General features: G+C 38.9%; 7 protein-coding genes and 1 long non-coding RNA gene across 17 annotated transcripts; 1 reads left to right on the top strand and 7 right to left on the bottom strand.

The window, feature by feature from the left end:
• Positions 1–7154: 7154 nt before the first annotated feature.
• On the bottom strand, positions 7155–14936 carry mc1r (melanocortin 1 receptor). Its single transcript, XM_044209616.1, has one exon. It carries the CDS (start codon positions 10427–10429, stop codon positions 9452–9454), a length of 978 nt encoding a protein of 325 aa, XP_044065551.1. The 5' UTR covers positions 10430–14936; the 3' UTR covers positions 7155–9451.
• Positions 14937–15039: 103 nt separating this feature from the next.
• Positions 15040–32531, bottom strand: tcf25 (transcription factor 25 (basic helix-loop-helix)). Its single transcript, XM_044209615.1, has 18 exons — positions 32156–32531; positions 30803–30949; positions 30606–30677; positions 29778–29899; positions 28561–28626; positions 28371–28453; positions 26555–26685; positions 25751–25850; positions 24629–24722; positions 24409–24501; positions 22544–22649; positions 22267–22426; positions 21981–22068; positions 21561–21719; positions 21377–21467; positions 20477–20556; positions 20157–20232; positions 15040–16215 (listed from the first exon to the last, which is right to left on the bottom strand). Exons 1-18 carry the CDS (start codon positions 32354–32356, stop codon positions 16048–16050), a joined length of 2037 nt encoding a protein of 678 aa, XP_044065550.1. The 5' UTR covers positions 32357–32531; the 3' UTR covers positions 15040–16047.
• A 1714-nt stretch (positions 32532–34245) lies between these two features.
• Positions 34246–37362, bottom strand: LOC122882297 (cytochrome b-245 light chain). Its single transcript, XM_044209547.1, has 6 exons — positions 37193–37362; positions 36723–36792; positions 35943–36017; positions 35731–35814; positions 35509–35590; positions 34246–35069 (listed from the first exon to the last, which is right to left on the bottom strand). Exons 1-6 carry the CDS (start codon positions 37248–37250, stop codon positions 34878–34880), a joined length of 561 nt encoding a protein of 186 aa, XP_044065482.1. The 5' UTR covers positions 37251–37362; the 3' UTR covers positions 34246–34877.
• LOC122882314 lies at positions 34982–53315 on the top strand. Of its 6 annotated transcripts, none has more exons than XR_006379338.1 (3): positions 34982–35100; positions 52241–52382; positions 52475–53315. It is a non-coding gene; the product is annotated as an uncharacterized LOC122882314 (long non-coding RNA). The 6 variants fall into 6 exon arrangements; XR_006379333.1 differs by lacking the exon at positions 34982–35100 and adding an exon at positions 42451–42588; XR_006379337.1 differs by lacking the exon at positions 34982–35100 and adding an exon at positions 44611–44717.
• On the bottom strand, positions 37916–42401 carry mvda (mevalonate (diphospho) decarboxylase a). Of its 4 annotated transcripts, none has more exons than XM_044209488.1 (10): positions 42222–42401; positions 41945–42015; positions 41267–41381; positions 41033–41179; positions 40582–40799; positions 40251–40325; positions 39867–40085; positions 39302–39417; positions 38976–39084; positions 37916–38449 (listed from the first exon to the last, which is right to left on the bottom strand). In XM_044209488.1, the coding sequence occupies exons 1-10, from the start codon at positions 42295–42297 to the stop codon at positions 38369–38371; spliced, it is 1227 nt and encodes a 408-aa protein (XP_044065423.1). In that variant the 5' UTR covers positions 42298–42401; the 3' UTR covers positions 37916–38368. The 4 variants fall into 4 exon arrangements, with proteins under 4 accessions (XP_044065423.1, XP_044065431.1, XP_044065439.1 ...); XM_044209496.1 differs by having other exon boundaries at positions 40582–40781; positions 42222–42356; XM_044209512.1 differs by lacking the exon at positions 37916–38449 and having other exon boundaries at positions 38993–39084; positions 39343–39417; positions 42222–42356.
• On the bottom strand, positions 43557–47932 carry pdcd5 (programmed cell death 5). Its single transcript, XM_044209574.1, has 6 exons — positions 47729–47932; positions 45663–45703; positions 45317–45378; positions 44731–44822; positions 44566–44637; positions 43557–44484 (listed from the first exon to the last, which is right to left on the bottom strand). The coding sequence occupies exons 1-6, from the start codon at positions 47792–47794 to the stop codon at positions 44437–44439; spliced, it is 381 nt and encodes a 126-aa protein (XP_044065509.1). The 5' UTR covers positions 47795–47932; the 3' UTR covers positions 43557–44436.
• On the bottom strand, positions 48329–51109 carry uraha (urate (5-hydroxyiso-) hydrolase a). Its single transcript, XM_044209559.1, has 5 exons — positions 51051–51109; positions 50094–50152; positions 49094–49233; positions 48831–48966; positions 48329–48618 (listed from the first exon to the last, which is right to left on the bottom strand). Exons 2-5 carry the CDS (start codon positions 50145–50147, stop codon positions 48529–48531), a joined length of 420 nt encoding a protein of 139 aa, XP_044065494.1. The 5' UTR covers positions 50148–50152; positions 51051–51109; the 3' UTR covers positions 48329–48528.
• Positions 52948–85830, bottom strand: si:dkey-234i14.2 (heterogeneous nuclear ribonucleoproteins C1/C2). Of its 2 annotated transcripts, XM_044209524.1 has the most exons (7): positions 85657–85830; positions 79547–79619; positions 61348–61398; positions 57475–57644; positions 56198–56311; positions 54835–54992; positions 52948–54464 (listed from the first exon to the last, which is right to left on the bottom strand). In XM_044209524.1, exons 1-7 carry the CDS (start codon positions 85676–85678, stop codon positions 54426–54428), a joined length of 627 nt encoding a protein of 208 aa, XP_044065459.1. In that variant the 5' UTR covers positions 85679–85830; the 3' UTR covers positions 52948–54425. The 2 variants fall into 2 exon arrangements, with proteins under 2 accessions (XP_044065459.1, XP_044065469.1); XM_044209534.1 differs by lacking the exons at positions 79547–79619; positions 85657–85830 and adding an exon at positions 76655–76677.
• Positions 85831–109857: the final 24027 nt, after the last annotated feature.

Genomic DNA, 109857 nt, shown 5'->3' with positions numbered 1-109857 from the left:
TTTTTTCCTAAAAAAAAATATTATGATTGTGCATGAATCATTGTAAAGGTTTTGACGGGTCCAAAATGAATGTTTTGTTTAGCTCTGTGTGGGATGTCTGACGTTTGGTTCCTGCTTATAACAAGGCTTGTAAGCCAATAGTATAACAACGTTGGTATCACGTGGTATAGTTGCCAGTTGGTAAAAAATGGACACTGGCGTTAGCACATTTTAGCTATCTTAGCTTAATCATCACAATAACCCATACAATTACAGTTCTGCATATATAAACAAAATAAACAACATCTACAGACAGCCATAGTCCTGAAAACCTTAACTAATGTGTTATCACCGCTTAGATTGTCAAAATTAGAAAAATAACAGCTTCAATCTCTGAGGAGCTACGTTAGCATTAGTGATGGTTGCGTCCAGTTACCTAACGTTATAGTTCCCTCAAACAATGTAACGTTATAACGAAGATGCGTATCAGAGGGGATTTAGAAGTGGGCCAGGGTCCGACATAACTGATGGCCCGGGGCCAGTACAAGTTTATGCAGGGCAACTTGATTGGTCACTGGTCCGTCCGGGCCAGTGGCGGACTGGTAGCCTTATGAAAAGACGGTCACTCTTCTTTAAGAACGGAGTGGATGTGGGATCCCAATATATTACCAATGTGTCATGTCGAAGGTAAATTAAAGTTCAGAACTACTGTAAATCTGCTCATTATAGTGTTTAGACCGAGAACGTGACTGTTATTGACGGTGTCATCTCATATAGCAGTCTAACGTTAGCCCTATTATGAGACACTTTGCTGAGGGACTTGTGGCTAGCTAGCCATGTAGCCAGCTGCGTTGAGCTCAGCTGCTACGGTACTCATGTTAATATAAAAATCTGAAAATGCTTACATGATGATACAGTCATCCTTTCTCCCTGTAGCCATTGTTGCTGTGTGGCGTTCTGCTGTTTTTTCATAATCCGCTATGAGATTTGTTTTTAGCAAGAAAACCCTTTGACTAATGTTAGCTCAACACTACGCTAACACTAACGCTAGCTAATGTCAACTTTTACTGTAGCTGACTGTCTAATGTTCAGTGCTGTGGGTTTTAATAGCATCCCTACAATGTACTGTTCTCTTTGATTGGATTAAAATGTAAATATTAGCCTAATATCTTATAGTGTAAAGATGATTGAAATGTCATTTTACCGTAAGTGTTGTAATATAGGGCCCCTATAATTATTAAATGATGGGAAAAAGGGGTTACCTAAAGCTAGCTAGCCATATCCAAGATTACCATAGATAACGTTACATGAAACGCCACTGCACAAAGTAACCTAAATATATAGCTAATTCATAGCTATATGTTGCTAAATCAATTTATTACTTTATCACGAAAGATTCATCACTTGATATGACTGAGTCTGAGTCTCACTCCACTCGACCAGGAAACATGCAGGTTGTGCAACTAACTGGCAACCACTGGAATGGGGGGGTGCGTCATCTAATGGCTGGATGTTATCAATAGCACCTTTAAGACTCAGCAAATACAATCAAGATGAGAATTAACAAGTACAAAAATCATAAAAAGGTAAAAAAAAAATAAAAAAAATAAAATGTAAAATAGATCTATTTCATCCTTGTGGAGGTGGGTATGGGTCGCTGTCAGCTGCAGAGGGAGAGGTGGGGGAGTTGCTCAGGTGAGCAGCATCAAGGAGAGATAACTGGCACAGCTGAACCCGGTTAACTAATTATTCTCTCCTTAAATAAAGTAGCTTGCTGGACACAAGGAGGAAGAGAGAAGGAGAGGCGGTTGGAGGAACGGCGGATGCCGAGAAAGAGTGTGTGGACAGAAAGAAAGAAAGAAAGAAAGAAAAATACACTGAAACCCTGGTCTCAGCGTGGTGTCTCAGGGTCAAGAGGAACTCACGGTAGCACGATTATGCTACAGTCCTCTTTCTGGGGTCCAATTAAATGATAAAACTGACAAATATTCATATAGAAATATGGCTTTCCTAGATCTAATCAATTTCAGTGAATCTAAATAAAGCAATGACACCTTCAAAAATGTAGTGAAATGTGTGGTGATTTTTAAGAATTTACATTTGTGTAAAAAATATTTGGTGAGTATTATCAAGTTATTGTATAAAAATTCCAATTTTCTGTCCTCCATTATAAAACCAAATCTAATATTACTATAAGTCAGGGCTGGCATAATCAAATTATTACTCAATATCCAATTGTGAAAATCCTCCCAAAATAAATTAGATACATTACAAGAGAACATCAGAAGCTCAATTGTTTCTATTTCTGTTTTACAAAATACACATTCATTACAATTAAAATTGAACCTAGGTCGTAAAAATTCACTGCAGGGATAAATGTCATTAATTGTTTTTAAATGTCCTTCTTTAGCTTTAGGCGGTATAGGGAAATCGCTCTAATCACAGTCAGTCAGCATACTTAAAAATTTCAGTGTACACTATTGATACCTATTGATAGGTGTGATCAGATTGTCTTTTAAGTGTTAATTTGTCACAGTTTTTAGTTTTAATCACATTTTCAGGCACCTTGTATCGAGGAATATATAATTGGTGGTGGAGAGCATCGTCTTACACGTTAGTCCAAAATCTTCCATATGTGTGAAACTGGGTTATGATCTGGTTACTATAAATAGCATTTTATTCACATAACGTTCATACTTAATATGCAACATAACTAAAACCATGAAGGCTGTTAGTTTGATCTGTGACAGACAAATAATAATAATACAAAAATCTGCTAAAGTGGCAAAATATGTTTTATTCTGTCATTTATTGATAGCCTAACTTTATTTGGCTATTCATGCTAGCCATGCTAGTTACATATTGCTAACTTGCTAACTTTCATAAAAGGGAGGGAAAAAAATTACCAACATTTCAGTTGCAGACCGAGAGGGACAAGGTTGATTCTTGGGTAGCTAACTGGATTCTGGCTCTGGAGGCTCAAACTTGTATGGCTGTGTGAATCCAATTAAGCTGCTAGAGGGAGCCTCCATTTTTATTTGACAGTTGAGAGTGCGTGGGTGTGGTTTCAGCGCCCTCAGTGGACACGCCCCCAGTGTTTGAGAGCAGAGAATACTGCTTATTTTTTCAAGATTTTGATAACTTGTTTTTTTACTTGACGATTTTTTAATCATTCAAATTTGTCTGGGTGGTAAATATTCTGTGGTGTGACAAACTCAGGACACATATTTATTATTATTGCTTTACACAGACTTTAAGGAACATGTGCTTTTCTGAACCTTTTGTATAACAAATAGGATGAATATAGTTGGCCTAATTGCTAATGAAAATTATCTTCTCATTAATCAAAATGAAACTGTTTCTACAAATGCCCTTAGCATTGCAATTATTTTGGGTGGCTTTTAGTCTCTCTGAAATAAGAAAGGTAAGGAAGCATTATTTCCCTCCAATTCAAACTGGATCTTGTAAGCCATGACGTTGGGTTTAGGCAGGAACAAAACAGGTTTGACATTGCTTAGCTTCTATATCAAAAGAAGACCACATATTACTAGGAAAACTATAGGATTACTATATTGTTACAGTAATTATTAAATGATTACTACTGTATATTTTAAGCCACTTTAAGCACTACAAACCATATATCCTGCTCCTCTCATTCTTAGAGGCTCTTTAACATGATAGTAGAGTGTCAGGATTAAACTTCCATAAGGTGGTCAAACAAAGAAAGGAAGTCCTATAAAAGGAGAGTTACTCTATAGGCATATTTGCCTTTTCAAGCTTTCAAGCAGGTAGGTGTTAGGAAACAACAGTGCCATCTTATTGCTCAGTTGCATCAATTGGGTGACAATGTTACCGACCTAAATTGTTTGTAAGATATAACATCAATACATATCAGCTCAATACAGCAAATACAGTATGTTTGTTTTATGGAAATTCCATAAAATCACACCAGTTTCTCTGCCATGATATATCTTCAATGTAAACACACTGCAATGGCCACTTGAAATAAAGTGAAAATTGACAACTCAGTGTAGGCAATGTATTCATATTAGGTCTGGTATATTTTAGAGTTTATGGAACAGCGAGTGCAGAGCCACGGCTTATGTGATCTACATCAACCAGAGATTGACCTGTGGTATGAATGGCTTCATTACCTCTCCTCTAACACGGGGTTTGCTAATGAAAATACTTAAATATTTCAGCAACATTTCAGTCGAACATGAGTAAATAACTAAAATAATGTAAAGTAAAATAAGTGGTGCTGCAAGGAATTTCATGCATATTAGTTTTAATGTGTAAATAGCCTCATCAGCAGCTGACATTCTTTTGAGAACAGGATTCCTATAACAGTATTCAATGGTGGTGACCACCAATGTGGTCAGTACTTATTTAAAAAATACTGACAAACATTATCTTTTACAACAGTTTGGTATAGTTCCTGGAAGTTGTGATCATGTGGGGTTCACATTGGAGCTTATATTTAGAGCATTACAGAGTATAGAAATGTGGGGAATTACCACTACCGTGCATAAACAGTACAAAGACAGCTCTTAAAACCAGATAAAGATCAATGGATCAATGTATAGCCAAGAACTCTTATACACACATACATATATATATATATATATATATATATATATATATATATATATATACATATTATTAGTGTACATCCCTGAGGGTCAGAAGCCTTGGTTTCTGGTCATATGAATAACCTTGAATCCTTATAGCTTGAGTGTGTTTTTTGTTTGAACGGCAGCTGTGGAGATTTTTCTTTGCTGTGAACAGAGCTGCTTTGTGTGGCTAAATGAAAAACGAAGTCATAACCCTAACTGTAAACGTGCTGCTCCCTGCAAATAACACAGTCACACTTTGGTCATCCTTTGGGCTAATCCACGATAATTACAGTCAAGTGGCATGTCTATGTCTGCTTCCTTTTACTTTTTATGTTATTAACTTCATTAACAATAATGGAAAGTCTTTAAGAGTGTTTGTAAAGGATTTCAATATGACATACATTTATGTGTGTATAACACAATGATTGTCCTAAACTCAAGGTTGTTGAGCATTTTTATAATAGCAGAACAAGTTTGGCAAAACTGCCGTATAGTGTCAGAGCGTGTTTGCACAGAGAGTGATGCCGTCATAGCCTTAAGACAAACTCAAACCTCAGTGACAAGGTATAATCATAATGTAATAATGTACTCCTCATAATAAAGAGTACTGGACACTGGACTTGAACATAAACAAAAGCTAATGCATTCATTTACGGTGATCCTGATAAAACTATTGACAGTGTGCTTCTTAAATGATATTGATATATTTCATATTTTGATACATTTCTTATATGTTGTGATTGAAGTTGCAAATGGAACATTATCTCTTGCTAGTGCCATAAATAACATATTCTTCAAAGTATAGTTTATATGACCAATAGAATAATACCACAGCATGAGATGTTCAGTAGGGTTATGGGTTGCATACTCAGAGAGATAGAACATATGTATCAAAAGGATCAGACATCCACACTATGCCATCTCACACACCGAAAGCGATGAGTTCGCCATAACGTTACATCAATTCGCTGTCCAAATTTCCCCGCTTTTGGGCGTATTGGGCTTGGTCCCGAGTAGAAACGTCAGTAGCAATATGTGATCAATTCTGCTCATGAGAATAAACTTGGCTGCTTCCTGTCACAAATATGATGTTTGTAGAGCAAAGTGAAAGAGGCTGAACTGAACATACATGAAAGGTAGAGTGATTTAGGAGAGGTGTGTGTCTGCGCCTCCGCCAAGTAAAGCCACACAAATTGTGTCTCGGAGTTTGACTGCCTGCCGTTCTGACGTTGTCCTGTGTGCAGAGACAGCAGTTAACCTATACAGCTACTGCGTAGTTTCCTTTAAAGTGGCTTTGTTCGGGCGGCGAGAGACATAGCTTGAAAGCTGATGTCTCAGGCTAAAAACTATTTTAAATCGAGAGCACGAATTAATAAATCGAGAGCATGAGTTAGTTTTTTGTCAGTGACTCCTCCGGGGCTCCGTAGTCAGACAAAGGCCTACAAAAAATTCAAACGACTCAAAGCTATGGGGCAAACTCCCTGCAGCAACTACCATCTAGAAATTATTATTTGGTCAGGGTGACCAATTATTTTTACAGACCACCAGATCACCAATTATCACACTGAAGGTTTCCTGATACATTTTTGGTTTCATTTTTAATCCCGTTCATAATCCTCTGAAAGGGCAAAAGCTATGCCAAAAAATTCCAAATACAAGTAATACAATTATTGTAATAAAACAAACAGTAAAATAATTAAAAGAAAAAATCGAATGATTAAAAATTCACAAGAAGTCAGCAAGAATTAAAAAATATTGCAGGCACATTTTTATGACAATTTTATTAAATGTTTTGCTCTCTTGCCCGTTCTCTCTTAAAAAACTGTGAGATGAAATGTTATTAATTTTCCCCCCAATGATGACCATGTGGGTGAACTATAATGAACCCAGTAATTTATTAATTATTTAAAACAATTAAGATTTTTTAATTTCTTCCTTGAGAACAGGATGAGGATTTATATTTGTTACAGTTGGAAATCCCCTTCAGTGGTGTTATTTACAGCACAGCAACTGAAGTTGATCATGAGTTTAAAAATGGAGCATTTCAAAAACGTCTCTGTTATATATCAATGGCCCTTCTGTCTGCTGAGAGTAAATGTTGTATTGCACTTTTTTTTCTATGAAGCAGAAAAAAGTGTTAATGGTGAATGTAAACATGTTAAAGTTCAAGGACGTGTAGTTAAATTGATGTCTTCTGTCTTGGTTTATCATCTGCAGATATTGCGTCAGATAATCCTGAGATACTGCAGAGATTATAGAGTGTGATGACTCGAGACTTTAACATCTGAAACTATGAACAGCAGCCATAATGTGTTAATGTGTCTATCTCCTTATTTGGCACCTCTGACACATCCGATGGTGCTAACTGCACAGCCATTTCTTAGAGAAATTGCAGACTCTTGTCTTGTTAGCGTGCACATGAATGAAGCCTGTGGTTTGGATATGTGGTCTCCAAATTAAAACAACCTGCTAACTGAGCATACTATAACAAGAGGAACAATCATGGAAAATATTTTGGAGGGGTGATCAATAATAATGCTGCTGTTATTTACCACAAGCTCTTGTTGTTTTGGTCTCTTTATTTGAGACAAATAGATATCATGTAAACAATTTCAAGGATTACATATAACACGTTCCTTCTATAAAATAACTGTACAGCATAGTCCTGTTTTGCTCAGTTTCAAGTTAACATGGGATGCATGCTGCAGTTTTTTTTAGCTATACTCATGGCATTTACAATATGCGTTGAATTACTTTAGAGGATATACCGAAGCACTGAGTACCACATTCATTACCTTTAAGAGGTTATTTTCAAAGATTTATATAGCAGATACCAGACAGCCATACTGTACATTCACAATCCTCTGTAACAACTCCCACACCAAAAGCAAAAAATACAGATAATAAAGTTATGGTATTAAAACAAAAATACCAATAAAAATGCTACTACAACTACAAAAACGTGATGTGAGTTATAAGTCAAAATCAATACAAAATTGACACAATATCAAGAACGTAATTCTGTGAAAACAGTGTGTAAATCATATATTACTCAACAGTAAATACTATGGCAAGCAATATTCAATTACTACAGTGTACAACAGTCTACATTATTGTCAATATTAGCATGCACATTTCACACTACATCTAACCAGTAAAATTGAATTATTTTTGTCTTGGCAGACAGGCTGATCATGGGATCTGTGAGTCTTTTTCCCTTAATTTGGAAACAACGGTCACAAAGCATTCATACCCAGAACTGTGTATGAGAAGACAGGATCCTACACTCCACGGCAGATATGACTGCACTTCAGTTAGAGTCTAAAATGTAGGTCCTATTTTCAACAAATCCTTAGGATCAATAAAGAGGATATCACAGAATAAGTCAAATAAAATAGTAAGCTTAATTTCCAGAGCTCTTTTATTTAGGTTTTTCCTTTCATTTGTCCCAGTCTTATTTGCTGGAGTTTAGCATCTTCGCCTGTTACATTGACAAAAAAAGTATTAATTGGTCTAATAGTGTTAAAAAAACAAAAACTTCACCACATGCCATTAGGCACAAATGTCTCATTTCTTTGACCTACATAACAAATCAGACTCCAAATCTGTTTTTGCACATTTCAGAGAACCACACAATCTTCCAGAAATATAACTTTGATATGCCTTCTTTCATAAACCCTCTTATGCCCTGGGCATCATCAGGCCTGCCACCAAGCCAGGCCTTTCATGTGATTTTGCCTAACATCTTTTTTTTCCTTCAGTCACCCGGACATTTATTTTTGGGGGAGTAATTCACACACAACGCCACCAAAGTGTTTTTTTAAGATGCTTCAAATCGTTTGAAGACCAGCCACAACACTTTTCTCTCATATTTCACATCCTGCTCTTCTTGCACCATGCTTGAACAAATTATCCCGGCTAAATCATTGCTAAATGAACAACTGTTATCTGTTTCAGATGAAGTAAGCGTTATTTTCATTAGAATTAATGCTTCTCTTTATTGAAGAAGATGAGATGCGCAAATGTGGCAATTATTTTAAAACAGTAGGAAATGGACGGCGTTAATATGATCAAACACCAGACCTCACACAGTAATTACCTATAACACGTCACATTATCTTTAAATATTGCATGACAAAGCTTGTTGTGTCAAGTGTTGAGTTTAGTTGACTTCCCTAAGAAATAGATCCAGCTTCTGGCATAATGCAGAGACATTTGTTCATTAATGAGAAGGATCACCAAGCCGAAATAAAAAACATGCAGGCACGTTATACACTAACATTCAGTTTTAATTTAATGAAGGAAGAAATTCAGCTCAGAGATATAATTTAACACATTTCAGCTGCAGGTTTTCAGTTTCATTCCTTGATTTCTTAAAAGGTGTCAATAGCTTTTATAAGCAGAGTTAAGACATCACATATTTCGACCAACAAAAAGAGGCAAATAAAATGCTTGTCCGTTACTATAATTTAGTCCAGTTACCTACTGACTCTCTTAACTAAGAGAGTTTCCAATCTAAGGATCTCGCGTAGTTAAGAGAGTCATTACTGGATTAAATGTCCAGATGTTTCACAGTGCAGGGGCCTGGAGTGGCGCAACGCAACAATAAATAAACACGTAAATAAAACTGAAGCCATGCGTGGAAATATTCATAAAATTCACGATGAGATGTACAAAAGTCTTTATTAGAGATGCAGTCTTTGTCATGTACAGTGTCGCGCGTGGGCATCATCTGCCAGTTCAATCATCAGTCACGGCTTACTTCAGCTTCTTACACAATGTAGATCCAGGAAGAAGAGGTAACCGATTGTGTTGATAACTTGGTGCTCTCGTTGTCTTCCTAAATGCACACGGTGTCACACGCCGAAGCACCAACAACACAGAACCAGCTCCTGCAGGGTTTTACGCAGCTCCTGGCTCCGGTAGGCGTAGATGAGCGGGTCGATGAGCGAGTTACAGATGATGAGGATGAGGAAAAGGTTAAAGTTTCTGAAGAAACAGTTGCAGAAGGGGCTGGTAGGGCAGGTGAGGATGAGGATGAGGTGGAGGAAGAAGGGGCCCCAGCATAAAGTGAACACCCCGAGCAGGATGGTGAGGGTGATCGCTCCCTTCATGCTCGTGGACTGGCGCCTGCTTTTGTGGAAAGCCACGATTCGCCGGGAATGCACGTGCGCCAGGACGAACATGTGCAGGTACAGCACGGCATTAAACACCAGGGTGGTGCAGAAGAAGGTCACGAGGCACACGATGACAGCGTTGTCGGTGTGGTACACGATGAAGAGGATGCTGGAGGTGATGCTGGCCAGCCACACCACCACGATAATTGCGACGGCGCGCTGCGTGGTCATGATGCTGTGATAACGCAGCGCGTAAAAAATGGTGATGTAGCGATCCGCAGCGATGGTGCACAGAAAGGAGAGCGAGGACACCACGGAGCTGCAGATCATCACGTCGATGACGTTGTCCAGGTGGCGCAGCATGCCAGGGTGCACGTCCATCAGGCCGTGGTCATTGAGAAGCATGAATATGGTCTCCACCACGTTGCTGACACTGACCAGCATATCGGACACGGCCAGGCAGCAGATAAAGTAGTACATGGGCGAGTGCAGGTTGCGGTTCTTGATGATGGCCATAACCACCAGGATGTTCTCCACCAGGCTGATGAGCCCCAGCGCCAAGAAGAGCTCCTGAGGGATGCGGATCTGCACACAGCCCAACGAGTTTCGCTCTCCGGTGGTGGAGTTCGTTTCGTTCTCCTCCATAAAATCATTTAGCGGGCTCAAGTCCACATGAAGGATGGAGGGGTTATGCAGGGACCTGTTGGTCATTTCCATGTCTGACTTCTATATGATGACTGACTGCTTTACAGGCTGTCCTGATGGATTTTACTGCAGCAATACTTTACTACTACTGTCAAACTTGGTAAGAATGTTTCATCAGTTTTCTCTGTGGTTTGGGCGATGCCTCGGCATCAGCTGTTGCCGTCACACGTTTCCCGACAGCCAAAAAAAATCAAGCGTTTCGTCCGAGCACTTGTTCAGTTGTTGAACCCATCAACGCGTTGACTGTCAAATATCCACAAAGCGCCCCCCTAACAACAGTCAAATTAACACACCGCAGTAGTCTGGAGAGTTTGTCGTTTGTCCGTGTGAAAAGTGCGTCTCCTCGCTGTGGTGTGTTGCCCGTACACTCGACGCAAGTCTTCTTCTTTCCTATGGATGCGACTTGTCCAGCACGGAGATCCTTAAAATTTCCTTCTCCATCAAAACATTGCGCTCACAACTCATGATTGTTCACTCTCATAGGGCGCCAGACCCCTCCCCATCTGCAAACCTCCTAGTATATAAGTGTACTTGGAGTGCGCTGCGTGTCTGTACTGATACTAAGTGTCTTTGGTACCTCGGGAACTGGAGACTGTGACTTGCTTGAACATTTCTCAAAGTGTTGCTGGATTCTGAAGGACTTCAGGCGACTCCTCTCACGCAAACGTCAGCTGCTGCTGCAGCGGTTCTCTCTCAGTAAAGTCTGACATTGTAATGGCTGCGCGTTTTGGGGAAAAAAGGAGAGAAGAGCAGGACGGTGATGCTTTTGTTTCAGCGTTGTTAAGCCTATTTAATCTTTAACCTCTTTGACATGTTTGTTCGAATAAATTATATACCGCATCCTATTATCTGTACGAGTGGTTTAATTTTAATAATAATGATTATAGTAATAAACATTTTTTTCTGTGCATGAGGTTTAAAAAGTACTTTCTTTTGAAAGCTTGTTTCTGCAGTTAGCCTCCTGTTGAATCCAGTGTAGACGTTACATCACTATTAAAGGATAGGTTCACATTTTGAAACAGACAACTCAAGTAGCTATCTTCCAAAGTTATAGACCTTTTAGTACAGAAGTCCCTCTTTGTGTTTCAAGGGACAGTGTTGCTTCCTGAGCCACATTAGAGGGACAGTAAGGGAATGATGTACTGAAAACAGTAACTTTGAAAGATATCCTCTTGATTTGTCCAGCTCAGACTGCTGAAGCCTCATTTTACCTTTGGCTGTGAATGTGTCCTCCATCACTTACATTGAAATTCCTTTTTTAGCCGGTGTGAACACGAGAAACAATTACAGCAAACAAAAAAAATATTTCACTGTGCATATGGGCATGTCAGTATTGTTTTAAAACAGACATGAAAAAATATGAACCCAACCTTTAAGATAATTCCAGATTTGAGTTTGACTAATTTGGTTTCTTGACCTTGCAGACCTTCTATTCTTTACAGTTGTTTGGCATAAACAGCTGATCTGAGAAGACAAATGGGTCAGATTCTGCTATTGACCCTGGAGAAAATATATGTGGAACAATCCATAAGGCTGTTTTCCAATTGGGAAGAACTGCAGTTGTTGTGTAAGGACTGGAATAAAGAGCAGACTAGTTTGCAAAAATCATATTTTTCAATAAAAATATATTGGTGTAAATATAAAGAATATTTGGATATACAGTGTGAAAAGATATCCCAAACTGTCAACTGACCATCCAGACAGACAAATCTGAGCAGCCCAATAAACGTGTTTTGGTCGTTTGCAGCTTACAAGATGTCCAAGTGTCTAGTTTAAAACTTGTTTAAAAATCATCTAAATTAAGTATTCCCATTGTTTTAACATCATATAAATGGCTGCAACCTGCTACACAATGAAATGTAGTCACTTTGATTCCTTTAAAACAATGGTTATTTGTAACCTTGACCAAATTTAGCCCTTTTTTAACATAGGCAACTAAACGTCTTTTAACCTGCAAATTATGAAATCAGTGCTTACTGGGATGTAATGATTAGATCTGATGACGACAGTATGGGACACTTGAGGAAAAAGAAGGAAATCCAGCATTTAGTGCAGGATTTATTGAAGAGACTGTTTAATGTGTTGCATCATTAATTTCATAATGCAGTCTATAAATAAGATATAATTGGTAAATACTTCATAACAATCAAAGAATTAGGATATTGTCGCTAATTCAGGGAGTGTTTTATATTTACTGAGACTGTTTTGCTTTGAAAATAGATCTTGAACAAATTACCTTTTAGATTCGAAGTGTGTTATGAAAACCGTAGGCAATAGATTTTAATAAGAAGTCACTAGGCAGGTAAAAAAAAAAAATCTTTATCGGAAAGTGTAACATTGCAGTTCTGGTTCTCAAAGGAGGTTCATGAGTCCATACCTGTAGTCGGGTAAATCCCACTCAAGCTAAGCTCAATGTGGTGACCTGAAACGACTGGACAGCTATGCACATAATGTTTTTCCGAAACACACATTTAGGCCTGAAATAATTGATTATCGATCGACACACAATTAATCTACAACTATTTTGATAATCAATTATGTTAAAGTATTCTTTTCTAGCAAAAATACCAAATATTCTCTGGTTTTAGCTTCTCAAATGTGAGGATTTGCAGCTTTACTCTATTTCATATCATTATAAAGTGAAAATATTTGGGTTTTGGACAAAACAAGATGTGAAGATGTCACCTTGGGCTCTGGGAACTTACAAAGGGCTTTTTTCACAAAGTTTCTGACCAAATGATTAATCAAGAAAATAATCTGCAGATTAATCAATAATGAAAATAATAATTAGCTGCAGCCCTACACACATTTGCACTAGTTTGACTTCAAATCCTTTTATCACAGTGCATTTTTACAGAAGCTAGCTAGGTTGAAAGAAATCTTTGCTCACTTTTTTGGAGAGGTGGGTGATGATAATTATGTTACTGATTTGCTCCTGGTCCAGGTTAAATTCTGAGATCTAGTGTCTGACGTTTTCATTAACAATACCGTAATGACTAATGTACGTGCAGCAGTGGTGGGACCATCAGACAGACAGACTCTGAGCCTCACACACAGCTCCTTCTGTGGCACTGATATGAAAGCCTTTCTATACTGCCGATGGATCACATGAAATGTTCTCACAACATCAACCATAGCTCCAGGTGAACTAGGAACAATGACATCATTTGACCATCAAGCACAGTCACACTGTTATCATGGGGCTCACCGAGTAACCCAAGTTAGTGTATGGACAGCTACAGTATGTGCAGAGGGCGATTTGTTCAGTGTATCCCAAGTTTATGTCCTCTGGGGGTCGAGAAACCTAGTTTAGCTGACTCTAGTTAAAAAATGTTTTATTGTTAATGTAAATCTGCTGTGCTAATTGTGACTAAAAAGTAAAAAGAGATTCATATAAGTAAGAGCTCCAACTGGGCTGCTTATGTGACATGTTGTTGTCTGAGAGGTTTGACAGGAAGACAAAATAAGCACGTCATGAGACAGATTCTTCCTCCTGCCAGATGAAAACCACGTAAGGGCTTTGCTGACTGTCAGGCCGAGACATCTCAGCATCTTCAGATGTAATTATAATGAAAAACCAGCAACACAAGAGTGAAACACAGGGGAAAAGGGTGAAACATAAGTGATGTAGGTTAGAATGATAAATATGTTGTCATGAGTATTTGACAGAGAGAGTGCAAAGGAAATATTAAAGTTTAGGAAAAATGTATAAAATATTTGCCATACTCTTGCACTGAATATAACTTGATGGACAGCAGCAGACTACTGGAAAAATTCAGGCCAGTTCTCTGTACCGTTTCATTGGGTGAAGCGAGCCACAAATAATCAAATATTAGCAAGTCAACTCAAACTGAGATAAGAATCGGTTCTAAACAGAGGAGGAGTGAGGGAGCATAACATAGCAGGAAAACAGCAGGCATCCTGCAGTAATGATAAAATTTACACAATAAGAAAAATGCACAGACTAGATTCTCAGACTGCAGTTTTCCAATGAAATGATTATGTGAAAAATAACCATTCAACCAACGTATTTCTGCTTGGATAAGCCCGAAAAAGAGATTCCAAACATTGTGATGGTTTCGATTTAGTAAATGCTGAAATTAGCAGGAGACAAGATTAAACTTAAATCATGTTTATGGAAAATAAAATGTGAATTAATCACAAAAGGCTACAGAATGAGATATGTCAACTGGAGACCCACCCACTTATTGCCTTGAATGCATCCACGAGTTATCAGTCCCAACTAAGATTATTTTTCCTCATCAGAAATGACTGAATTTGCAGCAACTTTTATAAAATACTGTGATGCAATTTGTGGCACTGTTTTTAGTACAAATTAATATGTTTATTCCTTGCTTTTTTTGGAGTCCCTTGCCATATTTGGGATATTATATTTTTCATCTGGTAGGAAAGGAAGGTATGAGGAGTTTATAAAATTATTATAAATATTAAATATTTATAAAAGAGCATAGTGACTTTCACTTTTATTTTTTATATATATATATATATATATATATATATATATATATATATATATATATATATATATATATATATATATATATATATATATATATATATATATATATATATATATATATATATATATATATATATATATATATATATATATATATATATATATATATATATCTCAGAGTAAACTCTGTACAAGATGATTATGGTTATAGCATCCCATCGAAAATGCTTCTCTGAAAAATGGATTGTAATTTCTCTTAACTGGTTGGGCAGGTGTATTTCAGTATCTCAAGTCTGTTTCTTTGAAATAAAGATCTAAATGGAGGGGCTTAACTTGCTGAAGATGATTATGGTTATAGCATCCCATTGAAAATGCTTCTCTGAAATGCTGAATATGTGCTACTCCCAACACAAAATCCCAGAACAGAAGCAATTAATATTCCATTTGCAAAAACAGATTTAACAGATTAAAAATGCTTTCAGAATTTATCAATTAAATATTGCCATGTTCAAGTAAAGCAACAAGTGTGTTCAACAAGATTAATTAGCTTTCAGTTTTCTCCTCTGCAATTTTTAAGCCACTGAACATTAACATGGACTTCCATGTGTTCTTCAATGTGTACTGTTTCAACTTTGTTCTTATTTCATAAAGCAGTCCACTGATTGTGAACATGGAAAAATTCTCCAGAAGCCAGAAACCAGAGGAAGAAGAGTAGCAGCCATTATGTGTTAGTGCTGCTCAACGGACAACAGGAGATGTTGGAACTTCAAAATGATTAATTATTATAAATAACATCGTCAACTTCAGTGACATGACAGGATCAACTAACCAATCTGTTTTCTGACTCTGGAAAAAAGTTCCCCATGTTCACAATTGTGTGGATTGCCCCAGAGTACTCCAGCAGAGGAGTGGACAGGCTTGTAACACCAAGTCATCGCTTCCTTTCACTATAGTACTCTGAAATTGTGACAAAAAACAACTTTAAAAAAAACAAACTATTCAGTTGTCACACTCCATCTCTTCTTAATTATCGTAAACACCATTAAATATTTTCATTTTTCTTAATGTCATTAAGTTTTTAAAGTTTCTTTGTCTATTTGATTCCTCTTCATCCTCACACTTAAAATTCCACCTCGGTCTCCCTCCTCTCTCAGTCCCATTCCTCCTCATCTCTGTACGGGTTGTCCTCTCTTGGTGGCTCTTGAAACCTGATGTTTGCCAGCATGTCCCTCATTGCCACCATTAGACGATTCACTTCCTGGTTCAGCTCCTGACCAGCTCGAGCCACTTCCATGTCATCCTCCTGCCTCGGTCCACCCTGAACAAGAAAAAAAAGAGACGTCAGTTAATACACAAATATCTAGAGTCTATGCCCTTTCTATGTTAGCGTTTGGCCATTGCTAGTGTTGCAATTGTTCTCTGACATGGCTATCCAATGCACAACAGTCGCTGATATATCTGATCTTTTTCTTATATTTTAGAATTTGTGTATTTTATGAAAATCCTGCAATAGCCTTGCTGGTGAGGCTAGTGGTGGACACTTGATGGTGTCAAGACCCTAAAGCTGTCAGACCATAAGGATTTGTCCCTATGTGTTTTACTTAAGTTAAAAAGTTATTAACACTAAAGGATCCCATTTCATTAGGTACACAAGCAAACACATATAATCAACACAAAGTACTTTTATGATGTTTTTAGAAACAATGCACTGAACATTCAACGTTTGTGTGTTGAATAAAACATTTCAATACCAAGGTAATCTAGGTTTGTGTTATATAACATAACTGTTGTTTTCAGATATGTAACTCTATTTCAACAGTAAAAAAAGAGGAACTTGGCAGCATATCTTCCATAGTCTTAACTGTATTTTTTTATCCATATTGTATCTCTTCCTCTCCTTAAGTGGACATGATCAAGATAGATGGAGCCGTCCTGATGGAAACATGCCTTGGGCCCATCTGTTAACATTAAGCATGTATAGCTGACCCACAAGATATTCTATGTGTGGGTGTATCCTTAATGTGGCGGCAGTTGGTTTGTTCTGCACACTAGCAGAGGACTAAAAGACCAACGATGAGATAGACTAAACTCTGTAACTTCAAATATTAAAGTTTGTGTATACAATGATGGAGAAATATGCATATGCAATCTTTGCATAGCATTTATGATCCACTGAGGTACACACTGTTCCATGTTAAGTACCTCAGTCATCATAAAAGTGTCAACGCCTCCTTGTTTAACCTTGTTTGGACATAAGCCAAACTCGTTCTATGCTTAGTCTGGCACCAGTAACATCCTTTAAAAGTAGCCTTTGAGTCTTTTGTTTGTAAAAAATAAAGTGAACCAAGTGGGAATGGGTTCAGACCATTTGTTGCTTTCAGTCCATTGATCTAATACCCCTTAAATATAGGAAATGCCAATATGTTGCAAAGTACATTGCTGTCTGGCACAGTGCCTTTTTTGTTGCTACCAGTGGGGGCTCAGAAATTTTCATATTCTGCACAGTGGTTTTTATGACACAGGTTAAAAAATACCCTGTGGAGTTTTCTTGTACACAAACAAGTTCTGTTTGCATTCAGTGATACTCCACTAAACTCATTGTCTGCACTGTCGTTTCTTTGAAACAATGCTATATCACACTCAGCACACACAGATAAGCATGATTGGTGCTGGTGAAACCTGTTAGAGGGCTACATAGGGCGCGTACTCACTGCACTAAAATTACTTCCAGATCATTTCTATTATACATATCTAATAAAATCCCATTTCAGATAATGGTATATATATATATATATATATATATATATATATATATATATATATATATATATATATATATATATATATATATATATATATATATATATATATATATATATATATATATATATCTAATCAAATCTTGGCAGCAATACTAGTTATGTATAGTACTACTGCAGTGCTGTCTATACTCAGCTGAGAAGCTCTGAGAGCTGATATCTTGAAATGTTTACATAAAACGAAGGCCACAAGTGAGTTAACAGTGTGTGGGACTTCTTGTTCTGTACACTGTAAAACGTACCATAAAGAGTTAACTGCAGGGGGGCCTTTCAGGTTCCATTAGACTTGGACTGAAAATGATAATTCTACATCTCACGGTCCTGCTCTATGTAAGTGCCCCACGAGAGTCATTGAGGGGACACAGTTGAAGCCACAGATGAGCTACAGATTCTGATGTCTGTGTCTTTTGCACTAAATTTCCTTTTTAAAAACATTCCCAACTGCAATACAGGCTGCGGGACTAGCTACACAATGTAGCGGTTTTGGATCTCAAAACTGAGCCATCACAATGAAGTCCAGCTATTGTAGAAATGAATTGTTGGTAATGCTTTATTTGAAGTTGGCTTCATAAGACTGACATGACAACGTCATAACCATTTCATGATACCTGTCATGAACAAGAAGGAGTCTTTATGAAGGTTTATTACTGTTGTCATAAAAAGAAACTATTTAGCTTTATGTGTTAACATTACATTATACTGTCATATGTGCTTGGTTTTGACAATGACTGTCATGAGACCATTATAATTGTGTCATGAATAATTCCCTTGACCTCAAGTAAAGTGGAACCATTTGGACTTTGTCATAAAGATGTCAGTAATGTTATGAGGGCAGTTTGACGACAGTACAGTACCAAGATGATTTATGGAGTTTCCTGATGAACAGATAGCTTTACTTGTTGCTAAAGTATCGTTAGCTAAACTATCCACATTGGTGGTGGTTTAGGTGAGTTTAGGCCCACTGTGAAGCAGTTTGGGTATCAAGATAGAACGCTAACGTTATATAAATGCAATCCATTATTAATTATGATTATGATTATATTATTATCATCATCATCATAAGCGCCAACTGCTGCTAATTGTAACTGTTAGCTGTTTTTAGCTAATTAGCATGGTTAGACCCGTGCAAGCCAGCCGTGCTATTAATTAGCTGACTTGCCCCCGGGATCCAAGGAGGCAAACCCGGCTAGAAAACCACTTCAGTAGTGTATTCCCTGTCAAACTGGCCACCGTCGGTCAAGCACATATGACGGTATAATGTAATGTTAACACATAAAGCTAAATAGTTTCTTTAAGTTTGATAACTGATAGTTTAAAATGCCATGGCATGTTTAGGTTAGGTTTTCTTGATTAATGTCAAGCTGTCATGACAGACATTTCAAAACAACAATTTAATGTGCTCAACTAACACTAGACTATATTCCAAATATTTTGTTCTTATAAATACAGGTAACATTCAAGGTTGACAAAATGTCCTACAATAATTATGGGAAAGAAAACTTGATGACTTGGCTCTGGATCAAACTTCACTATTACAAAAGAGACAGCAAAGCCAAGGCCACAAACAACTTTGCACTTCATGAATGTTGTTGGTTTTGTTCATCAGTGACATACTGGGAAATGGTGGACAGAATTAACTGTCATATGCCTTCATTGATATTTTTCAGTGGTCATCCCCTTAGGGTAAGCATGAGGTTATGGAGGAAATATTCCATCAGTCAAGGATGTGTATTAAAATGTTTTCCCAGATCTTTTACTAGTTCAGATGTTTCCACCAGCCCTGGAGGGTCCTGGTACTAAATGGTTTTATCTGTGTATTATTCTAGTAATCGTTAAATAAAAACCCCAACCTTAAACACAATTTACATTGTGCTCCTTCTGGGATTTTGGACAGTAAATTCAATAAAAACTCTCAGAATATCTCGAGGAAATCAAGAGCATCAAGAAGATAATTTATGATTTTATCAGGTCATAGTGAAATATTCACCGACTCTGTGACCTCACACAATTTGTTAGAGACAAATAAGTTTTATTTGAATATAGGGCTTAGAGCTGTTAATGTCACATGATTTCCCCACATCCACCCCATGGGATTTTTATTCGTGTCCTAATTAGTTTTTCTATTATTCAACGTCTATGCGGCAGCACCAGGATTCGTCTTCAAATAACATCACTACCTTTTGCTCTTCAGGATTAAGGAGGGACTTGTACAACATAATATAAATAACATACATGAATTCAGTTTTAGGGTGTATTTGCTCTTTGAATATTTGAAACAGCTGAAATTGTTTATAAATTCAGAGAAGACAACTGTAAAGTGCATCTTTCCATAAAACTAACTCACAACTCTTTTTTGCCCCATGCACTAAGAAACTAATCAATAAATTTTGTTCAGACCAATTTCCTACCAGACCTATCTTGCCTGATCCATGCGACTCACCTGAAGGTTGAAGTTTGGCAGCAAAGACCGGAAAAACAGCGACAATGTACTCTCATTGGATGCACCAACATACTGCCTATACACACACACACACACACACACACACACACACACACACACACACACACACACACACACACACACACACACACACACACACACACACACACACACACACACACACACACACACAGAGAAATCTCATTATAATGTAAAAGCAAAGAGAGGATATAAAGCCAGTTGGTTTGTAAACCACAATATTTGCATCTTTGACTGTACGATGGAATTTCATGTGCACAAGTGTATGGGTCCTCCATTACCTCTCTGGTCGGGTATACGATATCACCGAGTCCAGTGGAGGCAGCGGGTCAAAGCCCATCACAGGCTGACTGGTGACCTCCTGAGGGGATCAAACAAATAAGCAAGATTAGAGTCACTTCTTCTGAGATTCTTGAGTTCAGCGATACATGAATATTCCAGAAGTGATCCACATTCTGTTGATGCTATTGTGCTACTTTAAAGCCAGATGTGGAACCAAGTTATCGATCCAAGTTTCTCTAGCTTTGCTCTCCCAACAATCATACGTTAAGACCGGCATTTGAGGCTTAGTGAGGATCGTCTGTATAGCACAGATTATTTGTCTGCAAGTCTATATTGGTTATCTTTAAGTATATTAGACTTCTTCTTTGTGTTCCTTTTGGTGTTTTGCCTTGTGTGACCATAATTATGATTCAGGGACAAAGCAATCTATCCAAAATCATCCAATCAATTTTCAATGTAAGTTGAATATTTAAAATCTTCTAATATCTTTCCCTGAGAATTAACCTACTGCCATAACTTTTAGCCTGCAATTGAACTATTTGCAACTTGCAACTTGTGACTAACTGGTCACAAGTCAGACAAATCCCACAATTTAAATCTTATTACAAGAAATGTCTGACCGTTCTCCTCTATAGTAAAAAAACGAGGCTGGCCACAAAGTGGTTTTTCTAATTTGCAAGTTTTGGAGGCTGATCCAAGGGTGAAGAACAGCAGGAATCTGTTCCAGTTAAGAAATATAGCTACAAGGTTTTGTGTATGGAGCACCATTTTCAATTATTTCATAGTAATAAATAAAGATTTTTATCCTATTGATGCCCATCACACCTCTAGTGTCTATTGGTGAATGGATTGAGGTCATTGCGGATAGAGTAAATTGTGTTAAAGGTGTGGTTGCTCACTAGAGGCAAACTTGATGTGGCTTCTTTGATCTCGGAGAGGAGGACGTGACGATGGATGTTCCTTGGGGCACTCTGGTACCTTTGCTTTCTCCTGAAACAGAGAGATGAAGGTATGCTAACGTATGGAGCATAATGGCACAGAAATATGGACTTGTGACAGCAGAGCAGCTCATTGAGATCTTACTTGTCTTGGCAGTCCTCCACTAGAGGGTCTTTGGCATCAACTCGGCGCAGCACCTCTTTCACAGACTCTTCCAACCACAGGATTACTGCTGCCTCCCTCCACAGGCTGCAAGTCCTCCCCACATACAGTGCAGTCAATTCAGCCAGGGCTGGGGGCTGCCTATAGACAGAAGGTAGGATGAGTTTTTAAAGTTGGGATAGAAGAGGTGAAGAAAAACATAACAGAAAAGCAAAATGGATACAAAATGATAAAAATAAAAGTCATGAAAAGATGTATAGTAATCATATTTGTTACAGTTAATAACTATACAATATTGAATCATAGATGATACCACGCTATATTAAATAAAATAGAGATAATTTTCATGGCAGTAACTGCAGGATCTGCAACACTTTAGAAAACAAAGGGAGCATACATTACCCTATCTGACTCTTTGGGCCAAAGAAGGCATGTGAGGTGACTGTGGCATCTGGCTGCACAGTACACTGATCAAGTAGAGGTATCAAGACTGCAGAAAATATATTTACAGCAACATAAGTAGGTAAAAATATACACATTTACAACTTCTTTGATGTGAATGGCAAGTAATCTCTACTAATTTATAGAAATCCTTTTAGTCATGCCATAAACAATGTGGAGAAGTGACTGAGGGGCATCATGTCTAAATATCAATATACTGGTCGTGGTTCATTTCTGAGAGGCTAACCTCCAGGGAACATGATGAGAGCGTTCTGCAGTGTCTGGTCAGCTTTGTGTCTTTGTTTGTCACTTTCTTCAGGATCCATATCTTCCTGCTGACTGAGATGGAAATGGCAAAGTGCAGTGGAGAATGCAAAGTTTGGCAGCTGGGACAGATTTCTGTGCTCCTGAAAGGCAATAACAAACCATGTCTGTATCAGACTGAAAAGTTAACACTGGCACACTAACACACACACACACACACACATATAGGCACACATCAGCACATGATAGCATTACTTTACCTCCCAGTCCTGATATAATTGAAGAAGAGACTGGTACTCTCTGGAACGCAGCACCAGGAAATCAATGAGTAGGAGCATGCAAAGTGGGTCGGAGTCTGGGTCCAAACTAATAAAAAAAAAATAAAAATAAAAAAAAAAGAGTGGCAGGCAAGACAAATTATTACTACAGGCACTTGACCAAAAAACAGACAAACCTAATATCTGAATCAAAGTAAAATTAATCTCATCCCACACTCCAGGGTGGAACATAAAAAAAACTAACTCTCAACCTGTGGGAAACACTATTCTGTCCATAAAAAGGCACTGTTGGTTATAGCTGACATTTAGCTTAAATTCAAATGTGTTCAAATGAAATAAATAAGACATCAGAAACCAGATAGCATCAAAACACCAATGCTCAGCTATTTGCTTTCAGAATAAATCTTGAAGCTTGGGCAGCTGACCAACTGAAGTAACCATGGAGTGGCTTTACTCCGTCTGCTGTGCACAAATTGCTACTGACAATTATAGAGAAATAAGTACATTTTTCTGGTTTCCTTCAAAACCCACCACAATGCAATTAATTCTATCTGAACGGCATTAAGATACCAAATATAATTTGTGTTTGAAAAACAACAAGGGAATAAAAATGTAATTATTGTTTCTTTTCTCTAAAACAGTGGATTGACAGTGTTAAATCATATCATATACATAAGACACTTCTTCAAATAGTGCTTTTCAAGATTCTGTTATCAATCATGTTGCCATTTTAAGCTAACAGTGATTTAATCACTGCTGGTTGGAGGGGGACAGCCGTCAGCTTTCATTCCCACACTGCTGCTTTACAAAAGGACCAGAGCATAGCTGTCATGAAGTCAGGAAGCCAGAGTTTGATGAAAATAATTGATAAGCATTGACCATTTTATGAGTGGGCTGTAAAGCTCAAGCTATGGCAGACTGGTAGCAGCAGTGCGTGAGAACAGCCCTCAGTGTGTATAAAGCCTTATGTCAAATGGTTTCTGTTACCAGCATGATACGGGAGGTTTTATCTTGTGTAAAGAGATTTAAACACTTACCATTAACTCTTTTTGGATTTTTATAACCTAAACAAAATTTATATTTACATTGGTTATATAGTTGAATATATGGGAGAAAGCATTCAAATGTCCTTAAAAAAAAAAAAAAAAAAAAAAAAAAACACGTCGTCATCAATAAAATATCACATATTAGGAATTTGGAAGACATTGCCTGAAACACATGTTCAGTTGTTTTCTACCCTGTAAATAATTTTATGGGGTACATCTTTGATCGGTATCAGTAATCACACTCGTCACACTGCACAGGATAAAAAGGTGATATAACCATGTCACACAACCGGCAAGATTTTACTTTGTTTTCCCCCCTGTGCCTGAACAGGATTACCACTGGCAGAATACAAACCTAATAGTTGAGTTAACAGTCTTTGAAGAATATCTTCTAAGTCTGATGACTGCTGTTGGTGGTTACATTATTCAGGGAAATAAAAGTTCTTTTTGTTTAGCTAGAAAGCCATGTGATCATATGTAATACTATTCAATGTGATGTCAAACAGAAACTAAAGATACAACAAAGAGAAAAGAGTGTCTAAACTGCCACCTTCATATAACTGCCACCTATTTTTACCTTACTGTAAAAATAGAGTGCTGGTCAGAGATAATGGGAACAAAGTAGATAAGATAGTCATAAATAAACTAGGGATGTAATGGCTCTATCTGAGGTAAAAGATGTGATACTGGTTGAGCTTTAAATGGACAAGCGTGTGGGTTTTTTTTTTTTTTTTAAATGTTAGGGTTTCCCTTTAACTCTATATCTTGTCTTTCCCAGTGCTTGAGCATTTCCCTTTGTACCTCAGGATCAGTTTGCAGTACTCCAAAGCTGTCCGTGGGCATCCTCTCTTCTCCAAGTACATCATGTGCTTATAAAGAGCCAGGTAAAATGCCCTGCAAACAGAGATTTTTGAATCATTGAATTGCTGAGTTCCTCAAAGTTTAAGATACAAACAATAATCTAGGGTCTAGGGTCAAGGTGTCTAACAGAAGCAAAAAAGAGGAAAAAGAAACAACCAACCTGTTCTCTGGTCTCAGATAATCAAGTCTGCTGGTTCCTGCGGTCAGACTGAATAAAGGGTGAAAAGCGCACTCAAAGCTGTACAAGGCCCTCTCTGAAAAACAAAAAAACAAATAAATAATAATTTATTTATATCCACAACAACAAACATATAACATTTTCACTGAAGCATCAGTAAACTGGTTATGGCACAATGTACAGAAAGCAGTAATAAACACAGCTATACAACGCTGCAGGTGCTGGACTGTGTCAGTTATGTTCTTCTTCACCTCACCAGCAGGGCTTTGCATCCCAATGACAAGAACTGAAAACCACCGTCTTATTTCTCTGTCTTGTTTTAGTTCACTTTGTGGCATGTTATAAATTTGCCAGGGAATAAGACAAATGCCCTTTGTTAGATTATTCCTCTGGTCTTCTACATAAACAATTTTAGCTATCCAGTCGAGGAGAGGGCCTGATAATAAACCTAATATTGTGCTTTGCATGGAGCATGGACTTTGACTTGTTAACAATGGCTGTTATGATTTAAATTTTTAAAGAGCACAGACACAGAGCACTATAATAACCACATTTATTTAGCTTGATAATCAGACAAAAATTAGGAATCATCAGTGATTTGACTACAGCCCTGTTTCCATCTTATATCAATATCTTGAGTCAGTCTAACAAGTAAACACTAAGCTCTAGCAGTACACTGAACTAACACAAAACTAACATACTACAATGCCCACAGCACCAAATTTAATGCCAGAATACCAAATTATGCTATCTCTGTTGTAACATAAAATGCTTACAATTGCACAGAGGGAGCTTGTGTATTAAGCGGGAAAAACTCTGCATTCAGCTCAGACTGGTAACTTCTAGGTTTAATATTTGATAATAGATTAAAGATATAGGAAGAACTCATTGTTATGCACTTAATACAACAATAGTGTCAGTTTTCCTTTAAGCTACATTAATCAGTTTCTCTTAAACTGATTCTGGTCAAATTTAGTGGATCCCTGGGTATGATTTGGGATTAATGATTTGGCATCTGGGTCATTGATGAGCCCTAAACACATTTACAGTCTTGTCATTGGTTTAGAACTGATGTAATTTATGGAAGGGGCCTATGATCCTCACCGATGAGGTCCCTGGCCATTTCCTGATCCTCCTGTATGCGGCATACATCGGAGAGCTGCAGCAAGGAATCGATGTGGTAGGGGTTCAGCTGTAGCAGGGCCTGGAGAGAAAAAGAGAAGAGGACAATGGTCAAATTCACAGAGATTGACAAAAACAAAGTCAGAATAGAGAAAATGCTTTCAACAGAAAAAGATGGCTTACAATACAAGTCATGGGTCAAAATGTAATAAAAATGCATCCACATTGATCATGTGATTACGCTATCTCTGCAACTGTAAATTGCACATCACATGCATAGATAGGCAAACTGCCATTGGCCTGGATTTTACTGTAAAATAACACATATACATGCATCAGTGTGCATTCAGAAACAAGAGTCACCCAGATTATTTAATGAAGTTGGTAATACAATCCACCAAGCACAGTCACAAGTTTATGTTATAGCCGTTGGGTCATATTCAACTTCTTTTCTGAAAAATCGCATTCTGTCAGGTTGGTATGTCAAAATCTAGTTTCATTACAGTATATTCAGAATTCTTCACTCCTTGGGACTAAACTCTGACTTCTCTCCTAAAGTTTCAGGTACACAGTCTTGTATGGCTTTGAACGAGGATATTTTAATTGCAGCTATCGATTGTTTATACTGATGATTTAACAGGCATGATTGCATGCCCATTCAAGAGTTGAAAAGGCTAGAATAGATAACACTGTCTATGCGCATCCCTGCCAACATTAATACTGAGGATGCCTGATATGAAATATTACTACAACCGAAGTGCACAGCAGAGATGAACTTTTTTTTACCACAATGTTGTTGGGATCCATGGACTCGACAGCATCCAGGAACTTGAACTGTACTTGTTGGTAGTCCCGACTGTGCTCAAAGGTGAAGTACTGAATGCCATCCTTTGACTGCAGTAAGGTCATTGAGATTCCTGTGGAGACGTCAAGCAGCGTTAAGGACAACAACACATGAAGATAGACATAATAGGGGGACACAAGGTGAAAATATATTTAATTCACACTCATAGAATTGAATAAGTATGAGAACATAAAAGATTAGATGAGCAATTGAAATTCATATAATGGAAAAATCTCATATGCATAAAAGGTTATAATTACAAAATTAAATGTTCCAGTTGTAACTTGCATGGCATGTTTGAAGTCACTGTAAAAGTCTGATAAATAACCTATATTTTCATAAACAAACACCAACTGAAGCAGATGACTTATATACCGTGTGTCTGTGATGTGTCAAACATTTTGTTTACCTGCAGTTCAACATTATTTTTAAAAAGAATAACTTTGTTGCTTAATATAAATTAAAAACAAACGTGATTTATTGAACATATTTCTGCCCATGATTATTTGTTTGCATTTTGTGTCTACACTCTTTGACTGTGTTAAAATAACTGTAAATCATGGCTTCTCATGGCGAATCGTGGCTTTATCACAAGATGCAAGACATCAGTGAATCATCAAATGTCTGAATGATGTACTTTGTGTACTGATAAATACAGTCATAAGTACTGACCGTGGTCACGCCAATCACATGCTAATCAGGTACTTAACAGTGATGAGGGAGGTGCAGCCAGAAAACAATAGGACTGATTACTGATTACTGGGCCATCATGGAAACGATTAGGTCAGTTTCAGGTGAAACTAGCTAATCAACAGATACTCAGGTAGACTCCTTCCTGAGGGCAGGGCTTATGTAACACAGAGTAGCTTCAATTTCTGAGTTCCCAGTCCATTTTTTCACAATTGAGAATGACTTCAGGATGGGAGCCGAAACGTCTTGATTCTGAAAACAATGTCCAGATGACTACGACTGAAACCTTTTCTACGATATATAGAAATAGCCAATCTTCTTTCTGATTGTCTCGTTTGCTTATGTAGGTCATATAGAGGCATCAGTATTAAACAGAGTGTTTCATGACCAGTTAAAAACTCCTTGTAGTAACTTTGTAGTAACAGAAAGATTACACAATATATCAATGGTGACTTTCAGTGTGAAAACAATGAGGCAGTCATTATGATGACGTCAGCATAACAAAAGCAACATTCAGCCTATAATACGCTGCCTAAATCTAGGAATACATATTGCAATTAAGGTAGTTTAAGGCCATCACCATTGATAAATAGTTCCATGTACTGCCTTTGGACCACAAGGTGCAGATCCATCTAAAAGCGCTAAGGGCTGTTTATGTGCTTGTTAGTTTGAATGAAAAACAGAACATATAAAGAACTCAAAATTACTATAATTTGCTGTATGAGAGGCTAAACTCTAATATAATAAACTTAATAGCACTAAATATGCCCATACAATTTCATTAGTTTTTGATTTTATGTGTGTGTGTGTTTTGGCGACTCTTAAGACTACTGGGCCGCCATAAACCCCGTAGTGTTTTCATTTTTAAACAACATATTAAGAGTCAATGTCAAGTGGGGGTCAAACTAATTAATATTGTATATATTTTTTAATTGTGTTATTCTATTATTTTGTGCAACAGCTCATAATATCAACAAAGGTCAGTCATTAAAATTGGTCAGTTTCAGACTGAAATGATACATTTAAAAAGGTAGAAGCTATAATTCAGATGACTAAGGAAAAGCCTACCTGGGCGGCTGAAGCGAGGCCAGCTGTCCTTAGGACTGGTCATCCAGGTGCTACGGTGAAACTGTCTGTTTCTCTGTCGAGGTCTGTCAAAACAAAAAACAAATGACCATGAGAATATACTGTAAACATACAGAGGGCGTGGGCCATTTAAATCCAAACAATCTCACAAAAATTATCCTTTTCTTTTTACCTTTGATCCCCTTGAACAGCTCGAGCCCCAAAATATCTCTTCAGCTCCGTCTCTGGGTTGAGATTCCTAATGAATTGACACAGAAAATGACAATGATGGCCAACTGAGGAAATATATTCCCAGGGAAACATTTAGATATTTTAGACGTGTCAGTCCATGTCTGCTCTAGACTCTAAAACACAAATGCAACAAATCAAGGCATTATTCTGATATTACTTTCCTGTGATTTTCAAGAGCCAATGCTGACAAGTTGACTGGTAATCATACTGAAGAAATAGCATACATATGGAGGGCAAGATTAAGTAAGTAATCATACCAGTGGGACATTCAATCCAAGCCTCATAGTGTTAGCTGTCAGTGTACAGTAGCAAAACGAAACTATGTAATCTGTATGATGTTTTGCCTGTTTTGATGTTAGCAAAGTCAACTTTTACATGTTTAACTGTATCTTCTGTCAGTGAACAAAACAGTGGCAAATAAGGTTTCCATAGTGGTCATATGAAAAGTACATATCAGTGATAAACATCTTAGTGGTTTGTTTATTGAGTGTATATTATGGACACTCCATCAATGAAATAATGGCTGCACAGAGTTTACATATTTAATTGGGGCCATCCATCGTACGAACAGGTGAGAAAACTGCTTGCTCTGTTTCGCTGACAACAGCAGTCCACATAACACCACGAGCTTTGTTATTTGTCTTTGACAGCTAACTGAAATGGCCTGCTCTGACGTCACTGGTTGTGTGGCCAGATGTGCAACATGTTTCAACAACTTTTAACCAGTGTTGTTTCACTGTAGTGCATCACCTGAGAAAGACAGCCTCCAAATAGTTTGCTTTTCTTGTGTGAGCCAAGCGCCACCACATGGTGGCAATTAGAAATCACAGAAATGTATATTATAGTAAGTGAGGCCACTCTGCTATAGTCAGCCATTGACCAAGTCGAGTCATGTCAGCTGTGCACTGGTCAAGAGCTATTTTAGCATTACTACTCCAGTAAACATATTGATGTATAATTGTGTTCATTTTGAACCACGTAACAGCTTAAATTTATTTAACACAATAACTACTGAATTGATACAGTTCACTAGAAACAATGTAAATGTACAGATTATTACAAACTGATTAATACAAACAAAAACAAGGATGATCTGAGGAGGATGACATGATCTGAATCCATTTATTTTGTCTACATGAGAGATGTTGGTCTCCTCACCTGTGCTCCACATGTAGCATAGATTTTCTGTCAGAGCCTCCGCAATCCTCATTTTGCAAACTCAGACCACTGGACTGCTCCAGGTTCTCCAGCAATAAATCAATGTTATCATCTGGTACAGCCTCATGAAAGTCATAAAAAAAACCCCACAGTGAATTCAGTGCGACAGCATTCAATTGTTGTTGATACTGTGTGTGTAGTTTCTGACTCTGAAGAGTGATTGTAAGACACACTCCACGTGAATGTGTCTTTCGTCAGATTAATGTAACCCTTTACGTGCTTGTCCCTGCAATGTTACTGCTTTCATTCACAACACAGCTGAAATGTTACTTAGTCTTGAGGTGGGAAATTGGAGGTAAATGTTTCCCTGAATATTGAACCCTGGTCCCATTCACACATGACCCTGTGCAGAAAATGTTCCTGAACATTTCAGGGATAGACTGCACATGTGAAAAGGGATGTGTGTGTATGCAGAAACCGGTTAGAACCAGTTATTAAGGGTGATATTGTGTCCAAATAATGTGAAGGTCAAGTTGGTGTGTGAGATGTTTTTCACTCATATTAAAAAGGATGGGAAAATCTTGTATACTGCTCACTTTGCTGTGCGAGTCCTCTCTCCATGTACATGAATAAACCTTGTATTCACAGGGGCTTTAACTAAAGAACCTAAAGTAGACAGAATTGTTCTACTACAAATGTTAACAAAAATACTAATAATTAATAAAGTGATCATTATTCTTAGAATATAACGTGGGTTGTCATTCATTATCATTAGCTTTACAACTGTCTTGCCAGAGCAGATACAGAATCGTTCCTCGATAAATTTACCTGTCCATCTTCTGATGTCACTTTTGTCTTCTTCTTTTTCTTCTTCTTTTTAACTCTGTCTCCAGACAAAGACTGGTAAAGAAAAGAGAAATGGCAGTTTAACATATGCAAAGATATACATTTAGCTCAGCAGAATATTTAAGTCAAATCAGAGGATCAAAGATCGACATCCTTCTCTGACACTGCTTTATCTTTACCTTTGTAGACGCTTCCGATTGGTTTTGATCTGGTTTCTCAATGTCTTTGTTATCATTCTTTTCCAGGCCACTTGTTTTATTTCCATCTGGTTTCTCTGCCTCTTCATCCACTGAGATTTTTTCTGCCTCGCTGTCTGCATCACCTATCTAGTAAAAAAAAAAAGAAAGGTGAAAAAAGGTGAAATTGGAAAGAAAGTACTAAAAGTAAGTAAAATCCCCAAAGCTAGATTGAACATCAACATCAAAACAACAACAACATATTTCCCTGAAATCATGTCATGGTTACAACAATCCTATGTCAACCACTACTCCTGGACAAAATGTGGGTGTTCAAGATGAGAAAAAGGATATACAAACTCAATGTTGTGAACCAACAGCAAGCCGAACCAGCAAGCTGAGGTCCAGCTTGTGGTGTGAATAAATCGTAAGTGTTGAGTTCAGATTTAACATCATAACTATTAATATTAAAAAAAGTAAACAAGTTATGCATTCATTGTCATGCATTATGATATTGACAAGGTATTTGAGTTCCCTTCAAGCCATAACGTTGATGCAAAGTAGTTTTTAGCTTGACGTTGGTTTGCAGTGATCCTTTTCTTCATAAACACAAAGCCAATCTTATTTTATGACTGTTCAAATCAATTGTCTATGTTTCATTTATTAACCATTTCATAACAATGAGTCTTTCTACTCCCTTTCAATTCAAGTATTACTACATTTTTGATATCATTTTTATCAAAGGCAAGACCTGTATGAATCCACAATCATCTTGACTTTATTAGTTGTGAACATTAACATCTGTTCAAATTTTAAATCAAGAATTAGAAGATACATTACCTCAACAAACAAAACAAAACATGGAGCTGGAGAGGTGAGTTGCATCCTGTGCAATTTTTAGCTATATGTCTCCATTTTATGTCACTTAAAGAGTACTGTCTAGACCTGCTCTACAGGACAAGCGCAATGAGATAACTTCTGTTATGAATTGGCGCTATATAAATAAAATTGAATTGAACTTTAAGAATACAATTTAAAGGCTAGTAAACATGCCTGTTGTGCAGCACACTGGACCTTTTTTTGTTACTGTTCTCTTAAGTTTGGAGATGTAGACTACTTCCCAATGATTTTCTAATGTGATAGACACCTTGTTAGCTAACCTTAACCTACAATATGATGTATTTGAGTTTAGTTAAATCAGCTGCGAAATGAGCTAACGCCACACGGCTAGCCTATGTTAGCAAGGTTTGTCAACAGAGAGCTCGCTGTAACAGTAAAATATTTAGCAGGAAGAAACACATACTAACGTTATGTTAAAAGTAACATACAAGTTGGGGAATTACACAGTCACCTTACCAATTCATAAATGTTGCTGAAGCTTTTCTGAGCCTTGTTTTTCTTTGCCTTTCGGCTACTGCCTTTCCTGCTAGACGGAGGAGAAACATTAGCCGTGTCCAGCTGCTCCTCCGGGCTGTCACCCAAAGTTAGATCCCCGAGGTCCAAGGCCTCCTGACCCCGCTGTTTCCCTTTGAGCCTTCGCAGAGCCCGGGTAGACATTGTCCACTGCTCATGGGACACATACACTACAATATTCGCGATAAAATAGTTTTTTAGTTAGCTGACAGACACGGCAAACCAATGAGATGAGGGTCAATTCCATTGGTTTCTTTTTCTTCTTCTTCTAAATGTTTCAACGCTTCTGAGTGTGTTACTGCCATCCACAGGTTAGATTGGCTCTGGAGCTTATTTTTATTTTTACAGGGTCCAATCACATCGATCAACATCTCTGTAAATATGCCAATGTTAGCTGAGTGTCTAATTTTTTTATTATTTTTTCCAGGGCCAAATAATAAATTAACCATTAAAATAATAATAAATCAGACAAAGTCAGAACAGGAAAACGCAAATGATACATTAAGCAGCTAAACAGTATTAGAGGATGAAGATTTAAAGAGTGTGACAAACAATATGCATGCTAGGAAATACACAATGTAAACAATTGGCGCAAGCAGTTAAAACACGTCAACATACAGTGGTGTAAAAAGTGTTTGCCCCCTTCCTGATTTTTTTTTTTTTTTTTTTTTTTTTTTTTGCATGTTTGTCGCACTTAAATGTTTCAGATCATCAAACTAATTTAAATATTAGTCAAAGATAACACAAGATCTTTTGGTTTACTTCACTTTGTCAGGCAGGTCCTATTTAAGTGATTTCTTGATTGAGAACAGGTGTGGCAGTAATCAGGCCTGGGTGTGGCTGGAGAAATTGAACTCAGGTGTGATAAACCACAGTTAAGTTATGTTTTAACAGGTGGGGCAATCACTTTTTCACACAGGGCCATGTAGGTTTGGATTTTGTTTCCCCTTAATAACAACAACCTGCATTTTGTGTTTACTTGTGTTATCTTTGACTAATATTTAAATTTGTTTGATGATCTGAAACATTTAAGTGTGACAAACATGCAAAACAATAAGAAATCTGGAAGGGGGCAAACACTTTTTCACACCACTGTATAGCTCCTTTCTTCTGATAAGTTCTGATAATGTTATAATTTCCTTTTACATTTGACATATATGTAAGTTATTTGGACATATATTTGTTTGTATGTTTCTACATATTTACATATTTTGAAGTCATTCTATAGGCTATTTCTTTGATGCACTTTGATATTGTATCTCATGGAAATTTGTATTGTACTAGATTGGTTTTAAATTCTTAAAACTTTGCCTAAAACTCCAATAGACACATACTGCTCCAAATTAACTCTGTTTGTAGTTCTCGCATGCAGCAGGAGGTGGCAGCATTAACCTGCTGTAAAACTGCCTCCACCAGAATGGCAAGGTTTCAATAACTTTCATTGGTATGAACCATAGACTGTATAAAATATGAGCTCAGCAGTACAAGCTGGAAAATACACTCAGTTTAGATTAAGCACATCTTATTGTGTTGATTATAGGTTAAAAAAACAGATTGTATACACAACAGGAATTTAGTTTAGAAGTATTCATCAAAGGCAATAATTTATAATAATGATACTGTAAATCCAGTAAGTACTGTACATTGTTGTATCTAACATGTTATAGTCCCACAAACTAAAATGAGGAAGTACCATTGTACCTCTGTGATTTCCACAAAGACTCCAGCTGTGGCGAACAAAAAGAAAACCTTGAGATATGCAGAAAGAAATGACACCAGCATGCAGAACCTGCCTGACAACCATTAGTTAAACCAGATGTATTAATCTTACATGTTTTCCATCTCAAGCCATCAAAGGATGGCAATGTGACAAACAATGTGAATAAAGAGAAAGGAGAATTCTGATGTACTGAAATCCAGTGTGTTTGCAAAAGGAGGAAGGAAGTTGCAAATGTCATTACTTAAAATAATTTTCCAAAGGAAATGTGTAAAATAAGACATATACAAGTACAAACACAGGACAGGTCACAATGCAGGGGGCACAAGGGATTTATTTACAAGATGTCAAAGTACAGAAACAAAAATTAACAAATGGCTAATATTAGTTACATACAGCCAAATAATAAGAAATACACAGGGGTTAAAAATGTTATACATTATATTGTAAGATCTATGCATGGTAATACAATTCAGGGGATGCAACCCAGCTTCAGGTATATGGTGGTTGGTGCAGAAAACAGGTAGCCTATTGCTTTGCCCTTTTATAACAGCAGTAACAATACCAACATCACCTACAGTCTTTTGACTTGACAGTATCTGTATGTGATTGCCGCTTAGCAACTATAGCATTGACATTTATCTCCTGTGGCATGTTTTTTTTTAAATTCAAAAGTAAAATATGACATTCACTTTACCCATCCTCTTTTGAAATCTCAGTACAACATTTTTCTCTGTTTTCAAGATATTTCTCAGCAGGTTGAGGTATGAAGGTATGGACCTAACTTGTGGTCCAGTCACTAGCTTCACTAAATTTCAGAAAACTATTCATTTGTCCAGAATCACAGAATCTGGTGACGTCCCACTGTGACTGGTTTTGATGGGTTTAATTGTACCAAGATCTCAGGCAGACAGGTGAAGGGATACAGAGGATGGGGCACTGGATTGGTTACTCGTTGGCAGTGACAGAGATGGGGTTGTCATAGGCTGCTCCCTCCAGGTCGTCTACCCGTTTCCTGCGCATCTCTGGAGGAGGTCTTGGTGGTGGATTCTGAGGAGGATTCTTGATGCTCTCTCCAACTGGCTTTCGGATCTCCTTCGTTGGAAGAATGGGCTCCCAGTGTTCACCTCGGATAGCTGCCTAGAAAGCAAGAAGATGACAAGGAATACAAGTCAGTAGTGGTTGGCTAGTGTAAGATCAAGTTAAGCATGCTTGAAATCTATTGTTCAAATCCCAACAACAATAATGGGATGATAACAGTAACAGAGGCCCTTATCCTGTTCACTCACAGTTGTATGCATATTTAGAATAAGATAAAAAGGTGCAGCCTGGAAAGCTTTATAGCTTTGGTTACCACATCTAGTACTGGTGAATAATTCAGGCACACCCCTGACTGGTCAGATTTCATAACTACAGCTACAGGGCCATGTCTCAACAGAGGTACCAGTAATGAAAGAATCTCTTCCTTGTTGCCATTTCCTCGTTTCCGTCAACTGGCCACTTCCTGCCTCATCCAACAACTTAAAGTGTATTTAACCTGCTATACTGGAGATGAATGTGGTAAAAGCTACCAACTTACCACCAGGTAGATGAGGCTGGCAATGCCGAGGCAGACACATCCAAGGACAGTAGCGAGCATGAAGCCTCCAGGTACAGAGATTCTAAGAAAGGCAGAAAGACAGAGAGGGATTTTGAAGTGGAAAGACTATAATGACACCTTGTTAATCTTTTGTTGGAGAGACTGACTGGAATGAGAGGAATGCTGTCTAGCAACGGAAAGTGGCAGATATAGTGAACTCACGCAGCATGTAAAAATGCTCTGACATAATAGTTCCTCGTCAATGGCCCAAAGCCTTTTACACACACAGTGAAGCAGTACTGGCCCCTGAGGGAAAACAAGAGACAGGAGTGAGCAATAAGCTTCACTGGCAATCATCACAGAACTGGTCCATTAAGGCACAGCCAACATGTTGCAAAAAAAACCCAAAATTATATGAAAATTACATCACTTACGTTCTCTCCACACTAGTGCCCTTGGACCTCTTGCTTCTGGGATACTCAAGTAGACACACAAACACCCCAGCAGCACTAGTTATCCGTCAAGGCTGTTTCATTCTTACATAGTTCACTAAGTCACATAATAACTATGAAAGCAAATTTAAATAAACATCTGTGACCCTGAGCAGGTTCAGTAGGTAAAGAAAATGATGCATGGACTGATTGTTTCTGATATTAAAGGAGAATATATGCAGATTATGGTAAGAATGCCAGATGAAAAAACAAAAATGTTTTCACTAATGTAAAACTATCACGATTCATGTATCCAAATGGAAGCAGTCTCGATTGAGACTTATTATATATATGAATTCAAGCCTTAATACAGGCCAGGTTTGAATGTTATCTTGTCAAATCATTGTGCTCAGCCTACTGTGTAATGTACCAAATGTGTTACGCTTACAGAAAGTATTCTGTAGATGCCATCAAGCTCTTGTACAAACAGCAACTATTTTTTGAAACACAGTAAACATGCATGTACTTTGCCACCATAGCACAAAAAAGTAAATACCACTTCTATTTACTCAACTCCCCTATATTTTTTAGTCACCTAAATCACATCTGTGCTTTTAGGCTTGCGATTTATGTAAAGACTTCAGTTTTGGTAAAGACATTTCATATGTATGATAGTAGATCTTTGAAGAGGGACACTGGAAACTGGATGTTGAACATTTTTACAAAGAGACAACTTGAGTGTTGCTTCTTCAGTTTTAGGTTTATGCAAAGTATAAAGGATACACTGCATAAGCAGCAAACTGCCAGCCTCTGAACTGTCCAGCCACCCCCACAATGCCTCCAGTGAGGAGAACTGAAACAAGGAAACAGGAAGATAAAATTTAAACTTATAACAAACAATTTACCTTTTATAACTCCACTCAGAAGCAAGCCCATGGTGAATTGTACATCAACTTGACTGAAATGCAGTTTAATTTCTTATTAAAGCAGGCTATTTACAGTTGATTGAAATTATTTAATGTTATGTATGTTGTAATAAAATCAGTATTATTTAGTAAGTATTTCACTTTTATTACTGCTTTAATTCACTCGATCAACAAACTGGTGAAGGCAGCTAAAAAACAGAATTTCCTGTGAAAATATTGTATTTGAATTAAACTGCAATTTGCAATGCAAATTAATCTGACAATCAATTCTATGAAACTCAGTAAATACCCATTTTTTTTATCTTTAGAAAAACTTGTTATACTCACTGAATCCCGAAGCCAGAGCCTGCTCATTGGCCCACATCGCCCACTCTATTTTCCCCATTGCGTTCACCTAAACTGCCCCTCTGCAAACGGCTGTAACTCTCCAGAGAGCGACTCACGACTTTGATTTTACTACAAGGAAGCAAATGTATTTAGGCTACGAGACGTGAGGTGTGTAGCTGTGCAGGCTTGGGAGGCAGAGCATATTCAGTCGTCATTTCCCAATAGTGCAGATGGGAGAGGAGGGGCTAACTTCTCCCATCACACTCACCAGACAGGTAAAGTAATGATCGGACAGGCAGCTGTAGTTCATGAATTTCATATACAAATCTAGCTAATTGTTGTCCGCCTTCAGGAGGGCAGTACAGCTGATTTAAACGATCAGCTTGTTATCAAGCAGCTTCATAAAGAGTTGATCATTCAAATCAGTTGTGTTAAAGCAGGGAGGGATCTAAAACACGCAAAACGGGTACTCCAGCAGAGGTTTGGGAAACGCTGCTATAAATGAATGATCCTTTTGTTTTCATATTTGACTCATACCTGATTTAAAGCACATTTTGTTAGTGCGTGCTATGCTATTATGTCATTCTGAACATTTCAGCTTTTAAAGTTAGGCACATCGGATTTGAATTTTCTTTAACTTCCTTTGCACATGTTCCTGACAAAAAAAACGTACTGAAGCAAACTTGAATCTGGAAATGCCAAGACACAAAAGAAACAATTATATTGAGTAAAAATATATTTTATTTAATGTTGACATAACTTCAGTCTGAAATGATGTTTTAACAAGATGAAAATGAGAACAATGTGACCACAATTATAACACCCTCCTTACACACACGGACACATTCATAAATTCAAAGCCTCATAGACACAAGCATTTGCTCAGGTCAGAGAGCACAAGGTCTGCTGCAGTGGTGAACTGTATTTATGGTTCTGTGCATTGCTCAAGGTGCATTGCTCAAAGCCTGTAGATACTGAGAAATGTAGAGAGCTATACAAGAGCATACATGGGCGATAAAGAGATGAGGAGAGACACGCCAGTGCAGTTTGATAATTAAAGAAAGACATATTAGCATTACCTAGTTACACACAGTATGACTAATGCAAATTGTTATCTCTGCTGAATTGGCTTCGTTATTGCTCTGTGGAACTTAGTCCGTTTAGGGCTGCAGGGCATCACTCAGTTTTCTTAGGCCACCCATCAGATTCAAGTAGATGCTGAGTGGGATCCTCCACAACACAAGGACCTGGTCCAGCCTTGAATACAAAACAAGAAAAAAATCAAGATCAAGTTCTTTATTTGTCATCATGTCAATGACTTATACCAAAGAACAGACTCATCCACTGTAAGTGTGTCTGTGTGTTAACATCTAAAAACGCATCTAATTTAAAATCTTGTTCTAATAAAATCTAAATAAACAGTGCAGTTTAATAAAACATTCAAAGGTCAAATGCTGGATTAACTCTTTAGTGTAACATCAGTAAAGCAGAGGAACTACTCTATATCACAATATGTGCCACAATTTTCAACTGAAGTAGTGCAACACAATGTTACATAAAAGGAAATGTGGACATAAATCTAAACTCGTCTCACAATCTGACAACTGATATCATCTTTCTACTCTACTGTATATTGTGCAGCCTTAATATAGAGACCCCAAGATATATAAATCAAAAACAACATTAATTTTCAGTTGCTGTTTAAAGTAAACTCATAATAGAACTGAGCTACAGTGTGATTACATTTATGTGTGTGTGTGTGTGTGTGTGTGTGTGTGTATACCTTGGTACTAATAACGTAGCTTATTCCCTTTGGCATGGGCTCTAGACCAATAGCCTGTTTCAGCTCCTCAGGAAGATCGGTACAGTTAACTGGAAGACCCTTAATAAACCTGCAGAGGAGGAAGAAACATTCAATGACTAATTTCAAAGAGGCTGAAAGCAAACACACCTTAACAGCCAGTGTAAAACAGCTTATTTGGAGCCCCAAAACACCCATCTATCATTGTATATTTGTATATAAATAATACTTTTAGATGAATGAATTAGTTTGTATGTAAGGTAGGACTATGCACTAAACCTAAGTGCGTCTGGTAACTGTGAACTCACTGTCCTCCGTTAGTCTCTGGGGGGAAGAAATGCTGAACCACCTGAACAAACTCAGGAACATGCTGCTGTAGAGTGAAAATCACAGCGTTGGGTCCTGCATCAAATGTGTAGGCCAACTAGACGGAAACAAACAGACTGTGAATGTCATATAAAGAGGGATAGTTTTTTTCTGTTCCCCAGTTTGAAAACCACCCCACAAGTTTCACATCTTCATTACACCATCTCAGAAATTCAGCTGCATGAACTGAGGCAAATGTCACACTAAACAGGACACACACACTTAATAGCAGTGATACAAAAGTAAGGAGTCTACAGTTATACATACTGGATGGAGTACATTATTATAAGACATACACACGGATCTCAAGAGCTTTTAAAGTACATTTATAGTTTACATGTTTTAGCTCCATTAACTACAAATCATATACTGTATAACTGAGCATTTTCCAAGACATTTCACAATTGTTTTACTTTCTTTTAGTGTCAGAGTCGTATTACACCAAGATGACTACTACATAGATACATTTCTGCTCTTTCTCAGAAACAGAAGTTTGCAGTTGCTCACCCTTGTCTCCCCGTAGTAGCTGTTATACCGATGCACCAAAGTGATAACCTGTTGAGACACACTGCTGAGGTAGAAGATAGGAGGGTATGTGTCAAGGCAGGTGGCATGGAACTGGTTACTGTCCTTCATCGTTAGTTCAGCAAATGCAGCAAAGTTCTTTCTTCGCACCGCTTCAATCATCTCTACCATCCGGCCTGGGGCGACAGACTCAGCCCGGTGCTACACACACACACACACACACACACACACACACAAGATTAACATAGATCCACTTGTGAGTAACAATAAGCTTTAATGTCTAAATGAACATAATCTTCACTTTTAACAGTATTGACAGTAATTTTAGTACACTGAATAATATAAGTTTGAGGCTGAACACAGTACCTTTAAGAGACAGCTTGTTTGTACACTGGTTTGCATCCCAGAGGTGCTGCCCACTGGCTTCCTCTCAGCACTGGCCTGTGACAAAGTCCATTAATTAAGCCTGATATATGTAACTTTTTACTATTTTCAATTCAAAGGGTGCATTTTGTGCACTAGTCCAGGCGCTTGTTCTACATGTTACACAAGAGATTTAGAGTCATCTAAAAAAGTAAGAAATCAAGCATGTGACTTGAACAATAGAGCACAAATGTGCCAAGACATAACTGACTCGCATCGTTCTTTCAGTCTCATTTTGTCACTTTCAGTCTCAAACACACACAAATTGACCTACCACTAGTACAAGGATTCTGAGCTCAGGCCAATGAGTCTCTGGCTCCACCTGCTGGGCTAGACTGTCCTTGCCATCATCTTTCTGTCCCATTATCCACTGGACAAACCCTCCATACATACTCCGGCATGCGCTGCCTGAGCCTTGCCGAGCAATCCCAGACAACTCCCCCTCTACGCCAAACACCCGGGCCAGAGTGTAAACTGCAAGAGCAGAGGAGACTGGGTAAAAAGATGTATCAAATAAGAGATAGACACTGCAGCATATTAAAGAATGGGCACACACAGGCAACATAATATAGTTTGAACTTTTCTTATTCTATGCTGAAAACCAGCTGTTGAGCTTTCAATCAAATGAGTACTCTAGTGTCATTAGTGTTATTTCAGTCATGCATTGAAACAGAGCTACACACACACACACACACACACACACACACACACACACACAAACTCACCTAGACAAGCGAATCCAGCAGCTGAGGAGGCGAGCCCGGCAGCAGTGGGGAAGTTATTAACAGAGCAGATGTGGACCTTGTGAGACAAACCAGTCGAATCCAAACCGGAGTCCCCGTCATTACGTCTCTTCCTTGCTAATCGTCGAACTAAACACAAAACACAGAAAAATTACATAATGGCCTGCACTCTCTCTAACTCCCTCTAAGAGAAAAAATAAAACAGACAGGACTCACTCTCTCTAAGACAGGACTGTAGTCTTGGATGAGTTATGTCCTCCTCTTTGCCATTGAGCCATATTTGATCTTCCTGAAATGATCTGCTGGATGCAACTGTTGTGGTTGTTTTCAGCTTAACAGAAGGAGGAAGATAAAACAGATCTATATCGAATTGTACCTATCTTATCACTTATACAATGCCAGATCTGAAAACTTTAACCTCAAGATACCTGCACATCATATATGATACCATTTATGTTACCCATCATCCAGGCACAATTCAATGGCAAGATCAATATTTCGTATAATTGCTATCATGTACTTGCAATGTTTCCATTAAATTTTACAACAACCATGTCACACAAATGTTGACACTATATTCTAATGCCAGCTTTGCTACAAAGTTTGTCAGTACATAGTTTTGTCAGACTCACAAGTTCACACAAGTGAATATAAATATTTCAAGACTGACCAGTAAACACAAACATGCTATGCCAAGCATAACTGACTTAGCCTCTTTCTACACTTTTATTTATGGAGTCTTTATATGAGGGCAGGAAAACACAGCTTTAGCTCACTGGAGCAGCCCTGCACAGGAGCAACAACACTTTGAAAAACACAATGAGAAACCTGACTGTTTTCCTACAGATACAAGATTCATAGTCTGACTGATGAGAATATTGTTTACTTAAATACCTGGTCTTGATGCAATGTGACGCTCAGAGATGAGTTAATGGGTAGAATTAATTCTTCATTTCTCTTCCCCCCTGAAAATTAAGTTTTATACACAGTGCATAACTCAGGTATTATCAGATTGATCGACACTAGATCCACCCCTTTAAATGCCCAGTATTCGATGAGACATGATACACAAGTCACCATATAAGAAACACACGTGTTGGCAATTAGACAGGATTTAACGTTGGTTTACTTTGCGTCCTCGAGGCTAAACATAAGTCGAGGTGATACTTACAGTATTTGATGACAGCTATATTCACAGGAGCGGTGCACGTAACTATGTGTGGCTTGTCCATACTTTCCTCAAGCATAGCTGTATATGTAAACCGATGTTTGTATTGAAAAAAACTGTACCTGAATAATCTGAAACACACTGTACAAGGATCCTCTCGTGTTTAGCAGTTACAGTTTAGCTAACACTGTTCAACCTTACGTTTCCTCGAAGTCTCTCTGGATTGGCTGGTGTTGAACATGTGGCTAACTCCGCCACCAATCAGAGTCGAGCCGTTTTGATTAAGCAGTCGGAATAGCCAATGAGAGATCATCTGACCACGGTCATGCGAAAATGGGGCAAGGAGAGAGACCATCCCACACCCGAGCAGGTAGGGTTCATTCAAGTCTACACGAAATGTATATGGATTTGAAATCCACTGACAGCCTAGGTAAAGTAAATGATGATCGTGAAATTTAAATAAAAATGACTGACTGTAAATAATGTAACTGTATATCGAAAGCTGCAGTAAGATGTTCAATTCAGTGTGATAGTGTTGGAAAGTAGTACAAGTTGAGTTAATTATACTTGAGTATTTCCATTCTATACTACCTATTACTTCAACTCCACTACATTTCAGAGACAAATTGTACTTTTTGCTCCACTACAATCATTTCACAGCCATACTAGTTATTCACAACACATTTGATGACCTTATGAACATGCATTGCTCTACATTAAACTACCAAGCAGTATGTAGTTAAAATTAGCCTGACCAACTACAGCATTAAAATGCTGCATAATGCATTAGTATAAATAATTTAATAATTTAATTTAGTCATTCTGCCTGCACAATGAGTCTACTTTTGATATTTTAAGTACATGTTGTGGATAGTACCCAGGTACTTTTACTCTATAAAAATGTAGGACTTTTGCCATGGAGCATTTTTGTACTGTGGTATTGTTAGTTTTACTTAAATAAAGGATCTGAAAACTCCTTCCACCAATGGTGATAAGGTAACCGTTTAGCCAACTACAGTAGTAACTCCTTTTCTTGTAGAATTAGAAGTCTCTCCTCTTCCACTTGGCAGCACAGGAAAATAAAAGTGCAAAGCAATGATAAAGTTCAGAATATAAAAGTTGATAAAAGAATTCCTAAGTTGTAAAAATGAATGCCGTCTGTAAAGCTCTGCTAACTGCAGCTAACTAATTCAAGGCAACGCAACAGTTATAAAAGTATTTCCTTTGGTTATTCAACTGTGGCTCGTTACTATATGTTGATTGTGGAAACAAAGCTTGCTTATTAGCGTTATTGCACTTGACACAGAGCATTTCCTACAGATAGAAAATAAAATCACATTTCTCCTTCATGCTTTTTATTTTAAAAGTAGTTGGATACATTTGGGAATCTGTTAACTCAAAATTTGAAATTGTTGATTCAGCAAAGAGTCAATCATCCATAAAGAAACAGTAAGTCAACTATTTTTCTATGGCGGTGAGGATACTATGTGATGCTGCTGCAAAGGTTTACTGTTCTTGCGTTGAGCATAGCCACAACCGTGATAATTGTGTGCCTTGACCCAATGGAACATAAGTCATGTAAAAACCCAAAATGGAAACCTTTTCAAAAAGGTTTTCAAAACACTCATTCATATTATTGATCATTTTAGAAATGGTTCACTAGAAAAACAAACATTTAAGGCTTTTTGAAATGTTTATGTAAACCTTTAAGATACATGTTTCAGCAAAAAGAAAAATACCCAAGTACACCATCCAAAGCTAATGGAATGCTGTCCCTGAATGTATTGTATTCACAGAAGAGTCTAAATAAAATGCAGAAGTACATTTCGCATTTTATCTAGCTTCTTGTGATTGAAGAACAGAAATCAACCCTGGTGAAAATAAAGGGGAAAAAAAGTAACTCTGAGAGGACTGGAGGAGTCAAACAGGGCCATGAGCTGTCAGGGGTACAACACAAGCAGTGCAAATTTGCAGCAACTTGATTAAAAAGAGAGCGCAAAAGAACGCTTTAATTGACACTGTGTGTGTTCCACCCCCACCACTTATGCCACAGTATCAACTTTACTTTGTTGTTCTTCCCTCTTGGTATGTAGTTTCCAGAGACACACGGAAGCTAGTGTAGCATCCCAGGATTCAGCTAGTCAAAGATGCTATGACAGTCCCAGTAAATTATATCTTCTCCAGATTTCTTGGCTCATTCCAGGGCTCCCGTTTAAAGTTAGTAATCATCTTCATCATCTGAGTCCATCACCTTCTGTCTGTTGAACTGACAAGTACAGAGTATAAATGATGTAAGACAAGTGGCTGATAATGAATCAAACATAGGTGACATTTCAGTGGAACTTACTTTGACAGTTGTCTTCTTATCCGTTTGCTGACTGACCTTTTCTAGAATCTCGATCAAGCCTGACTCCGAAATCTGACAAAAGAGAAAATCCATTAATTGCACTGCAGGCCCGTGGATGAATATCAACAACGTTAGTGCTTCAAGCATCTAAGGTAATTTTCTTACCTTTCCTCCTAACTTTCCAAAACGAGCCATTTGAATGAGATAGTTTTCAACTGCATTGGCCTTCTCCGGCTTCACCAAAGCAAGATTGCTCACTGAAAAAAGAAAATTATTATTTTCACGTGTGTGGTATCTATAGGTATACATCACAACCTATTCATCACACAGCGTAGTTTCAATGGAGCACTAAACAGTTTTTTCAAAACCTTACGTTTCTTAGATAAATCCTGTATGACACTTTCATTAGTGAAGTGAGTGAATAGACACCACTCATAAGGTGTGTTACAAAATGTTGTCGTGATTATTTTCTACAGCATTCAAAATGCTGGCATGCCAGTGGTGACTTGGCTATATACAGTGTTAATTCTACTGCTTATAAGAGTTTACAATGTCATAATGTTTACAAATCATCATTTGGAATATTTAAAATCTGATTTTCACACAAATTTTTTGCATTACTGTTTTTCATCAATTTTTAATATGCCAAATAAATATATATTTTAAATAGTATGTTTTGGTTCTACAAGACCATGATCAATTAAGGGATCCCTTTCAATAGGCTAAACAACAAATCTGAGAGCACACTTACATCTGGCACGGGCAGACTGGTCGAGAACTTGAGCTAATATAGAGTTCCTCATGTCTGTTTCTCTGTGAATAAAAAATAACATAACATAATAATATTACCACATCAGCACCACTGTTTGGATCTATGACTGAGACCAGTAAAAAGAAAACAGAAAAAAACATTTATTAAACTGCCAAGCCATCAGAACACCAGCTTGGTCCCACTGCTACACTGAGGTTTAATATTGTTAGTTCGTAACATTTTTACTAGTTAGATAATTTGTCGCACATATGTTCTTTAATTTAAAGTCTATTATAAGTAAATGTAATCACTATACGGTTATACTTTTAAATGAATTACATCCTACCTTTGTTTGGCCTCCTCTCCTTGCTGGTTATTTGAAGAATCCTGAAAGAATATGTAAGACAGCACCTCACATACAAGTTGTATTTCTGCATTCAATTATATGGAGGACGTATAACTTAATAAGGAAAAGGATTTCATACCAGTCAATATTCCCTTAGCTTTGGTAATGGCCTCACAAACTAGCTTAATAACTGTCAAAAAGAGTTTCCCCATGCTTCTTTTGATAAAAGTTCAGTTTGAATATTTGATTACGTTTTAAGTTCGTTTCAAACTAGAACGTAATGATTGTAATCGTAAAGAAAGACCTGTTGAAATTTGATGAAAGACCAGAATCTACAGTGCGCCGACATCGAGGCAACAGGAAAAGATGTTCATGTGAGACACTAACCATGAGGACCAGGTCGTACAGGTTCAAGACAATGAGTACAGTTGGAGCCAAGAGACATGTCTAAACTCATGTTATATCACCAACATCTACCTACTTCACTAGTTCATTAGCTATATCTTAATGTCTATATAGGTGTGTAAGCTATATCTCAATCTTGATGGATATCATAATGAACAGTATTGTTTTTCTGTTTTACCTTTTCATCCTTTATGTTTGCACCTTGAACAATGTCCTACAATTGTTACCTTTTATGATGTGATTTATTTGGGTGTTTTTGATACCCTCTATGGTGTCTGCTTCCTGAAAAAGTTTAGGCTCTTCATTTTATTAAATTTTGTAGTTTTTAGTTCCTATTTTCTAATATTTCTTAAGTCAGACATTGAATGTCTGTCTCCATCTGGATAAAGATTGGTGGATTGTACAAACAGCAGGGACAACAACGGAAATAAGTCAAGGAAATTCCCTGAAAAATCTCTTTACAAATATTGCAGCAAAAACTGATTTTAAGTCTGTGGAAATTTCTGGTTTGGTTCAAGAAACCTGAAGAAAGGAAGGGATCAAAAGCCCTGAGCACTAAAGCAAAACCAATACTGGATTGTTGAGGCTGCCAATATTTGAGAGTTTACAAAATCCTATAATACATGATTTAATATTAGTTTTAATATAAGTGTAGAATATAAAAAAACACTTTTTTATAAAGGATCCCTTAAATTTAGTCATTAAGAACTGTACTGAGATGTACTACTGGGTTTGACTCTTTAAATTTGAAAAATAAACTTGGCAGTACCCCCTGGAGGGTAAACTATGTAATGGTGACACTGTTTCCAAATGACCTCAAATATATCGTTGGCCTTTCCGTACTACAATGTCTTGTTACTTATCTGCCAATATCTATGCCGATGCCAATTTAAGCTAATACCGGCCAATTAAGGATAATACAGGCTCTGCTCAGCAGTGTATTGTGTAAGATTTTGGTCCAGTAACACACCAACTAACAGTGTGTTGAAATATTTAAAACCTGACAGCACTGATTGAAATCTGCTTCAAGAAAGCCAGATTTTCACATTTTGTTCATAAATATAAATCATAGTTTTGTCATAGTAAAAATATATATTACTTACTGTCATATAACAGAGTAGTTACCTTTTGCTGTTTGATAATTTCATTTCGTTTCAGTTCATTATGCAGTAAAGAAACACTTGTGATCATGAAACGTTCAAACAGAAAACTAACGTTAACTGATAATCTAATAAAATACTCAACCCCAACTAAGGTCACCAGTCTACTGTCTACTTGTGACTGTGGCCAAAAACACTCTTAAAATAGATACATACATTTAAATAACTCGCTGCTCAATTTTGCTCAGCCAGCATAACGTTGTCATTGTCAGAGGGGTGTGCGATGTCTAATCGATACGGAGGAACAAAGCTAGCAGTGCCAGTGAGATGATGATGGCTATTACAGTGATTTATCTCGCTAACTACCGAGTTAATTACAGTTCATTTACATTGAGCATGACTCTCATAAGTGAGCTATGTCTATACCCGGAGTGACAGTTAAACCAGTTGAGTTGTGGTGACTGGTTTAGCTACACTAGCTAACGTTAGCAGCATACTGAACTCAGCATCTCCTTACAAGGAGGGCGCAAACACGTTTCCCAGCTCATGTTTTGTCCTTACCCCGTGTTTTGCCTGTAGTTCCGCCATTCTTTGCCGTCTAATTGCTTCTAATTCGTCGTCTGCCATGGTTTAAGAAAGTAATATAGACCTAGAAGACTGAAAAAGGGATGAGGTAACGTATTATTATAATGCAATCTAAACTCCCATCAGAGGCAAGCAACGAGGCCCTACCTAGCTCAGGGGAGTGTAATCAACATCGAAAAAACAGATCCAACACTCAGGGTAAAGCAATCGAGCACAGACGAAGGATCACATAAGAAAATGAAGTTGTGAGTGTACTCTTACTGGACAGAAGATTTATGAATTTGTGAAAATATATAAAATAAATGGTTATTATATTTCAGCTATATGATTTATCCCTGAAAAATTATTATTATTGACCGTTGCTGTTGACGATGGGGATGACCTCAAGTGTCACTAGAATTGACAGGGTTTTGTAGGGTCTTCTTTTTGAGTACATATAATTTATTAAATGGTATTTATAGAAAATGTGAATGTTAGTCAGTTTCATTTAGTATAACATAGTACAGAAAAGGTGCTGATGTTTTGAAAAAAGATTAGCACATGGATTCACATGCATGTTTACAAAAGAGAAACCCATTTGACAATAAACACCTTATTTTATTTAATGTTTAATTGCAAAAAAAAAGTTATATTGATTATAACATCATTATTCAAATGGAGGAATGGAGCATTGTGTCTTTTCGATGGGCGTGACAGTTCAGCTGGTGCTGAGATGAATGTTCTTGGTGGAGTTGCCTCCGCCTGATAGATGGAGGTAGCTTCATCACGCTTGATCTCTAGCTCCCTCTGTACGTACTAAAAGAGAAACGACTCAGGAGCAGAGGAACATGGTACTTTTGGCTAGGATCATTTATAGTGAAGGCAATCTGCAACAAAACAACATGAAAGAGATCAACGATCACAGTTAAGACTGAGTGTCAAGAGTATTTGCATATAACGGGTTAAATGAGGATACAAATTCACTGATCTAGTTACAAAAATATGGCAAAACCACGAGCAAGTAAAGCAGCAGTGCACCTGAGGATGGCAGCTGAGGATGTTAACATGTCAACACATAACATTTTAAGCCTTTGCTTACCTCAACATATGGGTAAAAGCAGGTCTCTCCCATATTCTCCCAGTATTTAGCAGTCTCAAAATGCATTTTATACACACCAGATGTAAACATTTGTTTTGTGATAAGTCCTGGGCAGCGTCCATCATCATTAGTGGTCCTGTTGAGACAAAATGTGATTGAAGACCTTACATTATCCAGTAGTAATATTTGAGATTTTCCTGTGATTGTATTTTGTGACTATGTGTGCGGCATTTTGCATATGGTTGTTGTCCTCAGGTTTTTACCCAGTGGTTATCAGGCTCCAGGCATTAGTGGAAGGGTCTTGTCGATAGAGGCTGAGGGCGATGTTTGAACCAGGGACACCCATTGCAGTGTTCAGCACATGGGTGGTGAGAGGACTAGGTGAGCCTGCCATTGCTGTGATCTACAAAACAAGAAAGTAAGACTTTAAATTGATCAGCTTAAATCTGAAGCAATCACATTAGACCACCACAACATAAAAAAATCCACACATACTTGTGACTACTGGCAAAAACTTATATTGATACATCCCCACATTGAGCTCACATGATTTCTGATTATCTATGGCAGTTTAAGATAAACACTTTAACATTCCATCTTGAATTTATAAGACAGCTGTATCAAAGTTTTCAAACAGTCACAATGCGATTTCAGCTTCCTCCACCATCATTAATGAAAAGTTAATTAGTTAGAGAAAATTCAAATATGGAGAAAAAGAATATATTGAAACAATGCATGTATTTGGGAATGCAAAGTGAAAATTGTGCTTCAGAACATCATAGAAAATAATGCCAATTTCTTTTTTATGCAGATTTGTAGTTTTGTCATCTATCAAAATCTGAAATATTGAAAAAAAAAACAAGTTGAATATGGAAGTTGTAATTTATTACGTATAAATCCTTAGTATAATTGAATCATTGGGCATGTAATTAACTCTACTAGCCTCTGCTAGTCAATACTAATAATAACATCTGACTGTAAAATGTTTGTAAATAGAAAACCTGGATATAGGATTTTCCATGTATGTTTTATGTTTGAACAACTATTAAATCAAATGGTTTGTTATTTCAGAAACTAGACTATTGACTGCTCCTGTTGTAGCTTCTCTCACTTCTCACAAAATATCTCCTCAGGCACAGAGTTCATGTGGTTGCTATAAAATATGGTACAACATATTGAATATATACTATATCACTTCACATAACCTGTTTAAATAAAAAATCTTCTGTTTTATTATATATGTATTATAGGTTTTGTACTTACCTTATTGTCAGGCAAAATGTGACCCTTGAGTTGCTGCAGCCTGTAAGCACTCATGTGCACTGAGGAATAAAATCCAAACTGGGTCAGCAGTTTTAATCAAAAAATGCAATTTTATGGTTTATTTAACAGCATCAGATTTTTGTCACATTATCGTCATGCAGTTGTGCACACTGTCCTATTCAGTATGACATTCAGCACACATGTGCTTATCTTTTTGTCAACAGAAGACTGGTTGTGCAAGAGCTCCTTTTGTCACACTTTGAACTTAGTGGAAATGGATGATCAAAGTAGACGGCTCAGAGGCCAAAGCAGATGAGCTCAACTAATGGAATTAAAAGGAACAGAGTCTTGTTCTATTTGACACTGACACTGGTATGTTTGATTGCTGGTTTAATGAACCCTAAATACACAACCTACAACTTCCTAGTTGAACTCCATAAATTAATCCACTTACACACATGTGCTGTGATACTTCCTCCACAAATCTCTCATTATAATGAAATTCAAACCTGAGAGTCCAATGCAGTATTTTCAAATATGAGGGATCTTTTGTAGCTAAATCTTGACAACAACATCTGTAAGCAAATGTAACACGGTGACTCTTACAACAGACGGTCTAATGCAGGGCTATTCAATTACACATTCAATTGGACCAGATTTTAAAACCAGGAAATGTAGATGGGCCAGACATTTATTTAAAACGTTTTTTGTTTGTCTTTGGTAATGACAAATTTTAAACAAATGCAAATTAATGTAATAGATAAAGATAGCAGGTGTTTGGAGATGGCGGTAAAATAAACAAATACTTGCCAGTCCAGGCAGATTTAAACTGACGGGTTTATTGTAAAATTTATGTTTCAGGGTTGACAGAGACATATTTTCAGTAGAGCACTTCCCTACTTGTGACTGTCGATAGCCAGATGTTTTAAAAAGCTACTAAGCGTGGTCGGAACTCACCTGAGAAAACGTTGATTTGTGAAAGATATGATTGGCGGTGTCGCTACATCCGTAAACATCCCGCCCGATCGGTACTGCGCATGTGCAACTCTCAACAGAAACGAAGAGGAACAGAGATCGCTCACTCGTTAGCTACTTCCATACACTATATATGTAGTTTACTTATTTTGTCATATGGCAGATTTATGTATGCTGGGCCACTCGGAGGTTGCTTCTGGGATTGAATAGGCCTGGTCTAATGGCTTTCTTCTTTGAAAGCACTGCTTGTATTTCCGATCCCAAGCAGCTAATGTGCACTGCTTATCATATTATGAGGAATAATTATAAAAACTTTGAGCATGACAGAAAATTATCTGGCAGAATGTCCTAATCAAGCAACTTAAACCTCCCGTGTTTAGATTGTTGTTCTCTTTGTTTATTAATCAGTCATTAATTGTTATTGATGAGAGAAAAAAGAGTCAATTCAGGCCATGATGCATAGGGATTACCTCATGCTAAAATGAGACTGTAGTAGTATTTTGTAGTTTTTCTTGTTAGATACAACTGTCAAAAAAGTCTGAGACAAGAACTATAAGACAGTTCTGTGGTAAATGTTCTAAACAGAAGGTCCATTTACTAAGCTATTCCCGGAGCTTTCTACCATATCACATGGCCTTTATCAGCATATGGAATTTGCTCAGGACAGTTTGTCATCAATAAATAAATTGGCCTCAAGAATGAATATTAATTATTCCAAACTACATTTCCTGATGCAATTTGACACAGGTCCTGTTTTTATCAAATATTTTTCCAGTTAGTTAATTATTTGAAAACTTAATATCATTTCCTATTTTCTCTTTTGATTCAATATTAAGCCAAAAAGAAGTCATAAACATTTTAAAGGGACAGTTCACCCCAAAATCAAACATGCATATTTTTCCCATTACCTGTAGTGCTATTTATCCATCTAGATTGTTTTGGTGTGAGTTGAAGAGTTTGGACAAACAGCACTACAGGTAAGAGGAAAAATATGTATTTTTGATTTGGGGGTGAACTGTCCCTTTAAACTCTGCACATAATCCCTTTTCATTTTAAGCAAAACCCAAATATTGTTGCATAATATTATAGACCATTTTCTCCCTGCGTAGCCTTAGTATCTCAGTTATTAAGTCTGTCAATCCTTCTCTTCCTCTTCCATTTGTCTTTCTCAGGCTAAGATGGCTTTTCAGAGAAACAGCTGGTGGTGGAGAGGCTGCACGGCAATTGGAATTTTTTCAGACTTGTGTAAAATGTGGCTGATTTTGTTTCACTGTGAGTCAGCAGGATACCATGTGCTGCTGAAGACAGCAACAGGTTGGGATGACTGTTCTAAAATCTTTTCTTTTTCTGTAAATAACTGTATCTCTTGATCTGTTTTTGACCTGGCTACCATGTTGTTGTTACAGGAGTTTAGATTTTGGAGTCCCATCAGCAGAGGACAACTTGCTGTGGGTGTAAACTTTTGCAGTCTGAGTCTTGGCAGTATCCTCCATAACCAGGCACACAGCAGTCCTCAAAGCAACACACACAGTATGGATGATACTTCCCACAGTTTTGCCTGAGGGTTAGACTAACCTTTGGTCAAACCATCCATGTACTGAAGAGACAAGTGATCACATGATCTGACTCCCAGAAAGCAAGGTGATATTTATCAATATCAGCTTTCCTCTGTTCTGTACGGACTATGGTATGGACTCAAATATTGTATGATTTATACACTTCAGATTAGTTGCATACTGTAAGTGGTCCAGTTTTGAAACAGTACCTGGACTTTCAACAGTTTCATGATTTCATGATTGAACAATTAAAGATAACCATGGATTCCACCCCCCCAAAAAAGTTTGTTCCTCTTTCAGAATAAAAACACACTCCCACATACTGCATTTATACTCAATATCAAAATACTTTTACTACCGTGACGATGAGTATTTCCACTTGGCTTATCTTAAGAATGCAAACAAAAACATGTAACACCATAGGAATTTTCATCAACATCATTGTTTTCTTTAAAAAACATATGAGAAGTCCTAAAGCAAGATTAAAATCAGACAGTTCAACAATTACAGTAAAGTTTATAGTAATACACAATATTACACACTGACCTGGGCTTTTGCACATCTCAAAGTGCCAAATACATGGTGGAAGAGAGCTGTAATATTCCTCTAATACCCTTAAAGAAGAGAAAACACTTGTAGTTCTGAAAGATGTGACATAACAAGGTCATTTGTATAACATTTGTTTCAGAGTCACACTCAGAGAAGTAGCATACTGATACAAGCAGAAAACAACCTGTTTCTCTCCTGAATAATCAGTGTGACTATTCAGTCTCTTAAGGATTACTGTGATTTACTCTGAATAGCTAAATTCTGATATCTTAGACGTATGTAATAATGAGAAAAAGCAAGTTGAGCGTCAACAAATAGCCCTCTTGAAAGATCAAATTTGAGAGTTTAGATTTCTTTTGCTTTTACAAGTCAAAATACTTTGAGATCCACATAGGGATTTTCATTTTACAGTACATGCACACAATATTCCAGTTATACCCTTTAGCTCAAAAAGATAATATTTAAGTAAGCCGTTTACATGGTTTATAACCGTGATGCTTCATTAATATTCCTGGTTCTATATTGTTTGTTCCTGATCTAATTGAAAGTCCTTCATAAACAGAAACTCATTAATTCTAAAAGAGAAGAGTTAACGCTTTAATTTTCCTTTAATGTTGCATCCCTTTGCTGTTTCTTTCTTGGAAGAAATTGGCAAAGCAGCAGAAACATTGTAGTACCTCTATCAAAACCCCTGTGACTACACATACATTATTACTGTATGTACAGTCCGATACTGCATATCCCACCTTTTTAAGAAGCTTTTAATTTGAATAAGATAAACTGGTAAGCCAGTTACATAATGTTTTAATCATAGAACTCTATTGTTTCATTTGGATTAATACCGCAATATTTGGATTAATACTGGAATATTAGTGTTCGTGCAAACCCACTGCTTAGGCAGGATTATAAAAAGTTTAATTCACCACCTTGCTTCCAGGTGTCCTTTATAATTACTCTCTGGATAAGATCCCTCTCTCCCTCTCACTCTCTCAGTCCGACATAACAAATTCTTCTCAATCACATGTGCATGTAGGCTACTTGGGGTGTATATGTCACCTGCGTCAGTGTTTTTGTTTTACTTCAGTGTGTGGTCACAGAAACCGAGCTGCTGTGATACAATTAAATGTATTGTGTCTGATATGTGCACCCCGTTGGAGGGGAGCTGAGCCTCTGATATGAGTATTTGCTTGGTGGTTGTTGTTCTCTTCTTCCATGTTTGGCACTTAATCCTCCATCTTCTCATTTTCCTCCCTCATATTTCCTCCTCAGGGTCAGAGCTGTGGTTGCTCATCTGTGACACAGACAGACAGACAGATGTGAGAGAACAAACAAAGAGACATTTCATTATACTGCGTGCTCAGAATGACTAAGTAAAATTGAATCGTGCAAGTATAAATTGATTTCACTGTTTCATGTCCACTCACCTCACAAGACAGAAACATCTGGTTATCTTGTCTGTGTCATTTTAAAGCCAAAGCCAAATTTTTCTTAAAATAAAGTAATTGTAAATAATTTAAAATTAAAATCTGGTCTCCGTGGGAAAACTGAGGTTTCCTATGTATTACTGTTTTAACTTGAGACAAATTAATATATTTTTATCCACAAAACGAGGCCCTGGCAGACAAAAAACCACTGCCTTAGAGAAATTACCGTGCATTTACCGTGTGGTGGTCATCATCGGGCTCCCTCAGGTCAGGGCTCTCCCTGTGGATTCGATGGCGGGAGCTGGGCGGAGAGAGGGAGGAGAGGGAGTGCTCGGGGCTGCTGGCAGACAGAGCGTACGGTGAGCCAGCTGGACTGTCCTCTCTCAGGGGAGACCCTACAACACAGGGGTGGACACATGCACACACATGGAGTTTAGTGAAGACAGTTTGGTGTGGAGCTTAGGCCTTGTTTTGTTTGGACAGGAGTGTGAAGAAAATACATGTTTACTGTGGGTTGGAGACAAAAACATCTGTGCACATCCCACTGACTTTGTACTAGATGACAGGCAGAAAACAAGAGTGGGAATGACAGGATGAAGGACAGATGAGGAGATAGCGAGGGGGAAGCGAGAGACAGCAGAGCTAGATAGTGAGGGACAGGGAAATCAAGTAGAGCCGGAGATAAATTAATATGAAGATGAGAGCCATCAATTGCCCAAGGTCATTCAAACTAGATAGAACACACACATGCGCACACACTTTCCTGAAGGTGTGCACCTACAACGACTAAACTGCAGTAGCCACAGGACACATCCTCTTTTTAGTACACTGTGTATTTGTATATTCAGCCTGATGTTATGATAATGACTTCTAGGTTCAAGGTTAAAGCATTGGTTTTTTTTTTACGAGAACATTTTGGGGTACCAGCGACTGACGATACAGTGCTTAGAAGAAGGTGGACTGAACCAAATGAGTGATGTAAACTGTGTTTCAGTTTACTATCAGTTTAATTAAGATTGCAGTAAAAACCAATTTCCTTAGGAAGGATAATAAAGCTTTGTCCTGCTCATTCCCTGGGCTGTTGCTCTTGTTGGCAGGCGCAGTAACTGTATTGTGTTCAAATGTCCACATGAGGGCAGCAGCAGCTCTTCCCGCCATGTACACTGATCTGCTGCTGTTTTCAGCCCCTGATATTTGTCCTTTTTCTGAAGCTTCATCTGTCAGTTACTTCAACCACACTATTTGTTCAGCATGTTCCATAATTTGCTCACAACCATAAATCAAGACACCCACACTCCACTTGATATTGGCCTCAATTCAACTTTTTAAAAAAATCCTGACTGGAGGGAAATAATTGATTTGTCAGGTAAAATAGGAGTGGCTCTGCTGGTGCAGTGCATTCCCATCCCCCAGTTTCCCTGCGGCACAGATCCTGAATCATTTTGATTGGGGTTGTGACTGGTGGAGCTAATCAAGCAGAAATCTGAAAGTGGCATATCGGCCGAGTCCGCCTTAAAATGTTTTTGATGTGCGAATAGATTATCTATCATTCGATCTCACACCTACCTGCTTCTACTGTCTTTGTGAATGAGTGTCTCACCTTTGTGGTCATTCCTCTGTGTGTCCATCTTGTCAAGACTGTCAAGAAGCCCATCGATCTGTGTCTTTATCAGAGTCAGCTCCTTTTTAATCACCTGCAACTCCTCCATGCCCACTGCAGGGACAGAGAGAGAGAGAGAGAGAGAGAGAGAGAGCAAAAAAGTAAGGGACATTATGAAATTACACAACCTGAACATTTCTTTAGGGAGAGCTTTAAAGGAATAGTTAGACAAACTGGGAAATGTGCTTATTTTCTTTCATTCAGAGAGTTAGAAGAGAAGATTAATACCACTCTCATGTTATTTCAGTAAATATGAAGCTAACCCCAGCAGGTGGTTAGCTTAGCTTAGCATAAAGACTGGAAGCAAGTGGAAAGAGCTATCTTGGCTCCGTCCAAATGTAACAAAATCCACCTACCAGCATCTTCTAAAGCACACTAATTAACACATTACATCACGTTTGTTTAATCAGTATAAAAACTGAAGTGTAAAAACGTCAAGGACTGTAAACTTGACACAGTGACTTCCTGGGGTCTTGTCGTCACTGTGAGGTTGCCAGGCAACCAGCGGTTGAGACTCAAGGATGTTACTGTGCCCAGCCAAGAAATAATAACATAACCCCCCGTAAAAACACAACTTGTCGTTTTTACATTTCAGTTTTTGTACAGATTAATCAAACAAGATATAATGTGTTAATTAGTGCACTTTAGAGGTGCTGGTCAGCAGATTTATTTTTACCTTTCGACAAAGCCTGTTTGGCTACCTGTTTCCCCCTGCTTCCAGTCTGTATGGCTTTAACTTTACATTTGTGGTATGGTACAGACTTGAGAGTGATTTTGATCTCGTCATCTAACTCTCAGCAAGAAAGAGAATACGCATATTTCTCAAAATGTCTAATTACTACTTTCCAAAATGCGACTGTGAAAGAAGAAAAGTACATACAAAGTAAACCATTTGGAGTATTTTATATTAAAACACTGCATGTTGGCATTATGTTTGATGTTATGAACTACTTGGGCAGTATGTGCAGAATTTATTTGTGTTTTTGATTAGCCACTCAGGTTCAGATTTAGGTGTCATGTAGCCGTGGTTTGAATACAGTTCAGTTCCCCCACTGCATTGTTTGTCTCATCAAAGCAGCATCAGAGAAGAAGAGGTTAAAACTGTTGACCGTTCGAACTTCAGCACCTAGAAATTATGTGCTGTGACTTCAGTAAAATACACACAGCAATGGTTTAAATCTGCCGCATCTAATGCAATTCATATTCATATTACTCACACTTAGCTGTGGTTGAACTAGTGGAGTGGGCTCTGGAGCTTTTGGAGTGGGTTCTGTCTCGACTGCGTCTGTGCCCGGTGGAGTAGGAAGAGGAACGGGATCGCTTGGCCAGACGAGGTCCCAGGGGCAGGGGAGACAGGGATGCTGGCACACGCTGGTAGTCATACACCCTAGAAATTTAGTAGATACAATTTTAAAACAACTTATCTTGTGTTCATGCAGCAAGTTTGCTGAATTTGTGGGAATGTGCTCTGTGATTTTACGCAGAATCTGAAATCATGATTAAAGACAGCCTGCTCACATGCATGAGGATGAGAGAAACAACATAATTAGCCATTGGTGAAAATAACTAAACTGAACATATAGATGGACAGCAGAGAAGATGATTGTTCTGCAGATAGTTTGAGCTGTCCACAGCCTCTGTTCTCTGTGAGAAAGGTGCAAAGCTTTTAAAGCCACTATTTAAACCTACAGATGGTCTCACACTCACACAAGATTACATTAACCTTAACCAGATACTGATACAAGGCACAGTACAATGATTCGAATCGAATATCTAGTCAGATTACTAGTCTTATTTTTATTCTTTGGTAGAACAGTTTCTGATTAAAATCAAAATTTTGCCAATTTTAAACTGAATTTTATTCAGGTACGACTGCCTGTGTTTAGACACTTAACATTTGAGAACTTTGGCGTATTGTACTAAAACATGTTTATATTTCTTAAAATAAGGCATTAAGAAAGGCATTATTCTGGTATCAGTACTGAAACTCAGGTATTGTATTGGAACTAATATTGAAAAATATCAAACCCAGCTCAAACAAGAGGGTGATACAAGCTGGAAAAAAGAGACATTAAAGGAAAGAAGTGGCAAAAAAGAAAAGCATCTGTTCAAGCATCTCTTACATAAATATGGATATTTATATTCTATGTTCCTTTGTCTTTCATTTTCTATCTCTGCTTCTCTCTCGTGCTGGCGTTGACTCCTCCCTGTGGACAGCTCCATGTCTCTATCTGTCACTGAATGTAATTGGTTCTGTCAGGGCCAATCAATAGCTCCCCGCCAGGCTAGTAGTGCTGGTGACAGGAGGTGCATCACAGTCAAACTCTGTAGTGCTTACAGAAACGACACTGTCTTTTGTGCATGTGTGTTTGTGTATGTTTCAATAGAAATAGAGGTGATGTGATGGAAGCAGAGAGTGATTTGATCTCTCATTTGACCTTGACACTCATTGACCCAATGACCAGGTGAAACACAGCTACAACGGAAGCGTGGGAACTACGCAATCAAACCTGTACGAATGATTGTACTAATGTTTCTATTTAATTGTAGCAGCTGTAAATGCAGCACCAGATTGTGAGTGATTTGAATAAAAAAAACAACCAAAAAGTATAGCCAGGGTTTCTGCTGTGTTCACCAAACTAAATTTAAGACTTTTTAAGACCTTTTTAATACCACATAGAATGAAATGTAATGCCTTTTTCACGGTCATACCCGTCAAAGAATGACAATGAAAATTAGGCCTGCTGTATATAACAATAATTTCTAGTATAATCAGTCAATTAACGTGGCCTGGATCTAGATAAGTGACAGAAAATTGATGGATGGATGAACCAATTTAAAAATAATTTAAGTTAATTTAAGTTTTCAATAAAATTGACATTATGTGACAATAAGTTTACTAGCTACTGTGGAAAATATTCAAGACTTAAGGCGAATTAAATTTAAGACTTTTTTGAGGGAACTGAATTTGGGGCTTTTGAAGACCTTCGGATGACAAAATCTTGATCCTTTAGATCAAGGGGTCAGTTCAGAATGATTTCAGACGCATTATGATTGATGCTCTGTGTTAATGACAATCCATCTCAACTGGATCCACTCACAATTTGGACATACCTGGATCGAGGACAGTCTGAGCACAGCCTAAATGGTTTCCGCAAAGCCAAAAGCTTTGAAAAGCTCTTCTGCTGTATATCACAAGCCAACAACAGGGAAGCAAGCTGTCAGCTGCAAGAACTTAGAGTCGGACATTAATGTAGATTTACTGATTGAGCTGTTAGCCAGTCAGTCAGATGCACCCCGGCTTCCTGAAAAGTTTTCTCTATTGTTTTCTGTTCTCTTATATTCTGTGAAGCATCTCTACTTGATACAGTTATTTCTGCACAGACTGTTCTTAGTGCATCCACAGTCTTCACACACAGACAAACACAAATCATATTGTCACGTAAGGATGAAGTGTATTAGGCCATCATAAGTGTGTGAGATTAGAGGCTTTGAGCATTGTCCATGTGGGGAGACACAGAGACCAAAGACTTATGCGAGTTTAAAGTCCTTTAGAGCAGTTTGCAGGGGCAGATAGACAATGTGTTGTTACACCAGCTTTGAAGTGTCATCTCAGAGAATGGAAGCTCAGACAATAAGAGACTGTAGACGAGGGAGGATTACAGAAAAGTGTGTGAGTGTGTGTGAGAGGGAGTGTTTGTCTCTATGGATTAGACCCCACACGGAAAGCAGCATTGTCAACTCGAGCTGTTATCTGTGTGTTGAGAGACACTTTTCTTTCATGTTCGCACAAGAGGACAGCGGACAAAAACAGTCATTTCTCTCTTCCCCACATATTGATGTGCACGAACAACAAACAAATCCACCACGCACTCACACCCAGAGGCAAACACATGTGTGTACACACATAAATATGCACACATACACACTCACACACAGAGCTGTCAGTGGTGCTAGCAAACAGCATGGGGAATAATCATGCACTGTTAAAAACAAATTGAAAATCAGCGGTGAGTGTTCCCCCTGAGCAAAGACAGAAAAATACAGAGCAAGGCAAACCAAATGAAAAAAACAAAACAAAGAAAAGATGACAGTTAATACTCACAGCAACAGCGTATCGATATGTGTGAGAAAGGCAATGGAATGAAGTGTATATTCTGTGTGCGTGTGTGTGTGTGTGTGTGTGTGTGTGTGTGTGTGTTCTATGTGGCCGCCTTCTTTTATTCAGATGTGCTGAGTGGCGTGTTTATGAGTGAGGCTTGAGGGATGTAGGAAGGTCCCTGTGCAATTTCAGTGGAGGACCAATAATACAGAGCCACTCTGAGTGGAAGCGCAGTCTAACTGACTACCTCATCTACCGAACCACTGCACTCAACTGTACACTTACGCGTATTCTGCAGTAAAATGGAAACACACGCTGCAAATTAAGTGCCGAGCCAAGAGTTCATGATAAGCTCTCAAACATTACGTTCAATTTCAGTGTTTTTAAGGGGCATTAAGTGACAATGGACTGTAACCTGTGACATTTTCACAACAGAGACCATCATGTTTGTTAAATTATCATTAGCTTTCATGCTAATAAGGCACACTGATGTCTGCGGAAAGTGATCATTGGATCATTCGTATTCACATAAAACACTAGCGACCCACATGTGCTATGGTCAGTTAAAGCTACATGTTACTTAATGCTTAATGTATTGCCTCTAAATGTCAAGGCAACACCTTTAACTTTACATGGATGCAGCTTAAGCAATTGATATAACTGAGTATGAGCTAAACACAGCTTTAGTTTGAGTTAGGATGCTCGAAAGGACCACACATCACAAATCCACCATCTTGGTGTCTTTACAGTAAGTGTGCAACTTTATACATGGAAAATATATCTCTTTGAGTGTGTGTGCATTTGTGTCTGTGTGACAACACTGTAAGCAAAGACGATTGACAGCTGTGTGGCAGACAGCGACGGGGAGCGGAGACAACTGGGGACAGCAAGGGTGAAGAATCTGCTTTAGCCTCTTCCTTTAACCTCCTGTGACATACAGACAAGCAATAAGGTGTGTGAGATGCCATGCGTAGCTCTCTGACAGTACCTGTCATAGTAGTCCTCGTGATAGCTATCATAGTCCAGGTCGAACTCAGATCTGCAGGAGAGGTGGAGAAAGAGACAGAGACAGAGGAGGTGGTAAAGGAGGTTAGTAAAGTATTTGTCAAAACTACATGATGCACTTTTACTGGGGCTATCACATATTTAACTCAACAAACAGTGAGCTTGGTAGGTGAGTCAGTGTGTAATTGTGTGTGGGCCTCAACAGAGTTATATGGTACAATCACTTCATCTGGAAAGAATGCTGTGTTCATGATCTCCAGCCAGCCAGAAAAAGACATTGGATTTGTTCTGCTGCAGCATCCAAGGTGGAAAATCCATAGTCTCGTGCTCCAACTATACCACTCACTGAGCACCTCTATGTGTGAGCATGGTGAGGCAAGCTGTGAGGCATGTGTGTGTGTGTGTGAGAGAGAGAGAATCAGAGACAGGTGAGTGATGTGACAGGGGTGAACTTATAATGGCTGGTAGCTGGTGTGTACCTGAGGAACAGACCAGAGAAAGTGAAGGAGAGACAAGTGACACTAAGCCAGAGTGAGATCACATTCTGGTGTGTCAGACCTCAGCATTCCTCGCCAATCCCCAGAGTCGCTAATAATCCCTCCATGTTGCTCACCCTCCCTCTGTCTCTCTTTGTCTCTCACGCTGACTCACTCCCTCTATCCGTGTTTGTCAGTCTTTCATTTATCTGTCATGCTTTCTCTTTGTTTAAACTCACCTCACTTTCTCCATTTCTATCTCAGTCTCGCTTTTGCCAGTTCATTTCGATTCAATTCAAGAACTTTACTTACAAGATAACCATACCATATATTCACATCCAATTAACAGCCCATGTTCAGACAATTACACACATATCGCGCACACACAGACAAACATCACAGGGTTGTGTTTGGGTCTCTTGAGCTGAAGTGTAGACTTATTTTGGAGTGGACCGTAATCACGTCTCCTCCAGCATCACTCCCACAGACTCTTCTCTGTCTCATACCAGCTGGTTTTCAGAGCTCAGGAGACAGGAAAGCACAAAATAATTCATAACAAGTACTCATGTCTGAGCTGGACACTTGCCAAAAATGAAAAGCGTAATTTCAATCCAATTTAAAGACTGTCTTCTGTTATCCTACTTGAAATGGAGGAGGTCTATGTTGTTCTAGCTTGATTCTTATGCATTTAAGGACAAAAGCAAGGAGAGGATTTCTAGTGAATTCTCCTTTTACATCCTGTACCGGTTAAGGACACACTGGCAGAAGGACAGAGGACAAGGGAAACAGTAACTCCACAGCTCCACAGCTGAGCTGAGCTTTCTGTTCTCCAAGTGAATTCAGCCAGAAGAGAGATAGAAAATAACAGCTCTTCACCGAAATCCTCACTGAGGGGGAACTAAGCTGCTTTTCACTCTGTGTTTGTTTCTTTCACATTGGCACTCACTGGTTTTCCTTTGCGATTGTAGTGTTTGTAGGGCTATGTGGCAGACGAAGAAAAGGCTTTTTATAATGTTTAGCATTTATTCTTTTTTAATTTCTGTTGTCTCGTCTGGCATTTTTTCAGGCAACGTTTGGCTGCATATTTTTTTAGACGTTTTAATATTTAAATTCCACTTTATTCTCTCTGTGAAGCACTTTTTACTTTCACATATAACAGTTATTATTATTATTATTATTATTATTAATATATGTGAGTAATTTTTGCATTTCAGTTAATCAGTTAATCAGTTAATGTATGTCATATACATCAATTAGTTATTATTTAACTACTAAATGTTGAATAATAAATATTTGGTTATCCATTTTGTAATGACGGTCAGGTCATTAAACACGTCACCATGGCACAGTAATGATATGACACAAACAGGTATTTTAATATGATTTAGACACAATAAATCAGTGACAGGTAAGCACAACCCATTTAGACCGTAATTACATCCAAAATAAGCAGCCAAGTGCCTGGGTCACTGTGTGTGTGTGTGTGTGTGTGTGGGAGAGAGAGAGAGCGAGAGAGAGAGAGAGGCAGATGGACAGCAGGGTCACTAAAGGCTAATTAATTTCTTTTCATAATTTCTCAAGTGCCAAAGCAATCCATTAGACATGGCTGGCTATAAATCATCTCAACCTCAGCATGCCTGTGTGTGTGTGTGTGTGTGTGTGTGTGTGTGTGTGTGTGTGTGTGTGTGCGTGCGTGTGTACATTAGCCAAAGACAAGTTGCTTTTTGTGAACAAAACATCCCAGAGATTTCCTCCAACATGCACACTCAACACCCCCCAGAAGGCAGAAGACCATCAGTTTCACAACAGCTGAATATATGGAAGAACCTCGAAGGTGTGTGTGTGTGTGAATGACTGTGAGATGAATTATTAGAGATGCAGTTGAATTGGCTTAGAGCCTTGACAGATGCAATTTAAATCTCAATGACAATGAATCAAAGTGACATTTTATGTGAGATTCTTGTTTTGTTGATTGTGGTGACATCTTCTGTGATAAATAATCACTGCTGTAGTCTTTTGTCCTGCACTTCTTTACAATCAATTCACAACATTGTCAACATTTCTTTGTATAGTTATCAGACTAGACAGTTATTGTGATGGTTGTTGATTTACATTTCAATTTAAATCATTTCAATTTAAATCATGCAAAGTTATGTTTAAATAATGCACGTTTAGTTAATGAAAGAAGATTAATGAGAATGGTCCTGAAATAACGAATGATAATAAATAAAGAATGGTGTAGATTTCCAGATCATATAAAATGCGGGTGTGAGTACTGCATTCATCACTAGTGATGAACTGTTAAGAGTAGAATAGTTAACTGAATCTAAGCAGAATGTCTTTAAATTGCATCACCATAATCCAGAACTGGTTTTGTTTCTGTACAAAATGGTAATCTTCTTTTTTAATTAAACCCTGATTTGAACATTTCTGATATTGACAACTTCTAGTACTAAAAACAAAAAGACATGGTCACAAACCTTGCTGCTGCCCCACCCCAGCGAACAAATCCACCTCAGCAACACAGGGCTGAGAGCACCACATAGACTAAGCCAACCACCAAGATTATTTCATTAATCTGACAACAAAAACATAATTTCTAATTGAACAGAATCAGCAACACGGGATAAAAAGCTACCATCAGCATACTATTCAGAATATTAAGCAAAAAAGAGACAAAATAAGTTATATAAATGATGAGCAGCACAAGCTTCAGAATGAATTCTTGCAGCATAAGGAATCCAAATGATCTACCTCATTCACTGACTTCTGTCTGATAATCACTCTTGGACCAGTTACTGACATCACTTTTGAAGCTGACAGAGTTTGACACGATCAGCTGTATCTTTCATACATCCATCAACACAGAGGTAAAGTGTTTCTTACTGCTGCATTCCAGTGGTGGTCGTTGTGTAGGGGAGCCTCCCAGGATGCACTGTGGCGATGGTTTTATGAACGTTAAGTCTCATGTTGTGTGTGTGCCTGCATTTTTAATAGTGTTAATATGCCCCTCATTGTGTTCCTTAACATATCCATTGTTCCCCACACCCTCACCTGCTGTCACACTATTAGCAAATGCAGTCAGACTGCGAGTGAAATTGTGTCTACAACTGGTCACTTTCTCCCCAATATGCATACAATGGGTTTGTTGCTCATGGTGTGCCTGTTGCTACCAAAGAAGCTACTGTTCAGATTAAAATCTGCCTTCCATTGAGTTTTTTATGGTCTGAATTTAGAAATCCACTCATGTTTTTTTCCTGTTTTACTAATAAAACAGAGCAAAAAACCCCCAGAACAGCTGCAACAAATAATGCATGTAATAAAAACTAGTGAGAATCAACATCAGACCTTGCAGACTGTCCCCTTTCTTTTGCTTTTACGTCTGAATTTTTTCACACGTATTAACAAACTTGTTCTGTCATGCTTTCTCCTGTTAAGAAATAATTCTAGGATGAGACATATTCCCTCCTTTAAAGTTCTGAGAAATTAATCCATGCTTTTGTGTCTTCACACTCAGATGTCTGTAATTCTCTATATGCTTGCCTCAGCCAAGGAGCAGCAGCTCGTCTTCAGCTGGTTCAAAACACTGCAGTTCATCTTCTAACAAAGAGAAAGCACAGGGAGCACATTACTCCAATGTTGGCATCTCTCTATTATCTACCAGTGGAGTTTAGAATTAAACATAAAACTCTGGTAATTACCTATCAAGGTATTACCTATCATCCAATTTAATGGACATTTTTAAAAAAAACTTCCTCCTTCACTTTCAGACTGATATATTTCCTGTCTTGTTTACCAGTTATTCCTGGATTAAATTTAAGTTGTATTTTTAGCCATTACAACCCTGCCTCGCTTGCTTTGTGGTTAATGGTTTTAAGAGTAAAACGCTGTACAGTTTGTTTTGAAAAGTACTATGTAAATAAATCTTTGTTACTTACATACCTAAGCTTCCCTCACTGCTCCTTGGTGGATCTGTATGGATGTATGAATACATTTTCTTATGCTCCACAAAATCCTGAATCCTGAGACAAAAGTAAACAAATAATACTCAGATGAAATTCTAGTGCTGCAACTTTACTGCTGGTGATTATGGTCTAATAGCAAAATTCATTCAAGAGTGTGCACAAAGCTTCCCTGTCTTTTTTTGACAAACATAATGTGGTACTTCTCGTGCTCTGACCAAGGTCTGTGTGACCGAAAGATTAGACAATAAACTGGGTTTTTCTTCTTAGTTGTGGATTATATGCGTTGGGTCACAGGAAAATAGGGAGCAGGAGGAGAGAGTGAGAGACATGCTGATGGGTTGGATAGAAAAAATTAAGACCTGGCATAATGACAGTCCAAGACAGCTGCTGGTTAGGAGCCTTTCCATGTTCCCTCTAAGTTTCATTGCCCCTTAAAGTCCCAGCAGTGAGTCACAGAGCTCCATATCTTTTGTGATAGAAACGCGATTGTTCCCTAATCAAGTGGTTATTATGATGTCATATAACTATGACAGTGATGGTCCCCTAACCTTATCAAAGTAGTGTCATAGTACAGCCATACCACTCCAAGTGTCTCTGTCTGTTTGTCCCCTGTTGGTTCCCCTCCTGTGTTTGTCTGTGTATGTGTGTGCTGGTGGGGCGTGGCCTCTGGTGAACCTCCACTCAGAATCTGACACACCTGCTACTCATCTGCTGCTACTCACCTGTTCTCCATCCACCAATCAAGACCATGCAGTATATCTACCTGGCTCTTCTCACCAGCCTTTGCCAGATTGTCTGTTAACACTAGTGGTACTATGGCTTGGCTGCTGGCATTGCTTTATAGAAGGTTTTCCTGCATGTTTCCTGAATCCTTGACTAATCCTCTGACTCCTTGTGTTCAGGTTCAGTCCTCAAACCGACACCGGCTATCCAGAGACTTCAGCCTGCTGTCTTCGCCCAGTCTACCTGCTCACCTGAGTTTCGCTCCACACACCTGGTTACTCTTTCGACTTGTTCACACAATAAACCGAAACTAACCACTTCAACTCTCTCTGTTGTCGAGTCATGCTTTTGGGTCATTTTAAACCAAATCATGATCTTTCCACTAACTTGTTTTAATGCCTAGACCTAACCAAACCTTAACCATAGTATAGTCAGATCATAAGACTGTTTTATTTGGTGATTTGTAACAGCTTTGGAAGGCACTGACGAACGATGTCATCTTGTTCATAGTGGCATCAGGTCAGCAAATGCTTATGTGTCATTCTGGAGGGCATAGACAAATGACATTTTGTTGTTTAATTTAAAAGATGTGTTGAATCTGACACAAGTATTTTACATGGCTTTATAGTAAAGACAAGTATCTTCACTAGAACCTGAAAACCCAGCTGCAAAAACAGTGTGCGTTTATTGATCAACATGGCCCCCTATCAAGAGTCATAGTAAAATATGACAAACACAACAAAGCCAAATAATCATGAGAGAACACATTGGAATACAACCCACACCTACACAGAGAGACTGACAGCAGCATGCAGTCAAGAAGAAATGAGATTACTGTGTGTAAAAACTGTGCAGTGGGATTTTTCTTCTTGCCCTGCCAAAAAATGAGAAAACTACATTTGTGTTCATGGATTGACAATTGGGGGTGAGAGAAAGAGAAGAAAGAGATACCACGGGATGTTAAGAGTGAGTATGATCACGATGAGAGCAGAGAAGCTTTGATGGGGGAGGAGGGGAAGATGAAGGGAGTGCTGGCAGCTCGTTCTCTCTCTCAGACACTCTCTAAGGACTGACTGAGCTAATCTACTCCCTCTTTCCCTTTCATTTAATCACTGTCACTGTTATTCTCTCCATTTCACTCACATTCACAATTTCTTCCTCTAAGTCATTACATTTTTTGTAAAATGCACATGAGTGATGCTTCAGACACACCTACCAGTATTCAATACACACATGCATATAAGTATGCGCATATAGACGCAGATAATTGCGATAACAAAACAGATGGATTCATGTCAATTATATGTTATTTTGTATGCCACAGAAACAATGCCAATCATCTCCAATTATTTCATATTAGCTACATACACCAATTCTCTCTGGTTGGGGTTTTACACACATAAAAACATGTACTGTCAATATGTGTCAACTGTCAGACTTTTCTAAACTGTTTACACTGTTGTAACTACACTATCCCTGTTATATATCTGGTTCCATTGAAGGCAATATTGCAAATCAATGTGCAAGACTGCCCAATATGGCAATATTGTATTTACAGGATTTTTGTAATGAAATTCCTTGATTTTCTCATCTGACATTACTTGACATTCCCATCTGGTTATTTTATCTATAAAAGATTTATCTAATGAATTATCATGATAAATATGATATCACAGTATCAAGTTACCCACACCATTATAAAAGATTTCATCCATATTGTCAACCCCTACACACAGACACACGGCAGCTTTTACAACTCATCCTAAGGGAGAATTAACATTTGACAAAGAGCATCTTTATAATTTCCTGAGGACCCACTTAAACATGCAGCGATTGCACACTCTGCTGCTTTAATCAATGACGTGTGCAGGATAGTAGCCGATCAATAACACATCACCATGTAATTTGCTCCTTGACATCCATTACTGCTTGGCCCACTGATCTGCATCATTTGGATATACTGTATGTACTGCAGGATGGTGATATACACCTACAGGCCTAGAGCATGAGAGGTACGAGACTAATGGCAACTCCAGGAGCTCATACATTTATATCTTAAATGCATCAAGGTTAAATTATGGCCTTAGAGCAATTTATTCAGTCTGAGAAATAGAGGTACATAGATAAGGGTTGTGTGTCAGATTGCACTTTAGTTTAAGTAGCCCTGACTGGCTGACAGCCCTTTAGGTTTGATTGCAGCCACACCATCAGGAAGACGAGCAGACGAGCAGTGCATTGATGGAGAGGAGGTGGGGGAGTGCTGCTGCATCAATAAGGCATTGAACAGGAGCCAGGACTAGAGCTGGAGTATAACAGGCAGTACATATCAGACAACAGGCACGCATCAGGGAACAGGAGACTCAATAAAGAGTGTCCCACAAGATTTTTTCTTCTTTGTCCATCAGAATGAATCCCTCTTGTCCTCTCATAGGTGTACTCATCAGTGGTAAACTAACACTCAAATGGCAGAAGGAGGCAGTGGCACATTTCCAAAGCTCTCAAACAAGAGAGGATAACGTGTAGAGGACAGGGAGAGTAAGAAAGAACGAGTGGAGTGTTTGTTAAAGAGACAAGGAGGATGGAGCAAGCCCCCAGGATGTGCACCCGGCTTTGAAGCCAAATTGACATAGTGGCTGGACCGTGTAATTACAACTTCTGGGTCTGTCACATATTGCACACCGGCCCAAAAAGACTTTTTCCCATAGACTTACATTGTGAAAGAGACATCTGTAAATCAGCAGATCTTTTTTTTTTCATTTATCTGATAAGTTTGGTTATCTGATGCTATCCACGTTTATATACAATCTATGGCTGGGAGGCAGGATTAAAGGAAATGCTAGTGTGCTTGCTCTATGGGCTACGGAAGTTATGCGGAAGATCCAGGTAATTTTATACCCGGAAGCCAAACTTTTTTGGCTTCATGCGCCACTGAACTTTCATAGGAAAGAACGGGGCCCTGCCGCTGATGCTGTATCCAGTTCTCTTGGAATGAGTCAGATTCCCCTACAGCTGTCAGGGTGTGGACATTCCTGACTGATACAGTGGGCTTGTAGGATCAGCCATGGCAGGGACGAGGCATGATGTAGCATGGTATGGTTACTGTTTGATTAGCCAACCAGCCAAAGAATATCAGAGCTGGAAATAATGAGCCAGTCTCATGAATCAGCCTGTGTTTTTAGCATCATTACCAGCGAACAGTGATGGAAAACTGGCAGTTTTATTATTACTCGATGTGTGAAAAATGTCGGTTTGACACAATTAAGTCATGAGCGACAATATTTTTAAATGTTTTCCCACAAGGGAAGATGGTGTCATTATAGTCTGTAACCATTAAACCTTAATGTCACCATTTGCAGCAGGGCTTTGATCACACAGCAACTGAAGAGGTTCAAAAGATGGAACAGAAGCAGAAGTTCTACAACAGTGAAAACATTAAAAAAACATATCAGTGAGAGGAGGACAAAAGGGAGAGGAGAGGAGCTCAGTTTAAATGGCCCTGGACTGTCAAAACAAAGGATTAACATAATCTGCCTTTCAAATCAGACAGGGTTACAGGTGTTTACTGTGATTAAAAGCCCAAAGAGCTTTTACATTAATTGCTCATTTAGCACTTGCAGGACTTGACATGAATAAATGAATAATACTGTACATGTTTTGTAACCACAATAAAAACCCTTCATATAATCCAGTCTGATCAGGTGCTAGATTTGGCTGGCCTCTACAAATACAAAGCAAGGATAAAAATAAATAAAAAGATCACAGAGCCAAAAACTCCAACCTATGAATTTAAATCACTAGAAGACATACAGTATAATCTACGTCTGTGTGTGTGTGTGTGTGTGTGTGTATGCTACAGTGACTTCTGTGTGAGTGTGCGTGCACAGTATGTGGGTGTAGATATGGCTCCATAAATATGTGCATATGTAGATAAGTGTGGGTTTAGCCTGATGTGTACGTGCTGTACAAATGTGCTCCCCTCAGTAGCATCAACAATGTGGCCTAATCCTCCTGGAGGCAGAGTGTTTGGAGTGGGATAAGTCCAATTTTTTTGCATGACTTGAGACCATCTGCACATAACAAAGTGAGCAAACGATCCTTTAAAAAAAATATTTTTTTAACCAACTTTAAAAAGGTCTTTTGAAATTTAAGCTCATAGTTAGAGCTCATGAAGGAGTTGAGAGGTGGTTGGAAATGAGGGCTGGTTAACATGTCATCTGCCTGTTAATGATGCAGTGCGTGTACTTCTTCGTATATGTGTGGCTTCTCACCAGGAGGGCCAACTGCTTTAGTTTGGTGCCATTCATCAAAAGCTCAAGGGTCTCGCTGGGAGCAGTAATTGGAAATTTCAGAGTTCAGGATATTTAGTGCTAATTAGCAGCATTACACAGCAGTAAGGTGACAAGTGACATCCAGGGCACTTACAGAGACCCTTCCCCTCCACCCATTATCCATAAAGAGCAGGGGCGACTATCCCCGTCAGAACCGACTCAGCGCGCAAAGTTAAAAGGTTACCCAAGGCTGCCTGGAGTAATTAATCCTTCTAGCCTTTTCAACTCTGTCAAGCCCCTGCATCGTTTTTGTGTCCTGAACTATGCTGTTGTCCTGAAATTATTGAAGAATTAAAAGCTAAAAGTCATTTCAGCTCAACTGCATGAAGGGCAAAGCAGCATGGTTGCACCGAACTATAATTAACTTCTTTGCTTGCTACCAAAAGGAAAGTAAAAAAGACAAGACGCTGTCACAAAGATACCAAAGCTCTCTCTCTTTATGTGTGTGTGTGTGTGTGTGTGTGTGTGTGTGTGTGTGCGTGTGTGTAGGGGATATCTAGGGTAAATAATAAGCTGCCATTCAGAAAGGCCCTCACGAGAGCTGTCTGTGGGTTTTAACTGTGATCGACAGGGCTGACATTTACTGAGTCAACCTCTGACTGCAGTGTGCGATCCTCACTGGACAAAACTTTAACCTCAGCTAACATTAGCTATGCTAAGTCAACAACCTCCCTGTATCTGCCTCACTTTTAAGATAGAGATTGAAAGAGGCAGAGAAATCAAAAGTGAAGAGACAGATGTGTTAAAGGAGGGAGACAAGTGTACGACTTTACGTCGAGCACGCTAAGTGCCAGTATCAGTATCATTAATGCATGCATGTATGTGTGCTTGGTTATTTCACTGTAGTTCTGGGTCCTTGGGACATGCAGCCACTTGTACTCACAGACCCACATTTATATACTCACATACTCATCTTCACTCCCTCTATTCACCCTGCTAACCCCCATTACCCCTCTGTGCTGACAGAGAGCTTTTCCAGTCCAGGCCACAGAAAAGGCTCTCCTGCTGCCTCCCAGATGCTGACATGCTCAAAGACACCCCTCCCCTCCTCACTCTTTTTCATTGTACTCCCTTGGTCTCTCATTGCCTGTATTGCCCCCCTTACCCTATCTCTGTGTCATTCTGCAGCTCTCTCTCTCATCAAAATGAACTTTGAGTTAGTTTTCTGTGTGTTCTGGTCTTTGGCGGTGCTCTGTAAAGTTGCTGTCAGCTTCAATCTGGTGACCGGAACAGTGATGAGAAGTGAGAAAAAGCACTGCAAAGTCCAAAATCCTTTAGAAACATGAATGGGAACACTGGCCACTAGACAGTAATAACAGCAAACTGGTGTCCACAAAAGTTATCAAATATCAGCTGATTTTTCATTAGCTCAAAACTTTATGAGTACACACGTTCATAGTGCTTAGGTTCCAACACTCCTGGACTAGAGTGTTTCCAGAGATACTGTGTGGTGAAAGTCACTTTTGAACAACTGTTATATGGTTTTATTTTTTACTCAGCCTGGAGAGGCAGGTTGCTCCCGTAAGCTGACTAAATGCAAGCTGGTATTGATTGTCCTTCCTCTGGCCTTTCACACAGCCTTTGCTGAGGACATATTAAATGTGTTATAAGTCATTAAGAGCTCCAGGCCTCAAATCTCACCTGTCTAACTTAAAATATATTGACATATTGTGCTCTGACAAACTTTTTATTTTTTTGAGCTAGCCTCTAGGTGTGTACTGATGCCCGCGCAGTGTGTGTGTGTGAGTGTGTTTGTTTTTGGGTCTATGCACAGTACACCCTCTCTGTACTGTGCTGAACACTAGAGAGCATGTGTCAGTGTATGGTTGTGTTGGGTACATACAGAGACATTGAATATGTGTGTGTGTGTGTGTGTGTGTGTGTGTGTGTGTGTATACAGGGAGCAGGCTGGTCTGCTTGCTGCCCCGGGGGCTCAGAGCCCATTTCCTGTTGTGCAGTGTGATAAGTTTCCCTGTCAGATCCTCCCAGCACCACTATATTTCTGATAAGCTCCACTGCTAGTTTTCCCGACCTCTGGCACAGAGATCAATTTGAGATTGATTCAGAATGCCCTGCTGGGCCGAGCTGGAAGATCAATTTGAGATGGATTGTTCACGCCAGGGGGCCAATGACACGCAGTGCAGTGCTCACTTTCCCTCCTTTGCTTTCTTCACCCCTCACTCTCCCTGACTGTTATTCCTTTCTCTCTCTGCATTTTTCTCTCTTATCTACTCCTCTCTCTTTCAATTGTTTCACACTTATCCTCTGTACTGTGGTTACTCTGTATTACACCCTGCGTCTCTTTCACCCTTTTGCATCCATCCTTATTCATGCCTCCTTTTTTCCCTCTCCCACCTGCTTCCATTACTTTTCTCCTCCCAGCATCAAGTAGGCAGTAGGGATAGAGATGACTTCATTAGCAGAGGGACCAACCCCTGTAGAGTGATAAGCCTGAAGGACAGGAGCGATAACTCATCTGGCTTGGTAATGCACACAGCCACAGAAACCAACACACACACCCACCCACACACATTGAAATGGCAATTTTTATTTTCTCAGTTATGTGATCATGGTCATTTTTGCCATCCTGTCCTGAGCTATTGGTGTCACCACCGCTGACTCATGACTTTTTTCCATAGAACATCATGTCTAGAGAAACCATATCACTTTCTCCCCTCCTTTCTTCATACCCCTCTCTCTATCCACCCGCCTCCTATCTTCAGTTGTTCTCTGCTGTCTCAGAAGCTTTGGCAGTGGCCCTGAAACCAGCAGATGCTCTCTCCTCCCTTCTCTGCACTGAGTGACCTTTTCTCCAGCAGTACATGCACCTCTGACTGCACTGACCTTTACCTACAGTACAGCCCCTGTCATTTCTCCCAGGAATGGACAGCAGACAGCACATCGTCTGTGCATCCATGCAGAGAGAAAGCTGACAAAGGACAGAGGCAGTTACACTGTAAAATTGATGCTAAAAGGGAAGGTACAGTAGGCTTTGATGAATAGTTAGTGGGCTGTTTTTTATTTGCCACAGCACAAGTAAAAACTGACACCTTGGCTATTCTCTTGTTGTGAAACACTTTGTACTTTGTTTTGATAAGTACTCTATAAATAAAGTTTTATTAATTTATTATTATTTATTATACACTTTCTTGCCAGTGATGGTCACTCACCTGCTCACTCAGGGAAGATGTGTAAGGATGCTGGGTTCAGTATCCTTCAAACAAACTACTGCGTACGAAGTGTCGTCCGAACATGTTTTAAGGCAAGTGTTTATAGCTGTTCCAAATGGCTACGCTACACAGGTGGGGTGAAAAGCCTGCCACTGATGGACAGTCTCTCCTCAAAGACTGCTCCACACATCTGGTCAGTCACTGCGTAAAGTGGACGTGCAGATCGGATTGTTGGTTTTGGAAAGTTAAAACAAATTGTCGTAAACATCCCCCCAATTCTGATGTTGGAAAGGTGTGGCCAGAACAACATTGCTACTCCAAATGAATACACTGATACACACAGGCATAGAGCACTCTCCACACTTCATTTAACTTCATTTTACCAAGGTGCAAACATAAGCAGATCTTGCTATTTGTGAGGAGAAACTAAATGGTGAGAAATTCATCACTGTGAGCAGGAGTATACTCTGAAGTGCTTTTCAATATAGAACAAATGAACAACCCAAACCAAAGTCATGCTGCAGTGGGTGATTTTTTTGTCTATCTGTATTTTGCCTTGTTTTCCTTTATTAGTTGATTTTCTGAATACATACAGTATAAAAAACTATCAAATATCAAATACATGCTACAATGACAGTCAGAAAACACTGGGCAACTGCTTTCCTGCAACCCCCTCTTTCTGAATAATGTTTATAGCTGTCATTTTTTAAGAGATGATCAAGATGTTGTGTGTACAGATTTGGCTGTGGGCGGGTGTCATAACAGCTGTGTTGTGTCATGGAGATATGTCCAGGAGAAAGAGGTCGTTCATAAAAACGGTGGAACTTCAACATTGCTTTCTTGACTGCAGATTGCCTCCATTTGCCCGTTGCTTTTTTACTGCTTGTGGTGGTTTTACAGATGTCAGCCAGCCGAGCCTCAGGCTAGATACACATGTACAATCTGACAAAATAAGTGACAAGTGTTGCCTGGGAACAAATGAGATGTGACTAAAAATACACACCCAGTAAAAAAAAGCTGCATACTGTAGCTTTACAGATCTATTCCAATTACTGCCATACTGCCTCTAAAAAAACCTTAAAGGATAGTTCTGATTAATTACAACCTCTGTCTTAATTTTCATAGTTTTTGATATAATCCCTATCGATTATGGCAACATTACACTCACCAAAGTAATAGCTGAGATTAAGGAACATGGCGACGTCACTTTAACAAAGTGTGATGGAGTAAGAAACAAGCGGTCAAACGATCGTTTAGCCAGATGTAAACCATGCACAACTAAGGCAAGTATGGGAGGTCAAATTTGACAGGAAGTCAGTCTGTAAACTGCGATGGATGTTTATGCCCCTGACAGTTTGGATTTTACCATTCACCTTTGTCTTCTCTTCCAAATAAGTTTGACCTGTATGATCGTCTGACTGTTCGTTCATCAGATTTCTTTTTACTGATACTTTCCCAGATTACAGAAGTTAACGTGGTGAGTACAATGTTTCAATAAACAAAAAAATGATGGCCAAAACCATAACAATGAGACCAAAATTATAATAAACCAGAATTTTCTTTTTAGTTTCCCTAGCCCACTTATGTGACCCATTTCCTGTCACCCACTTATCCATCTTTGTAATATCTGAATAGCCTTTAAGTTGCACCACACTGTGTATCACGTAGAACAAATAGGACATCATCACCCACTGCTCCTGGCAACAGCAGAGTTCATACCCCATCTCCTGCCCCCGTTAGCCTCTTTGAGCCTATATGACAGATGGGCCTGCTGCATCGTTTCCATCCTAGCTCAAACTCCTCTATGACCAGCCCTTCTGATAATTAAAGCAGATGAGAGAATATTAAAAGAATGAAGTGCATGGAGAAAGCAGACAAAAATACCAGATACCAGATACTCAGCACACTCTGCCATTCGGTGTTCAGGCCAGTCCCCTCTTCACTGAGATGCAAAATGGAGCAGATAATAAAATGAGCACCGAACACAGGCTGGACATTTATACAGAGGAAGATGCAACCACGCAGCCACAAACTAAGGATCAGTGCCAGCGGATTGCACAGAATCCCTCAGAAGTTTGGCCCAAACACCAGGAACAGAAGAGAGAGTTGATTTTCTTAAAACTTTAGATCTGGAACTGAAGTAAATGCAGGATTGTTAATATGATTAAGAGACAAAAAAACAACAACAAAAAAAACTGCTGAACTACAGAACAGAAGCCTTTTGTCCTGGTTAACCCATACAGCTATTTAAGCCATTGGATAATTGCATGTACACACACACACCACACACACATACACAAACACACACACACCCTTACCCTTACCCTTACCCTTACCCTAACCTAATTATCCTATAATCCTAAAACCAAGTCTTAAACCTCAAAAAGCAGTCTATACCCATGGGGGCACGAGTCCCCATGGGTTAGTGTGTTAAAGTCCCCACAGGGATATATGAACATGAAACACACACACATACACCCCTGGGGCCCTTCCTCTGGCACCTGAGCCTTCTTATACAGGCCATACAGTACAGTGAGCTTTTGTAGTAGTGCCCTGGAGCACACAGAGGCCACGGCTGCAGCAGCAGCAGCAGCATCTGGGCTGTGAAATGCTTGTCACTCTCCCTACCCCATCCCTCCTTCCACAGCTGGGGCTCGTCAAGCTACAGGGGACCTGTGAGAGTCAGAAAGCACAGACGATAAATGATGACAAAACCCTTATGTTGTCAGGGTTGCTCTGGAGCAAATAGCCTGGCGGGAGACATATGAGAGAGTGACAGTGGGAAGAGGGGAGGAGGAGGAGGAGGAGGGGAAAAATGTGCTAGCTATCATTAACTAAGATTTGGACTACATTAAGACACAAAAGAAAAAGCTTTTATTGGGTTTAACTGTAGATATAAGGTGAAAATTTTATTTTTGAGCCTAATAATCCAACTTTCTAACAAAAATAAGTCCAGAAATGCTGGCAACCCACGGTGTTGCATGAGCAGATTACATTGCTTTAGCATCTTAGACATGAGTTGGAAAGTTTGCTCGCAAACTAATCTAGGCCACAGGCAGTAGTGTTTGTTGGCCAGCTCTGTGAGAACAGTGGGAGGAGGAAGGAGACAGGGCACAGTGCTGTCAGCAACACAGAGCAGGATTATTGGTGTCCAGACAGAGAGATTTTTGGTGGCTGTCTCACCATGATTTACATTTGTGACTTTAGCTGTATTGTTTCTATTTCTGAGAAATGGTCATGTAGATTGGTTTGTCTTATATTTCTGTTACTTTCCGTAGAAGATCTCAAAATCTGTATAGTGCTATGCAGGGAAAAGGGTAAACACATTTAGATGCTGCCTTCCTATAAACATCAAAACCATATTATTATTATTATTATTATTATTATTATTATTATTATTATTATTATTATTATTATTAATGTTTTTAGTCATGCTAGCAGTGGCTCTAGGGATGAAATATCTCAACAACTATTAGATGGATTGCCATGAAATACTGTACAGACATTAATGGTGCCCAGAGGATAAATACTATGACTTTGGTGTTACACCCCTATTGCAACCATGAGGTTGTCATTTGTGGTTTTTATTGAAATGTCTCAAGAACTGCCATAATATTATGTACACACATTCATGCCCCCCCCTCAGGATGAATTGTAATAACTTTATTGAACCTCTGACTTTTTATCTAGTGCTACAAGTCAAATTCATTTCAATTCTACTTTATTTATATAGCACCAATTCATAACAAGTTATCTCATTGCATTTTTCCTATAGAGCAGGTTTAGATCGTTTTTATGACCAAATACCTGCAAAACTACTGACATTCCCATCAGCCTCAGCTGTACTTTGTGTTTTGTGCTAATTAGCAAACGTTAGCATGCTAACATGCTAAACTAAGATGGTGATCATGGTCAACATTAGACCTGCTTAACATCAGCAAGTTAGCATGCTGAAGCACCTCTGTGCCTAAGTACAGCCTCACAGAGCAGCTAGCATGGCTGTAGAGTCTTGTTCTTTTGTGTGAGTCAACAGGCTGGACGGGTTCTCAGTTTAGTTTAGTTGACTGAATATGTCCATAAACCTGATATGGAAAAACCCAACATGGTCTGTGTCCATGTCATCTCTGTGAAAAATCAAGCGGGCCCAGCCTATATCAGGGCTGATACCTCAGGTGTGTCCCATTTATGGTTAGTCATTGTGTGTGTGTGGGTGTGTTGTATGACTACCCTCATTAATGCATGGCCGCACACTGTTGAATAACTACATGGTGGAAAACGGCAAATAACATGTGGGGGTTTCAGGTTCAGGCAGAGATGGTCAGAGGGAGTAGAGGAGGGAGCACAGGCAGAGAGCTGGATTAACTGTTTTGAAGGACATGCTGGGGACATAATATATAATGTCCCACACTGCAATATTTATACCTCTACATACTACTGCATGATATGATGAAACCAACAGAGGGACAGGAAATGGAGCTGCCAGGAATGGAAAAATATCAGTATTTATAGTGAAGCTAGAAACATATGTTAAGTCCCATTTATGCAGAAGACAGAATAATAATGTGATTTGCTGATTAGGCCCTTAGACAAGTTGGCATTAATATTATTACATCTGTTAATATTTATTCCTTATTGTTGTTTGTATTCCTAACCTATTTTGCATTTTGGTTCCTAAGGTGGATGTCCTGCAAAGTATATCAATATTATTTGTTTCCCCCAGTTGCTTTAATGTGATAGGTCTTCTCTCCCTGTCTCCATTGTCAGCAAAAAGCCTTGTGTGCCTGTATTTGTGCAACTATTCACAACAATTTCATTATTATTTTTTTCTGTGGAAGTGGAACTAAACATATGTTTCAGGAACCCAATAAATATTGACATTTTTGCAATAATGGTGTCTCCCTTCTCTTTTCTGATCTGAATACGTGGACTTCCAGAGGACATGTAGGAGAAAATGCAACATCATGGGGTAAGAGCTAAGTAATGAGAATCTGCTCAAACTTCACACACACAGAGTATTTTTCCTGGTTTGTGCTCATTAGAGGAGCTCAAGCCTACAGAGCTGCAGCTAGAGTAAGAGATGCAGTTCAAGGGGAGAGTTTGAGGTAAGAGTAATGAAGGCATGAATGAATTTAAACAAGCTCACATACTGCCATCTCTCCCACTGCCCTTCATTCCCTTCAGCAGCTATCTAAGCACACACAATTAATGTTAGTGTAGCTCCACAGCGCTGTATTGAACCGCCAGCAATAAACAGTAATCAGCTCCAATCATATGTGTGCACTATATCAACAGATAGATTAAAACATTGACTGATGGAGACAACACCTCTGGCTAAAATCAATAGTAGCTTACATACACAGCTGGTATGTAGCTAATAACGAATAATGCTGCATTGATTGCAACGCTGAGGTGCAGCTATTGAGTTACAGATAAAGGGCTGCAGCAAATAATAGAGCACATGATTATCTCCGAGTGTGTGGGGGTGGGAGTGTGTGTGTGTGTGTGGGGGGTCATACTCACCCATAAGTGGTGTTGCTGGCCCTCTTATTGGCCCTGGAGCGGCTGGACTTCAACTCTCCACTCATGCTCATGTCTGCACGAAAGAGCAACCAATTAACTTTGTACTGATACAGTAAAAAGCATCATAACACAACACAGCAGGGGTACAAAGCACAGAAAAGAATGTTCAGATGATTAACTAACCCTGCACATTATCTGGTCATGTGTATCCTGCACCCATGTTTACTCTTTATTTGAGCAAAATGAACCTTATCTGTTATCATTTGACATCATAATTACTAAAGGGCCGGCTAAGACTGACAGTGGCTGTTTTTCACGTACATCTCCCATAACTCTCTGTTGATTGCTTCTGCCACTCCGAGCCAGCTGTTCACCTCCATTTTTGTCTCCCATCTGCAAGTGCACATCAGAAACCTGGTGCAGCTTTAGACTTATCTCAAAAGCCAAACCCCATCTCTTTCTGTCTTTGTATGTCTGTCCTGCAAACACCTCTACACACATGGTCCAATGGGCCAATTAACCACGAGCCATCTTGATTACTGGATATGTCAACAGCTCACTGCTCGTCTTGGTTGTGGCTCAGCAGTGATTTACCAAAGGTGAGTGTAAAAAATAGAGAAAAAAAGGAGTAAAAAGAGGAGAGGAGAGGAAATGAGAGAAGAGAAGAGAAGAAAAGAAAAGAGAAGAGAAGAGAAGAGAAGAGAAGGAGCGGAGAGGAGGCCGGTGTGACATGGACAGATGGGTGGTGAATGGAGTGTGACTGGGCCAGCTGCACACACACTCACACAGCGTGACTGTCAAATTGCTGGAAGCTACAATTAATTAAGTATGGGTTGGAATGTGTGAAAAGAAATTTAGACACGTGTATGTGCCTTTACCTCCCACAGCACAGATAATTTTCTGACAGTTTACAGTCAAAGAGTGACCTGCTGGATGGCTTCTCTGCAGCCAACAGTGTCTTTGATGGTGAGAAAACTCCTACTGTGTAGTACATATTAAACAAAATAAAATAAAACAAAACAAAAATTAAATATGAAATACTTCAAAACGCATTAAAGTGGAACTGTTTGGTGGAATAATACTGGCATTTCAAAAGATATGTGAACAAATAAAAAAAAGATAAATATGGTTTTTGAATATACTACCCAAACAAGAAGAGGCATTTATTGTTCATTTCACTCAGGTAAAACTATTTCAGAAAGTTTTAACATAGCCTCTATATTACTGTAAACTCACTCTGATAACTAGTTTCATTTCATATTCCCCACCTCTACTGGATAAGACACACTTTTTATATGCCAGTGCAGTATTTTCATGTGACAGTAACTACATCATCCTCCAATAAGATGACAGAAGACTGACACCTCATGAGAAGAATGCTGTGTATCAGGAACAAATCTTTAAAAACATACTGGACAGTTCCTCATCTTCTCAGATTGGGCCTGAGGTGATTGTATGGCAGAAGGAAACAAAACAGAGTTTTATGATGTGTTTGCTGAGCAACATGACGGCTGTGTGATTGACTGCATGAAGGAGCCATTACACAGGAAGAGAGGGGAGGTTGCTGCTGAGCACAGTTGTCTCGCTCTACAGGAGCAAAACCTCAGGAGGTAATCAGACTGCTATTTGGTAAACAGAATCCTGTACGCTACAATTAGCTTCTCCAGTGCAGACTTCACACACACACACACACACACACACACACACACACACACACAAACATACCCACACATGTCTTTGTTAAATGTATGGATTATAGCTTTTACATGGTGAATTGCTATTTTTTATGGTGATTTGTTGTTTTAAGGTTTGTGTTGAACTTAATTTTCACAGATAAAAAAATACATAAAATTGTGTTTCCCTCCTTTACTGCAAACTCAACCTATTTAGCATTTGTAAGCACTATATAGTATAAACAATTAATAAATGGTTTATAACACACTATAATTTAGTTGTATGCAAATCTAAGGACTTTTTTGTGTTTATTAATGTCAGTATTTGTCAAACATGATAACTTTTCCTATGAAGACATATTTTACTGTGTTTTACTATATTGTCATTCATTATCACCAGCTTCCACTTACGGGTGCCCACAGGAGGAGTTACATTTGTTGACAAATATATTAATAAACACATCTTCTTACTACATTATAGTGTGTTATAAACTAAAAATGTATTAAAATGTTTATATACTGCTTATACAATGCTAAATAGGAGGTGTTAAAGTAAAGTTAGAGATATCTGATCTTTTGTTTCTCATTTGAGCCTCTTTTTTTTTAATCATTCATTTATTTTCTTATCTTCTTATCATTCTTATTTATTTATTATATAGTTTTGCTTATTAGAGTTTAGTTAGTGTTTAGGTAAAACATTTGAAAAAAGAAGAAGAAAAACATTTAACTCCATCATTGAAAAAGAATGATAGTGCATCTACATATTATGTGTGTTGAAACGGCTCAGGCTTTGTACCCTTTGTACATTGTTCCATCTCGGTTGTCTATAAAACTGTGTAAAAACTATAGTATATGAAGTAGTATAAGAAGAACTGATTCCTGATTTTTTGATTATGTTTCCATTCCAGCGGTATGTTTTCCTCTTCCTAAACACAGATGTTGGAATGCATCAAAGACAATTATTGTACATTCTATTGCATATCACAAAATTAGAGTTTACTATCACCGTATCATTATCCTGGGCGGCATGTCATAATAACATCGTATCGTGATTCATGATTCTCACTACAGACCAGCTGAATCAGGGTCAAGCCCAAGAGACTCCAGCTAAAAAAAGTACAGATAGATCATACAGAAAACAAACAGTAGTATAAGCTAAAAGGCAGCATGTTTGTAAAAAAAAAAACAAGGAGCAAAGGGCACCAGAGGACACATCAAGGTCACACATGATCAGCCATAATGAGTTATAATGCCTCAGCCTCTGCCATGATCTACAGTCTGTCACTGTGCTTTTTATCAACGGATGTCAGGCGGAGTGCCAGACTGACGCTTCATACCAAGGCAAAGTGAGAGCCTGCTTAATCTCACTACCTGGAAACAAAATTACACACTAACAATGTGGAAAAGCTTTTCTAATACTAAATTATTTTGAATCTCTGGAGGAGGCAGGAGCCGGGACGGCCTTTGAAGACAAGTCAGTCAGCATCCACCCTGCTGAAGTGTCCTTGAATTCTCTATCAGCTCCAGGAAAGTTGTTCTGTCTGAAGCTTTCACCTCCCTGCATACACTGAAAAGACAACTTCTCTATCAGGGTCAATTAAGTATCTTATTCTTTTTTTTTTTTACATTACTACTTAGGCTTCACGTGATTCATAATATGCAACCGTAAAACTCAAGAATAAAACATGAAGACAGTCGTGGATTCTGCAGAAACACATCATTCATGTTCACTGACTTCTTTGGCAAGCAGCCTCATTTTCTGCTGCACAACCACATGCACACACACACACACACACACACACACACACACACATACACACACACACACTTGCGCACACTTGTCATGGTTTTGGGTTTTTGCCCTGTTATTGCCTGTTTTATTTTGAAATGTTCTCCTCTCCTTGTGTGTCTTGTTTTACTTCCTGTCTTTGTTTGCTTTTCTCTCCAGTTTTGATTGTTTGCCCCGCCCTTATTAGTTGCACCTGCATCTTGTTGGCTCCCCTACCTGAGTGTATTTAGTCTGTGTTCTTCCTTTGTTCTGTGTCAGATCACCATTATACCATTGACAAGTACCTTGGTTTTGTGTATCTGTGAGTTCTGGAGTCTTTGTGTCCCTTGTACTTTGCCTGTCTGTGGATTTTGGATTTTGCCTGCTCACCGTTGGATTTGTGTTTCTGTTTTGGACTGCTGTTGAGAGTTGCTTTTTGCCCACCTATTCAGTGTAAGACTTTTTTGTTAGTAAAATTATTGATCGGCACCAGCTCTACCTGTTAGTCTGCATTTGGGTCCTGTTCCCTGGCATTCCCTGTTTCCCGGCTTGACTAATCGTAACAATGCTACCACCACTACTACTATTTTCCCAGCATTTTATCCTTGCTGTTTTTTGGGGGGCAACATAATTTGCCTTAAATAGTTAAGTTATATGCATAAGAACTTAATTTGCTACTGTACGTTCTACTAATCAGTACACTTTGAAGTCACTGTGCGGGAGATGGGATTATAACAATCAGATAAAAACATTGCTACATTTTCTGTCTTCTTTAATCATATTTCTTAATGCAATGGGTTGACCCGCATCCTTTTACTTAAACATTTTTCAATTAATGTTTAAAATCAAACAACTAATTTCAGAACAGAACACAAATGCTCAGTTGACTGACACAAATATATTTCAGTCTAAGAAAACACAATGTTTTGCAATCATGCTCACATTTCTATCTTGTCTCACCACCCAAAAAGACAAAGCAATTATGACTGAACGCCTTTGCAAAATTGATTTCACTCTAACTTGCTTTAGCAGATTGAAGAAATTATTTCATACCTTGGTGAAGAATTATGCTGCAGTAAAATATTTTTCTATTTTTTTTCTCTATTGTACATTTCCTGCTTTCAAACTAAGTGGAAATGACATTGTTAAAAGCTACAACTTTTTCATCATCTTAGCTCAGAATAAAGTTGTCAAGATAAAATGCTATTTATTATAAAGCAGTAAGTTTGTTTCACTATTGAGAGGTTGTTTCACTTGTATTTTATTTTAAACCTCCAATGAATTAGATCATCTGTATCCTCTGTCACATTTAGTTTGCATCCTGCTGTACATTTTGCTGATGTTTAAAACATTTTCTAGGTCAGGGGAAAAAAAAGGTTGTTCTGCTAGTTTTCACTTTAATACACATGCAGATTTTTAGCCCTCACTTGTCACAGTTTATTAATCAGGCCACAGTCTGGTATCCTACATATGAAGAGATGGTAGTTTGCCAGATGTGGATATGAAAGCGCAACGTGCCTATTGCTGACAGGCTCTGCACTCTGTCATGCATCTTCTCCATTTCCTGCACTGCAACTGACCTCAGGTCAGACTTAGAGCCAAGCGGCAACCATGAAGCTTGAATTTCCACACTCAGGGCTAAATGCAGTGTAATCACAGGTATCACTGTCAACATAAAACACACTATACCGCTAACAGATAAAGAAAGTGGAGCAGATAGAAAAGATCAGGGATGCTTGATATGAATAGGTGGCATGTTGAGAGAGAGAGAGAGAAAGAGATGCTGGTGTGTAGTAAACAGAGAGATTGGATCTATACACCACACCAGTGAAAAAGGAGGCGAGGGAAAGCTCTTGCATTACAGTGAGGGAGATACAGTAGAACCATGACTATACATGATATGATTTATAGACCCTGAAAAGATCCCACATCACAGAGAATGCAGCCTAAGATCTTTATTTCAGCCTGTACTGAACTCTTCTAAAGCCTTTACATTCCCAACAGACATGTGGCTTTGTGAGTAGAGTGCTGTTCCTGAACTAGGGTGGAAGTTGTGAGGAGGTGTAGCCGCTCTGCCTGCATGCCTATAAGCGCCATGATTAGGAATTGTTCACAAAAGTAATAACACTATTCATTCTACGGCTGAAGAAAACCAAACGTGTGCTTTAGTCCATCACCAGAGAGCAGGACTACAACATAATTAAGCATTCTGACATTTCTGTCTCACAAGCCTTTATGCCCAGAGAGCAAGTGCTGACCTTGCCAATGTGAGAAACAGGTTGAGATTTGATCATATGCAACTGTGCAGTTTTGGTGTAACCATGAAGTTGTCAGAAACACCTATTAATGCATCACAATGTTTACATCATAATCTCAAACATCACACAGATCCTTTTCCAAACCACCATCTGATTGGATCAATGGGTAGGTACGGAGAAAGCCATTAAAAAAACAGCCATGAGGCAAAAGTGAAAAGGGGAACCTGGGATTCAGGATGAAATGTACAGACTAGCAAATACAGGCTGATTCTGTGAACAGAAAGGCTTGTAGAGGGAAAGGCAGAGTATGGGAGGGGAGAGCAAAACATGAGAGGCACAGTGCAGCAAGCAAACATCTACTAACACATGCATACACACACACACACAGGGATAAACCCCCAGTATACTCACATCTTGGGCTGAACAGGGTCATATCAGGAATGCAAAAACAAGCAGAAGACTGAGAGAAGAGAGGCTAGCAGAGGATTTCTTTGCTTCTCTCTTGCAACTCACTCTTTTTACGTCCTCACTCTGGCTGTGTGTGTTTTCAGGCTGCCGTTTGGCTGACTGCTGTGATACTGACTCAGTAACAAACTAGCTAGAGAAGCACCAATGGGATGTACCAAATGTTTTCCTTTGGCAGGGGTGGGCAGGGGTGCAGTGGGATGTTCCATTAGCAGGAGAATTGGCAGGAGGATTGGATGAGTGTGCAGCTGGTTTCCCCTCAGCAACAGGCGCTTGGCTGGAGCTCAGGGCTTACAAATTCCAGCCAGGCGAAGAGGAAGCTGTGTGTGTGTGTGTGTGTGTGTGTGTGTGTGTGTGTGTGTGTGTGTGTGTGTGTGTGTGTGTGTGTGTGTGTGTCTTAATACACATGTCAAAGAGCAGGAACCTGAAAAAGAAACCAGCTGTTTACTTGTTTCACTTCACGCTGACAATATACAGACCAATACACTCACACTGGGATTCGGAGGACAAAAGAGACTTGACATGTTTTACGAGGATCATTTATGTATTACTCAGTGATTATCTAAAAGGGAGCCATTCAGAGAATAATATTCACACAAAGAAGCACACGCAGTGTCCAGTGTGATCATGTAAGACAAGAGAGACAGGGATTAATTACGAGTACATTTGCTGTCTCACCACTGTATATTTGACGAACTAATAAGCAATTAGAAAGTAGAAAATGCTCAGACAAACAGTGACTTAATCTCTACACTAAACCTCAACCATACTGAATAGGTGAGCTACACATAAACAGAAGCTTTTAATAAATCTCCAGTAGTATCATTATTACACACCCAGCAGAATCACTTTTTACATATTGCAAACTGTGCATGCTGTCTAATCATTGTTCCATTTTTGCTGTGCGGTAGTTGGAGAGCAAATACACCTGAGGGTGTTTAATCTTTCTGGCTCCCGAGGAGAGGCTTTCATGTGGGTTTAATTAGCTTCTTTAACAACCAACACAGCGTAAGACTGGCTGTAAGCCAAACTTTAATCTAAGTCAACTCTAAAATGATTATTACCTCTTTTCACACTACACTTAACCCAGGCACAATTGCATTATTTAACCATTAACCCTTGGATAACTTGTTCTCAGTAGTGTGACAAGGAGCTAAATTAGCCCTGGGCCATCGGTCTATAAGATACAATAGCATTGAGTTAGAAATAAATATTTAATGTGAAGAGTAGTGTTTCTGTTTTATTATAACAAAATAACTTTGTGATTTTAATGCTGATTAGATTCAGCTGTTTTTTTTTTTGCATGTTTCCATATGTAAACTAAGCTACCATGTGAGTCAATGACATATAAAAATATTTGAACCCAGGTTAACAAAGCCACATTGGCACAATGAAAACATGGCATGTTTTGAACAAGATAATATATTGCCCTCAAACACACAGATTGTAACTAAGCGCTCCCACTGCCTTGTGAGGTTGCAGCCTTTTCAGCTTGTATGTATATGGTTAGGTATGTATTTGGTTAGTATTACTCTTTGTAGCTGAGAAAAAACAGAATTACAGTATATCTGGGTATTACGAAGCGTATCCACATGCTTAATATAAATCAATACCCTTGATAGTACTCTGTAGTACCAACAAGAACTGCTGAAGATGCTAGTAGTGTCACAGCAGTCCACCACAGATGTATTATGAGAGCTGGTACAAGTTCCAAGATGATGCTCCATTCATTCCAATTAAAGTTGATCACCCACCCACTAAAAAAAGAGAGCTGGATGGAGCATGGCAGCCTACAAAAATCTCCTGCAGTCCAGAAAGCATTTCCCCCCATAGAGCTACTAGAAGACATATCTATAAAAATGTTGACAGGATATCTTGAATGGCAGAAAGGGTAACTTATTAGTCTTTGTACATGAACTTAGTGTTAATATTTGTAGAACGTAAATCAGAACCCAGAAAAGCTATTTCTGTGCGTGGCATCCTCTCAGTTAAATCCTCAGTACAAACATCCACACTAATGGACAATGTGGAAGCTTAACAGGAAGAGATGAGAACTGTTTTAGGTATGTGAGAAAATTACTTAAAAAGAAATGTGATCATTTTGCCATACCCCAACCTGTTTTTTGCTGTGTGCATATCTCTGGCTGAGCACACATAAATGACACAAAACTCTTGTTAATAGTCGGCCTAAATTTAGCACACCAGGAAGCAACAAGAAATTTGTTTTTCGGTCCCCAGTTATAATCCAGTTGGGTTCTGGATGCCAGAGTGAGCTCCATTACTATTTTAATAATAGCATTTTGATGTTTTGTCTTCTTGTTTTTTTTTTTACCACAATTGATGGAAACTTGAAAATCAGTATTAAATGAGAATTTCTGGGGAGTTTGTGGTCAAAAAAATAGCCATGTGCTATGACTTGTAGGCGTCAGAAGCTCACACTGAGCACTACACTTTTGATATCTTATTTTCAGGTTCTCACTTCAACCAATTTGCATTTCACTCTTTATGAGAATTCAGCTGTGACTTGGCTTTAAATTACTCTGCTTCTGAATGCAGCAGCAGTTAGTGGTTTCAGTATCAATGAGAACCAGGAGATAAGGATCCAAGTTATCTATCTCGTACTGACTTCTCACAACCTTCACACAACAACCAGTTTAAATGTAGGAAAAGGTTTTGCATTTTTTGGAGGGTCTATACGCCAACCAGGTTTTTGTTTTCAATCATTACTATCTGACTGCTGAACCTCAGTATGGCTGCCTGCCTCCTCGTGAGAGTTCATCAACAGCATATAGCCTATGCATATGGTCATTTTGTCAGTTGGCTGAGCACAGCTTGAGTACATTAGCTAAAACAAACCTCTTTCTGCAGTCCAATAATCTAGGCTCAACATAAATGCATAGGTACATTACAGAAATACTTCTTTATTTTCCTTACAAATAACAGAACCAGGAGTTTTTCAAGAAGAGGCTGTGTTTATCAACAACTTTTTTATGAAGTAACAGAACACAAATAACTTTTCATTTTCAAAAGTATCTTCAATCTTAATGTTTTTTAATCTGTTTACATGCATTCTGTTAATTTCCAAACCTGCTAGTATATCCTAATGTAAATCTATTCTTCAACTAGGCCTGTACATCAGCTCTAGTTTGTTTGTTTTTTCTCCTGAGTTTTTTTTTGTTTCATTTGTCCTTATTATTTCCCTCTGTTATAATGTATCCATGTTTGTTCTGTTCCCTGCACTTTTAAACTCATTCCAACCATTTCCTCAGCCTGCTGACTAATTTTCTCTCTCTTTGCCTCCCTCTTTGCTTCCGCCCTCCCCCTCAGCCCTTTATGTGTAGGTGAGTCAGTCCATCACTAGTCAGCTGGTCCGCATCAAGCGGGTTCTGCTCTGCTATCTCTTTCCCTCCCTACTGTCCTTCTCTCACCCCCCTCGCCTCTCTGCTGTTTCTCTTTTTTAATTCCTCTGATAGCTGTCAGTGAACCCACCTAGTCTAGAAAGTCACACAGTCTAGAAAGTTATAAATAGTGAGTACATTTATGTTCAAGTGTGTGTTCTTGCACATGTAGAGGAGAACTGTCTGTCCATATTCCTGATTTCCTGTATAATTAAAAGGATACAGCAGCAGCGTTGGACTGCGCTGCAAGTCTGACCTGTAGTTCATGTGATGACGTCTGGCCCAAAAAACCTTTTTTAAAACTGACTAAAACAGTCACATAAATTTCAAAATAAATATATTCTCCAAGAATTTGCACAATCTGAACCTTTATGTCCATTATATTTTTAAAAGCCACCAGGAGTCTTAACCATACTTGCTATTTCATGCAAAAAAAAATTTAGTTGAGTTGGTTTGACTCATATAATTCCTGAATAGTTATTTTTGCCTAAGAGAAAATGCAGTTTTATTCTTCCAATATATTGTCCTCTAGTTCTTTTTTAACCTTTGGTGTCAGCTGTAGCTGTCCTGACCGCAGGGATGCTCCTGGCTCTGCCTTATCAATAAAAAAAGAACACAAACCAATGATATTCATACACACCATGATACTCTGTGGCTTATTAATGTCTTTACAATGTCAGATTATGAAACAAATTAAAATACATAATTTTCCTCTTGAGATACAGAAATTTACAGCATATAAGCAACACTACAGCATTAATAACATGAAACAAAATTAAATGCAAACATATCACATGGTTAAATTTGGTTTTCTTTCTACGTAGCTCATCATCATCATCATCATGGTTGTAGATCTACGAAGGGCCAAGGAACCAGTGACCCCGGTTTCCATCCAAGGGGTCATTGTGTACATTGTAGAGGATTACAAGTACCTGGGAGTACACATGGACAATAAACTGGACTCGGCTAAGAACACTCAAGCGCTTTACAGGAAGGGCCAGAGCCACCTCTATTTTGTGAGGAGGCTGAGGTGCTTCAACATCTGCCGGACAATGCTGAGGATGTTTTATAAGTCTGTGGGGGCCAGTGCTATCCTGTATGCTGTTGCATGCTGGGGCAGCAGGTTGAGGGTAGTGGACGCTAACAGGCTCAACAAACTGATCCGTAAGGCCAGTGATATTGTCGGGGTGGAGTTGAACTCTGTCGTTGGTGTCAGAGAGGAGGATGCTGGCCAAACTAAATGCCATCTTGGACAGTGTCTCCCACCCACTCCATGACGTGCAGGTCAAACAAAGGAGTACGTTGAGCGGAAGACTCATCCCCCCAAAATGCACCACAGAGCACCACAGGAAGTCATTCCTGCCTGTGGCCATCAGACTCTTTAACTCCTCCCTCTAAGTGTCAGTCTATATGACCTTAAGTCGATAAACTGGACATTGATCATTAACATCACTGCAATACTTGAAATAATTGTGCAATATTCTGTGTTAATACTGCTGTGCAATATACTCTTTTCAGTTTAAAATTCCCTATTTATTGTAATGTAGTCATACTTCTATTACTACTGTGCAATATCCACTGTCTCAATAATCTTAATAGGCTACACTTAACTTGACAGTTCATGGACTATTACTTACTACTTGTATTATTACATTGTATTATTATACTGTACATACTTATCATCAACCGGTAAATCCGCTTTGTACTTTACACTTATTTTAATTTTATACTTATACCCACTTGGTACTTAATTTATTTGACCTGTATTATAGTGTATTATATTTTTTGCTTAATACTTCTATTCCTGTGTGCACTGACGTGATAGTGAGCTGCTATTTCTGATTCTGATTCTGATCATCATCATTATCAGCTTCTGGGCCCGCAGACCAGCTGCCTGTTTTCAAATGAAATATCTTTCAGTTTGACACATTCACCCGCATCCTGCTTTTCTGGTAGGCATACGTACCACTTCCGTGTCCATTTTTACATTTTGTTTAGAATTTGGGCTAAAGCTGCACTTGTCTTCATTACAAAATGTATAAAACGTATGTCCTTAGCTTGACAAACACAAAACAACATTTATGTGTGATAGATGTGTGTTTCAGTAACCATGTGTATACAACACCTGAATTGTTTTTTTAGCAACATGAAACATTTTTAATGAACATAATCTGCAAGGTCAAAAAACTGAATGTATCTGCAAAATGTCCATGAATGTTTTTCATTTGTTTTCCCCACAACATCCACTCTTGTATAGAACATCCGCTCATAGCAGTTAAAGCATGATTAATATTTTTTATGGTTATGTTTAGGCACTTACAGCACTACAGTTTAGGGAACCCAAGGGAGGCAGTTTTACAGGCTCAGGCAGCACTTAGACATAGGGATATTGAAGGGCAGGTACAGCATGGGCATGGGGGATTTGGACTGAGCATAGTACAGCCTTCATGGGGCAAAGCAACGGCAGCTGGTAAGAGGAAACTGGCTGTAGAGGAGATTCAGAGGCAGGAAGAGACTGCTAGATATGCAAGAGCAGTCTCTCAGGCAAAGCAGGGTCAGCGGATGAGTTAGGAAAGTGTAGAAAAGAAGAAACTTAGCTGGAAGGAAGTGTTGGTCATGGAAGCAGGCACAATTAGATTCATGCTAGGAGCAACTTGTGATGTGCTTACATCTGACCCCAAAATGTCAGTAAATGGATAGCCGAGGACCCAACATGTCCTTTGTGTTAAGGTATAGCTTCACTTCAGCAGGAGGGTGTAAAACCAGCCGTAACCAGGTGCAGTAGAAAAGGCTTATGAGCATGATAGGTGGCAGCATGTTTGATAGCCTAACATGATGTTAGCTGTTGTTAGCTTGCATGTTGTTGGCTAATGGTGTTAGACAAAGGTGTAGGCCTATGCTTTGTTGAATGTTTAGGTGAGGTAGCTGAAGAGGATTGTTTGATATATTTGGCGGCTCAGGCAGCATGCTGGTTGGTTTGCTGTTAGCATGCTAAGCTAACTAGAACTTAGCAACTGGTTGTTTTGTTCTTGCTTGGTCGATTGAGCTGCATACTGCCTGCGATAGCAACAGGCTAGTTAGTTTGACATGTTGTTAGCTGGTTGTTTTTAGATAGCAAGCTGTTAGCTGGTGATGATAGCTGGTGATGTTGTAGACATGAACATAACTTAGAGAGGGCTCTGTTGAGTGCATGGGTGCAGGTAGAGAGTGGGTGGTTCTGGGACACTGGAGCACACTGTTGAGCCTATTTTGTTGAGCCCAACTCAACAAAACAGGGTGAGAGGGTGCCCACCTGATGACCCTGTAGACTTGACCCTGACTGCACTCTTACACTCACAAACAAAAAACATGTTCTTTTCTTTGGTAAGACCATAGACTGTATATAAAGATGGATGACATGTCATGAATGACGTGTCTCCACTTCCTCACACTGTACAAAAATGAAGCCAAAATATCTTGTATACGGGAGCTGCCATCTTGCGCTGATGACGTAATTTGGAGCCAGAGTCTGCACAGTGGTTATCAAGGTTGGAGCTGCGGTTTCGAGGTTCCGCCCATACACCCAGCCGACTCAATCGTGAGCCGACCTCAGCTGTCAATCAAGACGTGAAAACCCCTTTTTATAGCATCAAATAACTAATTAGAACCAAACTTATCAGAAAAACGAACACTTGAACATACATCAGCATGATAAGAACTACCTAAAATGACAGAAACCATCTTTGGGAAAAATGTATTTGACGTGTACTTTTATTTTATATTTTGGCTATGTCCTATCCGCTAACGTGGAGAGGGTGGGGTTTATGACCTATACTGCAGCCAGCTCCCAGGTGGCTCTTTGCTTAGATGAAAGTAGGATTTAAAGGCAGCTTAAAGGTACGTTTCGGCTTGTTTTAATTCAACTTGGTCAGTTTATGAGATGACTTGGAGCCAACACGTCCCACACACACCCTCCTTTCCTGATTAGCCACTCTGAGTGTTCACACCAACACCCAATGAAAATCAGTGTTCACTGAGGTATTACTGTATCTTGACATGATAATCTTCTTTGTAAATGCACCACTGCACTCTTTTACCCCATCATAGAGCACTGCAGACAGCTCATACATTATCATTGAGTGCCTTTTCTCTTTCCTTCCCCTTCTCTCTCTGTGTCACACCCACTGACTCCCCCTCACACCATCCTCCCCCACCACTCTCTCTAGCTGGAGTGTCTCGATGTGAAAACCTCATTATGTTCTGCTACTGGACCTGCAAACTCAATTGGACAGAGAGCTACAGTCTGGGTCTGAGCCAGTGTATCTGTATTGTGTTTTTGTGTGAGTGTGGATGCACGTGCATATATGCCTGTTTGTGTGTGTGCAGGTACCTGTATGTGTGATCAGTGGTGAATAAATCAGCAAGGGCTCAATCAGTGTGACAGTGCACAGGTGGTGAAATTTTCCCCTTTTTCGAGCATTGGGTAACTGTGGCAGCTAGGGTGATTTGGCTGGGCTGATGATAAGAGGCTTGCGGCCAGCTACACATTTCACAGGGCTTTAACTGCCACCTCATTCACTCTACTTTGCTGCCGGCCCTCAGCTATTACACTTAACAGACTCTCTTGTTCAATGAAAAACATTCTTTAGCATTACTGTGTCTTTTTTTCATCCAGTATGTGCATTGATATACATTACTACAGGAACTTCATTTTTATTTGAAAAGATGTAAAAGTTTCCAAATCTGGACATAAAAGAGGAGAATTTCCAACCTTGGAGTCAAATCTTTTTTCTGCTTTGACTGAAAAATGTGGGCCTGTGTACAGTGTTGTAAAACATGGAATTAGACAGTGTCTTTGTTGTTTTGTATTTGGTTTTAATGCTGGTAACGTTGTTGAATGTGAGATAACACTGTCTCCTCTGTCCAGTTAGATCTCAGTTTTGGATGAGGCAGTCACTCCCTGGAGCATCTCTCGGACACAGAACACACACACTGACTGTAAGCTGTTTCCAAATTTGTGTTGTATGGAACAAAGAAAACTGTCTTGATGAGGAACAGAGCAGGTTCCTCAGAGGATAATCCAATTTATATTGGCCAGACTCTGATGAGCAATTAGAAGGAGGATTCAATTATGCTCCGAGATAGTGAGAGTGTAAAACTCAGTTACCATTGCATTAGTTCCTCTTTCCTTGCCTTGTGAAATGAGACAGGCACAATAGAGAGTGTGGCTGAACTGAGTAGCATTCTCAAACAGGACCCATTCATCATCCTCCACAGCCCTATCTTTCTGCGTCAGGGATAGCCTTGTTCACTCGGACTGTCCAGCTGTGACGAAAAAAACAACCTCTTAACTAACCAGACGTTTCTATGTCAGCCAGAGAGCCTGACAGAAATCTGAGCAGAGAGAAACACACAGCTACACACAAGAACAAAACACTACAGAGCAAACATGAAAATTAGTCTGATTAAAAACATTAGATGGCATGTTTGCAAGTTATTTGCCCTCATGCATGTTGAATTTGCTGTCCTGTTCACAGACTAATTATCCTCTTCCTACACACTACAGAAATAAATATTTTTGCAGAACTTAGATGGACCAGTACATCAACTCCTGAAACCAGCTAGAGCAGAATAATCTATAATGTGTATATTATATTGCACAAGTAAATTATTATGATGTCTACTGCATGATGTAAGACCTGAAAATATCAGCTGCTATGTACAATCCATCCATATTCAGGTGAGAATTAGGAGAGGTTTGTGTAGATTAAACCACATATTATATTTAAATCAAAACAAAGTAAGGCAATTCACATTTGCAAACATTGCCTGTTTACACATCCAGAAGTTATGGAGCAAGATTATCATTCATTTGGAGTCGTGTTTCTGGCCACCTAGCAAGTGTAAGTCCAATATTCACTCTCTTTTAGCTCTTTTTTACTCTCCACCATCTCCTGAGGAACATATCTGGCTCTTTAACTGCTATATGCTCCACTATGTTCACCAGCTAGCCGCTAACTCTGTCTGTCTGCTTTTTGGTGCTAAACATGTACGGTACAGTGGGATTTTTAGAGCTTTTTCACTGAAAACAGCTGCCTTCTTCAACTGGAAAAGCAGAGAGCGTTAAGACTGAAACAAAACAGTAGTTGCGGGCCAGAAAACCAAAACAATGCGCTGAAAGACACTATAAAGCTCCGTAGAACTGAGAGAAACTGCAGAGATAAGTGATAATTCTTTGTTTGTTCATCACTAGAAAAAGCAACTCCCTTTCACATGATCCATTGTTTATATTAAAATATGGTTTATAGATGCTTTAATGTACAAATAGTATAATCAAGTCTATGACCTTTGATTTCATCCTTCGAGATACTCCACAGAACACAAATTGCAACTGATGTTAGTTGCAGGGCAGATTTCGCTCCACTCTACTTGTGCTGTAGAGAGAAGAATAAATAGATGTCAAATTGGCTATTTTAGCATTCAGTTCCTAGTGAAATGACACTTAACTAAATAATTATTATTACAGTTATTTTGTCTCCTCTCTCTTCCTATGTGTTTTATGGTAGATGAAGGTCAGTCAAGCCTTGTTTTCCACTTACCTCATGTAGCAACATTATGCAAGCTGATGGTCTAATGATATGTTTCATCTCTTTATTGTGAATGATTAAAGATCAGGTTCAATTTCAGGCCAGAGGACAATGTTTTGGGATAATGTAAAGCTTTTCTGTGCTTTTCAGTTCTATATAGGCCTATATAGGCCTGTGTAGAAACATTTGGACATGTATTACTCATGTTGTGGGGTCATACATCTATTTACAAAGTCACATCGTAGGGACTAGCCTTCCTTTTGTGGACAAAATGCAAGTCCCCATAACGTAAATCATTACATTTTAGGGTGAAGACTTGATTTAAGGTTAGGGTAAGGTTAGTTTTAGGTTAAGGTTAGGGTTAGGGTTAGGGTAAGTCTCCAGGGTGAGTCACATTCATGTAGACAAAATATTCAGAATGGTGTTGTAAATAAAGGACTGAGTACAGGCTGGCCAGAAGGTATCTAAGGGCAGCCGGACTCTGATGGTTAGATGGTTAGAGGAACGAGTTTGTGAGGTTAACACCGGATAAAATGTGGATGAGGAAATTTGTGCAGAAAGTGAAGGCCAGACTCACCCCTCCCCTAACAGCTATCATTGAGGGTAAACAATGTTGTTGAGAGGTGGGAACAGCTGCTGACTTGGGAAATAGTTTTCCCACTTAAAATATGTATTTGCAACATAACATAATCTTAATCTTACAATATTTCAATCCTGGATAATTTCACAAAATTATACAGTTAAACTTTACTCAATGGTTAGAAGTGTTTCACCTTTGTTCTTGATACAATGTTGTTGTTTGTAAGTTTGGTGTGTTGAAATGCACTAAAGGACTCAAGAGCTCCATCACTGCTTCAGGTCACTTTATTGAAGCAGTAAGGAACAAAACACTGCAATGTAGCTGCAGTATTAATTCAAAATGTATCAAAGATCTAAGATCCTTCACTGCTGCCTGGTTTTAAAATATTATCGGTCTTTTAAAAGCACAGCTGGTCAGGTTTGTCATAATAGCTCCACATTAGCTGGTGCATGGTGTGCTGCCAGAGATCCTTAAATTTTTGAGGACTGAAGGCAAATGAGCCTTTGCCTACAAAGCCTGGGCTTTGGAATAATCTATTTGAAGAGATCAGTCCAAAAAAATGTTTTACTTATGATGCAACTAAGCTAATGCCCATCCCAGGTGTTGGAAATGCTAGAAAACAGCCAAATGTGGAACATTGTCTATTGGAAAAGTGAACAAATCTATTAACGCTGCTCACTTCTCTCCTCTGTTGCTCCGGTGGAGCTGTTGAGCGTCCAGTAACAGATGACTGTGGGTGGTGGCTCATAACTATGAGAAGCAGAAAGGAGTACAAAAAGAAGAAAACAAGGTCAGCAAGCCTTCCTTGGATGAATAAAGTTTTTACAAATTATGCAGAATAACATTTGTGTATTTAAAATGTCTCTAATTTGGCACTGATCTGGGGTCTGTAATCTTATTTTTGTTGAGTTAATTTGTTTAGAAATATGAAGCCATTCTATATGAATACACATTTTGATTATTGTATTGCTTTTACTCTCTGCAACTATGGATTTTACAGAGCAAAGTAAAAATCAATAAGTTGCTTTTATATGTGATAAAGAGATGGGTGTTAAAGGTATTAGGGCTGAAAAATCAAAGGGCGAGAAACAGAGAGACATGCAGCATACGCAACGTCTCTTTGTCTGATAACGCACCTTTTCATGACGATTGAAGTGTCTTAGCACACATCTCCTCTTTCTGTCAGAATGTGTAAGACAGACCAAGACTAATGTTACTGGGAAGAAACCAAAGCAATAATGATTCATCCCATTGATATAAATACAATCCCACAAATTATGTTTTGTGTGTGTTGTACACATCAATGTTATGGTGTTTCTTATATATTCAAATTCACATTTTAAATAGGCAAATATCACATCCTGTAGCTTGACTGACATCTGTAATACTCCTTACCGATGGAGGCTGATTAGGCCAATTATAGGGTTGTTGTCCTGTCGACATGCTGAAGTGTCGTTGAGCAAGACACTAATCCCAAACTTCTACTGTATGTGTGGAAAAAATGTAAGCATATGTAATGAAGCTATGTTATTAAGTCAAAACATTTACATTCATCAAAATTCATTCATACTACAATCTATATGTGACTATGAGGAACCTGAGATGATACATTCTACAAGCTTGCTGAGCCACCATATTTGACATTAAAAACAGTTTTCATCTTCTTCTTCTTCTTCTTTTCCTTTTGGCTGTTCCCTTTCAGGGGTCGCCACAGCAAATCATGTGCCTCCATCTAACCCTGTTCTCTGCATCCTCTTCACTCACACCAATTAACTTCATGTCCTCTCTCACTACATCCACAAATCTCCTCTTTGGTCTTCCTCTAGACCTCCTGCCTGGCAGCTCCAACCTCAGCATCCTTCTACCAATATATTCACAGTCTCTCCTCTGAACATGTCCAAACCACCTCAATCTTGCCTCTCTGACTTTATCTCCGAAACATCTAACACGAGCTGTCCCTCTGATGTACTCATTCCTGATCCTGTCCATCCTCGTCACTCCCAAAGAGAACCTCAACATCTTCAACATCCTCCAGCTCTGCCTCTTGTCTTTTCTTCAGTGCCACTGTCTCTATTCTGTACAACATCGCTGGTCTCACCACCGTCTTGAACACCTTTCCTTTCATTCTTGCTGATACTCTTTTATCACACAACACACCTGACACTTTTCTCCACCCGTTCCAACCTGCTTGCACTCGCCTCTTCACCTCTTTTCCACAGTCTCCATTGCTCTGAACCGTTGACCCTAAGTACTTAAAGTCCTGCACCTTCTTCACCTCTGCTCCCTGTAACCTCACCGTTCCACCTGGGTCCCTCTCATTGACGCACATGTATTCTGTCTGACTGCAGCTAATCTTCATTCCTCTGTTTTCCAGAGCAGACCTCCATCTCTCTAGATTTTCCTCCACCTGCTCCCTGCTCTCACTACAAATCACAATGTCATCCGCAAACATCATAGTCCATGGAGATTCCTGTCTAACCTCATCTGTCAGCCTGTTCATCACCAGAGCAAACAAGAAGGGGCTCAGAGCCGATCTATGATGCATATTCACCTCCACCTTGAACTCCTCTGTCACACCTACAGTACACCTCACCTCGGTCTTACAGCTCTCATACATGTCCTGCACCACTCTAACATACTTCTCTGCCACTCCAGACTTCCTCATACAATACCACAGCTCCTCTCTCGGCACCCTGTCATACGCTTTCTCTAAATCTATGAAGACACAATGCAACTCCCTATGACCTTCTCTGTACTTCTCCATCAGCATCCTCAAAGCAAATACTGCATCTGTTGTACTCTTTCTAGGCATGAAACCATATTGCTGCTCACAAATGCTCACCTCTGCCCTTAGCCTAGCTTCCACTACTCTTTCCCACAACTTCATTGTATGGCTCATCAGCTTTATTCCTCTGTAGTTGCCACAGCTCTGCACATCTCCCTTGTTCTTAAAAATTGGCACCAGTACACTTCTCCACCATTCCTCGGGCATCCTTTCACTCTCCAAGATCTTGTCAAACAAACTAGTCAGAAACTCTACTGCCACCTCTCCTAGACACTTCCATACCTCCACAGGTATGTCATCAGGACCAACTGCCTTTCCACTCTTCATCCTCTTCAACGTCCTCCTCACTTCACTCTTGCTAATCTTTGCTACTTCCTGCTCCACACCAGTCACCTCTTCGACTCTTCGTTCCCTTTCATTTTCCTCATTCATCAACTCTTCAGAGTACTCCTTCCATCTTCTCATCACACTCCTGGCACCTGTCAATACATTTCCATCTATATCTTTAATCACCCTAACCTGCTGCACATCCTTCCCATCTCTATCTCTTTGTCTGGCCAACCTGTACAAATCCATCTCTCCCTCTTTAGTGTCCAACCTAGCATACAAGTCCTCATATGCTCTTTGTTTGGCCTTTGCCACCTCTACCTTCACCTTACACTGCATCTCCCTGTACTCCTGTCTACTCTCTTCAGTCCTCTCAGTGTCCCACTTCTTCTTAGCTAACCTCTTTCTCTGTATATACTTCTGCGCTTCCTCATACCACCACCAAGTCTCCTTGTCTCTTTCCTCTTTCCAGATGACAAACCGAGTACCATCCTACCTGTCTCCCTGATCACATTAGCTGTAGTGGTCCAGTCATCTGGGAGCACTTCCTGACCACCCAGAGTCTGTCTCAGCTCCTCCCTGAAAACTACACGACATTCTTCCTTTTTCAACTTCCACCACTTCGTCCTCTGCTCTGCCTTTGTCCTCTTCATCTTCCTCACCACCAGAGTCATTTTACACACTACCATCCTGTGTTGTCTGGCTACACTCTCCCCTACCACTACTTTACAGTCACTTGTCTCTTTCAGATTACAACGTCTACACAAGATGTAGTCCACCTGAATGCTTCTACCTCTGCTCTTATATGTCATCCTATGTTCCTGCCTCTTCTGGAAGAAAGTGCTCACTACAGCCATTTCCATCCTCTTTGCAAAGTCTACCACCATCTGTCCTTCTGTGTTCCTGTCCTGAAGACCAAACCTGCCCATCACATTCTCATCACCTCTGTTCCCTTCACCTACATGCCCATTGAAATCTGCACCAATCACCACTCTCTCACCTCTGGGGATGCTCTGCATCACTTCATCTAACTCACTCCAGAATTTCTCCTTCTCTTCTAACTCACATCCTACCTGTGGGGCATAACCACTCACAACATTGAACATCACCCCTTCAATTTCCAGCTTCAGACTCATCAACCTGTCTGATACTCCTTTCACCTCTAGAACATTCCTCACAAACTTCTCTTTCAGGATATCTCCTACTCCATTTCTCTTCCTATCTGACCCATGGTAGAACAACTTGAACCCTGCTCCTAAGCTTCTAGCCTTGCTACCTTTCCACCTGGTCTCCTGGACATACAGTATGTCCACCTTCCTTCTCTGCATTATGTCAATCTACTCCCTAGCCTTCCCTGTCATAGTCCCAACATTCAAAGTCCCTACTGTCAGTCCTACATTCTTAGCTTTCCTCTTCTCTCTGCCTACGAACACACCTTCCTCCTCTCCTTCTTCGTCTTTGACCAACAGTAGTCCAATTTCCACCTTGTTAAACACCTGGACTAGTTGAACAAAAAGCTGATGCTAATTAAAATTGCTTTTTAACTTTTTAATTGTATTGTTTAAAACTGCAAGAGGTTGTCGTAAGCATGTCTGCACGTTGGTTTGATATTGCTGATATTGTCTTGTAGCCATTACACTAACTTGCTCTTAAAGCTGTTATAATCAATGTTTTATACAGTATTAGCAATGGATCAAATGCCTGAAATGTGTATGTGAAAGGGGTCGCTCCTAGTGATGAACAGTTCACTTGACTCCTCAGTTCTAAGGGCTTTTCTCATCATCAATCTTTCAGCTCGTTGATTTGGTTTTCCAGCTCACAGCTTTACTGTTTTGGTTCACTTCTACTGCTCTCATCAGTGTCGTTTCCGTCTGCTGTTTTCAGCTTAAAAGCTCTGATACACTAACTGCCCATAACCAAATTACAGACAGCCAAAGTTAGCAACTAGCTGGTGAACATAGTGGAGCATTTAACAGCTAAAGGGACAGATTTTTCCCTCAGGAGTTGGAGACCAAAAACAGAGCTAAAAGGAGAGTGACTATTCGACTTACAGTAGATTTGTCAGGTGGCCAGAGACATGTCTGTAAATTAATGCTAAAATTGCTCTGTATCTGATGGATGATGTAAGCCACTGTTTGCTAGCATGTTCCACAAATCGATTTTATAAAGTGAAGCTTGTTGTGCTGCCTCCAGATGGCCAAAAAAAAAAATAAAAAAAAAAAAAACTGGTTTAACCAATCAAAACTCCTTTTGTCCTCCTGGCTATTCACCAGGACTAGTTAAACAAAAAGCTAATGCAGAATAATTTGCTTTTTATTTTGTAAATCAAAGTAGCCACATCTTTCTTGTTGGATTATAATGTTATCTTGTAGCCATATTTTCACTAACTTTTTGTTCTTAACAAGCCAAGAAGACACAGACTCACTCGCCTGACAGTTCAGTTGTCCTCACACACAGTGAACAACCCCTCAACAGCTGGGTTGGACTCCTTTCGATGACAGGATTGTACGTGTGACTCAGGTAATGAGCGTCAGATCAGTGTGTGTGTCTTCTTGGCTTGTTAAGAGGAAAAAGTTTGTATCAGAAATGATGAAGTAATAAATAACTAAAAAAAAAATAACTGTCACTTACTGCTGTGAGCGTGTTGCTTTTTGTCAGGTCTAACAACCATCATTCATCATATTATTTAACCCTGACCAAGAGCTAAGTCTCTCTCCCTCATAGAAAGTCATTGTAGCAGATTATCCTCACCCGACGCATCAGTCCTCTTCATCCTTTGCACCCCTTATCATCTGCTTGCTCCTTCTCCATGCAGCACGATACACTTCCCCCACTCTGTCAGAGGCTGCATCACTCTTTGAAGTTAATGAGTCAAAACTATCAGTCGTTTCGCTTTTAATTAGAAAATGGACAGAATGATTACATTTTTAATTGCCGCTGTCACTTTCAATTAAGATATGACATCCTTGAGAAGCCCTCTCCTCTCTCAACTCTTTATTTATTCATTTATCAGCAGCCTTCTCAAGATGTTCCACTCATTTGCCTCCTGATTTCTTTTTCTCTTCCTCTCCTCTTGCTGTTAGGAACCCTTCTCATCAGTGGATGGTGGCAGAGGCCCCTCTGTTGTCAAGCACTTCCACTGTTTTACTCCATGTAGTCTTTAATGTCTTATTTTCACTCACATCTTAGAATCCTCTCTGGTCATTCCTCTTCAGATTCTATCATTTTATCCCCCATTATATTAATATTTTTTTCATGTTTCATGTTCAGACCTTCTTTCCCCACCTGCTCATGGATGTTGCTTCCAACATTACATCTTATTCTTCTACCAGCATACCTCTCTGTCTCCTCTTTGATCTATGGTTCCAATCAAAGGTACGAAAAGATGTGTATTCACCTCTCATGGCATGATAAATTAAGTTGATTTTATTGCCATTACAACAAAATATGTTAGGACACTTGTTTGGTGAGCTCTTAGTACACACAGGACACTATTCAACACAACTCAAATGCTAAATTACATCACATCTCATGAATGCCATAGAAACCATATATGCAAATCAGTTAAAAAATACCATAAATGAGACTCATGTAAAATAGAAAATATATAAAAAAATAAGAAGGAAACAAGAAATTAAAAGTAAGTGGCTTTAATTCAAAATTCAGGGGTTGAATAGCTCCGGGGAATATACTTCTCTGAAATGGATATGTTTTGAACTAAAGTTGTCTAAATCTTCTACCGAAAGCTATTTCCCAAAAAAGTGGTGATTCTGAGGGAGAGTTTTCTCTTACAGCGTTCAAACTCTTTAGGCAGAGGCGAGTTTCATAGATTGAGGAATAACCAGTGATTTTGGATGCATTCTCTCTAAGCCAAACTTTAATGGGAAAGTTAGCACCCTTGCCACAGCTGATGTAAAAAAAAAAAAGCATCAAGATACCTTATATTTAGTTGAGCTGCTACAAAAATATAATCATTGGTGAGCATTCTTTGTGATTTGCTTTCCCATTTAAGGTTGGCAGCAGATTATGAACACACAATGCTCTCCAGAAAGAGACTATGGTAGGTGATCAAGGCATGGAATTAGTGCTGTGGATCTTTCTTCACATATGTATGCTAAAAAAGATCCAGGATTGCTGGCTTTCAAGGCACAGTCATTTTGTTTTATAAGGCTTGAAATGTGACATGTCTGTGTGGATTCTGATAGTAAATGTCCTATTCATCTCATTTTCCTTTCTCATTTTCTTTTCAGAAGTTTTTTTATAGCATTTTAAGCATTGAACTGTGAACCATAAATCTTTTACATTGTTCAGCCAGCTTTAAGACATGACCTTATAATAACAGATTAAGAGCATTAAAATATTAGAAAAATGCAAATGTTCAAGATTGTGTACTTAATGTCTTTTAGCGGGAATTAACTACACACAGCATAAAGTGTGTATGCAGGGGCAATGCTGTAGCCTGTCAGGATGCACAGAGCAGGATGCACAAAATGTAAAGATCGAAGTTGCCAGATAGAAGTTATCTGTTATTTTGTTGGCAATTGCAAGAAAAGCTTGTTCAACCCTAAAATGTTTTTCCAACATATTTAATTGGTGAAACTTGTTTGAGGATTGTTGGGTAGTGTCCTACTTTACTGAGAATATGGGTATAAAAATATTTTCTAAAATATGAAAATCAAACTGATTTAGAGCTTCACAAAGGAACATACTGTATATTATAATTTCACAATCTTGTAGCCCTTGCTAAGTTTACATTGTATGTCACATTAAGGCTAATAATTTAGTTCTCTATGGATATTGTGAATACTATTTTTACTGTGGAACCCAGTAAAAATTTGTCTCTAATGTTTCAAGTTGTTGATTCAACTTAATATCTTAAGTTTAGATATATCATAAGAAGACTTTCAAGCAATTATTCAACCTAAATTCATTTTTACGGCAGTAGGGGAACTTACGTTTTTAAGTTGAACCAGCTCAAAATGATTTACAGTGTGGTCAGCAATAACAAGATGTTCAACTGGTATTAAGTTGCTTTTTAAGTGAACGTTGTGGTGTTCGCCTGGAAGAGTGAAAACACACTGAAACTGATATTGATATTTTAAAATGAATTAAAAAAATGTATGGTTTTGAGTATAATCTACAATCTATGAAAGACATGTAAGACTTACAGTTGATGAGCACAGTACAATTTAGTTGTATCAAAGCTGGCTTTTATAAAATTCAGTAATTATCTGTCATTATGTTTGTACCCTTCTACTATTCCACATTTCTGTGACTTAATCATATATTTCCTTTTCTTCTATTCTTTGTCCTTCATGCCCTTTCTTTACCGTCTTTCCCTGGTCTCTTCTATTCTCCTCCTCTGATTGTCCTCTCCTCTCGTCTTCTCCTGTGGAGAGGGTGGCTGCAGCTCTTTACGGTCCATTTCCTGGTGAGGAGGCTCTTGAGTGCAGCCTGAGCCATTCTTTCCCCGTACAATGCTGTGTTCTCATTAACTCTTATCAAAGTTCATCTTGCATCCAAATGCTGTGGGCCACTCAATACTGACTGCACTGAAAAGAGAAAATGAAAAAGACAAAGCAAGCGGTAGAGACAGAGAGAGAGAGAGGCTGAGAGACATAATGACAGAGATGGAGAGAGAGAGAGAGAGAGGGCATCATGTAGATAAAGGACGGAGAAATAATGGTTTAATGGTGATTGAGGACGGGCAGAATAATCACTGCACTCCTCTGACTAGACTGAATATTGGTTTGATGTAAAATTAAACTGTTCATATATGAAAGTCTGATAAGTGTGTGTTTTCTTTCTATAAACCAATACTTGTCTTTGTCCATTTGAATTTAGAAGCTGGAAACGAAGTTAGAGAAGCATAAATGGTTCAGACAAATAATTAAATAGAATTCACAATCGTAATTCAATCTTACTCACACAACAGATACTCTTTGATTACCCTCATGTTATTTGCTTTCAGTCCAGCATGAAAAGAGAAATGCCAATGCCAATACTGACAAACCACTACAAAGAGCATGGCAGAGATGAAAACACTGTCCCAGTTCCAGTGAACAGAGGACATGAGCAGGTGGAGACATGAAGCGAGTACTTAGTGCAATCCTTACTTGATTTGTTCAGATGATTTGAAATCACCCTGTAATTCTGTCTGTAAGTATCATCTACCTCTCCTCATACATACACGGCTACTGTATCATCAGATCCTACAGTGCAGCTGGATTTCCTCTTTGAGATGTAAAGAGCGATAATTAGAGACTGATTGCAGCCTTCAATGACTATAATAAGATGCTTAAACACAAGAGCTCTGTTTACAATAAGAAAAGAAATCCTGCTGTCTGATGAGAGCTTTCATCTAAACCCCCGTTTTGTAATATTATCTGATGGATGGATATTTTCTACTTGGTGTCTGTTGCTACCTTCGAATGCAAACTATGGCCATGTACTGCTATAAGAGCCTACATCACTTGTTTCCAGTTGCTCTGTTTTCATGAAGTCCCTGTTAATGAGTGTATTGTTTCAGCTTAAAAGTAATTTTCCCTTTTTTTGCTTTTATTAGATAGTGCAGCTGAAGATAGACAGGAAAGGGGGAGAGAGGGTAGGGATGACATGCAGCAAAGGACCGCGGGCTGGATTCAAACCTGGGCCGCTGTGGTAAGAACTTCTACCAGTAGAGCTACCGGGGCATCCCAATACAACAGCTTATTTAATCAACGTTACAAGCTCACAGGTCATAGTGTCTTATAACTGCAAAGGGCACTGTTCTATATGAATGGCAGATTAAAGGATAAGGTTGGTGTTATTCTATACTTTTATCATCAAAAGCCAAGCAAAGACTAAAACCAACAATGTGTCTGTCTCTCAGTACTCTTACTGTAATAGACTCAAACTCATTTGTTCCTACTGAAGATCTTTACATATTTACAATACATAGCTTCATTCTTTATTTATTTTTTAAAGGCAAAATAATTTCCTACAACAGCTGGGCATTGTAGTTTTTAGCAAACGTTATTCCAACATGAGTAAATAATAATTTATTGAGGACTATTTTCAGCTGCAGATTAATACACATTTAGTGCCCTAATGAGTATTTATGGCTTCAGGATGGTGAATTTAGGATTGGCTTAAAATAAACTACAGTGCCTGTGTTAATTGTTATCTCAGCCACTACAGCGGTGTGGCTGACTGTTTTTGGACAACAATGGAACTCTATGGCACAGATGAATAAGCTATATCAGACTTGTTAGAAGGATAAATTCAGTTTTGGTGTTAGTCTTTTCAAGGGATTTTTGACAATTAAAAAGAAGTGCTTGTTGGATGGTCAAACAGCTTTAGAAACCTGTGTGCACTCTTCTTTGCTAGTGGATATATATGACAGCTGTTAATACATCAGTAATACAAGGTTTAAGTTAAAAGCATTAACAAAGGAGATCATCGATATCCAAACAGGGCATTTGCTCATTGAGCAATGTGCATGCCCCAATAAGGCTGGTAGAACTACAAACATTTAAATGATTAAACATGTATAGTTATTTCAAATATATGTTAAAGATATCACAGAACATTTTCAGATTGTAAAAACTGGGTAGCTTCTAAAGAGGATGAAGCAACATGTTTGAATTAGCAGCGGAAATAAAGAGAGAAAATGTTTTGGAGGGAAGGTGGCTGCAGAATAAACGAGGCATTCGAGAAGAGTGCTTTTTTCTGAGGAGAATCTCTGAGTTAACGTCAGTGCTGCAGTGGGTGATTATTAGTGGTGTTGCTTAAAACAAACTTATCTAGCTCAATGGGTTTCTTCTCAGTTCAAGGCTCTCAGAGCCCCACGGCACACATCCACTTTACTCACAGCTCAGTAGCATGAACACTTTCAAAACCCTTCATCCTCATGATTCTGCCTCTGATGCTAGATAAACGCCCAGAGGAGAGTGTCTCATACCATAAACACCAGCAAAGAATTTAACCATGATGGATGGTTTTGGAGAGTGTCTCCACTTTGCTCAGGAACTCTGTCCCCCAACTCCAATATTTAGGCATTTTCAAATCAATAACTCATGTTCCTGAGTCTGTGTACATATTGTGCTGAATACTCCTCTTGAGTTATTTAGTACAAACTGCCTGTGCCCCCAAAAGAATCAGGCCTGTAAGGAAAAATATAGTTTAGGGGATTAGATGTTCTTTGTAAAAGGAAAATACAGCAACTAATAGGTGTGTGTATATGTATGTGTGTCGTGGTATTGCTTAATGTGTGTGTTTAGAGACAGCCTTAGGTCTTTGGGATGGCGCTGTTCTGCTGCTCCCACTTTAATTGGCTGCTGGCCCTTCAGCCTCGCCTGAATGGAGAGTCATTTAGGGACCTTTCACTCTCATAGAGGATTGTCGGTTGCCGCTGCAGGAGAAATTGCATTCCTGTTTCCATACAATGGCTGGTCTGAGTCGGGATGGGGCAAGAGTATCACTGTCATTATCATGACAATGGAAGCTAATTCCACTGCCACTAGCGCCATTCTGAAACCCTCTGCAGCACCAGCTTATCAGGGGGCACCATGAGACCAGCAGGAAGCTACGCGAGCACTGCATCTCAGGCAAAGATTCACACATACACACTCACAGACGCACACACAAACACATTCAGGACACACTCAACCTTTACTTAGAGAGGCTGCCTAAGAGATGAACCAAAACATCAGCAAAAAAGTTTATTAGACAGCACATCTCACTTAGTGACACACTATGTGGCCAAACATGAATAATGTTATGTTTTCCTCAACATGGACATGATAGGCCTACATGTCTGAACCAGTGGCACTGTAAATGTCTTTTAGTGTTCCAACACAGTTGATAAAAAATCGTTATTCACAACAAAAAAAGTAACCTTTCCAATCCCAGTGATCCATCAGTAACTCAGGCATTACAAATTGATACCACTCTCATATCTGCTTGTTCAATATGAGCCTGGGGCCAGGAGACAGTTAGCTTAGTTTAGCATAAAGACTGGAAACAGGGTGAAACAGCTGACACGCTATTAGCTGTTAGAAATAGTCCAGCACATAACCCCCTGTAAAACCACAAATTGATGTTTTTACACTTCAGTTTCTATGTGTTCTGTTCTGGATGTTCTGTTGCTAGTAATAATAATAATAACTTTATTTATATAGCACCTTTCAAAACAAAGTTACAAAGTGCTTTACAATAAAAACATACAATAAAAGCAAATATGATCCAGAACTTAAGATATAAACATGATTAAAAAAATCAATAATTACAACAAATACCATCAGATTAAGAAAAAGCCATACGATAAAAGTGAGTCTTAGAAGAGCTTTAAAGGAGGATATCGTGTTTGCCTTCCTGAGATCCTCAGGCTGGGAGTTTCACAACTGAGGGGCCTGGACCACAAAAGCCCGGTCACCTTAAGTGACAAGTCGAGATTTTGGAACCATAAGCAGGGCTCTGCCAGAGGACAGTGATCATGGTTTTGAGTTTTTGTCCTGTTATTTCCTGTTTTATTTGTAATATTCTCCCTCCCTCTTGTGTCTGGTAGTTTAGCTTCTTGTCTTTGATTGCTTTCATTGGTTTCACCTGTGTCTCGTTGTATCCCCTACCTCAGTGTGTTTAAGTCTGTGTGTTTCCTTTGTTCAGTGTCAGATCGTCGTTGTACCATGTGTCAAGCGTCCCGGCCGTTGTTTCTTGTGCTTGTGTATCATTGTACAGTGTCTGCTCACCTGGATTCCATCTGCTCTTCTGGTTGTTGGACTTCTGTGTGTTTTTTGGGCTTCCGTGTGATTGTTGGCCTGCTCCTTTCAGATTTGTTGCCTGTGTTTATGGACTGTTATTCCCTGGTTTTGCTCTCTGCATGCTGGATGTCCATGTAAGCCTTTTTCAACATGGTCATGCTCATAGGGAGTTAGCAGATCAGATATAGGCAGGAGCAATCTTGTAAAATCTTAAAATTAATTATAAAACTCACAGGTAACCAGTAAAGGGCAGCAATGATCGGTGTAATGTGGTCGCTTCTCTTAGTCCGTGTTAAAAGCCTGGCAGCAGCGTTTTGTATCAGCTCCAATCTTTGGATATTTCGCATGCTGATACTAGAAAAAAGTGTGTTGCAATAGTCAATACACCACACAGAGAGGAGCTTACAAAGCCCTCCCCCTCCCCCACCTTGGTGCCTCAGACCACATCACTGTCATGCTAATGCCTGCATACAGACCGCTCGTTAAAGTCGCCAAACCAGTTCGGAAACAGATTCAAGTGTGGCCAGAAGGGTCGTCTGACGCTCTTCAAGACTGCTTTGGTACAACTGACTGGAATATGTTTAAGCAGGCTGCCACCTACAATAACACCACTGACCTCCAGGAGTACTCGGAGACTGTCACTTCCTGCATCACCAAGTGTATTGAGGATGTAACAGTCACAAAAACCATCACTGTCCGGGCCAACCAGAAGCCGTGGATGACAGGGGAGGTCTACAGACTTCTGGAGACG

Source organism: Siniperca chuatsi, linkage group LG1 (assembly GCF_020085105.1).
Source record: "Siniperca chuatsi isolate FFG_IHB_CAS linkage group LG1, ASM2008510v1, whole genome shotgun sequence".
In the NCBI taxonomy this organism is placed as follows: Eukaryota; Metazoa; Chordata; class Actinopteri; order Centrarchiformes; family Sinipercidae; genus Siniperca; species Siniperca chuatsi.
Note: the sequence above shows the minus strand (reverse complement) of the source record. Positions and strands in the feature narration are given on the sequence as shown.

Bases quoted from the DNA above. Each gene is read 5' to 3' on its own strand.
- mc1r (XM_044209616.1), bottom strand. From the start codon at position 10,429: ATGGAAATGACCAACAGGTCCCTGCATAACCCCTCCATCCTTCATGTG.
- tcf25 (XM_044209615.1), bottom strand. From the start codon at position 32,356: ATGTCTACCCGGGCTCTGCGAAGGCTCAAAGGGAAACAGCGGGGTCAG. The intron at 24,502-24,628 runs GTTGGTTGTTTC...CTCTGTTTGCAG, and splicing joins TATCTGAGACCAGAGAACAG to GGCATTTTACCTGGCTCTTT. The intron at 20,557-21,376 runs GTGAGCAACCAC...TGATCCCCTCAG, and splicing joins CCACATCAAGTTTGCCTCTA to GAGGTCACCAGTCAGCCTGT.
- LOC122882297 (XM_044209547.1), bottom strand. From the start codon at position 37,250: ATGGGGAAAATAGAGTGGGCGATGTGGGCCAATGAGCAGGCTCTGGCT. The intron at 36,793-37,192 runs GTGAGTATAACA...TCCTTGTTTCAG, and splicing joins GGCTCTGGCTTCGGGATTCA to TTCTCCTCACTGGAGGCATT. The intron at 36,018-36,722 runs GTATCCTTTATA...ACGGATAACTAG, and splicing joins CAGTTTGCTGCTTATGCAGT to TGCTGCTGGGGTGTTTGTGT.
- mvda (XM_044209488.1), bottom strand. From the start codon at position 42,297: ATGCTTGAGGAAAGTATGGACAAGCCACACATAGTTACGTGCACCGCT. The intron at 40,326-40,581 runs GTAGGTCAATTT...ACTTTGTCACAG, and splicing joins TCAGAATCCTTGTACTAGTG to GCCAGTGCTGAGAGGAAGCC. The intron at 40,086-40,250 runs GTACTGTGTTCA...GTGTGTGTGTAG, and splicing joins AAACAAGCTGTCTCTTAAAG to CACCGGGCTGAGTCTGTCGC.
- pdcd5 (XM_044209574.1), bottom strand. From the start codon at position 47,794: ATGGCAGACGACGAATTAGAAGCAATTAGACGGCAAAGAATGGCGGAA. The intron at 45,379-45,662 runs GTAGGATGTAAT...TTTTATTCACAG, and splicing joins GGAGAGGAGGCCAAACAAAG to AGAAACAGACATGAGGAACT. The intron at 44,485-44,565 runs GTAAGTTCCACT...TGTACTTGTCAG, and splicing joins ATAAGAAGACAACTGTCAAA to TTCAACAGACAGAAGGTGAT.
- uraha (XM_044209559.1), bottom strand. From the start codon at position 50,147: ATGAGTGCTTACAGGCTGCAGCAACTCAAGGGTCACATTTTGCCTGAC. The intron at 48,967-49,093 runs GTAAAAACCTGA...TTGTCTCAACAG, and splicing joins TGGAGCCTGATAACCACTGG to GACCACTAATGATGATGGAC. The intron at 48,619-48,830 runs GTAAGCAAAGGC...GTTTTGTTGCAG, and splicing joins GCTTTTACCCATATGTTGAG to ATTGCCTTCACTATAAATGA.
- si:dkey-234i14.2 (XM_044209524.1), bottom strand. From the start codon at position 85,678: ATGACCCTGTTCAGCCCAAGAT. The intron at 79,620-85,656 runs GTGAGTATACTG...TCTTTCGTGCAG, and splicing joins GACCCTGTTCAGCCCAAGAT to ACATGAGCATGAGTGGAGAG. The intron at 57,645-61,347 runs GTACTGTCAGAG...CTAAATTTCTAG, and splicing joins CACGAGGACTACTATGACAG to GGTGTATGACTACCAGCGTG.